Raw genomic sequence first — 144179 nt, 5'->3', positions numbered from 1 at the left:
GGGGAGGTGGGGGACTGCTCTCACTAGGGATGAGACACTTGTGATGGTTTAATGGGCTCTTGGGAACCTCAGGGCTTGGTTATTCTCAGCAATCAGCAGGAGCAGTCGTGCGTTTCTGGGCCCTCCAGCATCAGCTTCACTCGGCTCACCAGCCTTCCAGGACTGGAATGTACCCACAAACTCTTTAGCTTACTAAAAGCCCAAGGAAATTGTGTGCGTGCCTGCATTGTGTGTGTGTGTGTGTGTGTGTGTGTGTGTGTGTGTGTGTACATGTTCAAGGGGGAGCTGAAGGCCAGTGCGTGGAAAGCCAGAGGCCTCAGGCCAGAACCTTCCAGCCCATAAATGGGACCCTGGTGATGTGCCAAACAGCCAGACTCTCATTCTGGATAATGAAGTTCTCACTGATTATCCTGTTGATGTTCTACGAGACTGGGGCCCAGGGAGGTCCATCTCCTGCCAACCCCAGGTCCTTGTTCCACTCCCCTCTGGAAATGAGGGTGCCCCACAATTCACTTCCCCAGCATAATGGCGCATCCACAAGGGACGCGGGTCCTGGGGCTGAACTGAAGTGACAGCAACAGTTTATTAATTGGACTAATGAGAGGCCTAGGCAGGGAGACAAGGAGAAGCTGGAAGAGCGAGAAAGGAGATGAAGACGGAACACCTTACAGGACAGGATTTCAGGAGTAGATATGGGATCAGAACCTGTTCATTCTCTGAGCCTTTGGGGACTGGGCAGCCAGGGGTTTAGAACTGGTTTTGCAAAACTCCTATGTTTTACAGGAAACATGCCAATTTTTCATCAGCAAACTGTAAACGCCCCCATTTCCTGAATGCCTGTGTCCAGGCACCTTACTGTTTTGTGTGCATGATGCCAGCTCATCTTTACAAGATTCCATATGAGATGGGAATCCTTATATCCATTTTGCCTGGGAGAAAACGGAAGCCCAATGAGGTTTGCTCAAAGTCACACGTGTAATAAATAACAGAGCCCAAATTCTGAACCACTGCCATTGTGGGATGTGAGTGCTAATGAGACCCATACAGGTCACACTGACTGACCCTTCCTCTTTCCAAACGGACAGTACGAAGCCCTTTATAAGTCGCAGCACCTCCAACCCTATAAGGCACCAAGTTTATTTTCCCTGTCTTACAGATGAGGAAGTTTAGGTTCAGAGAGGTGAAGTAATTTCCCTATGGCCACACAGCCAGGAAGTGTCAGAGCAGGGATTTGCTATCATCTACCAGGAACTCTCACCTTATTTCCTTGCCTTCCTTAATCTCTCTTTTCCCTGAGCTCTTTCCAGCATCCTGCATAAGAGAAGGCAAGCTGCCCGAATGGTGGGGAGGTTTATTTTGCTGTAGAAGAGGCTCCAGTTTCACGGAGGGGGTCAGGATCGCCATGAGATTACGTAGCCAAAGCCGTAAGCAAGTGTGGAGGACAAGTCATCAGGACCTGAGACTGGAGGCTTGTAAAGGCTTGTTAATGCAGGCAAGTGCAAAGGTTCCTCCAGGGCAACCTAAAGCTGGCTCGTTCCCCTCTCCAGGAAGAGGCTTGAGGAGTTATTAATAGCATGAAGTTCTCCTCAATGTTGTAAGATTTAAAAAAATTTTTTTTTCTGTCAATGAGGCCAATGAGGGAAGCTGCTTCACAGGCTGCTGTGTCCTTCCTGTTTGTCATCAGGAAGCAGTTCCAGCTGACCAGCCACCAGGAACCTGCTGCTTAAGCAGCTGGTAATGGACTGCGAAGCAGCACAGCACGAGGAGGGCCAGCACGAGGAGGGCCTGCCAGGCAAGGGTCAGCACCCTCCCGGGACCGCTGGGCCTGCCTGCAGAGAGGAGCCAAGGATTAAGAACACAGGAGCACCGCTGATGTGTGCACATCTAGCTATCCTCTGCATTTCTCTCTCTCTCTCTCTCTCTCTCTCTCTCTCTTTTTTTGCAAAAAATGCCTGTAGGCAAAAGTTCAAATCACCCAGAAGAATATAAAGTAAAAAGCGAAACTTCGCCTCCCAGACACTGCCACCCGCCAGGGATAACCACTGCTATTCGTTATCTATCTTTTCTATCTTTTTCTGCTAAATCTTAGTATAAATATGAGCTTACATTTTTAAATTTTGTATTTATCACAAAATGGGATCGCTATGGGGAGCCTGGGTGGCTCAGTTGGCTAAACGTCTGACTTCAGCTCAGGTCATGATCTGGCAGTCTGTGAGTCTGAGCCCTGAGTCGCACTCTGTGCTGACAGCTCAGAGCCTGGAGCCTGCTTCGGATTCTGTCTCCCTCTCTCTGCCCCTCCCCCACTCGCTCTCCCTCTCTCTCCAAAATAAATAAACATTTAAAAAAAATGGGATTGCTAGACTGATCTCCAATGTAAGGAGTAGGTCTCCAAAATGTTAGTGCAATTTACATCTCAAATGTGTATAAAAAGGCCCATTTCCTTCCATCTGAGCCAACGGTGACTTCCTTTATAGTAAAACAACATGGCACTATGTAAATTGTAAAACTCATAAAAATGCCTCTCCCACTGTTTCCCTTTCCTCTGTCCTTTCCTCTGCTTTCTATTAAATTCACGACCTCTGATCCATGCATATTATACAGAATCCAAAGGTTTGTCAGTAGATGAGAAAGCAAGGGGAGGGGGACCTCACGGCTCATCACTGGGAGACACAGAAACTCTGTATTACTCTGTAAAAGATGATGCCAACCCATCATATGTATTTACAGCTCATTAGCCAGCAAAATATGTACGCCCAAGACTCCTTGCTGCATTTGGGATCCCATTTGATCCTCAGATAATCATGCAGTTAGAAAAAGCAAGCATTGGGGCACCTGGGTGGCTCCGTCAGTTAAGTGTCCGACTTCGGCTCAGGTCATGATCTCACGGTTTGTGAGTTCGATGACGGGCTCTGTGCTGACAGCTCAGAGCCTGGAGCCTGCTTCAGATTCTGTGTCTCCCTCTCTCTCTGACCCTTCCCCCCTCACGTTGTGTCTTTCTCTCTCTCTCTCTCACTCTCTCTCTCAAAAATAAATAAACATTAAAAAAATTAAGAAAAGAAAAGCAAGCATCATTTTCCCATTTTAGAGATGAGAAAAAGGAATTAAAAAATTTAGGTTGATTTGCCTAAAGTCACAGTGCTAGTCCTGTTCTCTCCCTTACACAATATCGACTTTTATATGTGTATGAAATATAGGTGTGTGTACAGATATAAACACCAAATGCACAGTGTGTAATTTGTGAACACATATTTAGGTCACACCCCATTTTATACCTACAGATATACACTGGGTGTAATCTGTGTGTGTGTAATACAAGGTATATAAAACGTGGTAGGTGGCATAAGAGACACTAAAAGGTGGCTTAAAAATAAAACCCACCCAAATGTCACCTGGCAGGGCCTGACAAAAAAATGTATCAGGGCCTAAAAACGGTTGGGAAATGAACCATAAATGAGATCTCTCATACTCATGGCTCCAAACAATGTATAACAGGTTAAGTGCATGGAACTGTGGAGTCGGATCTACCTGGGTTCAAGTCCTATTTTAACCACATCCTAGATGCAGGACCTTGGACAACTAAGCTAAGTTCTCTGGGTCTCAGTTTTCTCACCTGTGAAAAAGAGATATTATTCTCTATCTCAATAAGATGGTTGAGTGGATACAATGAGATAATGCATGTAAAACACCTTGCAATGTGCAAGGAACATGTAAATCTGAATTAGTGTTAGTTATTACTAATTTTTATTATGTTTGCCTATATTCTTCTTATTTGTTTATATTCACCCCACTTCAGCTGTACATAAAACCGAACCTGAGACTGGAGAAGTGGCCTTAATAAAAGATAACAGCAGTGGTTCTCAGCTCTGGCTGTCCACTAGAATCATCTGGTGAGCTGAAAACACAATACTGATGTCTCGGCCAATGAACTCAGAATCTCTGAGGGTGTTAGGAATCACTGGATTAAATAGAGGTTGCCGGGAGTATGAAGTTTGGGGGGGGGCACTAACAACGATGAAGGAGGTTATGTGAAAACCAAGGCTTTAACTGAGCGAGTCCTCTGAACCTCTAATACCTGACTGCCGAAGATGGCTGATCATTGACCCCTTTTCACTTTTCCAGTAGTCCTGTTTTATTTACGTTTGGAAGTCTGTGTGGCCCTAGGGAAGACAACTCTTTTCCTGACTTCAGAGGTCAAGCAGTAGACCCCTGAAAGCTAAGGTAATCACTGCATTTTATCCACTGCCACTATGATTGATTTAAAGGGTGCATGTGACCAAAGCTGTTGTAATCAGGGTGACTCTCAGACAAAGAGAAAGATGCTCTCTTTCCTGCTGAGTGTGAATGAGAAAGCAGGTAGCCCTGGGAGCTGTGTTAAGTCATCCTGGGACCCCAAAGGGAGTCAGCTTTCTTAAGAAGAGAGCAGGGAAGAAGAGAAAGGCATTGTTTTTGCTGCTAGATCGAGCCTCACCTGAAACTAGCCGCCTCTGGACTTTCTAACATCATGAGCTGATAAATTCCTTATGCAACTCGATTTTTCTCTCAGTTGCAGCTAAAGGCATCCCAACAGAGTACCTCTCATGTGGGTAGCAATAACAATGGACAAGCGAGCCTATGTGGTGTTCTTTCTATTTCACAGGAAAATAGCTAGTATTTTGCTAGGGCCGCTTCCTGCCCCTTCTAGAACCAACAGCCCAAGCAAAAACAAATCAACGATAAACAGAGCTAGGCAGAACCAGCTTGAGCTCAGGGGTTTTTGAAACTGTGGCAAAAGTCTCAGGCTCTCCTCATTAACTTGTCGAGGTGAGTTAAACCAGAATGGTTGCCATAGCCCTGACCCTGTTACTCTGCTCACCCACCTCCTGTGGCACCTCAGCTCCTGGCAAAGCCTCTCAAAGCTGCTTCCACTCTCACCTCCTGCTGCACCACCCTTTTCTCATTTCAAACTATTGCTTTTCTCCAAACCCGATATGCCTTCAGGTTTCATTTTCCATTGCCTTTTGTGCCTGCAGTTCCCTTTACCTGCCATACTCTTTCCCCCTTCTCTCCGTGGAGGATCCCACCTATCCCTCAAGGTCCAGCTTAAATGCCACTTTGCCTATTTTCCCCAAGGCAAGGCAGGGAGCCTTCCTTAGTCCTTTCGTGGTACCTCATACGCACCTTCGTTATAGTGCTTTTCACATGCTGGAGTCAATGGTCTCTGTGCCAATCTCCTCCACCAGATCATGGGTGCTTCAAGAGCAGGGACTCTACCTCTTTCATTTCAGTATCCTTAGAGAGGCAGTATAAAGTCATGGTTAAGTACACTGGTTCTGGAGGAAGGCTGCCTAGATTAAAATCCTAGCTCTACTACTTATTAACTCTATTACCTTGGGTAACAGATTCAGTTTGACTCAATGTCCTTACCCATAAAATGACGGTTAAAAATAATATCCGTATCCTAGATGGCTGTGAGGACTAAAGGAGATACTGTATCTAAAGTCCTCAGGCAGAATGCTTTGCACAGGTTAGCGGAGACAGTGGGGCTTATAACCGACAACATAGACGATTAGTACCCATCCTGGTGGCTTTCGTGTTTTAAGTACTAAGTACGTGTTGTTAACAGTGAACAATAACCAGATTTCTTAACCTAAAGACCTCTCATTTAATCCCAGGGCGGCAGAATGTTATTCTCTGATTACTGCTGAGTCCCAAAGACTTTGACCCCAAGGAAAGAGGAACGTGAGGAATGCTCTTGAGAGGACTTACAGCTCAGCCTTTAAGGTTCTCAGTAACGAGGTCACCCCTGCACAGTTTCTTAAAGCAGCCTGTTTTGTTCCGTACGCAAGAATTTTGAGCAGTTTTTCCAAACCCATTAATTTCTAGGCTCAAAATGGCCTGGATTTTTTGTTCGTGTGAACAGTTTTATCTTTAACACGTTTTGTTTCAGGGGTGCCTGGCTGGCTCAGTAGGTGGAGCATGTGACTCTTGATCTCGGGGTCATGGCTTTGAGCCCCATGTTGGGTATAGAGATTACTTGAAAATAAAAAATCTTAAAAAAAAATAAAAATAAACATTTTGTTTTGCTTTTTTTTTCATAAAATTTGAACAGCACGCAAAGGAAAAACAAACTCATCCCTTCCCCAATCCTAACCTTAGAGCTAATTGCCGCTTCCAGTTTCCTGTATGTCCTTCCATGCAGTTTCTTCTTTTCATGTCAGCTTTATTGAGGTATAACAGACATATCACAAAATGCCTATGTTTAAAGTGTATATAGCCTGGTGAGTTGTGACACGTGTGCAACCACCACCACGACCAAGAGAATGTATGTCATTACTCCCGAAAGCCTCCACACACTCCTTTGTAATCCGCCCCTCCCTCCACCACGCTCCAGCCCTATCCACAGGCAGCCACTGATCTGTCTTGTCACTAGAGATTAGTTTACATATTCTAGAATTTTATATAAATTAAATAGCATATAGCACAACAGGGACTCTTTCTTTGTCTACCTTCTTCCAACTTTCAAGAACCATCATGCTTTTGTGTGTATGCACATTTCATTCTTTTTTATTACTGTGTAATACTCCATGTTATTATGTTTATCCATTCATTACTGTTGGACATTTGAGCCATTTCCAGTTTTTATCTTTTACAAATAAAACTGCTCTGAATGTTTGCAGACAGGTCTGTGAAGACATATCATGCAGTCTGATTTGAATAATTATTGAAACAATAGCAACAGCTATGAGTGACTAAGGGGGGACAAAATGGAATGAGTGGCTCAAAAAAAGAAAAAAAGAAAGTGTGCACACGCGTGTGCCTGTGTGCATGTGTGTGTGTGCTCTGAGTGCTGTATGTGTATGTGTCTGTGCTCTGGGTGCTGGAATATAGGGGTGACCAAAGTTTCTGTCCTCAGAAATGATAGTGGTAATGTGAGCTGTTTCTTTCAAGTATGTGTAGCTAACAGTTGTATAAAATCTTAAATATCAAATCACCCAAATATTTACAAATAGGAATCATTGAGTTTATTGCAAACTTAGATTTACCAGTCCAAATTCCCACCTAGTACAGACCCGACTCAAATGTCATCACCTCTGGACAGGAATCCAGAGAGTCACCAGCTATCTCGAAAACATTTTGCAAAAATCTGAAACACTGAGAAGAACTTCTTGAGGACAGAAACTTTGGTCAGTGCCATATTCCAGCACCCAGAGCACAGACACACACACACATACGCACACACACACGCACACGTGTGCGCACACACTTTTTCTTTCTTTCTTTTTTTCTTTCTTTCTTTCTTTCTTTCTTTCTTTCTTTCTTTCTTTTGAGCAGCTCATTCCATTTTGGACAATTCTAATGATTACAAAGTCTTTCTTTATGTGAAGCAGATACTGATCAAACTTTTTGTCCTAATTATGCTCTCTAGAATCACATTTTCCATACAAAATAAAAAAAATATTTGAAAATGCAGACCCGGAATCTTTAACCACTTGTGTTAAGGCACAGTTTAAGTTAGGATCATACTGACTTGGTCATTCTTCTGGAAGGTAGCATCCATAGTGGCTAAGCATAAAGGCGGAGAAGTCTGCCAGACTGTGTTCAAAACTTAATTATAGCTGTATGATTTGGGGCAAATCTTATTATGTCCCAGTTCCCCATTTGTGAAATGAGAGTAGTAATAGCTATCATACAAGACTATTTCAAGAATAATTGAGAAAATGTATACTGAAGCCCCTTGAACAGTGTTATCATCATTGAATATCCCCCTGGTTTTTTAAGGATCCTTCCATAGAATGGCATAGCTCACCGAATTATATACAGATGTAACCACCCAGGGAAGAGTTCTTTAAGTTTTTGTTTTTGTTTGTTTGTTCATTTGTTTTTAGCAGTTATAGTAAAAATAATGAAGACCACCTTGCCAGCCCATAGTTTTTCATAGGATATTCTTTTGAGCCATTATCCAAAAGCTCATACCTGTTCAATCTAGCCCTAGACTTGATTGTAGGATTAAATAATATTCTTGTTGGTTTGAGGTAATGATTCCAAAATAAGAAGATCATTATTAATCTTGACTCTGTTATTTAACTCATTACATATTGCTCCCAAATTTGTCATCTAGAAATTTAATAAAAATGCTTTCTTAAGTCCTCGACACCATGCAGGACAGTTTTAAAGGCCCTGAATCAGTTCACATTGACATGAGTGATTTAACCCATGTAACCCAGCAAACCATATTAGAATCTTGTCACATTTTTCATCATTTCTATAGTGACATCAACTGACTCTGTAAACATCTTGCTAAAACCAGGATAAGGTTAACTATTACTTATCCTTAATTTACGTATCTGGTAATTTTATCATAAAATAAAATATAATTTGACATGAAACATTCCGAGAAAACTCAAACTCATTCCAGGTGTCAACAACTTTCTTTATGAAGTATCCACAGAACATTTAATATACTATTTAATATACTACTAGTGTATTTAATATACTATTTTGGGATTTTTTTTTTCCTGTGAACAACATCCTACTTCCTGGTATGAGTTTCTGGAATCTGCCCTTCTCCCATTTATGAAATGTATGATGTTTTCCATCCTCCTGACACCCTTTTATTTTCACCACAATGTCTCAAGAATATTTAAAGTTAAAATGTGTATATCTTTATGCTTAAAGATAGAAAATTGCTGGTAGATTCATGATCCCATCCACAAATCATTTTACTACTATGGAGTATAACTCTCTGGGCCCAGAGATTTGAAGGGAAGTATGTATGTATGTATGTATGTGTTTTTGTTTTTTTTTATTTTAAGTAGGCTCTATACCCAACATGGGGATTGAACTTACTATCCTAAGATCAAGAGTCACATGCCCTATGGACTGAGCCAGACTGGTGCCCCTTGGGAGGCATTTTTAAAAAGTTCATTTACCATCTCCTTACTCTCTCCGACTCCAATTTCTTCTTAGCATTGACCTTCAAGTCTTTTACTTGCTATGTTAATGCCCTTTTACTCTGCAGTGACCAGAGTTTTGTCCTCAGGGCTTCTTTAGTTTGCAAAAGAAAAATAGAAAACAAACAAATAAAAATCAGTCCTGGCACACATTCCTTTTTGTTGTATCTCTCTATATAACAAATTTGATCATTTAAAATTTATTCACCAGGTATTTCATGTATAACTTTTTGTAACTTTGAATAACTGGAATTTAAATTAAAAATAGCATATTAATATCTAGTGATGTTTCAAAATATATTAACCATGAGTGACTATAGGAAAATTATTTGCCCTCTCTCTATCTCAGTTTCTTCATCCATAACAATGGAATAATGACCCTCACGCACTATCAGTAGAAATGTAAGTTGTGGGGGCGCCTGGGTGGCTCAGTTGGTGAAGTGTCCAACTCTTGATCTCAGCTCAGGTCGTGATATCTCAAGGTTCGTGAGATCGAGCCCTGCACTGGGCTCTGTGCTGATAGGGCGGAGCCTTCTTGAGATTCTCATTCTCCCTCTCTCTCTTTCTCTCTCTCTGCCCTTCTCCTACTCATTCACAATCCCTCTCTCAAAATAAATAAATAAACATTAAAAAAAAGAAATGTAAATTGGTTCATCCACTATGGAAAACAGTATGAAGTTTCCTCAAAAAATTAAGAGTAGGAATACCATACAATCCAGTAATCCCACTTCTGAGTATTTACCTGAAGAAAACAAAAATGCTAATGCAAAGAGACATATGTACTCCTCTGTTTATTGCAGCATTATTTACAATAGCCAAGATGTGGAAGCAACCCAGCTATTCATCGGTAGATGAATGAATAAGAAGATGTGATATACAAAAATAGACACATAGATCAATGTAACAGAATAGACAGCTTAGAAATAAACCCAGGATTACATGGTCAATTAATCTACAACAAAGGAGGCAAGAGTATACAATGGGAAAAAAATCTTTTCAACAAATGGTGCTGGAAAACTGGACAGCTGCATGCAAAAGAATGACACTGGGCTACCTGCTTACAGCATATCCAAAAATAAACTCAAAATGGATTGAAGACCTAAATGTGGGATCTGAAATCATAAAATTCCTAGAGAAAATACAAGCAGTAACTCTTTAACGTCAGCCATAGAAACATTTTTCTATATGCCTCCTTTGGGAAAGGAAACAAAAGTGAGAATAAACTATTGGGACTTCATCAAAATAAAAAGCCTTTGCACAGCAAAGGAAACCATCAACAAAACAAAAGGCAACCTACCAAGTGGGAGAAGATATTTGCAAATGATATATTGGATAAGGGGTCCATATCGAAAATAAAGAAGTTATATGACTCAACACCAAAACCACACAAATAATCCCATTAAAAATGGGCAGAAGACATGAACAGACATTTTTCCAAAGAAGACATACAGATGGCCAACAGACACATGAAAAGATGCTCAATATCACTCATCATCAGAGAAATGTAAGTCAAAACTACAATGAGATATCACATCACCTCACACCTGTCAGAATAGCTAAAATAAAAATCACAAGAAATAAGAAGTGTTGGTGTGGATGTGGATAAAAAGAACCCTTGTGTAGTGTTGCTGGGAATGGAAGCTGGTGCAACCACTGTAGAAAACAGTAGGGAGGTTCTCTCCAAAATTACTATAGAATTACCATATGATGCAGTAATTCTACTACTGAGTATTTACCCAAAGAAAATTAAAACACTAATTAAAAAAGATATATGCACTCTTATGTTTATTGCCACATTATTTACAATAGCCAAGATATAGAAGCAACCCAAGTATCCATCCAGAGACGAATGGATAAAGATGTGGTGTGTGTGTGTGTGTGTGTGTGTGTGTGCACGTGCGTGTGTGTGTGTGTGTGTGTAGCTATAAATATAGATATGCAATGGAATATTATTCTGCCATAAAAAAATGAAATCTTGCCATTTGCAACAACATGGATGCATCTAGAGGGTATAATGATAAGTGAAATTAGTCAGTCAGAGAAAGACAAGTATAATATGACATCACTCATATGTGGAATCTAAAAAACAAAACAAAGGCACCGGGGTGGCTCAGTTGGTTAAATGGCTGACTTTAGCTCAGGTCATGATCTCACAGTTCACTAGGTCGAGTCCTGTGTTGAGCTCTGTGCTGACAGCTCAGAGCCTGGACACTGCTTCAGATTCTATGTCTCCTTCTCTCTCTGCCCCTCCCCTGCTCATGCTCTGTCTCTCTCTCTCTCTCTCTCTCTCTCTCAAAAATAAATAAATAAATAAATAAATAAGCAAGCAAACAAATAAATAAACATTAAAAAACAAAACAAATGAACAAAACAGAAACACTCATAAATAGAGAACAAACGTGTTTATGAAAGGGGAGTAGGAGAGGGTGGCAGACTAAATAGGTGAAGGGGATTAAAGGGTAGGAACTTCCAGTTATAAAATAAATAAGTCGTGGAGAAGAAAAATACAGCACAGGGAATATAATCAATAATATTGTAATAGCGTTGTATGGTGACAGATGGTAACTACACTTATCGTGGAGACCATTTTGTAATGTATATAAATGTCAAGTCACTATGTTTTAACCTGAAACTTGTACATCAACTATGCTTCAATTTTAAAAAATGGAACAATAGTACCAACTTCATAATTTTATTATGAAGATTAAATAAATTTGTGTCTGTAAAGTTCTCACAATAGCATATGATACATAGTAAGTATTATGTGTTGTTTGTTCATTGTTAGCCCAAGGCACCTGTGTGTGCAACACACTTTACTGAAGATTTGGGCACGGGAAGAGATTTACTTTACAGAAAAACAACACAAACTGAATTTGATCATCATTTCTTCCCGAAAGCCTCTTTATTTAATTTTCAGGCGTCCCCTTCCTTTGGTCTCTGGGAAATTCACCCTATTATGCAAAACAACTGACCTCTTCACCCACTACTCAACCCCAGGTCTTCTCTGCAGACTGACCTCCTCTAACCTGCAAGCATTTTTCTCAGAGCCAACTCCTCAGGGCCACTTGGAAATCTTTTCCTTTCTCCTTCCTCAATAGCTCCTGGGAGGACTAAGGATCAAGAGAGAGATTTATTTCCATATCAAAGTGCATTCCATCACCTCCCTAAGCAGGAAGCAACAGCAACAATCCTTGTCTTAAATGGCAATTTTAGTCATTGAAACTTAGAAATAAACATTTCATGGGCAAAAGACATGAATAGACACTTTTCCAAAGAAGACATCCAGATGGCTAACAGACACGTGAAAAAATGCTCAACATCACTCATCTTCAGGGAAATACAAATCAAAACCACAATGAGATACCACCTTACACCTGTCAGAATGGCTAACATTAACAACTCAGGCAACAACAGATGTTGGCCAGGATGTGGAGAAAGAGGATCTGTTTTGCACTGCTGGTGGGAATGCAAACTGGTGCAGCCACTCTGGAAAACAGTATGGAGTTCCTCAAAAACTAAAAATAGAACTACCCTATGACCCAGCAATTGCACTACTAGGTATTTAACTAAAGGATACAGGTGTGTTGTTTTGAAGGGACACATGCACCCCAATGTTTATAGCAGCACTATCAACAATAGCCAAAGTATGGAAAGAGCCCAAATGTCCATTGACAGATGAATGGAATAAGAAGATGTGGTGTATATATATAATGGAGTATTACTCAGCAATCATAAAGAATGAAATCTTGTCATTTGCAACAACGTGGATTGAACTAGAGGGTATTATGATATGTGAAATTAGTCAGAAAAAGACAAATATCATATGACTTCACTTAGGTGTAGAAGTTAAGATACAAAACAGATGAACATAGGGGAAGGGGAGCAAAAATAATATAAAAACAGGGAGAGGGACAAAACATAAGAGACTCTTAAATATAGAGAACAAACACGGGGTTGGTTGCTGGAGGGGTTGGGGTGGGGGATGGGCTAAATAGGCAAGGGGCATTGAGGAATGGGCTAAATGTTGGGATGAGCACTGGGTGTCATATGTAGGGGATGAACCACTGGATTCTTCTCCTGAAATCATTATGGCAGTATATGCTAACTAACTTGGATGTAAATTTAAAAAATAAAAATAAATAATAAATAAATATTATTTCATATACCTTTTGGGAAAAAAAAGAAACAAACATTTCAAATACATATTTTAAACACATTTTAAAATACACATTTTAAACATATTTAAATCTATTTCGTTATCTTCCTTAATACTAAATTTCATCAGTGTGATGCCTAGGTCTTGATATTTTAATGACTGGATAAAATGACTCACTATGAACAGTGAGATTTGAATACTAAGCAGGGTTTCCTAATTCTGAGAAAGAAGTCGGGAAGGATGTCCTTAGGTCATTCATGCACAAATATAGCACTGATTCTGCCCGGGAGGGGAAGGAAATAAAGTAGAACTTGAGTGGAGCTGCTTTCTCAACCTCGGTTAACACTCGGTATCATCTCTTCCTCCACTCTCTGAGCTACTGGTTATGGCTGTTTCCTCCTTCCAGACAAGGACCTGGCCAGACCTACAGAAGCCCCCTCCCTGTTCTTTAACAACTCACAAGGATAATGGTAAGGTCTCCAGGGAGATGTTGGGCTTCTTGCCACTAAAGGCAGTTGTGGGGGGTTGGGGTGGGGTTGGGGGGAGAAGAGTGCACCTGGCTGGCTTAGTAGGTAGAGCATGTGACTCTTGATCTCAGGGTTGTGAGTTCAAGCCCCACATTGGGCATAGAGATTACCTTAAAAATAATTTTTTGGAAAAATAATGAAGACAGTTGGCAGGCTCAAGTGATTAATGAAAACTTGAAAGATAAGACTATATTTATACCCCAAGCCACAAAACATGTCATACCAGTTATGCCTGATTATATAAACAACCCAGTGTCCCAAGACTTCATTAGCCCAAGACTACAGAATCAGGTCTCATTTCTTCAATAGACACATTTCAATGACTCCAAGTTGTCTCCTCTGGGATATGAGAAGCATTGTGATTCTCATTGGATTTCCCCTTTTGTTTGTTTGTGGAAGAAAGCCAACATAATCCTGGCCTTTGGAGGTTTTCCCCCTAAGTACATTTGCCACACTTGGTGCTTCTCCACAGCTCTGGGGCCACCCGAAGCCATCTGGGGATTCGCTCCTCCCAGACTACTGCTGTTCTCCCCCAGCTGTGTCTCCCCCAACTTGAGCACAGGCTCTATCCTCCCCTCCCCAAAGTACAGCTAGGGCCAGCAAGTGGTGTTGAAAAAAGCCTGCCAGATGTCTTGAGGATCGCATAAATGGAGGGAAACTTAAACTGGACGAGACGTATCACTTCTCCTTAAATTTGTTTTCCACACGCTCCCTACAGGATCCTCTACCAGAGCTGTCTCCATGGGCCATGTGCAATCACACAGGCCCTGTGCTTACAAGGGCCCCATACTTAATAATCTGCTGTTGCCATCTTGGAATTCTTAATACTTTTTAACAAGAAGCCCTCTGTTTTCATTTTGTATTGAGCACAGCAAATTACGTAGCTACTCACACCCTCTTTTCTTTTATTGAGATATAATCAACATACAATATTATATTAGTTTCAGGTATACAACATAACAATTTGATATTTGTATATATTGCAAAATGAACACTACAGTAAGTCTAATTAACATCTGCCACCATACCTTGTCACAATCACACCCTCTATTAAATACCATCCTTCTCCTTAACCCTTAGCTTGCCTGTGTTTGCAGCCTACGTACCTATGATTATGCCCCTTCTTCTTGGAGTTCTGATCCAACTCCAGGCACAAAATGGCTCCAGAGATGCAACCCTGCTCACAATGGAGGCTACCAAGTAGATGAGTTACAAGAGATGAAATTGTCTTTCAAGTATCATAACCACAAGGCAGTGGAAAAGTGCTTTGATTAAAAAAAAATTTTTTTTTAATTGAAGTGTAGTTGAGACATAATATTATATTGGTTTCATGTGTGCAACTTAGTAATTCAACATTTATATACATTAGGAACTGATCACCACAATAAATCTAGCTACCATCTGTCATCATACAAAGTTATCACCTATTATTAACTATATTCTCTATGCTGTACATTGTATCTCCAGGTCTTATTTATTTTATAACTATAAGGGTGCTTTGATTTTTTTAAGGTTTATTTTTGAAAGAGAGAGCACGAGCGGAGGAGGTTCAGAGGGAGAGGAGGTCAGAGTACCAAAGAGGGCTCTGCACTGACAGTCGCAAGCCCTGATGCGGGGCTCAAACTCACGAACCACAAGATCATGACCTGAGCCAAAGGTAGACACTCAACTGACCAGGCACCATCCAACTTTGATTGTAATACAAATACACAACAGGCATATATACCTGTGGTCATATAAATAAAATTATCTAAATGTGCTTATCTAAAGATCCAGATATTCGGTCCCATGTAGACCAAAAACCAAGCAAACAACCAAACTTTTATCTAAAGATAACTGTTTTGGTTGAGGGGCATGGCATCACAGATAGACTTATTCTGTACATGAGGATATTTTGGGAAGAGACTAGAGTATTTCATGACACCAGAACATTCTGAAAAATTTGACCTCCACTCTCATCTCTACCGCTCTTTCTTCATCTCCCCCATCTCCGACCCTCTCCTCCCCTCCCTTCTTCAACTCCATCCCAGCCCTTTTGGGGCAGTTATTTTCCAGACCTGGCTCTAAAGGTATCTCCCCAGCAGGAGTCCTACACTCTGCAGAAGTCCCAGGACAGAGGGTACAGGCATGACTGCCCGCCAGGGGCCAGCCCCAGTCAGAGCTGAAAAGAGGCAAAAGCAAGAACTAGGAGGAAATGGGTCACTGCCCCGCGGTTGGCAGGAGCATCTGCTGTGCCTGAACTTTTATTCTGGGAACAAATCTTTGCTCTCTTCACCAGTGACCCACATGAACCATAATTCCCAACAGCAATAAAGTGGGGCAATAAAGAAGGTCTGACTCCACAGCTGCGGGGTAAGAGTTCCCTGGCAAGAGAATAAAGACAGAGAGACCTAGAGACAGAAGAAACAAAGAGATCCCGAAAAGGAGATTTTTTAAAAAGTCTGAGCCTTGACTAACTGCCTCTAGATGCCTCCATAGCAAAAAAATTCCATCTTTCTTTTGTCTTCCTCTGATTTTAAACACCCTTTCTTTTCAAGGTGAGAGAAGGGTGAGGAAGAAGGGGGAGAGTGCAGAGCCAAATCAAGCTGGGAGCTTGGAATCATGGGAGCCAGTGTAGGGCTTGGCAGAACCCCACTGTTGGATGGATCCTGGAAACACCCACTGAATTGGCAACATTTTCCTTCCCTGCAAACAAGATCCTAACAAGATTCTTCTAGCCCAAAGTGGTGACTTTGTGACCTGTTGGCCTTAGTCACGTCCTCTCTCCCACCTCAGCCCCAGAGACTCTTTCCTCTGGCAGTTCCCGAGTCCCAGAGTGTTATTTATTGGTAGGCAGCAGAGGGCGATCTGGCTCTGGAGAATGACCGGGTCAACTCCTGCCATGTGCCTGGATTGCTAATGACTTGCAGCTTCATCAACATAAAGCTAACTCTTGACAAAGGAACATTGTCACTAAGCATTTTCCATTTCATTCTTGAAAGCTCCACTGCCTTAGCTAACCCCTGGCCCCTCCCTCCTGCCTTCATTCTCACTCTCTTTCCTCTCCCAACCTCTTGGAAGCAGCAGGAAATGAACAAGGTCCACAGTGGAGAAAAACAAATCCCAGGGCCCTGCCGGGGAAAACCACAGGGAAAGGACCAAGTGGCATTAGCAGCTGCAGGAGCTAGAGGCAGCGCTCTGTGTGTGTGGTGTGTATGTGTGTGTACTTTCGTATACAGAAAAACGACCTTGAGAGATTGTTAAAACACAGTTTCCTGGGCCTCACCCAGGAGTTCTGATTTAGTAGGTCTGGAGTGGGGCCCAAGAATTTGCATTCTTAACACTCCCAAGCTATTTTAATGCTATCACTGGTGGACCACGTTTTCAGTAGCCCTGTTGTACACCAAATGCAGTGAATAGGTTTATAAATCTGGGTCAGGGGCTTGCTTGGATAAAATCCTGATAAGATGAATTTCCCCTAGAATAGTAAGTCCAGATCCTTCTAAATCTAGGCCAGAAGATCTCATGGATCAGCCTGCTGCTGTTCCCTCCCCTTGGAAAAGGAGCAGAGAATGTATCAACCAGAGCATTGTTTGGAGGGGGCTGAGTTCAGATAATAAGATGGTTCTCCATTGACTGTTTTTCATCCCAACTGGCAGGAGAATTACAGTAGGCCCCTCCTTCACCCCTGGGCAGGAGATGGAAACTCTATCTACAGAACCCTGCTGTGTGTAACAGCTTTTGTCCAAAGGCCTCTGTCCCCTCCTCAGCACCCTCCAAACTCTAGAACCTCTAGATCCCAGCGCTCAGTGGGATGAGCTGGTTATCCTCAAGAGAGGGGAGCACCCAAAGGCACTTTGGGTGATCATTTCTGCCCATGCACCAGAACATGACAGAACAAAGTATCAACGGACACTGCTTATCCTCGCCTCATCCCCATTTATGGCATAGGCCAAAATTATTGTCCTTTCTCCCCCCTCTAAGTTTGTCTAAATGGCGTGACATTCAATTCAACAAACATCCTTTGAGCACCTACTCTGTCCACACCCCATGTCGGACTCTGGGGACGCATAGTCTCTGATAAAGCTGGACCTAGCTCTCAAGGAGCCCACAGTTTAGAGAGAAAGACTAACAAATATGTAAGAGATATGTACCAGGATAGTAAGTGCCCTCTAAGAACTGTGAGCTAGAGGTGCTTCCCCTGCCAAGACCCTTCATCCCAGGGAGAGACACTGGGGGAGGGTGGGGACACTTCTCCCTCTGAAGGGCCACTGTTTGAGCCAGAAGAAGCCTATGGGTGTGGGGTCTGAAGCTTAATTTCCTCAAGTGCAACTGTCTACACTAGATCTGGCAGCTAAGGGGTGAGCAGCTCTGTTGCGCAGAAGATAGATCAAAATGGGCAGAAGCCATAGAAAAACCAAGAAGACCAGCTTGTGGGCACAAGAAAGCCACCCCAAAGGCTCCAGAATGACTCAGGAAGACCTTGAAGGGGCTGTATGTGGTGCAAACCCCGTGGATAGAGAATAAAGAATACTGCTTGGTTATTGCTATACCCAGTTTCTCTGCTAGGCTGGTGTGGGGCACGGGTGTTAACAAGGCAGGTAGTTTAGGTACGCAGATACTTTCCAAAGGGTATGGGACACTGGTCAGTTTCAAAGGGATCAATTTGCAGGTCTTCAGTTTCCATTCATATTCTTCCCTAAACGGATGTGCCTCAGAGGGCATCTGCAGCGCTGATTTCCTTTGACCGCCATTTTTCTTTTCTTTTTTTTGCCTGGTGGCTCAGTTGGTTGCGCGACTGACTTTGGCTTAAGTCATGATCTCATGGTTTGTGGATTCGAGCCCCGTGTTGGGCTCTGCGCTGACAGCTCAGAGATGAGCCTGCTTTGGATTCTGTGTCTCCTCATCTCTGTCTCTGCCCCTCCCTGGCTTGTGCTCTCTCTCTCTCTCTTTCTCTCAAAAATAAATAAACATCAAAAAATTTAAAAAAAAATACTTTAAAGATTTTATATGTAAGTAATCTCTACAGCCAACTTGGGGTTTGAACTTAAAAGCCCGAGATCAAGAGTTGTCTGCTCTTACTGACTGAGCCAGCCAGGGGCTCCTCTTTTCCTCACCTTTTTTTCCTCAATTGCCCTCCTCCCATTTCACACACAAAAAAAGTTTACTGCTCATTGTTCTCTAATCCTGCTAGCTGATGCATTGCTCTAAGGTATAAGAACCTCTGGGACATCAAAGGGACAATTCCACAATTATTCTAATCAAGGAACCATAAATACCTCCCCAGTCTTTCCATCTCCTTATAAGACAAATTCCCAATAAAATTTCACTTCTTAAGAAGTGAACCAGTGTTTACTAATTATGAAAATTTGTAATACCTGTTGTTGTGATAAATGTTACTAATCATAATATTTTCAAACAATTAGAACCTTCTGTCACTGGAAATATCTTTTAAAATGAATTTCAATTTATGTATTTTTGTTGCAGAAAAGTATGTGTAATCAAAGACCAATAAAATGTTTTTATCACTAAATCATTTTAAGATTACATGGAAGAGGAATCGAAATGTGATAATGTGATTTCAAAGAGAGAAAGAAACAATATAAAACTTCCATTTTAAAGAGTTTCATCATGAATTAGCTAAATCGACAAGGGTAATATCAAATTACTCTGGTATTTACATGAATCCTTTAGATGCATTTAAAAGAGTGATTTCACAGTTTTTATTGATATTTACAAAAGGCCAACAGTATTTTACAACTTTCAGAACTCTTCGAGCTAATGATGAAAAATGTTAGATGCCAACTTTAAATGTATGAGGAGGTACAAGATTTTTCAAAACTCTTTTAAAAGATACAGGAGCAAAAATGTTAGAGGACTGTGGCTCCAACCAATGTCATTTCCGGAGGGGGACCTGGCAGGGCTGTGACTCAGCATCACTTCGAGACTCCTCTGGGGCAGGGCCAGACCTGTCTTCCCCTTGTAGCAACTTCCACCCCCTGTTCCCAGCAACTGACACCAGTTACTCACCTCCCAGTCACATAACCTCTGGAGGCTGCGGACTCAGTCACGTACACAAATGCCATACCCCTGGGTATGGTACTTAACCCCTCTGTACCTCAGTTTTCTAATTTATAAAATGGGAGCGATATTTACTGCTTCTTCTATGTCTACTTCTTTTTCCACTACTTTTAATTTATGTATGTTACCTTAAGAATGCTTGGCAGTGGAAGCTACTGTTGTTTATCTGAATACTCACTTAACAGAAAAGGAAGAATGAGAAACAGAGGTCAAGCCAGATGTCAAAGGTCATTTGATAGGTCAGTTGCAAAGGACTAGAACCTTAGAAAGGTAGCATTTAGCCTACTGGCCTCTATTTTCTGGCAGTGACTCAGAGCTCATCTAAGAATCTAGAGGCACGGTTCATAACATCTTTTCCCAACACAGGCCTTGAGGACAGTCTATTCTTTCATGGATTTGTGTTAACCACTGCCCGCCCAGAAGCATCTGTAACCAGAGTAGGGGGCCTAGGCTTACACATTGAGGTCTTATGTCTCCATGTCTTCAGGCTGTGCCCCTCCCCCCATAACAGAAGAGTAGTTAACTGCTAAAATCTTCTATCACTTCTCATTTGTTCATTAAATCATACAAATCTTAGATTTTAAGAATCTGATAACTAAAAGGGACTTTAGAAATCAGATTGTCCCTGGGGCCCCTGGGTGTCGGTTAAGCCTCCAACTCTTGGTTTTATCTCAGGTCATGATCTCATGGTTTGTGAATTAGAGCCACATATCAGACTCTGCACTGACAGTGTGCAGCCTGCTTGGAATTCTTTCTCTCCCTCTCTCTCTCTCTCTCTCTCTCTCTCTCTCCTCTCTCTCTCTCTGCCCTTCCCTTCTTCGTGTGCTCTGTTTTCTCTCTCTCTCAAAATAAATACACCTGTAAAAAAGATCTCTCAAAAAAAAAAAGAAAGAAAGAAAGAAAGAAAGAAATCAGATTGTCCCAGCTTTGAGGCCCAAACCTTTCTCATCAGTCACCCTGCAGCAGGGTTCCAAAAAAGCATTTCCACCTGTGTTCTCTGTGCTGGCCCACCAGGCCACCTTGAAACCAAGACAGGTGACTAGAGTTGGTGGAGGTACTGTTGCTACTGCTGCTGACTCTGTTGAGCCTCCATTCTCCAAATTTTAAAGCTCATGATCTCCTTTGACTAAAACTGATAATAATCATAAAGTCCTATACCTTTTTTTCATGTAAATTGACACAATGTTTGGAATGAAAACAGAATTTTTTTTAAATGTTTATTTATTCTTGAGAGAGAGAGAGAGCATGAGCGGGTGGGGGCGGGGGCCGCGAAAGAGAGGGGGCAGAGGATCCAAAGCAGGGCCCTATACTATATGTTGTTGTTGTTGTTTTTATAAATTTTTTTTTTCAACGTTTATTTATTTTGGGGACAGAGAGAGACAGAGCATGAACGGGGGAGGGGCAGAGAGAGAGAGGGAGACACAGAATCGGAAACAGGCTCCAGGCTCTGAGCCATCAGCCCAGAGCCCGACGCGGGGCTCGAACTCACGGACCGCGAGATCGTGACCTGGCTGAAGTCGGACGCTTAACCGACTGAGCCACCCAGACACCCCTATATGTTTTTAATTTATACTGATCTGCCTCCTTGGGAAGATTCCTCCAAGAGAAACATTCCACCCCTTTAACCACGCCTTCTAGACCCCACATTCCAACACACACTTCTTGGCTCCAGGAGTGTGTAGGGTACGTGTGGCAAGACCACCAAAGATGAACAGAAAGAGGCGAGAGCAAGACACCCAGCAAATTAGGCCCAGCGCCTGTGCACGTTTGTGGGCGCACTGGGATGGGGTCAGGGGGAGGGGCAGAGAGGAATTATCTATAACCAGAGGAGAAGACTAAGGGTGGGGCTGGAGGGAACGGCTCATAAAAAGCTGTGCCAATGTTCTTCCCAGCTAACAGAAATAAAGGCAACAGACAGGTCAGAGATTTAAGGTTGGGAAGGAAGGTGGGGAAGAGCCAAACTCACACTTCCCTGAAGGATTTCTATTTTGTACCTTTCCGGTGCTCTTCTGTCAGCTCATCCTGTTCTACAGTTGGCCAATGGTTCCCCGCTATTCCAACTGATCTCTCTTTCACTCTTGCCAGTCCCTCTTTCCCTTGTGTTTTAGGTGACTTCACCGCAGTCCTGCCACATTCACACACGTTAACGTTGGAAGGGCCTCATTTGCCATCCAACCCAATTCTTTGAACATTTGGACCGTGGCAACACGGTAAGAAGTGCATTTTATATCCTGACCTAGTACCTGTGCACATAGAGTACAACCAAACCAAGTTTCAGGAAACAGCCCTTGCTTTACCACAACTATTCAATGGTTTCAATGTTAAAATGCCAGGTGTCACTGGCTAAATTAACACAGGCTATTGATGGCTCACAATTCATTCTTAAACCCAGACTCATTTTACAGATGAGCAAATTAAAACAAAAGGAAAGGCCCGGGTCACACCACCAGCGTCAAAACCAGGGCTAGCACTCCCAACTTTTCCTGCAAGGAGTTAGATTCCACTCAGAACAACACCTTTGATTGGAAAGGGATAATTTTAAAAATATGCTATCTTGGGGGCACCTGGGTGGCTCAGGGGGTTGAGCATCGGACTCTTGATCTCGGCTCAGGTCTTGATCTCAGGGTCATGAGTTCAAGCCCTGCATTGAGTTCCATGCTGGGTGTGGAGCCTACTTAAAAAAAAATGTTTTTTTGTTTTAAATGCTATGTTGGTGCATAAACGTCTTGCCTATTTTTGTGTGGGCTCTCTGCCATGCTCAGTTATTTGATGCCAGAACACTGAGACCTAGCAAATGGAGAAACTTGGGTGAATTAGGAACCCAAAATGCATTTGCTTTTTTTTTTTTTAATTTTTTTTTTTTTTTTAATGCTCAAAGACCTCTACCGCTGCTCCCTGCTAGTAGCTGGGTAGACTGGTCCTCTCATCTGACAGAGCTGGGCAGGTGGTGGGGGCTGGGGGAGAAGTGGGTTAGGGGAGTGAAGAGGGGGATGGATGGGATTTCCTTGACCTTCCTTCCTCTCTTCCTCCATCCCTCCCCCCCTCCTCCCTTCCTTCCCCCTTTCCATGAGCAAACCAATATTATATACCTATTATTTACCAGGTCTTGTGCTACTTTCTATAGACAGGGTGAAAAAAATTCTCTTGGGAAACACACTCTGGCAAAGCAATAAACTTGTAAGCAGTCCATAATAATGCCACACAGAGGTTAAGGCTTTATGAGAAGGAAGTTTAAGCCTGTATTTAACCCAGACTGATGAAGAAAGAAGTGACTAGAAAGGCCTGCCCTGAGAAGGGGATGGCTGAGTTGACTCCAACCAGGTGAAGACATAGGGAAGGAGGTCTCCAGCAGAAATCCTGCTGGACCAGGGGACGGTCTTGGCGTTTCATAACATTGATGTGTAGCGCTCCTAACTTGGGGGAAATCTGCTAAATATACACCGATTTTCAACTCCTGTCTCTGAATACAGCTGGACTGGAGAGAGAAAGGTATCCATCGAGCCCTACCTGCCCAAACCAGTTTCTGAAGGGACAGAGCTCTCATGGGGCGGGGAAGAGAGATAGCACACACCTACCCTGCTCATTCTTTGAATTTTATTTTGTTACACTTTTTGAAATTATTTGAATTCAGGGGCACCTGGACTGTTCAGTCAGTTGAGTGTCCGACTTTGGCTCAGGTCATGATCTCACAGTTCGTGAGTTCAAGCCCCACATCGGGCTCTGTGCTGACAGCGCAGAGCCTGGAGACTTCTTCAGATTCTGTGTCTCCCTCTCTCTTTGCCCCTTCCTTGTCATGTTCTTTCTCTCTCTCTCTCTCAAAAACAAATAAACATTAACCCCCCAAAAAATTTATTTGAATTCAGAATTCCGTTAAGAATATCCACTGAATATGCAAATGTTGTCACTACTTGGGGATGCTTAAAAAAAAACAAACCAACCCCCTCCCTACTCCCCATTCATAGCCTTGCTTAAGAGGCACTTATAGTAGTGCTAGAGAGACAGCCTCCCCACTCCCCTTCCTCCCTGCATTCCCTGGAGAGATTGTGAGATAGGGCCATTTGTTTAGATAGGATTCTGCCTGCCAGCTAAGGTTCAGCATCTGGCCTCAGGCAACAAAATAAAACAAAACAGGAAAGTCAGGAAGAAGCTAGGGAGTAAAACTAGACCCTTGAAATATCAAGCCTCCAGCCCAGCAGATGTTGGAATGAGGACTCTACATACAGGAATAAACAAAAATCATGTCTCAAGATCTAACTTGAAACAACGCCACTTAGTATGTCCTAGGTGATCTTCATGTCGAAAATAATCAAGTATCAGTCTAAAACTGATCCAGACGGTGTTAGAAAAGCTCAATGAAAAATTCTGACAATTTTGTGGCTTCTTCAACATATTGTCTTCCTGAGGATCAGCAAATCTGTTAAGGTCTTGCTCTTCTGTTTGGCTGACCACTATCATCTACTAAAAATGTCTGAGGTCTTTCTAGTTTATTTCAACCATTACTTCTTAGTGATGACGGCTTGAAATTCATAAGAAAGCCTGAATTATGCAAGTTGTCTGATTCTGAAACCTCTTAGATCAGTACCAAATGGTGGTTCTCAAGACTTTCACTAAGTGACCTTTATTCAATGCCTGTTAATACCAGGATTTAAAAATATATATATATCCTATCTCATATATAACCATCCTAAAAAGTAACTGTTTTGTTCCATGAGATTCAGAAGTTAGGCAAGGTAGTGAGAAAAAGCAATAATTGAAGTCCAAATGTGCCTCTCTTTACAATCCAAGATCTTTTTGTCCTAATACTGCCTTCCCAACTGAACCAAAGCAGGCTCTAATTTAGCTAACTAGCTAAAAGCTAGAAGCATTATCTTAAGGCAGGAGAATAACCAGAACGGGGCTTTCTGACCCTCTCTGTCTCACCTTCTGTCTCTCTCACCCTCCCTTCTCTCCCTCATTACTTAGGTGTCTGCTCTCTTCTCTTACCATCAAACAGAGCTCTCTAGAATGCATTCTACCATAAAAGGTCAGAGCGGCATTTTCCAACAGGGGTCCAGGACTTTTACTACCTCCCCCAACCCAATCCCCCACCCCTGCCCCCACGCTACTACCTTGGAGGCTCCAAAAGGAGTCTGAGAGCTGTTGTCTCCATTTCAAAGGAGTCTAAAGAGAAATTGTCAATTCTTTTTAGGCTACTCAGATTCCTTTGTTTTTTCTGGTGTCCCATCAACTCAGTGTAGTAGGCCTGAGTTGGGAAATTGAATTAATCAATAAAGGATATTTGTCTGGCAGGTTGAAATCTTTTGAAGCACTGAGATCCCCCCTGAAAGCTGTAGAGTGGTGAAAGGTTAGGGCTTTGCAACTTAATCTCCACTAACAAAGTCTTAATCCGAATGGATCAACTCTTTAGTAAAACATTCAAGCAACACTGCCATTGTGCTGGAGAAGAAGGGTATGTGTTGAAAGGCTGAAGATACGTTGACCTGGATATCTAGGTCCATAATGCAAAAGAAGCAATAGACCACAGTGGTTAAGGTAATGGACTTTGACAGCAGAGAGACACTGTTCAAATCCTGACTCTGTCACTTGTTAGGAGTTATTGACCAAATTATTGAACTTTGTACATCAGTTTTCTCATCTGTAAAATAACAGCAACCATCTCATCGGATTGCCAACTGGATGCAATGCCATAACGCGTTTGAAGTGCAAGATGCCTCTCACTATAATAACCGTTAAGAAATGCTGCCTTACATTTTTTTCAAAGGACTATAACCCAAATTGGTCTTCTGTTATGCCACAGGACATCTCCTCCTCCCCCATCTGCCTACTGACTATTTCCTTTGCAAGCCCTGAGCTCATTGGATATTTTGGCTGATGTTGGAAAACTCTTGGAACAAAAGCAGAAGGAAAGTGTAGTCTGGGTCCGAAGGCTAAGCAGCAATCTTTTCGCCCTAAGTGATGACTACAGCTGGCTATGGCGTAGAGGGCCTTGGCACACAGAGGAGGGTGAAGGACAAATAAAGGTCCTGTTTACAGGAAGCTCACTGTCTGATGGGGAGCTAGGAGTCACGCTTGGAAAAGAGAGAGACCCACCAAAACCAGACTCAGGTAAGGATAAATGTTGAATGTGTAGGTGCTAGGAGGGAAATCCTTCCTTTAACAGCAGTGGACTCAGAGGTTCACGGTGGGTAACTGGTCAAGGAAAGCTTTGCAGTGCTGTGCGCTCACCTCACTGAAGCTCCTTTTATCCCTCCAAGCTGCCCTTCCCCCACCGCCGCCGCCCCGCCCCACCAGCTGCTATAGTAATCGCCCTAAAGTACTAGGTCAATCATGTCACTCTTCACCTAAATGCTGGTGACACCTGCGGAATTAAGCACAGACTTTGTAGCCTCTCCAGTGTGAACCCATCTTATCACCCGTGCTCCCTGTCATGTGCCAGATTGTGGTACTCATTGTCCCCTGAGCTCATCCTGAGCTCTGGCTCCTCTGCACCTTTCTTTCTCCTCCTCCTCCTCCTCCTCTTCCTCCTCCTCCTCTTCCTCCTCCTCCTCTTTAAAGACCTTTATTTTTCAGTAATGTCTATACCCAACATGGGGCTCAGACTTTCAACCCCTAGATCAAGAGTCCCATGCTCCACGGACGGAGCCACCCAGGCTCTCCCTTCCTTTTATTCTTTATTCTCTCTCAGGAATGTCCTCTGGTTCTCTCCTATCTCAAACGCCACTCCTCCCTTAGAAGCTTCCTCTAATCCTCTCCCAATTCCCCCAGCACTCCCTCCTCTGAAACTTGGGGGATGGAAGGTTCTCTGTAAATCTTGTTTTCTACCAGTTATCATATTGTTGACTGCTTAAGCGTAGGTGAGATGTCTGACTGGATGGTCCCCTCTGCTGACACTTAATATGTACTCAAGAAGGGATTGCTGAATTGGATCAGAGCTGAATAACCTTCCTTCCCCCTCAAGACCCTCTTCATGTTTATTCTTCTAACAACGCTCTTCCAAGGGAAACAGAATTGATTCTTCCTATTTTACTGAGCAGGAAACTGAGGCCTGGAGAATAAAAATAATTGGTCCAGAGGGGGTTGGAGGTGTGAGGGCTACAGAGGCCAATATGGAAACGTCCATAGCAAAGCAAACCCAGTGATGATTTTGCTTGTCATTCTGTTTAGTCTCTCTTGTCTCAAGGCTACGGTGACAGCCTGGAATGGATTAAACTGTGACTAGCAACTGTCGGTCTCTAGGCCTGGGGTGAAGTAATGTCTCTTTAACTCCGTCCTCAAAGAGAATTTTAAAAAGGCAAAAAGAAAGAGGAAAAGAAATTTTGCTCCCCGAGAAATGGAGAAATGTACTGCAACATAAAATCATACACAGCTTTAAAATTCAATGTTTTCCTTCCCTGAAGATAACCCAGGACAGCCCGTCTCTACTGTTTCTCATCATACAAATTGCTTTGCTTGAAAGACAAGTGGGGGTAAATATAGCAGCAGTATCTCTGATGTAACATTCTCTGACCTGGCCTAGACATGCCCTTGACATTGTGCTTCAGCAAGGAAAGAGAAGGAGAGAAAGTAGGTCCTTGCTACTGTGTGTAAGAGAAACTGCCATGCCCAGCCGTTATCGGGGTACAGGAGACTGATGAGTATAAAGAATAAAAATAAAGAAGTGAAGGATGTGAGGATTTGTCAGGTTTCCTGTGTTTGGCTGTCTAGCAGGCAGGCCAGAGCCAGAGCCAACCAGCGGTATTTACCAAGGTGGACGTGGCCCGAAGCCCTGCCCTGGAAACCACACACGGCTCCACTTCCACTTCTGCCCGCTGCATTTTGCAAAGTGTCCTGCCTAAAATATTTTGTAGGTTACTGAATCCCACTTTCCCCTTATTCTTTCCAGGCTCTTTTTCCTTAAGGCAACAACTTAAGGATAGCAATAATGAAACTATAATTTGAAAGTGGGCAGAACACACACCAAAATGATCATTGTGGTTACCTCTGGTGAGAGGTCAGCGCAGCTGGGGCTGGGAGGAGGGCAGCGGGAACGCCCCAGGGCTCTTGGCTCTGTCTGGCTGGACTCTTTCACAATGAGAATGATTTAGTGAATTGCATGCGTAATTTTTTTTAGCCAGGGAAGAAAGGAAATAATGGATTGAGAAATAGCCCACCTGTGATTTATACTTTGTTTAAGCATATTATGAGCTCTCAATTCCCCCCAAAGTGAAGTATCTATTTGGTAGGTTAACTGCGATGTTCTTACTTCCAGTGTCCAGGATAACAACTCTTTCTTTTCTTTACTTTTACATTCCTAATGTAAAATTTCAATTATGTGCCACACATATATATGTAATTTATGTCTGTATAAACCATTTAGAGTGATTTTATATGCATAGATACTTCCATCTATCCATTTCTGTCGATTACCTATTTCCTTGTGTTCTTAATAATACATAAATAAGAGAACCTCATGATACCACTCGTGTGTGTGCCCACCCCCTTCTTAAGATCGCTAGTCAAATTAAGACAGCTCTGCTGTCCCACGAGTTAATGTATACATTAATGTACACAAGATCCCTCACGCAATGCCTGGCATGTGTTAGCTGCTCTATCAGAACTGGGAAGGCTTCTCTCCTCCCTCTTTGTCCACAGAAGAGGACAGAGTTGACACAGAAGAATTTCAAAGAATTTCAGCGTGTAAGCCTCTGGCCTAGGAAACTTAGAGCTAGGAAGTGTTAGATATGATTTCACCGATTTTCCTCACCTTGAGACAGGGAAATTGAGACCCAGGGAGAGTTGCTTATTTAATAAAGACTACAAATCCACTAAGTGGCAGAGCCAAGCGTCTTAATGACTTTTCTGAACTTCCACTTGTACCCCTGGCTCATGTCCAAACTAGTTAAAATGACAAAATTGCCAATTTTTAGAATAACTGTCCTCTCTCTTCCCTTCTCTTAGTGTGTCTGGCTTAGAACTTTTATTTTATACCTACCTAGATGAGCTTGTAGAAGTAAAATCTCAGAGGAGATACAAATGCAATAACATCTTTTTTTTTTTTTAACTTTATTTATTTTGAGAGAGAGAGAGCGAGGTAGTGAATAAGGGGGAAAGGTCCAGAGAGAGAAAGAGAAAGAGAGAGAATCCCAAGCAGGTTCTGTGCTGTCAGCGCAGAGCCTAACATGGGGCCGACATGGGGCCTGATCTCACAAACTGTGAGATCATGACCTGAGCTGAAATCAAAAGTCAGACACTTAACCGACTGAGCCACCTAGGAGCCCCTGCAATAACATCTTTAATAATCAAGTACTGGGCTGAAGGCATTCTGACTTCCCCCAGAGCACAGTATACATAGTGAACAGCAGGTGTGGTTTATTATTACTATTATTAGCATTATTAACATCATCATCCTTATCTGTCTTCTGTATGTGAATAGGTTTTTAATAATGCACTATTAGGGGCATCTGGCTGGCTCAGTGAGTAGAGCATGTGACTCTTGATCTTGGGGTCGTGAGTTTGAGACTTTGAGTTGGGTGTAAAGATTACTCTCATTAAAAAAAAGCGCTTCAGGGGTGCCTGGGTGGCTCAGTCGGTTATTTCGGGGTAGGTCATGACCTCCCAGTTCGTAAGTAAGTTTGAGCCCCACATCAGACTCTTTGCTGACAGCTCAGAGCCTGGAGCCTGTTTCAGATTCTGTGCCTCCCTGTCTCTGTGCCCCTCCGCTGCTCACCCTCTGTCTCTCTGTCTCTGTCTCTCTCTCTCAAAAACAAATAAACTTAAAAAAAAATTAGAAAGAAAGAAAGAAAGAAAGAAAGAAAGAAAGAAAGAAAGAAAGAAAGAAAGAAAATTCGAAAGCCTGAGCAGCTTCTCACCTGGAGCCAGTGAACTCAGCACCCCACCATGCTGAGTCTCTTCTGCTAATCATGGGAAGGACTTCAGGAAGGTAGTCCCCAGCCCCCAGCTTGTTGCCTGGGGCAAGCTCCCAGAAAAGTTTACCTAACTTCCACCTAGAAAAACAGAGCTCTCCTCTGGAATTCAAGCACAGTTTAGAGAGGTCAGAGAAATTCACAGCCTGGGGCCCCGTTTCTGTCTGCCTGGTGCCAAAACAACCACATATTCTGCTTTCTGCTTTGCAGTTTATAAAACACGATGAGAGGCTGGGGATCTGGATAACAGGCCGGTTTTACAAAGCAAAACAAACAAGGAAACAACAACAGCAACAAAAACAGAAGGAAGTGAAGAGGAAGAAAAAGATGCTAATATGTCTCGAGAGCCCCTGTGTCTCAGACGTCAGCCGCTTGTCAGCCACCTCGTATCTCTGATCTCTTTCACAACCTCCCTTACTCCCAAAAATAAGAGTTGCACCCATTTCATAGAAACCAAAGCTCACAGGCCAGGCAGCATATCTGAGGTCACACAGCAACCAAGTGGCAGACCCAGAAGTTGAACCCACCTGCTCTGACCCCTGATCTAGTGGGTGCACCTTCCACAGCCCCACACAAGGAAACCGAATCCCAAAGCATTTTCTGTGCCCTGCAGAAGGTCACATAGCTAGTAAATAGCAAGGCTGGCACCTGCCTGTAATCCTGATCTCAAACTTGAGGTAGATCGTCTGTGCTTAAAAAGATGTTTTGTTTGCTGATGGCAAACAAAAAGTGGGGTGGAAGAAAATGAGATGTCACACAGAAATTGACCTGTTTAGATTCTATTAGATAACCCAGGTTGGGGGTGTGGTTCTCAGGAAGAGGTTCTTAAACTAAAAGATCACACAACAAAGTCGTGAATCAGATGAACAAGTAGGTTATGAAACTACTTGTAAATCCAAGTACAGATTTACTACAGTAAATCCAGGAGGCTTTACTGACCAGACAACAGAGACTTCAGTTTTCCTTCTCAGTCTCAATCAAGTCTTTAAAACAACTTAAGCTTTTCAAATGAAATGATACACGTTCACAATACAATTTTCAAAAGATGCAGAATAATAATAGAAAAGTCATCCTCCCACCTCTGATTCCCCCAAGCCAGCTTGACCACCACAGGGTCTCCAGAGACCTTGATTCAGCCTAAACACAGAGGGTTCTAGGTAGTACAAGAGAAAACTGTTCATATGGTGTGATGATAAGTGTGGAAAGATCCGATGCCTTGTCTGAAATATATCTCCATCAGCCGGGTATCACTTTCCCCTTCAAACTAGTAGGAAATTCGCCCCCCTGAGTGTCCTTAATACCCATCACCCACTTTGCACTGAAGCATAGATGGGGAGGGGCGCCTGGGTGGCTCAGTCGGTGACCTGAGACTTTGGCTCAGGTCATGATCTCACAGTTCAAGCCCCACATTGGGCTCTGCACTGCCAGTGCAGCTTGGGATTCTCTTTCTCTGCCCCTCCCCTGCTCATGTGCGCTCTCTCTCTCTCTCTCTCTCAAAATAAATAAATGAAACTTAAAAGAAAAATTTAAAGTAAAGATGGGGATATTACCTCCAGAACTACACAGGAAAAGGGAAATGGTCAAACTCAGTAATTTTGCCTAATGGGCTTTCTGTTCATCAACCCAATAATTATTTTCTCTGATTTTGTTCTCCCCATTCTCATCCTCAAAACATACACTCAACTGAGGAAGCCTTGAGGGGCCCTCACTAAGGCAGATCTATTTTAGGATTTTAAATGTGATGCATTCTTCCAACAGCCCCACATTTTCTAGAAGAGCCAGCTGGACACAAACGAGATTTTGCTTATGGGTGAAATGTGAAGAATGTATAATCAAAAGCTTCCTCCCCTTCCCAGTGCCCTGACCCTGACCTCCCAAGAGCATAATTTATGAAGACCCTTACCCTCTGCTCCCCTTTTTTTTTGTTTCAATTTTTTAATTTAAATTCTAGTTAGTTAACATATAGTATAATGTTAGCTTCAGGAGAAGAATTTACGGATTCATCACTTACATATAACACCTAGTGCTCAACACAAGTGCTGTCCTTAATATCCATCATCAACTTAACCTATTCCACCACCCCCCCACCTCCCTTCCAGCAGCCCTCAGTTTGTTCTCTATATTAAGAGTCTTCTCCATTTTTCAAAGTAAAACAACAACAACAAAAAAGGGGTGGGGGTGGGGGGTAGAAGCTCTCTTCGCATGCTATCAACTTTCCACTATTAATCAGGTCTTCTTCAGACTTAGACTTGCAATTGAAATAGTCAAGGACCCAGAGCTTATACCTCTCTTGTCTGTGTTTTTCCAATTCAGAACAAAAGCTTTGCCCAACTCTGCCCCTAAAGGTTCTGTCCTGTTTCTACCCTTCTTTGCCAAACTCCTGTGACAAATTATCTGCACTCACATTTATTTTCAGCTCTTAACTTCCAATAATTCAGTTTTGGTCTCTATTGAGAATGTAATTAGGGGTCATTATCTACTCTGGAATAGGTGGATTCAAATGTCCCTTCTCAGTCTTGACTGGCATCCAGAGTCTCTTACTCAATTTGCTACTGCAAATCACACTCTAAAGGATGGGTCTTTTTTTTTTCAATAAGTTAAAAAAATTTTAATTTCATGATCAGTATAGCAACATTAATACAGTTCTACATAAAAGGCAGAAAAAGTCACCCACAATGCCACTACCCTTAAAAAAATAAAACATTTTTTAAAAGTTATGTTTATAAGGCACTAGCTCAATACATTATAGTTCATCTTGTGGAATGTTATGCAACATTTGAAAACAATGAGATAAATCTATGCATCTGAAAAAACTCCCATAGTAACTGTCAAGTGAAAATAGCATGGTGTATAACAATATCTATAATGCAATACTATTTTTGTATGTTTATAAATATATCTCATGCTGGGATAGGTATGCAAATTTTCTGGGAGGACATACAAGATACATTCAACAGCCACTACTTGTAGACTCTAAAAAAAGGGAATTGCTGATATGAAAAAAGATTTTACTTTATACTTTCCTGGATTGAGTGATTTGTTTACCATGTAATTTAAAAAATAACTACCATCTAAAAAAATTTTTTTAACGTTTATTTATTATTGAAAGACAGAGAGAGACAGAGTGTGAGCAGGGGAGGGGCAGAGAGAGAGGGAGACACAGAATCTGAAGCAGCCTCCAGGCTCTGAGTCATCAGCACAGAGCCTGATGCCGGGCTTGAACTCACAAACCGTGAGATCATGACCTGAGCCGAAGCGGGATGCTCAACCAACTGAGCCACCCAGGCGCCCCCCCTTTTTTTTTTTTAATTTTTTAACGTTTATTTATTAGTATTGAAATAAAAAATAACTACCATCTAAAACAAAAGCTATGTTTGTGCACAGTTTTTTTGGAAATAAATAAAACAGTTAAATGTCTACACATGCAACATGTGAAGTTCATTGCTTATGTAGTTGATATTCAAAAGAAGTTTATTACATTTGAAAAGTATTTGAAGATTAAAGACACAGAGAGATAAACCAAGAAACAGATTCTTAACTATAGAGAACAAATGAGGGTTAGCAGAGGGGGTGGGTGGGTAGGGAGATGAGTGAAGTAGGGGATGGGGATTAAGGAGTGCACTTGTTGTAATGACCACTGAGTGTTGCATGCAAGTGTTGACTCATTAAATTCACACCTGAAACTAACATAACACTGTATATTAACAAGTATTTGAAAGTAAATTTTACTTCATTCTGCACAAGTTCACAAAATTATATAACAGTTTTTGAGAAATGATAACCAAATGTACATTAAATGTTACTTGCTCATAGCTTAATAAATTTCAAAAGAAAAATTATACAAAATTCTGTCAACATTTTACAGCATATTTTGATATTTGATTTGGGAGGTCATTATATATATATTTAAATTTTTTAAGTGTTTATTTTTGAGAGAGAGAGACAGACAGACAGACCCCCAGTGGGAGAGGGGCAGAGAGAGATGGAGACACAGAAACCGAAGCAGCTCCAGGCTCTGAGCACACAGCCCGATGTGGGGCTCGAACGCACAAACTGCGAGATCATGACCTGAGCCGAAGTCAGATGTTTAACCGACTGAACCAGCCAGGTGGCCCTGCATGTCATTATATATTTTAATATGTATATAGGATACTACACAGGATCTCCTCTATGTATATAGAATACTGCAAAGAATACTACAAATGCCTAGAGCACAAAAGGCTCTTAAATTAGACCTGGGTAGCATAACACTCCAAACTGTATAAAGAATAAATCCACATCTAATTCTGCTTTCACTATTGCCCTCCCTGCTTACTTTGGCTTTGGCTTCTAGAAAACAGTAGAATGTCTGCTGATAAACCAGGTAAGGTCTGGTTTTCTTTCTATCTTCTTTAAGACACTTTTTTTTTTAAAGGTGAATTTTATGGTATGTGAATTATAACTCAATGAAAATAAAGAAAGATAATTTTCATGCTGGAAGGGGAAGAACAAACATAGGTAAGAAATTTGAAATTCCACAGAGGTGAAATAATATGAAGTATTCTGTCACTTTTAACAAAGCAAGATTTCTAGTCCCAAATACTGTAAGGCCAGTGTGATTATAAACCACGAATGAAAATATAAAAATTATTTTGACAGTGGGAAAAATGTCAGAAGGTGAGATGTACTGATTTTCAAGGGTGAATAAGGTCTTCTTTTAAAGATAGAAGATTGGTCAAACCTGTTTAGTTTGAAGTTGCTGCCTACCTCAAGAGTATTACTCTTTTCATTATAAATATTTGGTACTACTTCTTCACTCAAAAAGTGTTTTTGGCAGGGGTGCCTGGCTGGCTTAGTCAGTGGAGCATGCCATTCTTGATTTTGGGGTTGTGGGCTTGAGCCCCACATTGGATGTAGGGATTGTTTGGAAATAAAATCTTAAAAAGAAAAAAAAGTGGTTTTTGTGTGTGTGTAAAAAAATGAGATCCTAAAAATTATAGTCTGAAAATCTTCAGTGACCCCTGGGAGATTTTGGTATGAATTATTAAATGGTGTTAAAAAAATTTTTTTTTTAAAAAGAGGGGGTGCCTGCATGGCTCAGTTGGTTGAGTGTCCGACTCTGGATTTTGGCTCAGGTTGTGATCTCACGGGTTTATGGGTTCGAGCCTCACATCAGGCCCCACAATGACAATGTGGAACCTGCTTGGGATTTTTTTCTCTCCCCCTTTCTCTACCGCTCTGCAGCTCAAGCTCACTCTCTCTCAAAGTAAATAAATAAACTTAAAAAAAATTTTTTAAAGGTGTTTTATGAGCACTTAAAGGAATTGACTCTAGGAACCAATATGGATGCACTAAGGGCAAGTTCATTGACTGAACAAATATTTATTGTGCACCTACTTACTGGTCCTGGTTACTGTGCAAGGCACTCGGGATGAAGCAGAAAACAAAACAGGTATGTTCCTGCCCCTTGTGGAACTGAGGAAGACAAATGATAACAAAAATTATGGCATAATTACAACTTGTGATAAGTGCTATGAAAGAAAACATAGGGATTTATGTGAGCACATAATTAGAGGAACTGGCCTCATTGCAGGAGGGGGTGATGCTAGAGAAATCCTCTGTGAGGAGGCAGCATGTAATCAGAGCCCTGAAGGATGAATAGAATTTAGATAGGCAAAGTGTGGGGAGTGCTACAGAGAAAACCTGAAAACCACATGTGAAAAATGCATGAGGCAGCAATAAACTTGGCATTCTAGAGGAAGGAGAAAAAGCTGATGTGGCTGGAACAGTAAACAGGAGGTGAGTGCAAGAATGAGATTATCCAGGTAATTAGGGGCCATACCATGCAGGCTATTTCTTTCTTTCTTTCTTTTAAAGTTTTTATTTACTTGAGTACTCTCTACACCCCATGTGGGGTTCAAATTCACCACCCAGACATCAAGAGTAACACGCTCTTCCAACTGAGCCAGCCAGGAGCCCTGTGGCTATTTCCTTTTTTGAAATGACAGGACAGTAGATTAAAGAAATACAAAGACACACTAAATTTATTTTCAGCAAGCCATTTGATCAAAGCACTTGGAAAGAACCACAGTTACCAGTTTTATAACCAAATTCGGTCCAAAATCCACCCGCTTCTCCCCTACCTTCTGTTTCCTCCCTGGATGAGGCCACCACCATCTCTCTCCTGGGCCACTGTTTTCACTTTTACCCCCTCCCCTTGCAATCCATTCTCTGTACAGCAGCTGGAGTGATCTAAAAACTAAACTATACCATTTGAATTCTTTGCTTAAAATCCTTCAGTGGCTTCTCATTTGTAACAGGTTGGGCTCTCCACAGACATGGGGACCAAGCTTGGGATTCAAGATGTATATCAGGGTTTAACATCTCTGAATGGAAAGAAGAGGAAGCGGGACTCGGCAGAGGAAGAAATCAGTGATACACACCCAATAAAGCTTGGGCTAACCCACCAGGGAGCCCAGGAATGAGTGCGGTTGGTCAGAATTGTGCGGTGCAAGATCCAAATGATCCAAATGATTGAGCCTTTATATCCCCGCCCACTCAGTCACAGATACGGTCTGTTCTAAGTGGGGTATGCAGCAAGGCTGCAAGGCTGTCTGCACCTAAGGTAGACCTGAAAGAGCTGTCAGCTCAAGGCTCCTTGCTGACCACACTCTCCATTTCTGGGCATCAAGCACTTCCTTAAAGGGATATCTGGTTGTTGCATCTTCTTATCCATGTCAGCATTGCATTTAGACATGTAGGACTTCAAAACCCTGAATGATCTGGCTCCTGTCTACCTCTCCTCCACTTGGCTTCTGTTTACAATTGGCTCTAGGCACACTAGCCTGCCTGTTTCTTGAAGCTTATCCCCTCTTCAGGGTCTTTGTACTTGCCTCAGTGTTCTATTCCTGGCCTTCACGTTATATTCCTAGCTTCTTCTAAAGTTGTCTGCCTCCCTCCTCAGCATTCCCTATGATGTTGCCCTGCTTCACTTTCCTTATGCACTTACCTAACATTATCCAGAGTATTTGATTTTTGTTTACATTGGTCTCATCAACTAGAATGTAAGTTCCACGAGGGTATGGATCTGATCTGGTAGGTTCACTGCTTCGTCCCCAGTCAGTACCTAGAACATAGTATACCTTCGATAAATATTTGTTAAACTGAATTCAGATGAGGTGCAGAAATGCACGCTAAATGACACTACAGACAGTTCCATGTTAGATAATTGAACGACTCGCCCGAATACTATTTATTACTGCATTAAGATTAACCTGAAGAGAGATCTCTAATTGTCTGATACAAATCTGTCTGGTCTTGTCAAACGGATAAATGTCAATGATTTCTGTAGACAAAAATGGTGTGATCATTCAAATTTCTGACGTACAAATCTGGGAGTATTGGTGGTTAATGTATTGGATGACAGGTTTCAGATTCAAAAATACCTGAAGGTCCATCAACAACACAACAGGTAATTAGTTGTAGTATATTATTCATACAACGAATTATTGTGCAGCAATGAAAATGAGTGAACTACTGGTATCTGTCACACGGAGGAACCTCACTAAGGAAATGATGAGGGAAAGAAACCAGACACACAAAAAAAGAGTATGTCCTACATGATTCTGTATCTATATACTTCAAAATCAGGCAAAACTATTCTGTGGTTCTCTTAAGGAAGGAGGAAGAGAGCAATGGGAGGGACATGAGGAAAGCTTTTGAGGTGTTTATTTCTTGAACCAGTGTCTATTTCTTGACCTAGGTGGTGGTATAAATGTGTTTACTTTGCAATAACTCATTGATCTGTGAAGTTATGATTTATCCACATTTTTATATGTATATTATACACTTTTAAAGTTGAGGTAAAAAGGACCTGACAGGTATATTTAACCCTTCTTAAAAAATATTTATTATCTATTTTTGAGATACAGGGACAAAGCACAAGCAGGGGAGGGGCAGAGGGAGAGAGGGAGACACAGAATCTGAAGCAGGCTTCAGGCTCTGAGCTCTCAGTACAGAGCCGTATGTTGGGCTCAAATCTACAAACTGTGAGATCATGACCTGAGCTGAAGTCGGACGCTTAACTGACTAAGCCATGCAGCTGCCCCATTGTAGTTCCTGATTTTAAATGAAAGAGTTATAATATTTTGCCAGTTAGGATTATAATTGCTGTTGACTTGCAGTAAATAATTTTTATTATATTGCGACTATGTGGATGGAACTAGAGGGTATTATTATGCTAAGCAAAATTAGTCAGAGAAAGACAAATATCATATGACTTCACTCATATGAGGACTTTAAGACACAGAACAGATGAACACAAGGAAAGGGAAGCAAAAATAATATAAAAAACAGGGAGAGGGACAAAATATAAGAGACTCTTAAATATAGAGAACAAACAGAGGGTTACTGGAGGGGGTTTGGGAGGGGGGGATGGGCTAAATGGGTAAGGGCATTAAGGAATCTACTACTGAAGTCATTGTTGCACTATATGCTAACTAACTTGGATGTAAATTTAAAAAATAAAATAAATAATTTTTATTATATTTAAGTAGTTTCCTTTGATCTCTTGTTTCACAGGGGTTTTATTAGAATGACTGCTATAATACCTATTGCTGCAGGGATATAGGATAAAGAGTATTTTCATGTGTCACTATTGAAATACAAAGCATTACAGGCTCTTTAAAAGCAATCTGATCTGGCAACACCTATTATTTAAAAATACAAAAAATGGGGTGCCTGGGTGGCTCAATCTGTTAAGCATCCAACTCTTGATTTCAGCTCAGGTCAGGATTTCACAGTTGGTGAGTTCAGCCCTGTGTTGGGTTCCACACTGGACGTAGAGCCTACTTAAGATTCTCCCACTTTCTCTGCTCTTCCCCTGCTGGCAATCTCTCTCTCGAAAGAAAGAAAGAAAGAAAGAAAGAAAGAAAGAAAGAAAGAAAATATATACACCCCTTGGGGTGCCTGGCTGGCTCAGTTGGTAGAGCCTGCAACTCTTGATGTTGGGTTGTGAGTTCAAGCCTCATGTTGGGTGTAGAGATTGTTGAAAAATAAAATCTTTAAAATACATATATCCCTTGACCTACCAATCTCAGTTCTGGAAATCTATCCTACTAAAATAAACTACTAGTTTCAATAAAACTGTTGAAAAACATCATAGTACATAATGTACCAGGATATTTATTAGAGCAGTGTTTTCAGTGTTAACACATGCACACACATACACACATGTTGTAAATAGCATGCATGCCCATTGATAGGGGAATGGTTGCAAAAATTATAGTACATCCACATTTGGAACATCCATTAAAAGGAATGAATTTGATTTAGAAACTTAAATTTTTTTTAATGTTTATTTTTGAGAGAGAGAGATAGGCAGAGCGTGAGCAGGGGAGGGGCAGACACAGAATCCGAAGCAGGCTCCAGGCTCTGAGCTGTCAGCACAGAGCCTGACATGGGGCTCGAACTCACAAACCATGAGATCATGACCTGAGCTGAAGTCAGACGCTTAACTGACAGAGCCACCCAGGCACCCTGGAGATTGTTTTGTTTTGTTCTTTTTAATGTTTATTTTTGAGATGGGGGGGTGGCACAGAGAAGATCCAAAGCGGGCTCTGTACTGAGAGCAGAGAGCCCAATGTGGGGTTGGAACTCATAAACCATGAGACCATGACATGGGCTGAACTTGGACACTTAAGCAACTGAACCACCCAGGTGCCCCTAATTTAGAGAGATTTTAAACAAGAAATTGTTTTAAGTAAAAGTGAGAGGCAAAAATGTAGTCACTTCTTTTTTTCCTTTAAGTTTTTATTTGTATATTTTGAAGGGGGTAGGGGCAGAGAGAGAGGGAGGGAGAGAATCCCAAGCAGGCTCTGCACCGTCAGGGCAGAGCCCCACATGGGGCTTGAACTCATGAACAGTGAGATCATAACCTGAGCCAAAATCAAGGGTCACATGCTTAACTGCCTGAGCCGCGCAGGCACCCCTAGTCACTTCTTAAATTACAAAAAAAGTCTATAACAAATATGTGTACATTTGTATTTGTCTATGTGTTATTATAGAGCATGGAGAAAAATATTAAATAGGTTGATAAAATGGTTACGGAAGGGTTAGAACTGTTGGGGTGACAAAGGAGGAGAGATAAGGTGGGAGTCAAAGTGAAAAAAATAAAATAAGAGCTAAAGGTCTATATGAGTCATATACCAGGTGAAAAATCAAACAAAGTCTTAGGGACATTAATATATTGTAATGTGTCCAAATCCAAGGGCATAATAACCACAGTGTACTTTATGCTCTCCAAATCAAACCTAGATTGTTGTGTCAATTTCTGGACACCACACTAAAAATAAATATTTTTCCTGCCCCTCAAAAAATTGTTTTTTTGCGGGGGCACCTGGCTGGCTCAGTTGATGGAGCATCTGACTTTTGATCTCAGGTTCAAGCCCCACATTGGGCAAGGAGCCTATTTAAAAAAAAAAAAAAATTGTTTTACTTTTATAAGAGGAATGGTCAAGAATTAAGCAAACCTGGGTTTCAATTTCTTTTCAGCCACTTAATTAACTGTGTGACCTTGGCAAATTACTTAATCCCTCTATGCCTCAGTTTCTTCATTTGTACAATGGGGAAAATTATAGTTCCTATCTCTCAGGTTTATTATAGGATAATTCTATACGCATTCTAGGACTGGTATCTAGAATAAACCCCCCCAAAATAATTTAACTGTCAGATATTAAAGTAAATATTTATTGCAAAAATTAGAATCTACATAGAAGCAAGAAAATTTAAAAACAACCACAATCTTACCTTCCTAGATTAACTACTATTAACTTTTGGATGTTTGTCCATTATTCAGCGTGATCTGAAAAAACTATTATGAGTGATGAAACTTAGTTAGGACAAATTAGCAGCATCCAATGGTGCGTCATATGGACCAGGGGTAGACATATTCTGTGAAGCTGCAAAGAACCACAGCAAGCAGCAAGGGTTATGATGAGAGCTGTCCAGCAATTAAATGGGCTGTCCAACACCATGGCAAGTTCCTCATTATACTAAATAACTGAGTCTTGGCTGGTGACCATTTGTTAGAAAAAGTATGGAAGAAATGCTGGCTTTGGAAAACAGGTCAAGCCAAATGACTTCTAGAACTCTTCCTATCTCTAACATATGATCAAGAAATATTTTTTGGAGGAATGGATATATTAGACTCGCAGCCTTCATAAAACAATTTGTGTGGTTCTTACAGGTGGTAAGAAAAGTTCTAAGGTCCCATTAAAGTTAATAGGAAATTCCTAGCATAGGTCAGGCAGAGGAACTCTCCCTCGTACAACACTGAGGACGTGCAATTCCACCAATTAATTACATTCAAATGGAGAAAGAAATCTAAGGGAGGGGCAGGCCTGAAAAGAGTTACATCTTATCTTTAGGTACTGTTTGTCTGCTTTCTTAATACTCAGGGTCTCTTCCTTGGAACAGTTTCTGACCTGGCAGAAATTCATAGTAATTACTCAGGGGAAAGGAAAGGAGAAACCAACAAACAAAAAATACATTAATGTGGGTGGGTAAAAAAAAAAAAAAAATTAAGAACGTGGTGTTGGTGGGAGAGAAGACTAAAGGCCTATGTAAGACCCACCCAAGTGCTTTTGATGTTTGAGCAATTATTATCTTATTATTTTTCCTGCTATAGATGCAGCTGCAATTTATGTAACAGGATGTTTAAAAAGATTAAAGAGAAGCTGTAGTAGAGTTCTGAGGTGATAAGAGTCCCTGGAATATGTATTTATGGACGTTTAGAATATAAGTTCCTGTACGTTCTTAGAATAAACCATCTATTTGTTTTTCTTTTTTTTTAAAGAAACAAGTAAAATTTGTATTTCAATATGGCTGCTTCCTGGCCACAAGTGATACTGAAAAAAATAGAGCAAAGAGAGCAAACAAATAATAGAGCAAAGAAAGGTTAGTGATGGTTCAATCTGTTATCTGTGCTGTTTTTTAATCAGCTATGACTTTTATGTCCAAAATATTTTATCGCTATATTAAGATAAGTGTTTAGAATTTATTTGGATTAAACCTGTTCATCAGTAAATGGATTATTCTATTGCTCAAGCAGGAGAGTTGCATGGAATTTGTGACTATAATAACTCTGTCTGAATATGAAAGTTAAAGAAAGAAATAATTTTTGGTAGAAGAGCTTGTGGTATTGGAGTTGAGGTGAGTTAAACTGACTGGGTTAGAAGAGTGTGTTCTATAGGTGTCTCAAATACAGAGAATGACTCATTGGTATTCAAGACTTTCTGCCGTATGGGCTGCTGTCTTATCTTACATCTTAAATTGGCACCAGGCACCAAATAAGAAGAGCTTTGAGGCATAGTCTCAGAATTTCTGATTAGTCATGTAAAAGTTGCTTGTTAATTTTAATTCTTTCTCCTAGCAACCTAGGCCAACCTGGTGTGCACTTGTGTACTATCTGTACATATTTATTTATAATTTTTTCTGTTTAAGAATAAGTTGGAGGGACGCCTGGGCGGCTCAGTCGGTTAAGCATCCGACAGATCATGATCTCATGGTTTGTGGGTTCAAGCCTCGCGTCAGGCTCTGTGTTGACAGCTTGGAGCCTGGAGCCTGTCTTAGATTCTGTGTCTCCCTCTCCCTCCGCCCCTCCCCTGCTCACGCTCTGTCTCTGTCTCTCAAAAATGAATAAACATTAAAAAAAAATAAATAAATGAAGAATAAGTTGTAGACATGATGCCCTTTCCTCCTAAGTACTTTAGTGTGTATTTCCAAAACACAAGGACATTCTCTTTCACAACCCCAGTGTAATTATGCAAAGTAAGAAGTCAATATTGATTCAGTAATACTATCCAATCTATAGACCTCATTCCAACTTTGCTCAATTGTCTTGGTAATGTCCATTAAATAAAATTCCATACCATACACTGTTGTCAAGACCAACATTCAGTTGTCAAGTATCTTTAGCCTCCTTTAATCTAGACTAGATTTTCCATACTTTGTTTTTCATGACCGTGACATATTTGAAGAGTTATAGGCAAGTTGTTTGTAGTGTTTTTCAACTTGGGTTGTCTGATTTTTCCTCATGATTAGATTCAGGTTATGCATTCTTAGCAGAAATACCTCAGAAGTGTTGTTGTGATCTTCTCAGTATATAATATTAGTTGATTTGTTCCATTACAGTTGAATTTCCCTTTAATGACTTGGTTAAGGTTTTTCCACTTTAAAATTACTGTTTTTCTCTTCATCATTAACAAGTATCTTGTGGGGAGATACTTTGACACTATGTAACTATCCTATCCTTCATCAAACTTTATCCACTAGTTTTAGCATGCATGATGATTCTTACCTGAGTCAATTATTACCACGATGATTGCCAAATGGTGATTTCATAATTCTTTCATTCTTTTTCTGTTTTTTAGTTGGTGTTCTACTGTAAGGAAAAATGTACTTTTCTCCATGATTTGCTTGGGTGTTTATTTATACCTGTAGAGACTCATAGATTCCTATTCTATTCCATGGGTTATAATCTGTTACTGACACTATTTATTAGGATACTCAAATTGTCCCTGATACAGCTAGTGGGAGTCCCTTCAAACTGTCCTTTTGACATGTCCCTAAAATTCTTTGAGCTTCCTAACTTTATGACACAAGAAGATAGTCCAGGTTTTTCTAGTGTTTTCCTAGCACCAGCCTTGAAATCGGCCACTTTTCTAAGAAGCACTGGTTCCTTTGGTGGAGAACAGCGTTTAGAAAGACTTGGGTTCTATGTGTGTTAATTTGCACTAGTGTGTCATTGCCTATAGGTCCTCTCAGAGAACAACCTCCTCACTCCCCAACACACACACACACACACACACACACACACACACACACACACACTTAAAAACAATGGTTTCATACTGATATTTCCAATTCCAGTCCAGCACCGCGGGGTTCGTTCGAGCCTTCTCCCTTTCCATACACTTATAATCCCCTTCTATGACAGTGAGAAATCTGCAGAACCACAGTCTTAACTTCTACACTTAACCACTCCTACATGCACTCTTACCTTCCCACTTCACTTCAGTGCAATCTCTTGTTATCCTTAAGCCAAACTGTAAACACACACTGATACTGGGGCCGAAAGCACCTGAAGCACTGATAATTTCGCTACATTCCCAATGCTCAACTGAAGGGTAATGTCTCTTCTGCTTCTTTGGGGGGCCCTAATGTTGACTGATTTCTCTGGTTTTCAGCCTGTTAATGCTTACGATAGAAATTCCACCAGGAAAAAGCATTCTTCACTCCAAATTTTCTCCACATAGTGAAACAGCTAATCTGGAAGGGCTGCGTTAAGGTCCTGATGACTCAGAGATTTAATGGAAATTACTCTTTTGAAATTTACATGCCCTTTATTTTAGCTCCCTTTCCCTAGGATTCAAACATGAATCTGGTCTGTGCCCAGAATCACTCCTTTCTTATGGTCAACATTGTCCTGTGGTACTCTCTTCCATTAGAATGAAATTGTTCTTAATCTCTCACATATATGGAACCTTGGCAGACAGGTCCTCCAGGTACGTCTGAATGTGAGAATGTGTCAGCCTAAGTTCTCAAAACACCCCGTCACGTTCATTACACTCTTAAAATTACTGGCATTAATAGTTTAATTGAGAAACTCTCTTGAAGACTGAGGACTATACCATGGAAGCAGCGCAGAAATAAATGGACTGCAATCTCATCCCAAGGATCTTATTCAAGGAAAAGAACTCCTTCATGATTCTCCTGGCTGGCAGAGACAGAAGCCTGGAGAACTTTCAGTTTGAAGATGGCCCTGCACCATATTTGATCACAATGACACTATTGTCTGGCATGCCTCTTAGAACACCATCATCGGGGTACGGATGTTAAGTTGTTTTTCTAACAGTGCTAACAGACACCTAGTCTATCATCCCCTTATTTCTCTTGTTTTCAACTGGATGCCTCTGGAGGACTGGCCAGGTTAGCAAAGTAATCTGTGGCAATGAGACTGAAAGATATTAACTAATATTAACTAGTTTGTGTGTAGAATAAGCCCAAGAGTTAATGACCTTGATGTCATCATACCTTTCTCAATCTATTGAGCTAACTAGTCACAGACAGGTTACATTTGGCCATTTTATTACTAAATTGGTATTTAACAACAGACAATTACTTTACTTGAGTTGAGATAAAATCTCCTGATTACATGAATGAGATAATTCTGAATTAAAGCCAGAGGATACTAAATCTGCAGCGTTACAGACATTAACAATAGGAACTCTATCGTGGTTACTGAAATTGTTTCTTTTACTAGATGTGGCCCCCTCTCTATGATGAACTGTGAAAAGTCTGTTCTGCCAGTCTTCTTGCTGTTTTGTGGGTTTAGGATGTGGCTGTTATCTAGGCGTGTCCATGGGACAGGTGGGCTTAGGATCCTCCTACTCTGCCATCTTCCCGGAAGTCTTGTTTCCTTCACTAGAATGCAAGTTTCATGAGGGCAGGGAGCTTTGCTTTGTTCATTGCTCTATTCCCAGTACAAGTATGCCTGATTTGTAGTAGGAGCTCAATACATATCTGAACACATGAAAATGGTGGCACAATACAAAATGAAAAAGTATTAAAACTAAATCGTGAAGGAATTATTGCCCAGTTATAACTATTCCAAACAATATCCGTGAGAATGCTAAGGAAGAACTTGGCTACTATTAATGTGGCCTAAAGAATCAAACCTCCCCTCCATCTCCGGTAGTTCAAAGGCTGGGAGAGAGGAGAAGTCTTGCTAAGAACTTACCTAGATCCTTAAGGGAACATTTAAAAACTTTATGTGGTTTGGGGGGGCATGCCTGGGTGACTCAGTTGGTTAAGCATCCAATTCTTGATTTCGGCTTAGGTCACAATCTCGTAGTTTGTGGGATCGAGCCCTGTGATGGGTTCTGTGTTGAAAGCATGGAGCCTGCTTGAGATTCTCTGTCTCCCTCTCTCTGCCCCTCCCCTACTTGCATGTGCATGCACATGCGCTCTCTTGCTCTCTCTCAAAATAAATAAACATTACAAAAAATTTTTAAAAATTAAAAATAGTAAAAACTGTATGTGGTTTGGGATTAGCTAAGGGAGTGGACTGGTATAACTTGAAGACCCAAGGGGCAAAGTTTAAAAGCAGAAGGGGGAGAAAGGAGATATGTTCATATATTAAAAGTAATTAGGAAAATGTATATCTTCCTCCTTATGGGTTTAAATGTTTATTTATTTTAAGAGAGAGAGAGAGTGCATGTACATGTGAGTGAGGGAGGGGCAGAGAAAGAGAGGGAATCCCAAGCAGGCTCCATGCTGTCAGAGCAGAGCCTGATATTATGCTTGAACCCACAAACCATGAGATCATGACCTGAGCTGAAATCAAGAGTTGGATGCTTAATGGACTGAGCCACCCAAGCAGCCCTCATTTGGGTTTAGATGCAGGGATCTCAAACTCAAACGTTTTTCAAGATCAGGCCAGTATTTAAATGAGTGATGCAGCTGGATGTGAATAAGGAGAAAGAGTAGAGACTGGGGGGAAACAACAATTGCATGCCCCTTCTAAAGACATTACAAATCATTTGAAGACCATAACAACAACAACAACAACAACGAGATCAGATATGTCTGTAGGAAGAATTCACTATGTAGGCAGTCTGAGGGCTTTTGGTTGTATATTGTCTCCATGATTAACATTTGCCCTTGAAAGGTGTTTTGTGTTTGTGTGTGTGTGTGTCCATCTGTGTTCTAACAGTTACTAGCTAGACAATTTTAAGAACAAAGAGGCATATTTGCTACTCACAGCAGTGAGGAGACAAACAGGGATCACACTTGGAGGTCTTACGTGCCCACCTGGACTGTTCTGTAGGGCTCTAGCACCAAAGAACTGTGACTGGTCTGTGGGAGTTGTCTAAAGCATTTGGGCTGTTTTAACTGAATAACTCAGACCTGAAGAATGAACTACTGGAATAGTTCCTGGAATGAGACCAACTCCATGGGTGATGACTAGAGTTTGTCAAAGATAGGCAGACAGCCAAATAGCAGAGGTTAGGAAATGGCAGGGCTCTCAAACTTGAGGGTAGGGCAGAAAGATTATAAATTGGGTTATCTAGAAGGCAATCAATCTCCCAGCAAAGGTGTAATGTCTTATTCACTTTCCTGGGATGATGGGAAAGGTTATTTAGCTGAATTACCATTGATACACTGAACGTAGGATGTACAAAAAACATGTAACTTGATCAATTAGTATCACTATTCTCATTTTGTTCTTCAACCTCTGACTTTCCCTTATGGTGGGGGAGAGGTCAGGGCACTTAATTTTGCTGGCCTCCCTCCTGCAGTCTTTTGTGGGTCACTAGGCTGAAACCAGAGTGACATGAAAAATTCAAGAGTAGAATGTGGACTTCACTCTTGAAGCAGCAGGTTTATGTGGCCAGGAGTCTAAGTTTCTTATTAATGTATTAAGTGGAAGGCTTGATGCGATTTCCAGGAAGGTAGTTTAAGTAGAGTTCCTACCTATCAAATGCGCTGTGAGTTGGGTGATTATAGCAGGTTTCACATTCAGTTTACATTTTTTCCCCTTCCTACACTGTGATTTCCTTAAGTTAATCCAACCATTCATTAAGTCTAATAGATGTACACTACCTTGTGTGGTGGAGGTGTGGAGGATAAAGGGATGAAACTGTAAAGAGAAGCATGCCCTGCCTCACATTTAATCTTATGTTGCACCCATCACAGAAAACAACATCCTACAAGAGAACTGTGTCCAGGAGTTTGAGGCATTGATCTGTAGTTAAGTGAATGGTGGCACATGATGGAGCAAATGCCTGGTGAAGAGCATGTAATTTCCAAATTAGGAGAAGGATGCTCAGAAGGGACATAAACCAATACCCCTCTCCTTTCTCCACTTACACTAGAGGACAGAGGTCAGGATAATTTAAGTGGTAATTGTGTTATGCTCTGTTCTTTTCGTGTGCATTAAAATCATACAGGGATATGACTTGTTAATTACATTGGTAAGATTTCATAGATGGTGGATGGTAACTATTTGTATTTCAATAGCTTTCCCTCAGTTTAAAACGTGAAAATTAATAAAAAAGGCACCTCACTGAAGTGGACTTGGGAGTCTAGAATGGGAGCCTGGAAGGGGGTGCCCTACATTAATTACAAGAAGAACTGTCAATTACAGACCCCAAAAGAAGAATCAAAGGAAAGAATCATCAATCATACGCATTGCATCTCATGCAAGAAATCGAGTGCCCCAGCAACCCAACCAATGAGAAAGCATCATCACCCTGAACTCTTTCTTTCCTTCAATGGACTTTCATTCAAAACAACCCCGACCCCCAACCTCCTTTTCCTTCATAACATGAGGTTCATCTTTGTTTGTTGGAGTTGCCTATGGCTTTTCATATGTCGCATGCCCCGAATTGCAATTCTCCATTATTCCTGAATAAACCCATTTTGCTGGTAAAATAACTGACAATTTTATTTTTAAGATTAACAAACAGCTTTCCACATCTTTATTTTTTTTTTTAATTTTTTTCATGTTTATTTATTTTTTATTTTTTTAACGTTTTATTTATTTTTGAGACAGGGAGAGACAGAGCATGAACAGGGGAGGGTCAGAGAGAGGGAGACACAGAATCTGAAACAGGTTCCAGGCTCTGAGCTGTCAGCACAGAGCCCGACGCGGGACTCAAACTCACGGACTGCGAGATCATGACCTGAGCCGAAGTCGGCCACTTAACCGACTGAGCCACCCAGGCGTCCCTCATGTTTATTTATTTTTGAGAGAGAGAGAGAGAGAGAGAATGCAAGTGGGGAGGGACAGAGAGAGAGGGAGACACAGAATCTGAAGCAGGCTCCAGGCTCTGAGCTGTCAGCACAAAGCCCAATGTGGGGCTTGAACCCGCTAACTGTGAGATCATGACCTGAGCCAAAGTCACATGCTTAACCAACTAAGCTACCCAGGTGCCCCTCCACATCATTATTTTTAACAGAGCTTATGAGCTAAAATAATAAAAATTATATTTTACAAACTGAAAAATTTCTGAACTTCATAATCTGAGGAGTAAAGGATTTCTGAGAGAAGATATATAAAATCTGGACTTTCCCTGATAATTTAGCACATATAGTTGCCATAACTGGAGCACACTGGCAGACGCATGGACAAGTAAATACCTTCATACTCTTTAAGTAGTAATTACTTTTGGCCTTTTCTCACTTAGAGCTTCATTAATTAAGGATTGAGTTCATTTTTCTCTTAAAGATTCCCTTAAAGGTTAAAAAATTAGTTTAAATCAGGGGAAGGGTCAGACTGGCTACTTTTTCAGTTCTGGGTGGTTTTTATTAGGCAGCTCAAGAATCTACACTGGGACTGATACAGAGCCATGGGAGTGAGAAAGTTTCTGCTACTTTTTCCTCTTGCTTTCTAATCATTAAAAACTATTCACCAGGTTATTGCCAAGTAAAGACCAACCCTGCTGAAAGTCGTTGCCAACTTCTAGTCCTAAACGCCCAACTGCTGAACATAGTGTCTTCTGACTCCCCTATCAAAGATGAACGTGCAAAATATTCTGAGAGGCAAAACAAGTCATGTCTGTGCTCTTGAAGGAGGCCAGCCAAGGTGAACGAAGACCTCTGCTTTAAGGGTGAAGGCCATATTCCACTCTCAAGTGTTTCTATTGTTTCAGCCTGGTGAACTTTCACCCACAAAAATCTTTCTTTGAACAGTTGATCAAAAACAAGGTCTTTAATTTTTTTGGTTGTTTGTTTACTTACAGCTAAACCTTTAGACAGGAGGCCAACTCCCAGTGGTCAGTTTCAAATAGGTTAACTTTGGACTGAAGTGATTTTTTAAAACTCCGCAATTTTCTGACAGATGTGTGAGCGATGCCAGTATGCTTGACTTTATCTGCTCTTCTGAAGAGTTTCCTCCCTCCCAGGGAACACCTAAAGGGAGTAGTATGGAGTTAAGAGAACGAGTTTAATGGGTAATCTTTGTCCAGTCTTGTAATGAAAAGTGCAGTTGATTACATGATGACCCACAGATTTGGGCTGGCATGGTTAGGTCTTGCAGGTAGAAAGAAGAGAAGGAAGGATAGGGAAAGTCAGCACAGCCATGTTAAATGTGCCTCCATGTGCTTTTTTTCAACCTTTCTTATGAATCTCGCAGACATGTTTATCTACTGCTTTTTTGCATAGGACCAAGGGGTAATGTTATAAGGGAAAAGCAATTACGGACTTGTGCTTTAAGAATGTTATCTTCTTGGGCTTCCCAAAGAAAACTAATAAAGTTCAGATGCATACTTTGTCCAAGTACTTTGGTATTTTAGGAACCGTAAGAAAAGAATAAGGATTTTTTTTTTTTGGACCAAATGGGTGGTAGAACAAAGAGAAGAGCCTTTGTAAAATTCTATTTGAAAAAAATCATTTAGGGGCACCTGGGTGGCTCAGTCAGTTAAGCGTCCAACTTCGGCTCAGATCAAGATCTCAGGGTTCATGGGTTCGAGCCCTGTGTCAGGCTCTGCACTGACAGCTCAGAGCCTGGAGCCTACTTTGGATTCTGTGCTCCCTCTCTTCCTGCCCCTCCCCCACTTGTGTTCTCTCTCTCTCTCTCTCTCTCTCTCTCTCTCTCTCAAAAATAAATAAATAAAAACATTTAATGCCTTTAAAAAGAAAACAATCACTTAAACTTTGAACTGCTGGTTAAATAGGCAGATTAAGCAACTGATTTCTGTAATGCCACACTTATAAGTAGGTAATGTTTCCAAAACACTCCAGTATTTGGAATATAGTCCAGGGACTAGAAATCAATGAGTAAACAGACATCAAAAAGCACATGCATTTTGTTCTTTAGGAAGTCTAAGTGTTCTCACACAGTCATTTAATTATGCATAAAATAAAGATCAAGCACACAGACCAGAGATTACGATGGCAGCAGCAGAGTCCATTCAGATGATCTAGAAGATGGTGTAACCAGCTGCAGCTGTTTACTCCAGACAATAACTCTAGGGGTTTTAATAATGATGATAAAACAGCTACTATTTACTCAGTGCTCTTCATGGTCTACCAGGCACTACTCTATGCAGTAGGTACATATTACCCCCAATTTACAGTTGAGAAAACTGAGACACAGATTAAATAACTTGACATGCTATAATGGATAGAGGCCAGTTCAAACCCACCTCCGTCAAACTTCAAAACTTAAGTCTTACCTATTTTGTTTTATTGCCCTATATTCCAATCCTAATTCTTTCCTAACATATTTTCAAAAGAAGACATCTATATGCCATATTATCTGATAAACAGCACAGGGAACTATGTAATATGTTTTAAGACATTTTAAATCTAATACAGGGGCACTTGGGTGGCTCAACCAGTTAAGCGTGTGACTCTTGGTTTTGGCTCAGGTTATGTATGATCTCATGGTCTGTGAGTTTGAACCTCTAATCAGGCTCTGTGCTGACAGTGTGGAGCCTGCTTGGGATTCTCTCTCTCTCCCTCTCTCTCTGCCTCTCCCCTGCTCATGCTCTCTCTCCTTCTCTCAAAATAAGTAATCTTTAAAATTATTTTTAAAATCTAATCTAATGCATATAAATTTGTTGGTATTTAAACAGTAAGTTTCGAATATCTGGAAATTTCATTTATATGGAAGACGAGACAACTCCTTTATTAATTCATGAAGGTTTATAAATCAAACCTTCAGTGAAGGTTTGATTGCATATCTTCTATGTTTGTCTCAACCACGACTTAAACGACATTCTTTTTTTTAATATTTATTTATTTTTAGGAGAGCACAAGTCAGGGAGGGGTAGAGAGAGGGGGACAGAGGATCCAAAGCAGGCTCTGTGAGGACAGGCTGACAGCAGCGAGCCCAAAGTGGGGCTCCTACTCATGAGCTGCAAGATCATGACCTGAGCTGAAGTCAGATGCTTAACCGACAAAGCCACCCAGGTGCCCCTTAAAGGACTTTCTTTATCCAAAACTCCTTCCACTCTGGGGTGATAAACTTGCTGCGGTTCACATGGGACCTTTCATAGTTTTAGCAAACTAACTCCCACACTCCTTGGGAAAATCAGGACAGTTGGTGGCTCTAGCTTCACAACACATAAGGGGTGCTTTAAAGGGGCTTTTGGATGGGGGCGCCTGGATGGCTCAGTCGGTTGAGCGTCAAACTCTTGATTTCGGTTCAGGTCATGATCTCGTGGTTCATGGATTAAGTCCCTAGTCAGGCTCTGTGCTTATATCACAGAACCTACTTAGGATTCTCTCTCTCCCTCTCTCTCTGCTCCTCTCCTGCTTGCTCTCTCTCACTTTGAAAATAAATAAACTTAAAAAAATAAATAAATAAAGTTGCTTTTGGATGATAGTGGTGATTACAAATAGGATCTGATAGGCTTAAGACCTTTCTTAGGGAGAAAGTAGTTCAGTTTCTGTTTCTGTGGGAGCACCTCAAGTGGTGGAGAAACTTCTCCCTGAAACCTCATTTCATTTTTAGTTTGCCAATTTTATACACTTCTTCTGCATTCTGAACTAAAACTCTTATCTCACTGAAGCTTCCACCCACTTTTCTTATTCCACCCCTTGCTACCATATGAAATGAACCAAATCCTTTCCCCATGTGATTGCACATGAAATATTTAAAGAAATCTATCATGGCCCCAATATTTTCACCTTCAAACAACACACCTCCAAACCATTCAACATTTCTCATGCTCTTTTACCATGATTACTCTCTTCTGAATGCAGTATGGCCATATTCAAATTGTAGCCTCTGAAATTGTAGCTTCCAGAAATCTAATCAGCAGAGCAGAGTGGATAGGTCATCTCCTTCATCTAGAGTCTAGGCTTCCTTTAATTCAGCGTGACACCTTAGTATTTTTCTTGGCAGTCATTAACTTAGATTAAGTTCTTATCTACTAAAACTTCTAAGCAATTTTCTTATATACTTTTAGGCTATATTGTTTATATTCTGTATATGCAGTTATTTTTTCCCAGCTTGAAGTACAGGATCTTACATTTAACTCTGCTAAACTTAACTTTCAATCCCTCATCCTTTTTTAAAAATCACCCATTCTCAAATTATTTTGATGAGCATATTTTTGTGTCAATGATAGAGTTGTTAAAAAGACATGGCCTTCGTTGGCAATCTTTCTTTATGTTTGTATTCATCTGCTAACATTAGTTACCATAATTTAACCCATTTGTAGCTAACCTAATTTACAAATAACAACACATATTTTCTTATTTAATCCCATAAAAAAGGAGTGGGATAGGAAAGTGAAGTCAGCCACAATGGAAAATGCTTTGTGACGGGGTGCCTGGGTAGCTCAGCTGGTTAAGCGTCCGACTTCGGCTCAGGTCATGATCTTGCCAGTCCCGAGTTCAAGCTCTGCGTCCGGCTCTGTGCTGACAGCTAAGAGCCTGGAGCCTGTTTCAGATTCTGTGCTTCCCTCTCTGTCTCTGCTTCTCCCCCACTCACACTCTGTCTCTCTCTCTCTCAAAAATAAATAAACATTAAAAAAAAAATTTTTTTTTAAAGAAAATTCTTTGTGACAAAGAAGTATTTGCTACTTCTGTCAAAACTGTGGGATTGCTTTCTTAGCCCCATGCTCTCAGCCACAGATGGCATGTCCCAATGTAATTCTCCACTTTACTTACTGGGCTTGGCGTTGAGTAAGTTTTGGTTATTAAGGAAGATCAAATCTTCTCTCAAAGAACAACGATTTGCCCTTCTTAAGAATGTTAAAAAAAATAAATCACAGATTTTTCAGTTCAAAACAGGAGTCCTGAATAGGCTTAGGAATAAATATACAGACTTCCAAATTTATTCCTTTAAAGGAGGCAATACTTTCTGGAAGCGCAAGGTTTGCTGTGTTGGTTAAACCATCAGAGACGGTTTAAGCTAGTAGTCAAATACATTGGCTTTGGCCTGGGTCAACTCTCAGTTCTAGCACTTGCCAACTGTTTGACTATGGACAAATATATTCATGCTTACCACAGTGTCTAGCATCTAGTAAGAGCTCTAAAAATATGAGTAGCTACTGTTTATTAAGCAACATTTTATGTCAGGTGTTACATAAGGCCTAGTACACATAAAGTGCTTAACATGCTGTCTTATTGTCTCCTAACAATTCCATGAAGTAGACACTCCTGTTATGCCCAAATTACAGATGAGAAAATTGAGGCACAGAAAGATTACACAATTTGCTTAAGTTAAACATGAAAGATAGGACTTATACCAAGTCTATCTGACTCCAGACCAGGATCCCAAATATAATTCTATCCTGCCAGTCCCTGAATATAGACAAAACTCCCACTAGTCCTGATAACATCAGCAGTTTGAGTAGTAAGGATATGACCACTGGCCAGTTAGGGAGTTTCTAGGAACTCCCAAAGGTCCTCCATTGGTATGGTCTTATCTTTCATCAGAGTGAGGTTCTGGTCCTCAGCCGTATAGGCTTAGAAATCCAATATGCTAACACACAGACTATAAATTCATCTCCCAAAGCAGACTCATGCTCCCAGAGCCTGGTGTTCAAAGCCACAAGTTTGTCCATAATGAACATTATGAATATAAACAGAAAATGATATAATAGCCACAGGCTAAAACATTCATGTCCTGGGGCACCTGGCTGGCTCAGTTGGCGGAGGTTGTGACTCTTGCTAATCGGGGTTGTGAGTTTGAGTCCCACATTGGGTGTAGAGATTACTTAAAAAAATAAATAGATGAATAAAAACATTCATGTCCTGTGACCAACATTGGGGAATCAGATTGTAAGAGTAGGTTGCTTACAGAGCATGGAACTAAAAATAAGGGTGTCTGTTTTATGTGTGAACGTTTGACAAAAAAGCCATCCAACTCCAAAGCAACAATTTACCTGCCTCCAAACTGAACAAACCAATGTAACCTCTCACCTAAAACCACTTGGATAAATACCACCAGGATTTGCCTCATAGATCCTCTTTATTCCTAAGTTTTCAGGGCTAACCTTCCCTGACACCATGTTCTTTCTTGAATTTAGGTTAGTTTTTTTTTTTTTTTCCAGGTTACAGCATAATTCTTTTTCACTGAGATTTTGAACAACTATACTTTGATGTATTCTGCATTGATTTGAAGGTTTAAATCTAAACGCGCAACTTGAAATTAAAATAAAATAAAATGATTAAATAAAATAAAATAAAATGGCAACTTGAATTCCAGGTTCTTGGTGGGAAATCTTCTCACTGAGGCCCAAAGTACTACTAGCAGCAATAAGAGACAGACCCCTCTGGTGGAAGCTGCCTTCTCCATGAAACTCCTGCTGGTTGGCTCTCCAGCTTGAGAAACAGGGACTGTTGCCAGCAGTTTTCACCCATCTACTAAAATCTAAAAGGTAACAAACACCATTTCTGGAGCTACCGAAGAGACAGACTGCTTGAAGGGAGATTTACATGGCTCTGCAGACTTCCTGGCTCTGCCAGCACTGGGGGAATTTGGTGTACAGAGTGTGAAATGATTTTTTTTTTCTTGGCTCTTTGCTGTAGGTCCAGGCAGCTACAGCAACAGCAACAGCAGTGGTTCCTACCCTCATGCAAAGCTTCCAGAATGCCTGGGAGTCTCCTGCTGATAACAATATGGAATGTCTGGAACTAGTCAAAGAGGTTGGAAGCCCCACCACCTACAGCAGCCAAGACTTAAAGCAGAGCGGTTACCCCAGAACCTCTGGGCTCAGGGTAGCTTCAGAACTTAAAGGCAAGGGGTGCCTGGGCGGCTCCGTTGGTTGGGCATCCGACTCTTGATCTCAGTTCAGGTCTCGATCTCGGGGTTGTGAGTTCAGGCCCCATGTTGGGCTCTGCACTGGGTGTGAAGAATACTTTAAAAAAAAAAGAGAGAGAACCTAAAGGCAAGGAATGGATGCTTCAGTGTGTACACATGCCACACAATAGCCATGCACAGCAGATCATACGAAAAAAAAAGTAGTGTGGACAAATTCCTGTCCTCTCCTGCAGGTGCGGCATTTACATATCTTCGGGTATAAAGAAAAGGCAGAGCACCCTGGGAGAGGAGAATTTTTCCAGCATTACTGGGAAGGCATAAGAACTGAAGCCTTTGGCTTTTGGGGCCTACCATTCCCACTTCCCTTCTACAGGATAAAAAGAATCTCAGGGGCACCTGGGTGGCCCAGTTAGTTAGGTGTCCAACTCTTGATTTCGGCTCAGGTCATGATCTCATAGCCTGTGAGTTGGAGACCCACGGCTGGGCTCCACATTGACAGCATGGAGCCTGCTTGGGATTCTCTCTCTCCCTCTCTCTCTGCCCCTCCCCTGCTCATGCTCTCTCTCTCTCTCAAAATAAATAAATAAAACTTAAAAAAAAAAAAAAAGACATCCTTAAAACAAAAAAAAAGTATCTCAGAAGATCCAGAGCTCCTAGTGCCTAGACAGGACACTGGACAGAGTCCATGATACCCACAGCCTCTCTCTCCCTGAAAAGATACCTCGATGATGCTGGGAAAGAGGAGTCGGGCTGATCGGGAAGTCAAAATACAGTTATTAATTCTCTTCACCAAAGGCCAACCAGGGGACTACTATCAAGTCCACTCACTCAAGATATCATGATTTCTCACCACATCCCATGTCTCCCCAACATTCACACATTAAAATGAAGCTCCCACCAGTGTTTAGGGGTTAACTGAGTAGGAAGACTTGGCCCCTTTATGACTCCAGATTCTTGCAAGACGTTTGTTTTCTGAATATTCCCCTCTGTGTACTCCCTTCTTGTCTTAATTGGCCCTACCCACTGAGGTAGATTCCACATCTTTCTCCTGTATCTTTCAGTTGGCTAAGCCTCTGACCTCTCCACTGCAGAGTCTAAAAGCAGGGAGATGGCCAAAATAGGCAGTCAGGGAAGAGCACAGGCATTCCTATCGCATCTGCTCAGTCTCTCAGCAGTCCTCATGTCAGGGAACCTCTCAAGTTTACAGGCTGGGGCCATAGAGAGTCTCCCCTTCCTCACTCACTGTGTAACACATGGAGCAAGGTCTCTCAGAGGCTGTTTGCGGAGTGCTGAGAGAGATGCTGTTGTTGAATGTGGGTGTTTTCCAGCAGCCCTGTTCTGGATGTAATTCCTCAGAGCTGCTCCCTGGGTCTGTGTGAGCTAGGTTCTGGATGATTCCCAGCACGACTCCTTACCCTTTTTCTTGTTGTCACCAGCTGTCAGGGGAATTGCTGTTCATGATTGCCACAGGTAACTCCTATTATAATTGTTGTTGTTATTTTCCTGTTTCTTTTCAAAAATATATTTACTTATTTTTATATATATATTTTGATATATATATTTTTTTTTGAGAGAGAGAGAGAGAGCAGGAGAGAGGCAGAGAGAAATAGAGAATCAAAAGTAGCTGTCAGCACAGAGCCCCATGCAGGGACCAATCCCACAAACCGTGAGATCATGATCCAGGCTGAAATCAAGAGCTGGGCACCTAACTGACTGAGCCACCCATTATTTTTAATACTTAGAAGGCTGGAACACAAAGTTGAAAGACTTCCACAAAACTAGGAAACAGGTTGCCACTTTAGCAAGGCTTGCTCAACTGATTGATTCAAAAACATCTATTGAGCACTGGCACATGCAATGTACAACCTGATGATGTGGAGGGGAAACAGAGGAAAACAGATCCCTCCTTAAAAAGGCTACATTGTAATGGAGACATAGATGCACACAGAAATCACTGTCATACAAGGTAAGCATGTAAGGATAGGTCACAGTTATAACCTGGAAAAGTTAAAGGTGAGTCTGCGAGGCCACTAAGCCTAGGCCTGTTGATCAGCTGGGGTAGTCTGATTGTTTTTGCCTCAGAAGCCAATGCTAAGCCAAGGTCAATGCTAATGCCAACATGTTATGCACCATAAAGTAAATATTTTGTAATGCTCTATGTGCATGTAACAGTAGCTCAGTGTAACACTTTCCTTTAAATGGATCTCTTTTAGGGGTACCTGGGTGACTCAGTTGGTTAAGCATCCCACTTTGGCTTAGGTCATGGTCTCACAATTCATGGGTCCAAGCCCCACATCGGGCTCTGTGCTGATAGCTCAGAGCCTGGAGCCTGCTTCAGATTCTGTCTGTCTAGTCTGTCTCTCCCTCTCTGCCCCTCCCCCCTCACACTCTGTCTCTCAAAAATGAATAAACGTTAAAAAAAATTAGAATAAAATAAAAAATAAATGGATCTCTTTTAGGGGAGCTTGGGTGGCTCAGTCAGTTAGGCATCCCACTTTTGACTCAGGCTCAGGTCATAATCTCACAGTTTGTGGGTTTGAGCCCTGCATTGGGCTCTGCGCTGGCAGTGTGGAGCCTGCTTGGATTTCTCTCTCTCCCTCTCCTTCTGCCCCTTCCCACTCATGTGCTTTGTCTCTCTCCTCAAAATAGGTAAACTTAAAAAAAAAATAAATGAATCTTTTAAGTTAATGAAGTAGGTTGACTGCCATTTACTTCCTTTTCATAGCAAGAAAAATAGAAGTTGCACTTCCTTTCCCTGTTCCTCAGGGCAACTAATAAGAGAACAAACATCGTTCCGTACCAGAAATAAAGTTGACTCATACTCTTAGGCTTTCTCTCCTTTTAGAACACATTGATTGAAGACTTGGAATGGGATAACATTCATTCGCGTAGAGAAACAGATGAAGTCGCCAAAGAAGAGAGGATAGGGAGGGAACAGGGAAAATGAGATGAAGGAATAGGGAAAGGGGCTATTACACTACTTTTGATAAAGTCTCTTCATCTGAGAAGAAAAGATTGTTCCAGGAAGATCACATTCTAGGCAGAAGGATGAGGATGAGTAGAAATCCTATATATTCTGGCCCACCATCCTAGAAGAGAGTCAGTCTTGTGGCAACAGGAATAAATAGGTCTTTGTGGCCTGCTACCAGTCCAACATCCCCAGGTCTACAAAACTTAAAAACAAGCCAATGAGAGTACGGGCAACTGGTTGGCTCAGTCAGTACAGCATGTGACTCTTGACCTCAGGGTCATGAGTTCAAGCCCCAAGTTGGGTGAAGAATTTGCTTAGAAAAAAATATATATACTCTAATATATAGAGTATAGAATTAGTAGTAGAGAGGAGGTGAACTTTTCCCAAGGCAGGAATCTCAATGGGTGCCACTGAGTGACCTCAGGTCAAGAGGTAAGAACCTAAGACCCAGGAGGTGACCCACAATACACAAAAGATTTATAGGGGAAAAGGACACCATATTTTTTCCATTAGTATACTTCAAAATAGTGACACAAAAGAAAGGACATGAGAGGCTCCTACACTGGGCTCTTGGCTTTCTAGATAGAAGGGGGTAGAAATGATGCCTCATCTTCCTGTGAATTCTTAGTCTTTTTTTTTTTTTTTTTTTTGCACCATTGCCTTTGCTAACCCTTTTACGACTGATGACTGTTAAGTAAGTCTTTACCTGGTATTTAAATATTCATATGTTTGTTTTCATATACACCATAAACTACTTGAGGGCAGCGATCATATCTCTATACCTTCAATGACAACTAGCCAGTGCCTGTTCTCAGTAGGTCATTAAAAAATGTTGATTTGATGTTATAGGAGAATTAGGGTCAACAGCTGCAAGGGCTGGCAATCCATAGGTTTCTGGCCAAGAATTTCCATGAGGCAAGGCAACATTTGGCAATTACGAGGGCATTCCAGTGAAGTGAAGAGGAGTGTCGGATTTTGCAATACTTCTGCAAATAAGATAGATTTTCTGGAGTGGCTGGGTTCGTGGAAAAACATGTGCTGAATGGCAAAAAGGAATCTGGGTTTTCACCTTTACAGTAATCATTGTAGCAAGATATAATCTCTGCTAGATTCAAATAGAAAGGAGTGACATTAATAAGTTTTCTTAGCACTACACAGCATTATGCCATACATGCAGAATATTTTTTTTCATTGTTACTATTGACCTCAAGCTTAAAATCTCAATGGGAATTCAGAGGCATCTCAGTGGCTCAGTTGGTTAAGCGTCCGACTCTTCGTTTTGGCTCAGGTCATAATCTCACAGTTTCATGAGTTTGAGCCACACACTGGGCTCTGTGGGCCTGCTTGGGATTCTCTGTCTCTCTCTGTCTCTCCCCCTCCCCGACTTGGGCTGTCTCTGTCTCTCTCAAAATAAATAAACTTTAAAGAAAAATCTTAGTGGGAATTCAATGTGTACATACACAAACTAGTTAGAGAACAAGGCAATGAGTGTTACATTGAGTTACAAATTAAACATTATACCATTGCTCTTGGAGATGGATCTTGGGAGTCCCCTAATTTTTGTAGGTCTTTGTTCTTTTGAGCCTTCACAAAGTTCTCTATCCTGTGGACATTTGAAATATAAGACATTTTATTGCTTTAACCGCCCCCCTCCCCCGCAATCCACCTTATCCCCACCTATTAGTATTTCAAGACACCATTTCATATATAGCTGATGTAATAGCATGCTTAGTTCTTAAACTCCTATCTCTCTAGCCTTTGAGCTTGAATCTGTAACCCTAACTTATAGATTAAGCTTTGCTCCAACCCAAGGACCCCAATTCTTCCTGGTAGAAGGACATGAGGAGAATGGGTCATTAGTTCAAAGAGTCAATCTCAAAGACAATCAGGCTTTGGGGCGGTTCCTGCCTTATATTTCTATTCCCCAGTACTTCTCCTGCTGGTAACTTCTCCTTCCCAAAATAGAATTGCAGCCCCCATTGAGGCCTCTGGTTTCTATGGTCAGGTTTTTTGGATATCAACTTTCTGTGCGCCTGAATCTGTGTAAATTGCTTAATGCCCTTTTAGATCCACACCCTGGATCTCACATTCATTTAGGACATTTTACCATAGATTAAAAACTTTCTGCATGGTCCCCAGGGGCTAGTTTTGGTGCCAGAGTCACAGAGAAGGTGGTACACTGGTCGCCCAAGGTTCTCTTATTTCAAATGTTTCTGGGCTATAAAGCAAAAACAAGTGAGAGGCTGCAGTTCTGTGATGGGATCATGGTTATCAGCTTGTTTTAGGATCCAAAGAATTGCCTTAGACGATTTGTGCTTTAAAGTGTGAGACAGTGTAGAGAGAGAGGATCTTTTCTGCACTGCTGGTGGGAATGCAAACTGGTGCAGCCACTCTGGAAAACAGTCTGGAGATTCCTCAAAAAGTTAAAAATAGAACTACCCTACGACCCAGCAATTGCAGTACTAGGTATTTATCTAAAGGATACAGGTGTGCTGTTTTGAAGGGGCACGTGCATCCCAATGTTTATAGCAGCGCTATCGACAATAGCCAAAGTATGGAAAGAGTCCAAATGGCCATCAACAGATGAACGGTTAAAGAAGATGTGCTGTACACACACACACACACACACACACACACACACACACACACACAAACACAATGGAGTATTACCCGGCAGTCAAAAAGAATGAAATCTTGCCATTTGCAACAACATGGATGGAACTAGAGGGCGTTATGCTAAGTGAAATTAGTCAGGGAAAGAAAAATATCATGACTTCACTCTTATGTGGAATTTAAGATACAAAACAGATGAACACAAGGGAAGGGAAGCAAAAATAATATAAAAACAGGGAGGAGGACAAAACACAAGAGACTCTTAAATATACAGAACAAACTGAGGGTTGCTGGAGGGATTGTGGGTGAGGGAATGGGTTAAATAGTAAGGGGCATTGAGGAAGACACTTGTTGGGATGAGCACTGGGTGTTATACATAAGGGATGAATCACTGGGTTCTACTCCTGAAATCATTATTGCACTATATGCTAACTTGGATGTAAATTTAAAAATAAATTAATTAATTCATTAATTAATTTAAAAAAAAGTGTGAGACAATGAAAGGGGTATTTTGGAAAAAAATTAACATAGCATGAAATGTATCAGATGTCAAGGTGACCATCAAGACACTATATGCCTCAGAACAAATGAGATAATGCAAAGTACCCAGCACAGTTCCTGGCACTCAATGAAAATGTTAGTTCTCTTCCCTTTGCATGTGGATTTTACTGTTTACAGCATGCTTTCGTACATATTAGCCCCCCACCCCAAACCTTAGTAATTTGCCTCAGAGAAGTAACTTGACCCCAAAAACAGTACTTCTGAAAAATGGCAGGGTTGAGAGTCAGACTCAGACCCCAAAGCCAGTTCTCTGCCCGGCACCCAAGACTCTTCTTACTGTGCTGTGTTAGACTGAAGATTGTGTAGGCCTGGATCAGAGTGCTACAATGAGATGGAATCAAAGAATGATCTTGAAGCTCCTGCATAGCTGAGCTTCCTGGGGACTTATTATTGTTTTTTTTTTTAATATCTTAATTTTATTTAAATCCAAGTTAGATAACAGTGTAATAATGGTTTCAGGAGTAGAATTTAGCAATTCATCACATACATATAACCCCCAGTGCTCTTTCTGAGGCCTTATTATTATACACCTTTATTTGTAAAACACAACAAAAAACCCAATACTTTATTTTACCTATTCCAAGATACATATACTGTCACCTTTTAACATCTCTGAAATTGAGACAATTCGTGTTTTTCAGCTGTTTCCACCACTATGCACTTTCGATATCACTGCTATTGTCTGCTTATCTGCAAATTTGGTTGTTACTCCTGGTTGAATGATTGGACAACTAAAACCCAGGGACATTTCAGTCAGCCAACCACTTAAGCAACATTTGCACAAGAAATATGATCCTAGTTGTTGTCTGAAAAACTTCCACTGACACCTTTTTGTATATAGCTTATCAGGCACAAGAGCGCATCAACATCAAAATTTGCGGAATTGATGCCAGAAGGTTGGAAGAAAATCTTACCCCCAAATGGAGCCCTGTTTAAGGACTGCTGCATTGCCACTGCTTTTGATGGCACAGAAGGTAGCACTGTATTGAAATTACAGTATATTGGGGCACCTGGGTGGCTCAGTCAGTTAAGTGTCTGACTTTGGCTCAGGTTGTGTGTTCATGGGTTTGGGCCCTGTGTTGGGCTCTGCGCTGACAACTGGAGCCTGGAACCTGCTTCAGGCTGTGTGTGTGTGTCTCTCTCTGCCCTTCCCCTGCTCATGCTGTCTCTCTCTCTCTCAAAAATAAATAAAACATTTTAAAAAAAGAAAAATTCAGTATATCAATTATTCAGAGTTGAAAAATTATTCGTTAGATATAAAGACATTTTGGGTTACCTTAACAGAATTGTTCCGTTTAATGCACAGCTTTTAAATATAACAAAAATCAATTTTACATACACCTAAATAAGCCCTTTAATAAGGACTGAGTGATAAGAAAGTATTGTGTAACAGATTAACTTGTATCATTAGTTTCTTAGTGGACTATAAAATAATGGTGTGCTCTACAATCTGTGGTGTCTCAGATTCAATGAGAATAGTCATATTACATTTGTGTGTTTCATGGTTTATATATTAACTCATTTTGGTCATCATAATAACCTTGTAATATTAGCAGCAAACTATTAGCCCCAATTCTATCCATGGAAAAATAAGGCAGATTAAATAACCTACTCAAACAGCCAGGATAAGGACTCATCCTTATTTAGTCCTCTAGAATAAGCCTAAAATTCTTTTTTCCCTCTAAAATTACAAGGCTGATATCAATCTTACTACTATATATATATAAAAAAAGGCAGCTCTGATGAAAATGAACATAGTAATTCAGGAAAAACATTGAATGTGCCTCCCTTTTGGCAAGGAAAGTGAATTGTCAGAGTTTTAACAATAATAAATCACTATTACAAACAGCCTACTACTCTGCCTAGCACATAAAAGATGTTAAATAAATAATACATGTTGCATTACTCAGGATAGCTAGTGCTGGCTTAACCAACAAAACTTAATTCAGCTAATGCTGAATCTTCTGTGGCTTAACCAACAAAACTTTGTCTCGTGCAGGTCACAGATCTAGCACAAGTTGGCAGGCAGTGAAAGCTGTGTGTCACTCTATTCCACACCTTTACGCAGTAGCCAACATGACTCACATTCTACCATCTTCTAGCTGCATCAAGTGGAACGTGTAACCTCCAAGATTGCTGTGACGGGGTAAAAAGGGTTAGGAAAGGCACATGGGCTTATAACTTGTCTGGTCTGAAAGTGACGCCCGAAAGGGATACAAATCACTTCTTTCACAGGCCATTAGGCAGAAGTGATCACAGGACCCTAACCTACCTGAAGCGAGCTGAGAAAAGCAAAGCAGCAATAGAATATTTGGTGAGTACTATCTATACCACAGTAGTCCTATTTCTTGAGGGCAGGAATCTTTTATTTACTGGTATTCCCAAATATCTAGAATTGTGTCTGGCCTACAGTGTTCACTAGCAATTATTAAATGAATAAATGAATTAATAAATGGCATCTGAAGCTGCTTTTCCTCATTTTAACTACGAATCTGCAGTTTCCAGGTAGAATTAGATATGCAAGTTCAGGTTAATATTTCAGAAACACCTAGTGTTAAAAAGAAGAAGCCAGTTTGATAAGAAGTTATTTGAAGTTGGCACACTCATTCTTAAATGTAATTACAACTTACATGAAATCTTTTCTATGGGAGCTTAATGATTCTTTAAATTGACATAAATATGAGGAAATACAATACTCAACTCTAAAAGCCAGTTTGCGTTGTTGGTTTCATTTAACAAATGAACACAGACTGCAATCTTCCCAAAAATGATTGCTTAGGGAGTTGGGAACAATTTGCCAGGATAAGAATTTAGATTGTGGTGATACGAGAAGGCAAGCAGCAGTCAGGCATGGGGAAGGCACAATAAGTAGCTGTCCTTTTGGCTCTAATTCAACACCTGTTCTTAACATTACCCACATGATTAGGAAGGCACAGAAGGTTCAATATTTGGTTTTCACAAAGGAATCTCAAAACGATTATAAGATGTAATTCATCATTTATTCAGAGCACCTGGGTGGTTCAGTCGGCTGAGTGTCTGACTTTAGTTCAGGTCATGATCTCATGGTTTGTAGGTTCAAGCCCCACGTCAGGCTTTGCACTGACAGCAAGGAGCCTGCTTGGGATTCTCTCTCTCAAAAATAATTGGGACTCATGCTCTCTCAAAAAGAAACATTTTAGAAAAAGATGTAATTCATCATTTATTCAACTAATGTTTATTAAGCACCAAATACGTGCATGCAGAATGCTTGGTACAGGAGATTCCAGTGCAAAAGACAGATATGAGTCCTACCCCAGTGGAACTTATGATCTAATAGAGAAGAGAGACACTGAACAACTATTATAATAAGCATGACATAGGTTGCAAAAGGGGAAGTAACAGGTGCTATTGAGTGAACTGGGAAACTATTGGTCTTCAGCAATAAGAAAGTAGAATCAGTCAGGGAATATCTCAAGAACAGGTGTTTCAGTTTAAATCCAGAAGATAGGGAGGATTTGGCATGAAAAGTCAGGGAAAGAGAATTCCAGATGGAGGGAATAGCTTGTCTTCTCAACCCCACTGTGAAATCTCAACAGGATTACGTGCTCAATCATATAGCTGGAGAGATGGCAGAAATGACTTGTTCAAAGGATGCTGTTTAATAAGTAGCTTAATTAGGACCATAAGCCATATTCGTTACTTTACAGAGCAGGGCACACAATTGTAGAAGGTAGGCTCTTTCCTGACTCAAACGTAGCTAAGCCAGTCACTCCTATAGCCCATCAGGTGCATCAGTCAGCCATGAACCAGACTGATGTAACAGATATAAATTTTCAGCCTGTTTCACAGCGTGCAGGATGAGAACTAAAGAGCCCTAAAGGCTTTCATGCAGGAAGGGAGGGGTGTGGTGGCAGAGGGGGAAGCTTCATTGGTGAGAGCCAAGCGCTAAAAGCAGCTGCGTGTGACATTTCCATCAACAGCACTCCCTCCCTCATTGTGTATGAGACACACATCAGATGTTCTGGTTTATGATTTCAGCTTCAGAGTACATACCCTTCGAGGTCCAAGCTCATGTATCTCTTCCTGGCATGGTGCCTGCTCATTAACTGGACTAAAAAGCTCATCTAAGAGTGATAACCAAATGCTGACAATATTGGGGTCCCTTTCTCCTACCCTTAAGGAGGTCTGGAGTCTTGGTTGAGGCAGGCCGACACGCCCAGCCTCTGTACTTGCTAGAAAGTGACAAAGCACAGGCCACCAAAAAGATTCTGTCCAGATGCCAGAACTGTATCAGAACACAAGGTCACATACAGCTGCTGTCTTCCCCCGTTTATATCAGCCTGGAGGACAATCCATTCTCTTTCCCTTGGAGGACACAGTAGAGGCAAACTCTTGGAGGTCCCAGGTAAGTGCCACTTTATCTGTTAGGTAGACTAGACCTAAGGAAAGCTAAGTCTTTGCCTTTTTGTATTGTGTTTACCTCCCCAGGTAAATTAAGGCAGAAAAATCTATTATTTTCAGGGGAGATAACAGGAAAGCCCTTATAGGCCTTTGCTTCTTTGATTCAAGAGCACAGAACCTGAAGTGACTGAGATGTCAGTAAATGGTATGTTTGCACACCAAAACTTAAAAGTGTTCATGATGTTCTGATCATTTGAAAATGTATTACTTTAGAGATTTCTGTTAAGTTTTGGTGGTTGAAATCTGTTACTTGTTCTAAAAATGCTGGGTCATACAATCTCATATTACTTTTCCAAATATGTCATGCAACTATAAAAACCACTGTAAATGGGGTGCCTGGGTGGCTCAGTCGGTTAAGCGTCCAACTTCAGCTCAGGTCATGATCTCACAGTCCATGAGTTCGAGCCCCGCGTTGGGCTCTGTGCTGACAGCTCAAAGCCTGGAGCCTGCTTCAGATTCTGTGTCTCCCTTTCTCTCTGCCCTTCCCCTGCTCATGCTCTGTCTCTTTCTATCTCAAAAATAAATAAAACATTTAAAAAAAAATCTTAAAAAAAAACCACTGTAAAATAAATGTCAGAGTTTTCTTTTTAAAGAGCAAAATTACAATAACAATAATTTGTTCTAATCCAAATGACTACAATCTCTGAGCATCAAGGCTGCTTGTTTTATCACTGGGTGGCCACATTTATATAGGGTTGTGTTTTTTTTTGTCAGAAATCTTTTCATAACCAGACATTAGACCCAATTTTAGATGATTTGAAAGACGGGTTGGCTTTGGAAGAAGTATGCTAAAGTTAGTAGTGAGGTTTTATCACGGTTTCTTAGTCCACATTATTCCTCAACTGCCACAAGTCCATGTCTGAAGTAGTAATAACAATTTCTCAGTTTAGGGCAAAGTAACTCCTGGTAAATTCATTCATTTAGTCTACAGATATTCAAAGAAAATCTACTATATTCATTGTACTGAATAAGACATGATTCCTGCCTTTTAATATGCGATTTAGTGGAAGCTATTTATACACTAGACTGTAAACTCCAAGGTCAGGTCTTGGGTCTGTTGCAATTACGACTTTATATCAAAGTATAGCAGTGTCTGTCTCATGGTAGGTGCTCAGTAAATATTGGTTGAATGTGTATATGTATGAACAGATATGTATACGATGCTACTTTTTTAGTGTGTATTACATTCTTTGACAACCACATTGTTGATTAAAATCTCATAAACATTTCAACATCATCCATCAATAACTCAGATTTTAGTAGGGCCCATGGAAATAGTTGATTTTCATTTTTACTTCTTGTAATCAGTCTGTGGCCTTGGGGAAGGCTAATAGCACTGGCTAGGGGAAAAGAGAGAGTATAAGAAAAAGGGATATTTAACTCACCATCCTGAAGTTGTATTTCAAGGTTTTATTTCCAATGGGCTATCCTGAAGATAAGTACAAAGTATGTATGTATTTTTTTTTCTTGACAAATGCAGATTCAAAAATAGGAAGAACAGTTATGTTACTACGTTTATTTGAGATATCCTGTATCTTAAACCTTTTCCTCTTTATCCTAAACTTTTTCCATTTCCATTTTTCAGACTTAAAAAACATAGTTGCCAACTATGGCATTATAACACATAAGTAGAAAGGAAGAAAGATGAGATAAAGATCAATCCAAGTATTGTTTGAATTCTAAACACTCTGTGGCCTTGGTTAAGTTTGGACTTAATTTTTTCATCTGTAAAATAGAGGGAGTTGGGTTATTTCTAACCTGTCCTCCAGTTTGAATTTTCTGTGATTTCATCTGACAAGCAAACTCTCCCCTTTGTCATTCTTGTCGTTTGTGGAATCCTCAATTTTTTCCAACTTATTTTTTAATCACCACAGATGCTTAGAATAAAATAGCTTTCTCTATATAGAATGTATGCCTTTTTTTTTTTTACCCCAGGTAATCATGGCACTACTTGAAATTATAAAATATATCCAAATAAAAAAGAAAATACCACTCTATAATCTCACTGAGTTATAATCTTCTAATATTACTTTAGTTTTTTATGCGTATTTGTTTAAAAAATAAAATTGTGATCACTTTGTACTTATTTGAAACCTACATTTTGTTGTTGTTGCTTTAAGAGAGAGACAGCATGCGCACATGTGTGAGCAGGGGAGGGGCAGAGAGAGGGGAAGAGAGAGTATTCCAAGCAGGTTCCATGCTGTTAGTGAAGAACCTGACACAGGGCTTGAACTTACAAACTGTTAAATCATGACCTGATCTGAGATCAAGAGTCGAATGCTTAACTAAGTCACCTGGGCGCCCCTCTCATGCTGTATTTGTAATCCACTATTAAATACTACAATTTAACTCATCTATTATTGTTAGACATCTAGGTTATTTATAATCTGTGTTATAAATAACACTGTAGTGAACAAATTTGTACAAGAATAAATGATTAGTTCTTAAGAATAAATTTCATAACTAGAGTTACTCCCACTAGCAATTTTTGAGTGCTGGTTTCCAGACACCCTGGGGGTTATAAAACAGGTTTTATAGTTTTTATTTATATTTCTTTTCTGTATTTGTTTTTATTTTAGAGCTAGAGGGAGAGCGAGGGAGAGGGGTAGAGGGAGAGAATCCTAGGCAGACTCCACGCTCAATGCAGAGTCAGATGTGGGGCTTGATCCCACAACTCTGGTATGACCTGAGTCAAAATCAAGAGCCAGACACTCAACTGACTCAGCCACTCAGCTGCCCCATGAAACAGGTTTTATAATTTAAAGAAATCCTTGCTACTATGCCATGTGAAAAAAACCTTGAGGTTCTAGACTTTGTAATTTAGAGGAGCCTTTGTCAATATACATATCTGGTTATTACTGAATATTTTTCTATTTGGTTTTGGTCATTTGCACTCCTTTTTTTGGTTAAGTGTCTACTCCATTACTTTGTTCATTTCTCCACTTGCTCACCACTTTCCTTTTTGAGACACCTCAAAATGCCTCATTATTTTTGATGGGATAAATTTTATAAGGTGCCCTGCAGATTCAGGGAGATTCAAAGTTGTTTTTGGAGATCATAATCATCATAATTATGGTCCCAGACCAAACTTCAACTAATGTCCCCCCCCCCTTTTTTTTTTTTTTTAGTTTTCCTCTGGACTATCCATGAACCATTTTATGATTTTGTTTTGCATTTTATTTATTTTTTAATTTTAACGTTTATTCATTTTTGAGAGAGAGAGAGAGAGAGCATGAGTGGGAGAGGGTCAGATAGGGAGACACAGAATCCGAAGCAGGCTCCAGGCTCTGAGCTGTCAGCACAGAGCTTGATGTGGGGCTCAAACTCACAGACCATGAAATCATGACCTGAGCTGAAGTTGGGCGCTTAACCAACTGAGCCACCCAGGCGTCCCTGTTTTGTTTTGCAATGTAAATCACAAACTTACCAATAAATCATTTGAGGACTCTTTTCTGGAGCACCATTCCCAGCAACATTTTAAAAATGAAGTATCTTGAATTAAAATACTAAGAACTTCATTAATTTTGTGCATTGAAACATTAATAAATCTTAAACATTGGTAGGCCAATACTAGATAAATTGGCAGGACATTAGCACATTGTGGGTATTCAATTTTAAATGTACAACTTATTATAGTGTATGTATCAAAATTATGGCAGCAAAAGAAAAGATTTACATTCAGGTATGTACCTACAATTTGATTCAGCACATTGTATGTGTGGACTAGCTAGGTAAATAAATAGGCAAACACCTTGAAGTGGCTACCTTCACCAGAACTTAAAAAAATAAAAATAAAAAAAATAATAATAATAAATAAATAAGTCTTCCGTGGCCTAACAAATGTGGTGCTCTTTAGAGCCTTTAGGATATTAAGCTAGAAGCACTGGAAACCCACAGAACCCCCTTGCTGGGCTCTGACTTACTGGCTCAGCAGGTTATTGTTGATTGTTGATCATTCAAAAGAACAAGTTGTAACTCACTGGCCATGTACGGAATAACAAAGCACATCTTCACATAACTTACTGTCCCTTTACCTTTCTCTGAGTCTGCGTCTATTCTTTTTTGGAATATATCTTTTAATTTCTCTTGTGTTTCGGGTTGTTTCATGTGTATAACTATTTTTAGAATTTGTTTTTTAGAAAAGACAAAAGTTTGTGTTACTTTTTGATTCTGTAACAAACACTGTCCTTACTGACATTAAGGAAATCACTTCAAGGTCTTTTCTGGGACATCCTGTTTTTTCATTTAACTAACACTTTAATATTAAAATGTGTTGGTTGTGATGTTGAAATTAATCCAATGTACCAAAAGAGCAATAAATCTTAGAACCAGTTAAGTGAAAAACAGAGAGAAACATGGGGTGCCTGGGTGGCTCAGTTGGTTAAATGTCTGACTTTGGCTCAGGTCATGATCTCATGGTTTGTGAGTTCAAGCCCCGCATAGGGCTAATTGCTTTCAGCACAGAGCCTGCTTCAGATCCTCTGTCCCCTCTCTCTCTGCACCTCCCCTGCTGGTTTTCTCTCTTTCTCTCTCAAAATAAACTTAAAAAAAAAAAAGAGGGACAGAATATTATATGCAGTATGCCACCATAACATAAAAAATGTGTATTTATATACATAGAATATACACAGCAGGATACAAAATACCAAAATGTTAGTATTAATATTGGTTTTCTACCAGGTGAGATGAATGGCTGGGTATCAGGGGTGCAGGGTTTCCTTTTCACTGTATACTTCTTGTACCTTAAAATTTTTATTCCATGTACAGGAATTAACAATTTAAAAATAGAATTTAATAAAAATTTTATTACACATAGTAGGCACTCAGTAAACACGGAGTGAAAGACTAAATGAATAAATGGATGAATTAAGTAAAATGAATCAGTGCCTTACACTTGCCCTTGCACTTAAAACTTGCACAAAAGCCTTGTGTAATCCATAATGTATAGCAGTGGCGTTATGTGCCAAAACCACAGCAAAGTCTTAAGGCTGTAAATGGTCAATATCTGTAAATCTTCAGAAATGGCAGAATTGTGATATCACCAAGAAAGGAGCTTTGGTTGGCAGAACAGCATTTTTGTAAGTGTGTTCTAGGCTAGTGCCTTAAAAATTCCTCAGTAAACAAAGCCAGATTATCCTCCACCGCCCAGGTCTGTGAACCACCACTCTGGCAGAAACACCTCTTGTGGTCTGGAAGAAAAGTGTACTAACTCCATTATTAAAGAGTCAGGTCCCAAGCTTGTCGAATGGCAGTTTTATCAACCTTCATCTCACTGCTAAGCAGTGCAATTTCCCAATTGCATGAGACTGAATGGCTTTTTAAAACAGAAATCAAGACCGAATGGGGAGAAAAACTATTATCACTTTGTTAGATTTCTAAATGGAAACAACCCATTATATATTACAAAGAAGTTTCATAATGTAGATGGTCCCTGACTTAGGATGATTGGACTTAACGATTTTTTTGCCTTACCCATGGTGTGAAAGTGATACATTCAGTAGAAACCGTACTTCCAAATTGTGATCTTTTTCCTGGCTAGTGATATGCATGCAGTATGATCCTCTCCCATGAAGCAGGGCAGGGGCAGTGAGCTGCAGCTCTGTCAGCCCTGTGATCGTGAGGGTAAACCCCGTGCTTACAGCCACTTTGTACCCACACATCCATTCTGCTTCTCACTTTCAGTATTCAATAAATTACATGAGATATGCAACACTTTAGTATAAAATAGTCTTGTGTTAGATGATGTTGCCCAACTGTAGGCTAACATAAGTATTCTGAGTAGGTTTAAGGTAGGTTAGGCTAAGCTATGATGTTCAGTAGGTTAGGTATATTAAAAAATGCATTTTCAACTTAGGATATTTTCAATTTACAATGGATTTATTAGGATATAACTCCATCATAATATCCAGGAAGATCTGTTATCTCCCTACATTTGCTGAGGAAGCTGGTCCTAATATTTTTCTGAAAAATAGTAAAAGGTAGGGCAGACAGACTTCAAATCAACATGTTTATTGTATCTCTCACTTCGGTGAAGGTGAGCAAGGATTTATACCAACTGCAAAATTACTTTAGGCTTTGTTTACTTCTTTATGTCCTAAGATAAGCAAAGCAGCAACCTGCTGTGTGTATTCAGGTCAAGCCTTAGGGACAAGCATGGATGGAAAAAGTGACAGTTTCCTGGAGTCAAAATAATAAAGGATGAGAGTGGAATTCTAGCTATTCTTGTTGGGGAGATGAAGGCTGAATTGTGGAATTCACTGTAACACAGATTCTGAAAGAGGTTTGCCAAAAAATTAAGGATGACTGGATAAAAGTGGTTTTACATTGAGCAATTCTGTGTGAAACGTTTACAACGGCGTCTAGCACAGACTTTTTATATAAATGTTAGTTGCCATTTACCATCATCATCATTACATTGAGACTCACCGTTTTAAAATACTCAAGTTTTTATTAGCTATCATATGTAGGTCTGTATAAGGCAATCTGCAGGATACCATGAGAAGAAACAGTCCTTGTTTGTAAGAAGTTTATAATGATACATCTTGAAAGAGAAAAGATAGAAAGTTAAATTGTTAAAGAAAAAAAATATTTAGTTTCTTTGAGGCAGTGTCTTTTGCTAGTTTAGCTGGAGTCCTGCATCAAAGACTGAGAAAAGTTCATAGCTTGTTCTTTCCCAAACAAGTTAAAAACAGAGATCGTTATTATTTAAAATAAAACAGAAATTATAGTAGTAATTTATTGCTTTTCAACAATTCTGGTGTCATAAATCTAACTGAACCAAACTCCACATACATCTTGAATACAAGAATCAAAATTCTCAGGAAAGTGAGGCACTTTCATATATTGAGTCTACAGCACAGTCCTTTTTCTTTTTTCTTTTTTTTTTTTTTTCTGATAAGGGTAGAATACCAAGATGAAAAGACCAGGAAAAGATTGCCTAGAGACCTAGATACACGGGACTGTCCTTAGCTTTCATGTATGTATACCTCCATTTCTGAACACGTTTATTTTTGGATTATCTTCCAGTCTATGAAAAGAAAGGGAAGTGGGATAAAAGGAACTGTACTACACTACACTGGATAACCAAAAGGTGGCAAATGTTCTTCAGTCAAACATGTCTTGCTATCTCTCTGAAAAGGAGTAGGCAAAAATCTTTTTGAAAAGAAAGCTTGGGTTGGCTCAGTCAGTTAAACATCCCACTCTTTTTTTTTTTTTAAGTTTATTTATTTTGAGGTGGGGGAGGGGCAGAGAGAGAAGGAGGGAGACAGAATCCCAAGCAGGGTCCACACTGTCAGCACAGAGCCCCAAGTGTCCAACTCCCGATTTCGGTTCATGTCAAGATCTCACCTGATTTGTGAGATTGAGTCCCGTGTCAGGCTCTGCAATGACAGCAACGAGCCGCCTTGGGATTCTCTCTCTCCCTCACCCTTTGCCCCTCCCACGGGTATGCTCTCTCTCTCTCTCTCAAAATAAATAAATAAACTTTAGGGGGAAAAAAAAGCGCCTTAATTTCTAGTAGAGATTGTCCTGGAAAGGTTAACTTTCCAAACTGACAGGAAATCATACCAAACACTAACACATAATTTAAATTTCTCTTCAACATACAAGAGAAAAATCTAGCCTTGATTTTTCTATTAGGCCTTTCATACCTAGCTTAAAACACACCCTGTTCTTCACTCACCCTAGCTTTCCCTCTTCAGGTGAAAATTAAGGAGAAATTTTATTTGCTTTGCTAACTCGAAGAAAAGTTTTCTACATGGAGAATGTTTAATTTAGATCACAACATGTTTATATGGCTATCTGATATTGTTAAGGTAATTTCTGAATTCTGAAGCTTTTGCATTCTTAATAGTGGATAACTCATTAGGGATTTAGAATACATGAATTTTACTCCCTTTTTATTTATTCTTTATTTTAAAGAGAGAGAGAGAGAGAGAGAGAGAGAGAGAGGGAGAGAGAGGGAGAGAGACGAGAGAACATGAGCAGGGTAGGGGCAGAGGGAGACACAGAATCCCAAGCAGGCTCTACATTCAGCATGGAGCCTGATGTGGGGCTTGCTCCCACGATCCTGGGATCAAGACCTGAGCCAAAATCAAGAGTCTGATGCTCAACTGACTAAGCCACCCAGGCTTCCCGGAATACCTGAATTTTTAAAATACAAAGACTGCATACAAGTTTGCCTGAGGTCTGTAATACTTCAGGGATCCACTAAGAGCCCTTCCTTCCCATCCATGGGTTGGTAAGACTTGTGAATATGTAATGTTAAAAAATAATTAAAAGAGATCTAGGTCTTCCCTAGGAGATACAGCAAGACATGGAATTTAATTGTCAAGCCAATGCTTTTCCCAAAATAATCATGTGCCCCCATAAAGGAAATAGGAAATGAAACATTTAATTTGGATTTGGAGGTGGCCTTCCTAAGCAATTTGCTCAAGTACAAACAATAATTACGTAGAAAGAACCTGATTATAAATATAATTATGAAACCTGATTAATTCACAATCAGTGGGGAAGCTAAATTGCATTACAAGGAGGTTTGAATTATATAATAGAATTACTAAAATTACTCCCTTGTTGGTCTATCTGCCTCTCCTCTATTTCCATGTTGTCCTGTACACAACTTACCAGGTAGGAGAAAGTGTCTTCTATGAAGAAAGTGTACAAAAGATAGAAGGCTCAGGGTTGAGACTTTAAAACAACCCTGCGTTTTCTGCCTCCTATTATCCACCTCATCACTACCCTTCTATTCTTCTCTATGACCTCAGGATTTTGAACAAAATAAAATGAAAATAGCCTAGTATTTAACACAGGCTAAGTAAAATAGACCTAGGTTTAAATCTCAGCTTAATAGGGGCGCCTAGGTGGCTCAGTTGGTTAAGTGTCCAACTCTTGTTTTCAGGCTCAGGTCGTGACTTCACGGTTCATGGGACTGAGCCCCATGTCAGGCTCTGCACTGATGGCAGAGCCTGCTTGGGATTCTCTCTCTCTCTTTCTCTGGACCTTCCCCACTCTCTCTCTCTCTCTCTCAAAATAAATAAACGTTAAAAAAAAAATCTCAGCTTTTCTTTAGTATATGTGCTACCAAAGTGAGCACAATCTCAGCTTTATAGTACTTGTCAGGTAAAAAAAAACCTTAGTGATGTTATCTGTAAATTTGGGGAGATGGGATTTCCCTAGATTCTTGGCAGAAAAACCTGTTTAGGTTTAGGTGCATGGCTGCAGTGATGAAGAGCTCTCCCCAATGACTCTTGGAGTCCATCTGTCTCTCATTCCACTGGATTCCGTAAGTGAGCTATGTTGCCGACATAGTCTGAATCATGTACTCCCATGTTATGGTTGAAGCACGTCTGGGCTGTTTCATGCATGATGTGGTCACACCTGCATTGGTCAAAAGAATGACTAGTGAACCATAGGAGATATACAAGATGGGAGTTAGGGGGCTCCCAGATTAACTTCATCTTTTCATTGCAAACAGAAGCAAAACCCTATTACCAGCCTGCCTGGGCCTAATGGAATATGAGACGAAGGCCGTATGCAGTCTTCTACTTAGAGGTCTACACCTGATGAGTCTTACCTGTTACAACTTATGTCTTTGTGCCTCTTGTTAACTTCCTGCAGCATTTAACTTTTCTAGATTCTTGTTCCCACTGATGTGGCTATGGTGAGTATACAAACAATAAGGTGTGTGTGCATGGTGGGGACGAGAGACTGGTGAAAACAATGGCTGAAGCAGAAATGGTGTATTCTTTTTTTTTTTTTTTAATGTTTATTTATTTTTCAGAGAGAGAAAGCATGAGCAGGGGAGGGGCAAAGAGAGAGGGAGACACAGAATCCAAAGCAGGCTCCAGGCTCTGAGCTGTCAGCATAGAGCCCAACACAGGGCTTGGGCCCACGAACTGTGAGATCATGACCTGAGCCGAAAAGTCAAGATGCTTAACTGACTGAGCCACCCAGGTGGCCCCAGAATGGTGTATTCTGAGCTTGATGAGAGTTACTATACTTCTGGCCCTGAGGTACTGAGCAGGCCAGCAGTCCTCGAAGTTGGTAGCATAGTACAAAGGGTATTCCTCTACTACAAGATTTTCCAGTTTCTTTCTTGCTACTAGATTAGAGGTGATAAATAGTCAGAGGTATATATGCACACCTAGAAGACTTAAAGAGGGCTCTACCATAACAGGATAAAATTAAAGCCCTCAGTGTGAGACTATGAGTTTGAAGACACTAGAGAAAATTGTCTATAAGCAGTTAGCTTGGCATCTGAGGCTGAAGGCTGTCCACCGTCAAGAGTATAGTGGGCCATTTCAGTCACTGTAGCCATGATCAAAATGGAACCATGGCCTGAGATGAGAGAAAATTGTGGAAGAAGTTGTCAGGAAATCCACTGGGTCGCTTAAACTTGAATCTTGATCTGCCAAAGGTGACAACAAAAGGAGAATCTCCACATAGGGAGGAGACTGCCAAATCTTGTTACTAAGACTCTTGTTCTGACTTAAACTTTTCCTTGGGGAAACTTTCATAAATTATCACTGACACCACGAGGAAGACTGGGGGTTGGGAGCATTCCCTTTCCTTCCTTCCTTCCTTCCTTCCTTCCTTCCTTCCTTCCTTCCTTCCTTCCTTCCTTCCTCCCTCCCTCCCTCCCTCCCTTCCCTCCCTTCCCTCCCTTCCCTCCCTTCCCTTCCTTCCTTCCTTCCTTCCTTTAAGACATAGAGTGTGAGCAGGGAGAGGGGCAGGGGGGACACAGAGAGAGAATCCCAAGCAGGCTCCATGCTGAGCCTCAATCCCACAACTCCTAGGATCATGACCCAAGCTGAAGTCAAGTGCTCAACCGAGTGAACCACCCAGGCACTCCTTACCTGCTTCTTAAATAGCTCAGCAGAACTCAAGCTGGAACAGACTAGCTGCTGTAATATGTGTTTGGCCTCCTCCCTACTGCCTGCCCATTCCTCATTTTCAACCCTCCACACAATTTCCTATCACTATTGTTTTCCCCTTCATACTGATTAAAAATAAAGTATTAGGAGTTTAAAAAACTCTATTTTCTTCTGCATTATTGAACAATGTATGATGTAAAAATGTCCAGTAAACTTGTACTGTGATTAGTATTATTTAGGGAAAGGCTTCATGAAGCACATTTGAAACATCTGAACTTTGAGGCCTAGATGGGTATGGTCACTTTCACCATGCTGCTCACCACTCCTTATACTGGGCTTGGTTACCTTTTCCTAGTCCTTGAAGGCTTTTCAATTTTCAATCGGTGATTTAGATTAAACTTGGCTAAAATTCAGGGATAAGGTAGAGTAATGCATCAATCAACAGACTTACAAAACATGAGTACTTACCTTCCCTTTTGGGTATCCACAGAAGCCTGTCAGCCTGGCTCCTACTAGGCAGCTCTGTGACACAGGCCATTTCCCTTATGTAAGTGGGGTGGGCCCTCAACATTTTCTAACTCCTCTAAGTTCAAACCCTGAAAAGGTAAATCCACCAGTGCCACCTTCTATCTGTTCTATGTTCCAAGTTTTCCTGTATGAGGACCTTCTTCTTTGAATGACTGATAATAAGAATGTCTTATTTAAAGAAACTCTGCACCCGACCCAAAGGTAGATATACCTACCAAAGAGGTATAACTTCACTCTATGGCCGTAAAAATAATCCTACCAAAGCACAGCAGGCATAACATCTGAACTCATGGTTTGTGCAAAATGTAAAGTGGTGGGGGGAGGGAGGAGGCTTCACTCTATTAATACACAGCTCAGAAGTGAGGTTGGTAGCCCCTGGACCTCACTTGGGCACAGGTGTCATAGATATTGTGTGGCACGGGGCACTGTGGCAGATTCACAGTTCTCAGAAGTCATCACAGATTAAGCTCATGCTTTATTTAAGCCTCATCTCATTCACCAGTGCAGCAGCATCAAGGTCCAGTTAGAACACCCAGGTCTGGCTACCCAGGCAGGTGGATACATAAAGCTAATCATTATGATCTAAGAGGTCTCCTTCATTGCATGCACCCCTCTTCTAACTCACATCAAACTTGAGGTGCAGCTGTTCAGAATTTCCAACTGCCTGCTGCTGCTGTTGGGTAAGAGCCATAAGATCCAAGTTCTCACAATGAAAGATCTTACAGCATGGAATATAGGCGCCAGGACACCCAGAACTTCCTGGAATACAGGTAATCTTAAAATTAAGCTTTAAAAAATATGTCCCAATGTCTCCACCCCCAACTTACTGCCTAGAGGCTCACAACTATCCCAAATTCAGATAATCAGGGAGTAGTTTCCTGCAGTGCACTTTCTGGTTTCAAAGGCAGATTTTGTGGCCAACAGCTTTTATAAGGATTGTTTAGCCCTGTGATGGGTAGAAGGAAACTAGAACAGGATCTTCCTAAATCAAGAGGTCTTCAAACTCTAGGGATTAGTTTCCTATGGTATTAATAGTTATTTATAACCATTTCTGCTCCTGTATTTTTGGTGAAAACTAAATGAATACTTCCTGATGATTCCAGAAAATATTATATGCCCTTAAGCAAGTTAACTTCTTGTATCTGTATCTGTCTGTAAAATGGGGATTATAACAGTACCTAGTTCATAGTATTTTTATGAATAGTAAATGAATTACTATATGAAGTGCTAAGATCAATGCCTGGCATATAGTAAGCACTCCCTAATTATAACACCTATTTATTATTATTATTATTGTTATTATTATTATTATTATTACTATTATTATATTTCCAATCCCTACCCCATCTGCCTAGAATACTAAAGACAGGAAGAAAGGGAGGGAAGGAAGGAGGGAGAAAGGTAAAAGGAAGGAAGAAGCCCAGGGTTAGCCAGGATCAAGGAGGTAGACAGGTCTGGCAAATATGGAGGGCCATGCCTAGAAGGAATGCTTACTAGGAAAGATCCTAAACAATGATATAGATTAGAAAGAGCATAGACCAAAACTGTCTCTGTGCTGGCAGAGAGAAGCAGCAGGAGACAAGCTGTATCAAACCACGAATGGAGTAAGGGTATAGGAACTGGACTGCCACATACAAACAGAGCCTCAGGCAATCTGGTTGAAAGCAAATTTCAAATTTCATTTTCTATATTCTGTTTTGAGTTATCATAAATTATAAATGGGGGATTTTTCTTAATCAATTAAGTATTGTTGTGTTTATAATAAAAAACCCTTTCCTGCTTTGTTTGGTGCTGGTGAAATGTGAGTAACAGCATCTTCCTATTTCCTAACACAGACAAATGATGGAGTAATTAAGGGGAATGTAAGTGTAGTATTTTAATTCCAGAAAAAATAAATTATAATTTTATTATTTTCTTTTTTAGATAAAGCAACTGGATAACTTACTCAGCTTAAATAGTAACTGTTACACATTTTCAAATTTTTTGCATTTCTCATCCCATTACAAATTTCTGGTTATAACTCTTACCTTAAAATCTTCAGAAGTTTTGCTCACTTAACAAGCTTGCCAACAGCAGATTACCCATGCATCATCCAGTCTATCAGCCTCTAAAACAGGAAGGTGAATCTGAAGAATTTCATGATAAAACCAAAAGCCACTAGAGAATATCATGCCTTCTCTGGTTTTGATGTAATGATTCTGAAAGACCCCACCGTGAAATGCTCTTTATCTTAAAGATTACTTGGTACATGCCATTTATTATGAGTGACCTTAGAAAAATCTTTTACCTCTCTGGACCTTAATTTCCATTTCCGTAAAATGTGGTGGGTTGTGTCAGATGATCTTCAACCTCCTCTCGGCTCTAAATTTCTGATCCTGCAACTACTACAATTTTATTTCTTCGATGTCTCATGGATTAATCAGGAAGAAACTTGGCAGAAAAACATTTTACCTGTATTATTTCATCAGTTTTGCCAGTTCACCCACCCTGTTTCTACTTTTTCAGCTAAGAACCTTTTCCTTGCTTTTGATCTTTCCCTCTTATGCACTTTATGAACAAATTATAATGTTAATCATAAACACTTGTGGAGTGCTTTCCAAGTTTTACCAACCCCTTCTGCATATACTCTTACTTGATTATCACAATAGCTTGGGCTGATAGATATTATCTCCAATTTACCTGGCCCAGAAGAGTTCAATGGTTCAATGAATTAACTGTCCAGAGTAACACCAATAGTAAATTATGGGAACAAACCTTCTGATCCCAAAGTATGTACTCTTCACAACACTACAGTTTCTACTAGGGACAGATCCAGATTTTGTGGAGCATGAAGCATACACAATTTTGGTGGACATTTTCAAGAAAAGGAATACAAAATTACAATAGAACACTAATATAATCCTGTGAACACATTGTTAGGGCCCCTGTCAGGTCATGGAAGGGGTCTATTCAAGAGAAGTGCCTTTAGGATTAATCTTTAGGGCTCGGTTTCACAGGTTTCCATGGTTATACAATTATTTAGTGCTTACTTTCTGCCAAACACTTAAGTAAATAGTATTTTTATTATAACAACCCTAGGAGGTAGGTACTATCCTTGTTTTACAAAGCAGACAATGAGGCTTAGAGAGTAAAATAATTTGCCTAAGGATATAGAGCTTATAAGTGCCAAGTATCAAAATTGAAACTGTGGAGATCTGGCTCCTGGGTTGATAATATAAACCCATCCCACCATATATAAGTCTTCTTTTCGGGTTTCCTAGAATCATCTTAATCTACTGCTTCCCACTCCATTCTATAGTTCGGGCCCTGATAAGCTCATGTCCAAACCAGTCCCATGCTGTCTCCTTAACTCAATTCTCCTACCGTCTACCATGAATGCTGCTACCACCCTAACAATCCTAAAGCACTACTGTTCTAAGTCCTAGACACCCCCATGGCCTAAAGTGCCTTCCTTCTCAGCATTTATCAAAGGTGAGAAGCAATTAATTACTGCTCATACACAGTACTTGGCCATAGATTCCATACCGTCTTCTAAGGTGTTGAACTATTACTGAAAACTTTTCGTTGTGTGAAACAGAAGCAGAGTGGGTAAGGGGAAAGCACAATCACCTCTCAGAACCGGACCCTTCAATCCCCACTCTTCAATCTCAGTTCTTCACTTGTAAAACAAAACCTTAGAGCCAATCTCACAGGGTTTTTTTGAGAATCAAGGGTGGGAGGAGGAAGGAAGGACTCGGTTGGGGGAAAGAGCAAATGGTCATCAAATGCTGGCTGATTTCTTCTGCCTGAATGGGAGATTGCCCCTAAAATTTGTAAACTCTCTGAAGGCAGGGGCCTTCATACATTTTTGGTATTTCCTGAAGGCCAACTTCATAGACACCTCATAATTATTCAATCTGATCACTTAAACAGAACCACTTCCCCTGTCAGGACTTGCTCAAGAAACTACAATGGCTCTTAGGACAAAATCTGGCTCTGGAGTCTGACTGTAGGTGTTGGCCACTTACTCTGTGACCTCTGGAAGGTTACTTAACCTCTCTTGAGCCTTAGGTCCCTTATTTGTAAAATGTTAATAATAGTTACCGACCTCATAAGATTATGAGGATAATTCAGGTGAACTGCTAAGTATATAATCGGTTCCTCAAAACTGCTAGCTCTGATTATGTCCTGTCCCGAACATTCGGTGTCCATAGAAATTTGGCTTTTGCATTCCCTTGTCTCCCCGTTTCTGGCATACACACCTTCCCCCTAGAGACGGGGGTCGCCACCCTCTGAGCCGCTCTTCTTTCCCGGTTCCTGTGTTTAACCACCACCATCCACCAAATACCACAGGGCAGGCTCTGTATTAAGAAAGTTCCATAAATTCGTCAAAACCACCAAAAGCGCCTATGAGGTCGGATCTACTACTGTTGCCATTTTAGAGAACAGGAAACAGGCCCTGAGGGTTTGGGTGACTTCTCCGAGTTCACCCAACTCTGCGGAGGCCACAGCCCGCGCTCGCACCGCCCGCCCCTCGGCCTCTTCCCGGGCCCAAGGTGCACCCGCATCCATTCACACCCCGCCCAGCCCCTCTTCTTCCAGCAGCTTCCCGGCTCCCCCGCGCGCCCGCCCGTCGCCCCCCACACCTGAGTCAGGACCCCGGGGGTACGCCCCATCCGTCCTTCGCGGCTTTTCCCTTTTCTCTGCCAGAGACTGAGGGGTAGGCCGGCGCCGGCGTCCCGCACGCGGGTAAGTCACCGCGAGCTCCTTGGACTGAGGACCTGAGGGGCGAGCTCCGCAGAGGAGCGCTGCGGCTCCGTCCGCGCCGCGTAGCGGGGGTGCAAATCGCGGGTCGTGCTGAGCCGCCGGTCACGTGGCGGGGAGGGGGCGCCGGCGCGCGCGGGCAGGCGGGCGCGCGCGCCTGCGAGCGTGTGGAGGCGCGAGTCGCGGTTCGGGCGTATGTATAGGGGGGAGGGGGCGGCGGCCGGGAGGGCCGACTCCGCCCCCTGTGCGCATGCTCCGGTCCCGGCGGGTTATAAGGCAGCCCCGCCACGGGCCCGGCCCCACAAAGTGCTGGCGAGCTGCGACGTGACTAGCCGGCCGCGTGGGTTCCTTAACGAGCGAACGAGGCAGCTGGTGAAGGACGCCACCTGGACCCTGGGCCCTGCGGAACTCCAGCCGCGTCACGCACACGCTCGGCGCCGTGAGCCGCGCATAACGGTTAGTTGAGTAACGGCCGGCGGCGGCGCTCGGCGCGGACCCCGCGGTGCCCCTGCTGCTCTCGCGGGTGGGAGGGAGCCTCGGGAGCCAGGGGGTGGGGGGCATGCAGACTTGAGTCTCGGGGGAGGGGGGCGGCCCGGCAGGGGCATCGTGGCCGCGGGCCGCCGCGTGGCCCCGGAGCGCGGCTTTGGTGAAGGAGACCTTGAGGCGGTGGGGACAGCGCCTCGCCCCGCTGAGCTGCGGCCCCCCGGTCAGGTGCCGGCTACCGGCCTGGCCGAGGAGTTGGGTCTTGGTGCCAGTGACCTTGGGAAAGTCGCTCTTCCCCAACCTTCAGGAGTCTTCTCAAGAGATGCTTTTGATTTGGAAAAGGGACGACGTGGGGCTGATTCACGTGGTGCCTCCCGGCTCTCCTGGCCGCGTTCTGATCCGAGGGAAGGGACTCGGGGCGGGAGTTATTTTGGACTCGTGGCATGCCCGCCCCAACCTTCTGGGCCAGCCAATCCTTGCCCCACCTGGTGACTTGCGAGGGTGGTTTGGGGAGCCGCAGTCCCTGCAGCTAAGGCGTGACTGCAGGGTTCGCGTGGACTTTGCGGAGGGAACAGTGCAGCTGGCCGGCCCCGGGACTGGTGCTGACGGAGGCTCTTTGTCATTCAACCTGTGGCTGCGGAACGTCAGCTGTAGCGCCCTCGCGCTCCTGGGCTTGAAGGTGGCCCTGTTGAGAGCAGTCTGAAGGATAGCGTTACACTTGGTCAGATGCACTCGGTTTGTTCCAAGTACATCCTTTTTTCCCCACGTGCATTTTAACATTTCATTTCCTTGCCATGACTTATTTGGTGTGACACGCAGTTGCCAAAACTACTTTGAAATTATTTTCAACCAAGAAACAAACGGATTTCTACTTGACTGGAGTTTCCATCGTTTGCTTACAACCTAGGCGTCTACTGATAACAGTAGAATGTTTACAGAGCTTACCATAGCTAGTTTTTTTTTTTCCAAAAGTTATTCCGGTTTCGAAATAAAATGCGTACACGTCAGTGCCCTAATGAAACAAATGTGGATTTAGTAACTACTGGAATGTCGTGATAGGGTGAACTCTGAATTGTGTGAGAGTTTGGAAGAGTATGACCAGGAATTAGGCATTAATAAACAACTTCAATGTCAGTTACCAGACCTATGAGTGAATTAAACTATGAATCTTCAGCTTTTTAGTTTGGCATTAAATTGTACCCATAAATCCAAGTCTTATGCCCTGAAGTACAACTTTGCCTTCAAACTGCCATGGAAAATATCAGGAATTCAAGACATCTAGCGTTTAATATAGGTAATGGGTAAGTATTATTTAAAAGTTTAACATACTTGAGTAATTCAGGGTTTAGATAAATGCTGTTCTTTAATCATACTACAGTGACTCTTGTTAAATATGTAAGTTAATGGTGTGGAGAGCGTTTTGTGAGATTTTTATAGCCGAGTAGGTTTAAAGGTAACATAACAGGTTATAACATCCCTAAGCAGATAAAAAAAGGGGTAAAGGGTCATAGGATGAAACCAGTTGATAATGTTTCAATAGTTTACATGTGTTTTCATCTTTTAAATATTAATGCATATAATATTAGCCCTGGAAAAGATCTTAATCACTACCTAGTGAGATTCTCTTATTTTACACATCAGGAAACTGAGGTTGGAGAAGTTAAGTGACTTAACATTCTAGGTCTGAAAACTTGTTAATACTTGGGTGGGAATTAATGTGTCTTTTGACTCTCATTTAATCAGATTGGCACTCTTGAGCTTTCTGTAAAATTGTTAATGTGGATATAAATTATACTAAAATTATTTTGAGTAATTTTTTCCCAATTTATGTTCTTCATTCCCATTGTGTTTTCAGTCTACTTTATAGTACATTCCTTTGTAGGATTTAGGTCCTGTAAATGCCTACATGGCCAGTCTTTTTTTATTGCAGATGAAGACTTGGAAGATGGAACTTAGTTATAATTAAAATAGACCAGAAAGTTATAAATATTTATGTATTCAGCAATTTGGTACTAGCTACTAGGCACTAGGAAAGACTTAGGATTCAGCAGTGAACAAGTTCAGCCCTATCCCTTCTGGAGTTTGTAGTTTAACTGAAGAGCAGATAGATAGGTAAAGGTGATTACCACAAGTATTGAGTGTCCTGGTAGAGGAAGTGCAGTTCCCAAAGAACCAAATAGTGTATTCTGGAGATATGAGAAGACACCCAACTTAGTATAGAAGCGATCTGGGTAGGCCTCACTGAAGAAATGGTACTTAGCTTTTTAGACTTGAAGGTTAGGAGCTAACTGAGCCAGGAAGTGATGGTGGAAAGAGCATTCCAGACATGAATACTGAAACTTCAGTCAGAGTACAGGGTACATTGGAAAAACTGCAAGAATTTAATCAAAGCTAGCAAGCATAGAGGGAGAAGGGAGATTAAGGAGAGATGAAAGTTGGAGAGGTAGATAATCTCAGATAATGGCCTTATAAGTTATTTTAAGGAATTAGGGAAGGGACTACGTCAAAAATTTAAGGAAGCACTCTTGCCTTGGAGGCAGTCTAAAGCAGTTTAAGGGTTTTAAGTGGGACTGGGAATGACCTGATCACATTTTTCATTTTAGGAGCATCATTCTGTATACAATGTGGGGAATAGGCTGATGGGGAGGCTGTTGGAATGTGCGAGACCACAGTGATAGGCAGTAGTGGGAGGATGGAAGAGAGAGGGAACACACAGGATTCTGTGGCAGACCAGATGGGAGAGACTAGGACATCCAGAAGAGTTAACAATGTCTCATAGGTTTCTAGCTTGACCAAATATGATTTTACAGATTTATTAGGTGGTATTTATCTCCCTTTAATCAACGGGGACATTTAAGACATGTGACTAGCCCAGGGCTGCTCAGGTTTGAGTGTTGGAAACAAAACAAATCCATTCCTGTCTTTTTAGTTCCGTTGGTGTTATTGATAGTGATTTTTTTTCTTAATCCCTTTAAAATTTTTTTTTTTTTAGTATTTTTTTAAATTTATTTTTGAGAGAGAGACAGTGCGAGCCAGGGAGGGGCAGAGAGAGAGAGGGAGACACACAATCCGAAACAGGCTCCAGGCTCCAAGCCGTCAGCACAGAGCCCCACGCGAGGCTCAAACTCACAAACCGCGAGATCATGACCTGAGCCGAAGTCGGACGCCCAACCATCTGAGCCACCCAGGCGCCCCACTTACTTATTCCCTTCTAAACAATTTATTATTGAAAATTTCATACACAATTGAGAGCCAGTACTGTTTCATCTATACCCTTTCCCGCTCCCCTACAGCTGCTACTGGGTTACTGTGAAGCAAATCCTAGATATACAATTATTTCATTTGTAAATATTTCAGTATATCTCTAAAAGACATGACTCCAAAATATCATAACCACATACCATTATCTTACCTGTAAAAATGAACATCATCAAATAAGCAGAAAATTCAAATTTTCCTAATTTTTTCCCCCTTTTTTAAAGTAAGCTCTATACCCAACATGGGGGCTTGAACTCATAACCTCGAGATCAAGAGTCCCATGCTCTATGGACTGAGCCAGCCAGGTGTCCCCCTAAATTGTTTGAAATAACTAGGTTGCTTGGTTTGGGATCCAAACACAATCACACATTACATTTGGTTGGTATGTATTTTAACCTGCAGTTCCCCCCCTCCCTTCTCATTTTCCTCATAATTTATTTGCTGAAGGAACCAGGTTATTTTTCTTAAAGTTTCCCTCATTCTGGATTTAGTTGAATCTGTCCCTCTGCAATAGTTTTAATATGTTCTAGTTCAACATGTCTCTTGATTCCCTGTATTTCCTGTAAATTGGTGGCTAGATTTAAGACTTTGAGCATGCTTAGATCTGTTTAGGTTTGATTTCTGAGGGTAGGGACAGTGTGGGGGAGAGGGCAAATATAATCCATAGATGATGATGTATATTTCCATCAGGAGGCCTATGTTTGGTTGCTGCTGACTCTGCTATATTAATGGCATGGTTCCATTTTTTTCATTAGTGGTTTGCAAATGCCCTCTAATTCTAACATTTCTTCTCAGTTGATCAACTGGAATACCTCTATAAAGAGAAGTAGGGCTTTCCCCCCCCACCCCCAGTTTTAGTGGGATATAATTGACATACATCATTGTATAAGTTTAAGGTGTACAGTATGATGGCTTGAATAACATATATTGTGAAGTGATTACCACAGTAAATTCAGTTAGCATCCATCAGCTCATTAGATACAATAAAAAGAAAGCAAAAAAAAATTTTTTTTGTCCCAAAGAGAGTTCAGGATTTATTCTCTTAACATTCATATGTATCATATTAGTGTTAATTATAGTTGCCATGTTGTACCTCCTATCCCTTATTCTTATAATTGGAAGTTTGTACCTTTTGACCACCTTCCCCAAGTGGTTTTTGAATGTAAGGGTAAGTTAAAGTTTGTGTTTTAATACAATATCCTATGTGATTGAGACACTGTCTTTTTGGAGAGGTGTATTTAATTGTATCAAGGTTCATTTTCTTTAAAAGCCAGTATTTTGTTAAAATGTTTTTAGCACCTGATGTTAATATTTCAAATGGTTTTTACTATTTGGGATATATAGAATTTCTGTTCTTAAATTGATAGGATTTCTTTTGGTCTTCTCTGCTATTTCTTTGAAGAATTTATCTGTTCCCATAGCTTTTGGGGAGTTTCTGGTAGAATCACTACCAAATCTAAATCTCTAGCTGTAACCACATTACAGATTTTAAATTCCTTGAGGACAGAGATTGATTACTCTTATCAATGATCTGCTTTTCTAATTCTTGGGCATTTCAAAATTAAAATGTTGCTTAAAGTTCATTATCTCTGCCTGTTCCCAACTTCCCTTCATTCCTCACACCCCTCACCCCCAACCTACTCTTTTCTTCTGATTACCATTCTTTCAGGTAGTCAGGGTTAAAAACCTCTGAGTCATCTAAATACTTCTCTAGTAGGTCCCCTGCCCTACCAAGTGCAATTAAGTGCCAAACCTTTCCTTTGTTGTATCCATTTGCTTCCTCCACTCTACTTTTCATTTTTATTACTACTCCCTAGTTTAGGCTGCTGCCATGATTTGTGGCGTGGCCTTATACCTTCTCTCATTGCCATCCCCCTTCTCTAATCTGCTCTATAGTGTGCTGCCAGTTCTGATCATGTCATCTCTCTAATTAAAACCTTCTCATGGCTTTCTAGTGCCTACCAAATTTAGTATTTGCCTGTATAGATTTAAGTCTTCTACAATATATAGCTCCAAATTATCCTTCTAAGTTGTATGCTATTCTTCCTTTAACTTGCACTGACAAACTGAAATTTTTCTCCATGCTTTTTCCCCCTGTAATTTTGTTTTCTCTTTTCCTGGTCATGGGATCCATTTTATAATGGACCTTTATGCCAAGATTAGTATAGGTGACATATTTGAACCCTTGTGTTCTATAAAGAAGTGATAAAACAGCAATAACAATCTTAAGGAAATGGTGATTTCTCTTCTGAGGTCACAGCACACACAATGACAGCATGAGTTCACATCTACCAACAGCGAGACTGACTGCAAAAGGGCTGAGCCGTTTAGGAGTACCACTGACCATTTATGCAGAAGTAGTGGGATCCAGCTGTGTTGTTTGTCCACACTACTCTGTTGCTAATCACATCTCATAATGTTGTTGAATCTAATCTGATTTGATTACAATGACTTAGTCCTCCTGTGAAGGAGAAATTCCTCAAAACATACAAGCATTGTAAGCTGCATATTTGATCATTGGTTGAAAAGTATTTTTTCTTGGGGGCTCCTAAGTGGGTCAGTTGGTTAGACATCCAATTCTTGATTTCAGTTCAGGTCATGATCTCACAGGTTGTGCGATTGAGCCCTGTGTCGGGCTCTATGCTGACAGCGCAGAACCTGCTTGGGATTCTCTCTTTCTCTGCCCCTCCCCTGTGCTCTTTCTCTGAATAAACACTTAAAAAGAAAAGAAAGGGGCATCTGGGTGGTTCAGTTGGTTAAGCGTCTGACTTTGACTCAGGTCCTGATCTCGCAGTTAATAAGTTCAAGCCCTACATCGGGCTCTATGCTAACAGTGAGGACCCTGGGACCTGCTTTGGATTCTGTGTCTCCCTCTCTCTGCCCCTCCCTCTCTCTCAAAAATAAAAGACAAAAAAATTTTTTTAAAGAAAAGAAAAATACTTTTTTCTCTTTGATTTTGCTCTTCCTATGTAAATCACCAAAGACTATTGAGTAAATGAAAGTCTGATAATACTGCTCTAGTGTGTTACTATTTTGGATAGTAATGGAACTTCTTTTTATTAAATTTTTAAATTCCAATATAGTTAATATACAGTGCTATGTTAGTTTCAGGCGTACAAAATGGTGATTCAACAATTCTATACGTTACTCGGTGCTCATCATGATAAACATACTTGTAACAGGGCTTTTTAAGTTGCCTCGAATAGTTTTGAGACTCAAAACTTTTACTGTATTAACTTTCTCTTCTGTTCCCGTATCAGGGGTTTGTACCCTAGAATCTGCAGATTGGTCCCCCCTGATGGATGGAATTCAGAGAGTCTGTGAACTTGGCTAAAGAAAAAAATTACACCTTTTCATTAACTTCTAAGTAAAATTTAGATTTATTTCACCTATGAGTGTAGGCAACTATAGCTACAACTAAGCTGTAGTAGTTTTAGTAGTACCTGGTAACTGTCACCAATAGAAATCACATATTTTCATATCATAATATGATTGTAGCCATCTTAAAATTGTTTAAACTTATCGTTACTTCAAAATTACTGTGGTTATTAGACCTACTAGATTTTATCTAATTTGTTAATTTTGAAAGGACATATCAATTAAAAAGTATATATCAATTAAAAATATTTTGACAATTACACATTTGACAATTATACGTTTGTATTTTATGCATTTAAAAACCTCATTCTAACAAGAATAATGACAGTTTTTACCAAACTATCAAAGGAATCTGTCAAAGGCACCAAAGAGCCTAAGGACTCCTGTTTATATTCTTGTATGTGTATTCTGATAGAAGAGTAGTTAGCCAGAACCTGTGATGGAATATATAATACAAATCATGATGTCACAGGTTTATGTAAATTATTTGGCCATTGACTTCTGTGTACTAAATCATCATAAATTTTGACCTCATAAATGGTAGGGAACAAAATACTTGTGTTTGCTAAGGACTAGTAAGATGATTTCCACAAATATGGGCAGAATAATTTTCCTTTGTATTCAGGAAGTATATGTTTATATAACTTAAAATTAATACATCCTAAATGTTCTTTTTTTATTTATTTTTAAATTAAAAAAAAAAAGTTTTTAAGTAAACTCTAGGCCCAATATGGGGCTTGAACTCATGACCCTGAGACCAAGAATCACACACTCCATGGACTGAGCCAGGCAGGTACACCCAAAATTCTGTTTTAAATGCCGTAGTTAGGGGCACCTGGGTGGCTCAGTTGGTTAAGTGTCCTGACTCTTGATCTAAGCTCAGGTCTTGTTATCAGCCTGCGATGGGCTCTGCATTGGGCTTGGAGCTTACTTAAAAAATACACCATAAGGTAAATGGAATAGGGGGTGTCTTCATTGACTTGGAGTTTTCTTGCCCTCTTTTGGATATATCAGCAAAGGTGCTTCAAATTGCTTCAGATCTTAACTTCACAAGCTCGCTGTATTAGATATAGGGTTTTTTATTTTGCTCCACTAAGTGAACCCCTAAAGAGGTCAGTGGAAGTCAGGTTTGAAATACCTGCTCTGTAGATTAGAAATACACGTCCTTACTTCAGTCTGTTGTGATTGTGTAATGATGTTGTATGTATTTATTCTGTTACTTGGAAAACTACCTGATGGGGTTAGTAGAGGGAGAAAGAATGGTTTAACAATTACTGTGGTTTCTAGGAAAATAAAACATTAATTTGAAAGTTGTATATTTTTAGTAAAGGAACTTAATAATTATCTTTTTTTAATTTATTTTGAGAGAGAGAGAGAGAGAGAGAGAGCGCACAGACAGGGGAGGGGCATAGAGAGAGGGAGAGAAATTCCCAAGCAGGCTCTGCACTCTCAGCACAGATCCTGACACTGGGCTTGATCTCACAAACTGTGAGATCACAACCTGAGCCAAAATCAGGAGTCAGACGCCCAATCTGACTGAGCCACTGAGGAGCCCCGGAACTGATAGTTATCTTAAAGACAATATAATCTAAGATTTATAATGTCAGCAATTAAAAAGACTATTTCAGTTTAATTGTAGTATGCTGATTGTTTGCTACATCTTTACTGTCTATGAATATCTTCTAAAAAAGCTTTGCAAATACACATTTGAGAATGGTGGGTAATGATTTAATTCCAAACAAACAATACTCAAATATAATACTCTCGTGTGGTTTGTTATTGATGAAACAAACAAAACAAAACAACTTAGTTTTTTGAGATAATGAGGGTCAAAGTTTGAACTTAATGAAGTTCAAACTCATTCAGGGCATGTTTATTAAATAGTGACTATGTGTACAAGAAATTACTAGAAAGGGATGAAAGAATATATAGTTTAAAGTGTGCTTTGAGGAGTACCTCAAACTGGCTCAGTTGTGGCTCAGTCAGTTGAGCATCCGACTCTTCATTTCAGTTCACGTCATGATCTCACAGTTTCGTGAGTTCAGGCCCCCTCTGGAATCTGTGCTGTTGGCTTAGAAACTGCTTGGGATCCTCTCTCTCTCCCTCTCTCTCTGCCCCTCCTCCACTCATGCTCTCTCAAAAGTAAATGGATAAACTTTAAAAAAATAAAATGTGGTTTGAGAACATTCAGAATGAAAATAAAGCTTTGCAATGAAATGTTAGTACGTTACTCTGTTGTTTCTAGTCCTCGAAACTTAAGATATTTTTATGTGAAAGTAAGTATAGTGTTAATTATTTCTGCCAGTGAATAGTTCAAATCTGCTTTTTGCAAGAAAAGGAAAAGGTTTCTTTGTTTATCTTTTAATGAATTGTAATCCACTTATACTCCCCATTAGGCTTCAGAATACTGGGAGTGAAATAGATTCTAGCAGAAATATCACCTATTGTATTCAAATACTCATTTATATTCAAAGTAATATAAATGACACAACACCGACAACATATCTATTTGTAATTTTAGTCTAGCTAGTACATTTTTTTTCAAATTCTGAAACAAGGTAGGTCTTACACTAATAAATTGAAATGGCTCACTTAGATACTGATTGGGTGAATATATTTTTGGATTGCTGAAGAAAAACAACATATTCAGGTATTCCAGAGTATAATCTGGAATTCTGCCAAACAGAACATGCTGTTGAAGGATATAGTCTCCAACTTCCCCTTCTTTGCTACTATTCACACTCTTTGTTTTATATAATGTGAAATGGGTCTGTATTTGGAAACTCTTGCCCAAGCAAGAAACAAATTAGCATGTGAAAGGGAACAGGACTTGGCCTCAGCATAGAATATAGCCAATTTTTCAGTCTGAGAAACAGGCAAAAATGAAGCATTAAAGAAGGCCAAGATCTGCTGGTGTAATAATAACTCAGAAAGTGAGACTGATTAGATCTTTTTGTTGTTGGTGTTATTAAGTTTATTTATTTATTTTGAAAGAGAGCATGGATAGGGGAGGGTTAGAGAGAGGGAAAGAGAATCCCAAGCAGGCCGTGCACTGGTCAGTGTGGAGCCCGACATGGGGCTTGAACCCACAAACTGTGAGATCATGACCTGGGCTGAAATCAAGAGTCAGACGCTTAACCAACTGAGCCCCTTAGCACCCCGATCAGGTAAGTTCTATGTGCCAAAAGTTGTATTCAGTAATTTTTTTTCTTTATGTAAAAACAAACAAAAAACCTTTTCTGCCTCTTTGTAGAGGACACTAGGGCCAGAAAGCATAACATCACATTACTGAGGAGTTTTTCCTTGTTTCATATTTTTCTCTGCTTCTCAAAAACTGGGGAAATCAGAGTCTTTGAAGTTCACCTAATGCTAACTTTTGGGGGCAGGAGGAGGTTAAATTTTTAAAAGTGGGAAGAATAGCCTCTGTCCTTAATTCATGATCTAAAAGCACACACCTAAACTAATTAGGGAAATAATTACTTACAAAGAAAGAAAGAGACATATAGTTTAGTATCTTAGAGTTTTCAGAATGCTACCCAAGAAGCACTAAGATATCATGGAGGAAATTCACTTTATGTGACATGGTATATTCAGAAAAGCAGTAAGGATATTGGTGGGCTAGAGTAGATTTTTAGTATTACATGAAATTAGAATTATGGAAATCGTCAGTGAACATTAATTTCATTTTTACAAGTTACTAAATGCTTTTATCAGCTCAATATGTGAATATGGAACAAAATGATACTATCTTTTTGCCTTTGTTTCTGATTTGGCCTTTAAGACTAAGGTGTCCTAAAACCATGGTGCCTCTTGATGGCCTGTTGTCCTTTTCTCCCTGGGGAGTCATACGGTTGATTTTCTTTCTTTTTTTTAATGTTTGTTTATTTTTGAGAGATCACAAATGGGGGAGGGGCAGAGAGAGAGAGGGACAGAGGATCTGAAACAGGCTCTGCGCTGACAGGCTGACAGCAGCAAGCCTGATGTGAGGCTTGAACTCATGAACCGAACCGTGAGATCATGACCTGAGCTCAAGTTGGATGCTCATCCAACAGAGCCACCCAGGTGCCCCCAGCTCACATTCTCTTTCCTTCTTTGTTCTTCCACAACTGAGATTGCCTGAAGCATGATTTCATCATGAATTATAAATACATACTTTCAGAGTCCCTCACTTTTCCTTCCTCTACTTCCAACTCTTACACAGTAGCATTACCAGAATATCTCTTCCTTTTCCCTTTCCTTCTTTCCTCTCTGGTTTATGAGACAAAAAAAAAGCCTCAATATTTGTTAGTAAGTGTGAGAAGTGCTAATGATGTAACAGTATCAAGGAAAAGGGAAACTTGTAAGTATACATTTTAATCATGACTGATGTAATAAAGAATTGGTTCTACTAACTTCTCTTAAAGCTTTGAAATATCCATAGAAGTTATTACTAATTTCTGGACACCCTTATCTGCTTCCTTATCCCCACAAGTGAGTCCCAGTATTAAAGAGAACTAAACTAACTTAATCTCATGGGTTTTGTCTTAGTTAATTATACTGTTGTTTTCTAATCTGTATTACAGACCTACATAACTTCAGCTTCTCTGAATGTGACTTTCTCTATGGTATGACTTTGAGGGGTAGCCTAGGTGGCTAACCACAGCGAAGTGGGAAAGTTCTCTAAAGTTAGGGATTTGCAGTGAAAAGTAAAAATGAGTTTGCCACTTTGTTTGACTAGGTGTCCCCAACTTTCATTCAGGAACCTTAATGCTGAGCCCTAAGTAACCACCCCAGGCCTGTTATATTGAAGAGTTACCTATTTTTTAATTCATCTGATGTTAAACAATCCATGAACTTTAAATACAGAAAAAAATGAAGATGTTGGTTATTGTCTTAAAATAAACCTTACCATAAAGTAGAAGAAATAATACCATTGATATGGATACATATTCAGAGATGTTTCTGACATTGAATGGAAAAAGCGTATAAAGCAACATAAAACACAATCCCATGTTTATATCACATATATGCTTATGCATGGTATCCTAGAAAGAAATTTAAGAAAATTCTCATCAAAATGTAGAATAACTGATACAAGGATGATAGAATGGCAGAGATATTTTATTTTCAATTTATATATGTATATCCTAGGGGCGCCAGGGTGGCTCATTTGGTTAAGCGTCCGACGTCAGCTCAGGTCATGATCTCACGGCTCTTGAGTTCAAGCCCCACATCAGGCTCTGTGCTAACAACCCAGAGCCTGGAGCCTGCTTTGGGTTCTGTGTCTTCCTCTCTCTCTGCCCCTCCCCCACTCATGCTCTGTCTCTGAAAAATAAACATTAAAAACTGTACGTGTGTATATCCTCTAATTTTTCTATAATGAGTATGTATAACTTGTCATCTTTTAAAACTTTGCTACTTTGTGTTTTTTATTATAAAGTAATATATGTTCATTGGAACAAGTCAAACAACATAGTTATCATAGGAGGATATTATCTACTCCTCACAACCTCCAACCAATCTAAAGTTTCAGATGCATTTATTAGAACATATTTATTGAATTCACTTAATTTACCTTTTTTCCCCCTTTCTTCCCTGTAATCTAAACTCCATGAGGCAGGGACCATGTCTGTTTAGTTTACAGCTTTTGCTGCAAGCACTCAAATTTTATTAAATGAATGGCAAAAAAGTTTGATGTATATCCTGATACAATTTTAAAATGATTATACAGTTCTATTATGTGTAGCTTTAAAAATCTGAATTGCAGGGGCACCTGCATGGCTCAGTTGGTTGAGCATATGACTCTTGATTTTGGCTCAGGTCATGATCTCACAGTTGATGGAATTGAGCCTGGCTTCAGGCTCTGCGCTGACAGTGTGGAGCCTGCTTGGGATTCTCTCTCTCTCCCTCTCTCTCTGTTCCTCCCCTACGCACTCTTTCTCTCTCTCCCCCTCTTTCACAATAAGTAAACTTAAAAATTTTTTTAAAAATCTGAGTTACAAAAACGTTCATGAAATTTAGGACATTGATAGCTGATCGTCTTTGGGTCTCATGACTGTAAAATCCTGCCTTTGTATGAACATCCTGCCTTTATTATTAACAAGGTATGCCCCTTTCTTTATTGCACTAATGAAAACTAACACTTGTTTTTGGGATCATAATGTTCATAAAGAAAGTTACACCACAGTTTGTGTTTGGGTAGTAGAAAGGAAAGGTTAAATGGCCAAGAAATGCAGTGTGTCACTTAGGAAGTTGTTATATAGAAGAATAAAAGAATCTGCTACTATAAGACTTAATTTTTTTAAGTTTATTTATTTTTGAGAAAGAGAGTGTGTGAGTAGGGGTGGGCGAGAGAGAGAGAGAGGGAGACGGAGAGGGAGAGAGAGAGAATCCCAGACAAGCTCCTCACTGTCAGCGCAGAGCTGAAGCAGGGCTTGAACTCAAACTGTGAGATCATGACTAGAGCCGAAATAAACAGTTGGATGCTTAACCAGCTGAGCCACCCAGGAGCCCCTATTTTAATTCTAGTCGTTAACATACAGTGTTATATTAGTTTTAAGTGTGCAGTATAGAAATTCCAACACTTTCATACATCACCCTATGCTCATCACCACAAGTGCATTCCTCGGTCCCCATCACCTATTTAACCCATGCTCCCACCCATCTCCCCTCTGGTAACCATCAGTTTGTTCTCTGTTTCTTTGTCTCTCTCTCTTACTTTTTAACCCTTGTTTGTTTTGTTTGTTAAACAAACCTATGAGTGAAATCATATGCTATTTGTTTTTCTCTGACTTCTTTCACTAAGCATTATACTCTCTAGCTCCATACATGTCATTGCAAACGGGAAATTTTCATTCTTTTTTATGGCTGAATAATATTCCATTGTATATATATGCCTCCTCTTCTTAATCCGTTCATCGACTGACGGGACACTTGGTTCCGTGTCTTAGCTGTTGTAAGTAATGCCATAGTGAACGAAGGGGGTGTATGTATCCCTTTGAATTAGTGTTCTTACATTTTTTAGGTAAATACCCAGTAGTGTAATTGCTGGATCAAAAGATAGTTCTATTTTTAACTTTTTAAGGGACCTCCATACTGTTTTCCACAGTGGCTGCACCAGTTTCCATTCCTACCAACAGTGCCAGAGGGTTCTTTTTTCTCCACGCTCTCACCAACACCTGTTGTTTCTAGTGTTGCTGATTTTAGCCATTCTGACAGGTATGAGCATTTTCCTGATGATGAGTGATGTTGAACATCTTTGCATGTGCCTGGATATCTTCTTTGGAGAAATGTCTGTTCATGTCTTCTGCCCATTTTTAATTGGATTGTTTTTTGGGTGTTTTGAGTTTTATAAGTTTTTGAGTTCATAAGTTTATAAGTTTTTTGTATATTTTGGATACTAACCCTTTATTGGTTATATCATTTTTTAATGTGTTCTCCCATTCTGTAGATTGCCTTTTAGTTTTGTTGATGGTTTCTTTCATTATGCAGAAACTTTTTTTTGATAGTAGCAGTAATTTATTTTGGCTTTGTTTCCCTTACATCAGAGACCTGTCTAGAAAGAAGTTGTTATGGCTAATGTCAAAGAAGTTATTGCCTGTTTTCTAGGTTTTATGGTTTCAGGTCTCACATTTAGGTCTTTAATCCATTTTGAATTTATTTTTGTGTATAATGTAAGAAAGTGGTCCAGTTTCATTCTTCTGCATGTAGCTGTCCAGTTTTCCCAACACCATTTGTTGGAGAGACTATGTTTTTGCCATTGGATATTCTTTCCTGCTTTGTTGAAGATTATTTGACCATGTAATTATGGGTTTGTTTCTGGGTTTTCATTCTCTTTCATTGACCTTACATGTCTATATTTGTGCCAATACCATACTGTTTTGATTACTGCAGCTTTGTGATATAACTTTAAATCTGGAATTCTGATGCCTTCAGCTTTGCTTTTCTTTTTCAAAATTGCTTTGGCTATTTGTGATTTCATACAAATTTTCAGATCGTTCTACTTCTGTGAAAAATGCTATTGGTATTTTGATAGGGATTGCATTAAATGTATAGATTGCTTTGGGTAGTATAGACTTTTTAACAATATTTGTTCTTTCAATCCATGAATATCTTTCCATTTCTTTTTTTTTTTTTAAGTTTAGTTTGAGAGAGAGAGAGAGAGAGAGAGCGCGCGCATGTATGTGTGTAGGGGAGGAGCAGAGAAAGAGGGGGAGAGAGAGAATCCCAAGCAGGCTGCTCACTGACAGCACCCATCTTTCCATTTCTTTGTGTTGTAAGACTATTACTTTTCATCCCGGATAGTATTTAATAGCTAATGGGCTTCACTTTTTTTTTCTTTTTGAAATACTAATTCACTAGGAGCAATGTTAAACTGGAGATTTATGTTTTTCATGCTGTGGCCCCTTAGATGAAGTCACCTTAGTTTTAGAATTGGGAGCCATAACCCTAGTAGTACAAGATGCTAAGTGGGTCTTACTGTTTTATTCTGTTGTCATGTTTTGCTGTTTGTCAGCTGGAGTAGAAATAGTTGCTAGTTTCTTGGTACCTTTTTATAATAAACATTTAAAAATTTCACAATTTTTCATGGAAGTTTTGAGTTTCACATTAAATTATTAAAGGGAGAAAGGCGCCTGGGTGGCGCTTGTCAGTGAAGCATCGACTCTTGATCTTGGTTCAAGTCATTACCTCACAGTTGGTGAGTTCGAGCCCCACATCAGGCTCTCGCTGATGGCATGGAGCTTGCATGGGATTCTGTCTCTCCTGCTCTCTGCCCCTCCCCCACTTGTGCGTGTGCACACTCTCTCTGTCTCTCACAAAATAATTTTTTTTTAATTATTAAAGGGAGAAATATTTTTATTGGCATTAGTTTGGTTATGCTAATAGTTGGCAAATGAGACTTTAAAAGTAAGTGGAGGTTTCTCTTTTTTAATTTGAAAACTCTTGTTTTCAGTATAAACTGCATATTAATTGGGGCATCTGGGTGGCTCAGTCAGTTGAGTGTCTGACTCTTGATTTCAGCTCAGGTCATGATCTCACAGTTTTGTGAGTCTGAGCCCAGTGTCAGGCTCTGTTCTGACAGTAAAGAACCTGCTTGAGATTCTTCCTCTCTTTCTGCCCTTCCCCGTCTCACAGTCTCTTAGTCTCTCTCAAAATAAATAAACCCATCTATTCTGTGGGTCTACAAGTAGATTACTTTTGAAAGAAATTGCACTGGTATGGAGAGAAGAGAGAAATAAAATACTAAAATTAACCCTCAACAGGGAAACCAGAACCCAGATTCAGAGTTTCTACACATTACAGGGACCATACTTCCTCCCCCATCCACTTGCATAAAATTATGCTTATTTGGGTGAATAGATGCCAGAAATCATTTTCTTACAAGGAGAATTGAGAGTGGTATAATTCAGATTGCGTATGACATTAACTGAGATTAACAAAAGCAGATTAAATAAGTAAATATGTATACATACACACGTATACACAGATGTTCATATATGTATATTCACTACCTTTAAGTTTGTATATTTGTTCATTTGCAGATATGATCAGTTTCACCCGTTCTCTGTGGTACTTACAAAACTTTAATCCTCTCTTTTAAAACAGCTACAAGAAATTAGGATTGACATTTAAAAATTTGGGTTGCTATAGCAACTTCATAGGGCTATTGTAGAGCATTAAACAAAGTCAAGATAAATTAATTTGAAGTGCATCAGTGTAGGCCCATTCAAGCAGATATAAGCAAAAATTGATTTTCACTCACTATTAATATTAAAGTCTTGGGCATTTTGTAGTTTCTTATGGAATTTAGTTGAAGTTGGAAATAGCCAAAATATACCATGTTTGTCATTCATTGAGTTGCTTACCTGGCTTTGTTCATGGTACAGCAAAAATAGTTCTAACTGTTGCTATATAGATATATTGATATAAAAGGTGATATATTGAGTGCCAGGAAGCCCTGTAGGAAAACTTAAACCCATTTCACAAAACAAGCCAGGAATATTTACGATGCCGGTCATTCAGTGGTGGCACTAAATTCCATTCTCTGGAAACCTTTCTCAGTGGTGAGTCTTTATGTCCCCATGTCTCTATGTTATTGACAAATATTTATTTCTGCCTTTTCAAAAAATTTTAGCCTTGTGGCTTTGCTCAGCTGAGCATATGGTAGTTGACTAGTATTTAAAGAAGATCCTTCATGGAAAGATAGAAAAGTGTTATGCTTGAATGATCTGTACATAAGACCACAGTGGACAAAGAAGTGGCAGAAAAGCTGGAAATTAAGGGTATTGGTTGTTTATGTTGGAGAAACTCTTGCCCCTTGACTTCTGACCCGCCCCCCCCTTTCAGTCTTATTTAGGTGGTGAAAGGGCCCTTAGATCCTACATACACTCTCCATTTCATCACATTTCCTTTGGCACATGATACATTTACTTAAAACAGCAGCCCTTTTCTAGATCACAGTAGAAATGAGGACAGTTACAAATGTTAGGTTTCATCTGTTTCATGGTGCTCAGCCTCCTGACAAGTATGTATTGTGTGAGCTTTCTGTTGGGAAAAACTTAGAAAAAATTCCCCAGTTTGGGTAGAAAATACTCTCCAAGACTACATATGGTATTTGAGACTAAATATTTTAAGGGATTGACAGGGAATACCTAATAAGACAAAGAACTCTTAAAGGAAGCATTACATTTTTTTTTTGACTGATTAAAAAATAGCAAAGATTTGACATACTTACTCAAAGTTATTTTAAAATTATTTGTTTGTTTGTTTGTTTAGTGAGAGAGGGAGTGAGAGTGCTCTAAAGGCAGGGGCAGAGAGAGAGAGGGAGAAAGAGAATCCCAGGCAGGCTCTGAGCTGTCAGTGCAGAGCCCAGCATGGGGCTTGATCTCATGAACTGCAAGATCATGACCTGAGCCAAAATCAAGAGTTGGATGCTTAACCAGCTGAGCCACCCAGGCATGCTCCCAGTTACTTATTAAGCGAGAGGTTATATACATACTTATAATTTTATCAAATTATAAAATACATGTATATAATTTAAATAGATTTACAACTTACAATGAAAAATAGAAAAATAGTACATTCTGTACCATCTCCTACCATTCTCTCAAAGTGTGGTTTATGGGCCCCTCCAAGGGCCCCCTCAAGACTCAAGGTTGGAGTCCTTAGTTTGCACATTGTAACTAATCACTAAGAAATGATAAATGATAATTTATCAAGTTTTGGTGTAGGATCAATGTAGAATATCCACAATTATCTGAATAGGCTGCTAAAATACTCCCTTGTCCAACTACGTATCTGCTTAAGGTGGCTTTAGACCAAAAACTTATGAGATCTGTTGTATTAAAAAAGAAATATATCTTATATTTATTGGTAGGATAGTCTGAGCATGTAAATAATAAAAAAATCTGGAAGTTATTAGTAATTAAAATATTGATATTTTTAGAGATTATTAATATGAGCTAAATAAAAGCATAATCTAGAGTTAATTTTCATATATTAAGAAGGACAGACCCAAAATCTTTAAGCAACTGTTAATTTCTCTTCAAAAATAGTGTATTCAGCAGTGCCTGAGTGGCTCAGTTGGTTGAGTGTCTTGACTCTTGTCTTGGCTCAGGTCATGATCTTACACTGGTGAAATCCTGAGCTGCGTCGGGCTCTGTGTGGACACTGTTGAACCTCCTCGGGGTTCTTTCTATCCCTCTCTCAAAATAAATAAATAAACTTAAGGGGGAAAAAAAGGTGGTGTATTTAACTTCTTACAATGCGAGTTGGATTTACCCTCAAGTGATAAGTTGGAAGTTTGCAGAGCCAGGTTTATATTTTTCTAGGTTCTTTATATTCTGTTTGATCAAAATCATGCATTTCATAACTATTGAGTATTTGGCTAGCCAACAATAGTATAGTTATGGTTCTGCTTTCACTGGTGTTTTATGTTTGTTTTTTTACTGTTTTTGCTTTCTTCACAATCATTTGTTTCTTTCTGTTCAGTTTCAAGTGGAAAAGAGGGTAAAAAGATGAGGCTTCCTAGACCTTGGATCTTGGGATTTACCTTGGGGTGGGTGGTTCTGTAAGCTATGAAACTGGACTAGTGCCAGTAGTAATGAGTAGTAACTTAGCTACTTTAGCAGTGATAGCTTTAGTAAATCAGTCTTCTGGATTTTCCATGTGAATGTTTCTATGTAAATTCGAAACCTTAAACTAGTCTACACTTAGTAACAATTTATTTTAAAATTATTGATTTTAGATACTTTCTGCCTCTTTTAAGTTCGCAAACTGGCCATTGTCATTTTAGAAAAATGGCTTTGTTTTCAACGTTGATCTCAAAAGTGTAGGAAACATAATGAGTAGTACTATTTGCAAGGGCTTTTGTAACTCTTGTGGAGTGGGGGCAGAGCACAGGGGGTATGGAGAAAATTTTCAGCTTTCCAGATGAGTTTACTTGCACAATTCCTGAGAGTCATGAGAAAAGGAAATAAATCAGAAGACAATTAGAAGAGAAATTAGGCGATTGTTGCACTACAGTCTTCGCCAAGAAGTTAAGGTTGTTTCTTATTGTCCTTTACAAGGCAAAGGGATGAAGAACTTTCTCGTCACCATATCACTTTTTTTAAATCTCTCCATCATTTTCAGGGAACTGCTAGAGAGTCATAAAATAATAGCTAGCTGATAGGAAGGCTACTGTGCACACTGTAAGGATTAAAATCTTAAACTTTAATCCCTTTTAGCCTCTAGACTTGGGCACTCTTTCTCAGCAGGGCTCTGAATACTGTGCAAGGGACCCTGTTCTCATAATTTACTTTTTGTATGAACCCTTATGTTTATAGCTGAGATATGGTCAGTTTAAAAGGAACTAATATATTTAATTTTTTTATTTTTAAAGGAAGTACTATAAATAATGGTATTACACAATTTTTTACTAGGTGCCATCAGAATTTTTAAGTTAATAAGGAGAGCCATTTGTTAGAGAGTAGCAGAATTATGTTGAATCTGTATCTGGTTTTTTGAAGTGTTTTCACAGTTTGTATAGTCTAATTTTTTAGACTTCTTGTTAACTTCTGAATCTTTTTTTTTTTTTTAAGCTTCTTGAAGTTTTAAATTTTTGACACTATGGAATAAGGTATTTTTAACTTGATGAGGCAAGTCTTAGTGACTAAAAATTGTAACTGCTTTAACTAACCGGGACAAATCATAGCTGGCAGCTAAGCTCAAAGTTTAATCACGTCCAGCACGTATTAGCTTTTCGAGTCAGAGCTTGATGCATTAAATAGCTTTGCCATCTGCATGGATGTCTATGTGTGTAAACAATCTGGGGTGAACTAATCTTTTTAGTGGTTCTTTGAAAAATTTCATGTGCTTTTCTCTTTTTTCATACTTAAGTGAGGGAAAAACTCATGAAACTAATGTTTGGAGCAGTTCTGTTTAATATAATTTTAGAATCAAGACTGTTTCCTTTAGCAGAACTGAGCTGTTAAATAACTTTTTATTATATTTATTCCAATAGAAATTTTAGGAAGCTTCAATTTGTAAATATTTTTATCCCACCTGAATCATAGGTAAATGCCCTAGGGCAAAGATCTTTAATCTTTAAACTGGGTTATATTTTTAAGGGAATTATTCTTCAGATTTTCAGATTCAGATGTACTCTAAACTAAAAATCATGTCTCCTGAAAATAGATGCCTGAAGTTTTCTCCTTTCCTTTTTCAGTTTGTTTTATCTAAAAGCCCTTAACCCCACTATGAAAGAAAAGTATATCTTTGACTTATCCTAATTCTTACTGTGGCTCATTGCCCCAGACTATCAAAGTCTCTGGAATCCCCAAACAAGAGAAAATTGCAGAATGCATTGTCCCAGAGAGAGTCTTATGACAGAAATCCAAAGAGGGGTTAGATGAGAAATATTGGAGGAGGCAGGACTTTATTCCTTCTGGACGACAAACTCCTTTCCTGTTTTTTAGGTTAGACCCACAGGATGTGGGTCAATACATGTATTTCAATTAAAATGAGGTATGACTTTGACAGAAACCTGTTTTGCTTGACTGGTTTAAAAATGAACTGACCAGTTAGATTATATGGTATTTCCTATAAATTGGGCTAAATATTTAGTGCCAAAATTTTGAAATCTATTTGAAGTGCATAGAATACAACATATAATATGCCAGAAATTATATTCTAAGTAACCTAAGCTTAATAATAAACTTTAGATGTAAAATTAATATACAAGGCAGAGGTTATTTTCTATATGCACAAAACCCAGCATATAGAGGTTACACAGCTTTATTCACAACTGCCAAAACTTGGAACCAAGATTCTGTCAGTAGGTGAACAAACTGGTACATGCCGACAATGGAATATTATTATAGAGCGCTAAAAAGAAATGTGCTATGAAAAGACCTAGAGGAAACTTAAATGTTTATTACTAAGTGAAAGAAGCCAGTCTGAAAAGTCTGCATACTGTATGATTCCAACTATAAGGAATTCTGGAAAAGACAGAACTATGGAGACAATAAAAAGATCAGTGGTTGCCAGGGGTTAAAGAGGAGAGAGGAATGAATACAGGGAGCACAAAAGATTTTTAGAGCCATGAAAGTACTTATTATGTACTATAATGATGGATACATATCATTATAAATTTGTCCAGACATAGAATGTACAACACCAAGAGTGAACCTTAAGGCAAACTATAGAGTCAAGTAATGATGTGTCATATAATGATGTGCACACTGAGGAAAACTAAAGACTCCAGTTCCAAGGAAAAGAATATTACTTTAGAATGTTGACACTGTTCTCACATAGAGAACAAGCTATGGATCCTCGGATAGGCGAAGTACCTGAAATCCAGAGAAGCCAGCAATTCTTGCTGTGCAAACAATATTCTTAGAGAAGGGAGAATTATGCATCAGATTAGGACCTATCTGCAACTCTAGTGAGGTTGTGAATAACTCTTGGAGATGTCCTCTCATACCGTCTAAACCTCTTCTATAAGGGAAATGGGACAGTATGTTCTTTATTTCCCTAGGCACTTCACCTTTTCATTAGCCCTGTTTGTTTCACCAGTGAACAAGAATAGGTTGGGAATTATATTGTGGCATAATTTCACCCATCCTGATGAATTAACCAAGGGAAACTCCTGATAAGAATAAATTTATAATTGTGGTGGCCTCCCATCTATATCTGATCCTCTCAATCTTGGCTAGTTCCAATGCCAGGAGGATATGGAGGAGATGCCCTTGCCTAGCATTCTTGAATCACTTCTCCCAGATAATTTTGAAGGAGCACTACTAAGTATGGCCCACAGATCAGTGCTGGTCTGTTGTATATTGCTAGTCCATGATGAGATAAATACAAATACTGACAGTAAGTAAGCATTTAGAAATTTTTATAACAGTTTTTCATTTTTTTATATACCCATTTCGTGTATGTCTGTATATAATAGTATCAATGTACACTTTTTATAAAGACACTGGTATGGAGATATGTGTGTGTATACATATATAGTTTTACATAATTTAGATTTTACATAAATCATACTGCATATGTCTAAGGTATATTTTGGAAATGGTGTTTAGCATCCATTACATCCTCTTTTCTAGTGTACATTAATATATTGCATAGGCTTTAAAGCTAAACTACATTTCTCAGGTTCCCTTGCAACTATATTTCTGAATTTGATTTAAATTCTGCCAGTCAGATAGATCATCTGACATTTGTAAGGCAAAATTAGAACAGAGGTCTCTATGTCTACTCATTGGCTTTGAGATTTAGAGAAGCAGAGCACATGAGATCCATCTTGATGATGTCATAGGAGGTACATATTGTTCTCGAGCTAACTGCAGATATTAACAGCCTTTGTGCCGACTTCCTGATTTTGATGATAACGTGATTTTTGGCAGCTTCTTATTTTGCTGGCTTCCTAATTATGGCAATAGTGATATGATTATGGGGTCAGCAGATTTCTGGTTATAGAAGGAGGAGCAACTCTCTTGGGAGCCTGAGTAGTGCTTTGGAAAGCTTCAGAGATCCAGAGGAACAAATTTTGGAGGCTAGGGCTCACCAAGAGTAAGAGCTCTGGTAAATCCTGTTCTTTTTGGTTGGGATCCTAAAGGGCTGTGCCATAGGAGTAAGGGTGCATTTGAGATAAACCAGTCCTCAAAGGAACTGCAACGTGATTTCAGGTCATCTGGATGAACAAAACATCTTGGTCCTTGAAACATTCTTAAAGAGATTCTGGGTTTATATAGCCTTAGGTAAATGAGAATCATCTCTGGAGGAAGATAATATCCAAGCCTCAAATTCTCAGTACGGATGGAACTGTACTAAGGATGGAAAACACAGAAAAAAAAGAGAGTAGATACCTTGAGAAGGTTCAGTCCACATCCAATTGGAGTCTCAGGGAGTGGAAGGAGGGGAAAAGGGAAGAACAAATATTTGAAGACATGGTGGCTGAGAGTTTTTCAAAATCAGTGAGAATTCTGTTTTGTCAGCGTGATTATCTCCAGATTATATAATCTATATTTTCTTGGTGGTTTTTTGTTTTGTTTTTTTTCTTTATCTGGTTGAGTTTCCTCAAACTGTAGGTTCATATTCATCGAAGCTGGAATAGGTATAGGCATTAACTCTTGAAAATTGCTTCTTCCCCATTCTTTCCATTGTCTTCTTCCAAAGCTCCATTAGATGTATGCACATCCTCCCATTCTAAAGTCTATTTTTCTAAATTTTTCACAGATCAAGAAGAAAGCTCTCCCCTAATTGACTTTTCTTCAAACCTGTCATCAGGTTCATGGTCTCTCTAGCTATGTTCAGTCTGCTGGTTAACCTGTTATGAATTTCATTGTGTACACTTTTTATTTCTAGAAGTTCTGTTTCAAGTCAACTACTCTTTTAATAGTCTTTAATGTGTTGCTTTTATTTAGTGTTCTTAATTTCTTATTTCATGCTTTTAATCATTTCAAATATACCATTGTCTTTAGTTCTTGTGTCTAATCCAACTATATTGAGTTGGCTTTACTTCACTCATGGTTAATTGGTTCTTGAGTGTTTTGAAATTTTAGATCATCAGCTTATGTTTGGCAGGGCTTTGTCTGTGGGAAATCTTACTGACAAAGTCAAACATATCTCTGGAAGAACAACAGAAATTTCCCACAGACATTGCCCTGCCAACCATAAGCTCACCCAGGCCTGTAGTTGTGAATTCTCAGAAGAGAGCACTATCTCCTCTTCCTTGTCTTCTTCCTTTTCCTCTTCTTACTTGTTAAAAAAATTTTTTTTTTTAAGGTTTATTCATTTTTCAGAGACAGAGTGTGAGCAGGGGAGGGGCAGAGAGAGAGGGAGACACAGAATCTGAAACAGGCTCCAGGCTCTGAGCTGTCAACACAAAGCTGGATGCGGGGCTCAAACCCATGAACCATGAGATCATGACCTGAGCTGAAGTCGGACACTTAACTGACTGAGCCACTCAGGCGCCCCTCCTCTTATTTTTAACCACCAGATGGCCAAGAGAGAAAATTTGCTTGCCATCATCTTTTGCTTTTGTATTGTCTCCATGTGCCACTAAACAGATTTTATCTGCCTTGACACTGCCTTTGAACTATTTTTTTAAATCAATTTTATGTACATACAATAAAATTAGCCAGTTTTAAATATACAATTTGATGAGTAACTACTGCCAAATCATAAGAGTATTTCCATATCCCTGAAAAGTTCTTTCATGCCCCTTTGTAGTCAGTCTCTTCTCTTCACTCCCTGATAAGTTTTCTATTATTAGAATTTGGCCTTTCTAGAACTTGATATAAATGTGACCATATAGAATATAGTTTTAGGTCTAGTCCTTTTTCACTTAGCAGAACATTTTTACAATTCACCCATGTTCTTGTTTGCATCAGTAGTTCTGTTTATTGCAGAGTAGTATTCCATTTTATGGCTATCTCATGATTTGTTTTTCCATTCACTTGTTGATGGATATTTGCATTGTTTTCAGTTTTGAGCTATTATGAATAAAGCTATTAGAGAATTCTCATAAAAGTCTTTATGAAGATGTATGTTTTCATTTCTTGGATAATGCCTAGGGATGTAATGGCTGGATCATATGTTTGTGTAACTTTTTAAGGAATTGCCAAAATGTTTTCCAACTTGGCTGTACCATTTTGCTTTACCACCCGCAACAGAGGGTTCCATTTGCTTCATATCCTCACCAACTCTTGGTATTATCAGTCTATATTTAGTCATTCTAGTAGATATATATTAGTATCTCTCTTTTTTTTTAATGTTTATTTTTGAGAGAGAGAGAGACGGAGATAGAGCACGAGCAGGGGAGGGGCAGAGATAGGGAGACAGAATCTGAAGCAGGCTCCAGGCTCTTAGCTGTCAGCACAGAGCCCAATGTGGGGCTTGAACCTGTGAACTAACTGCAAGATCATGACCTAAGCCAAAGTCGGATGCTTAACCGACTGAGCTACCCAGGTGCCCCTATATCAGTATCTCTTTATTATAATTCACATTTCACAAGTGACTAATAATTTTGATCATTTTTTCATGTACTTCTTGGTTATTCATGTATCTTGATAAATTACCCAAATCTTTTGTGCATTTTTATTTGAGTTTCTTGTCTTTTACTACTGAGCCATAAAAGATCTTTTTATAAAAGATTTGGACATGTCTTTTGTTGGATATATTTTATATATATTTTCTCCCAACCTGTAGCTTGAAATCCAATTTAGATACTTTTTAATAAATGTGTTACATGCTTTTAGAAATATTTGCCTAATTTAAATATTGAATCTTTCAAACCGTGAGGATGGGTTATCTTTTGTATTTTTAATTTTTTTTTGTTTTTTAATTTCTTAGTAATATCTCATAGTTTTCGGTGTATACATCTTGTACATTATTAGATGTATCCCTATTCAGTAGTTTTCTGATGCTGTTGTAAATGTTATTTTTTTTACTTGAAAATTCTGATTGCTGGTTTATAAAAAGATGATTTCTGTTTATTAATCTTGTATCCTGAAACCTAAATTTATTTTTAGGTCTAGTACCTTTTTCTTAATATTCTTTAGCATTGCCTATGTGGACAATTATGTCCTTTGTGAATAAAGACAACCTATGTCCTTGCTTTTAGGGAAGCTTCCACTATGGGCTACTTTTTTCCTATCCTGCAACATTCATTTCTTAAATCCTATTTGAAATGTTCAGATGGATTGGAAGAAACAGTTTTTTGAGGAATGTCCATACTGTTTTCCACAGTGGCTGCACCAGTTTGCATTCCCACCTACAGTGCAAGAGGGTTCCCTTTTCTCTACATCCTCGCCAATACCTGTTGTTTCTTGTGTTGTTAATTTTAGCCATTCTGACTGGTGTGAGGTGATATCTCATCATGGTTTTGATTTGTATCTCCCTGATGATGAGTGATATTGAGCATCTTTTCATGTGTCTGTTAGCCATCTGGATGACTTCTTTGGAAAAGTGTTTATTCATGTCTTTTCATTTCTTAACTGAGTTTTTTTGGGGGGAGTGTTGAATTTGATAAGTTATTTATGGATTTTGGATACTAACCCTTAGTCAGATAAGTCATTTGCAAATGTCTTCTCCCATTCCGTAGGCTGCCTTTTAGTTTCGTTGATTGTTTCCTTTCACTCGTATCTTCTTATTCATAATTTAACAGGAAGTTGCATTTTCTTTTTTTTTTTTTAAGTTTATTTATTTATTTTGAGAGCGAGCATGTGGGCAAGGGAGGGGCAGATGGAGTGGGGGGGGAGAGAGGGAGAAGAGAGAGAGAGAGAGAGAGAGAGAGAGAGAAAGAAATCCCAAGCAGGCTCCACGCTGTCAGCACGGAGCCCAGTGCAGGGCTTGATCCCACAAACCATGAGATCATGATCTAAGCTGAAACCAAAAGTCAGACGCTTAACCAACTGAGCCACCCAGGCACCCTGAAAGTTGCATTTTCTAACCATACTATTCATTAATACTAGGTCACTTCAAGAAAAGGGGACAATTTTTAATTTGAAGTATCATCTTTTGACATCATAGTTCAATTTGTGGATTTAATGATACTTGACTGAGCTATTGTTTAGGGGCTTTTCTTGTCATATAATGGAAAAAAATATCTTGAGTCAAAGCAATTATATAAATAAAAAGAAACTTTTCTGAGATAATTTTCCAGCCCATTAAATGAAATTCTTGTGTGTTCAGAATGATCTATTTTGCAAATTGCTATGTATCTGGTGACTTGGGTACCCACTTCCTAATATTCTGTCAGCATATAAGAGAAAGTAAAAAGAAAATAGTATTGAAGAATACATTTTGGGAAAAGGGAAAACTTATAAAAGTCTGTTTTAAAACTTGAAACTTGTGTGTGGCATGTGTTACGTGGATTTTGCATGCAGATAAATCAAATGAGGCATTTAGTTATTCACAATAATTTGAGGAATTATATTAACTTCTAAAACAAGTAGGCTTACTTGAAATACAAAGGCTATATTTACTGAACAGGATTTATTTCCGTTATGGTTCCTTAAATGGTAAGGAGCTGTTTTCCTACTAAAAACTATGGGCAATACCATGGCTCTAAGACTCTTTTTCTGATAATGCCCTTAGAAGATAATCTCTATTGGAAAAGTAATATTGAAAAACAATTCAGTTACTTGTGAGCTGGCCATAAAGTGTGCAAGTGCCTTGCTGGTGGGAGTGCTTCATTGTTGACATGGTATTTTAATTTTATATTTTTCAGATATTTGGATTTGAACTGCATTTTGGAATTCATCTACACATAAAATGCCACCAGCAATTGGAGGTCCAGTTGGATATACTCCCCCAGATGGAGGCTGGGGGTGGGCGGTAGTAGTTGGAGCCTTCATTTCCATCGGCTTCTCTTATGCGTTTCCCAAATCCATTACTGTGTTCTTCAAAGAAATTGAAGGTATCTTCAATGCCACCACCAGTGAAGTGTCCTGGATATCCTCAATCATGTTGGCTGTCATGTATGGTGGAGGTAAGAACCCCCAAGGCCTGCTGTTTTATTCATATTTTTCATTCTTGTTAACCATGACAACTCTTGCTCTGTTTGTTCCCCTGTAGTATTCTGAAACAGAAATGAGAAACTGTAAGGAGCTGTGATTTGGTCTAACTCCTAATCATTGAGCTTTAAAAAGCACTCAGAAAAATGACATGTGCACAACTGGTTTTTCTTCTTGCTCTCTGCTAGATTCTTGAGATGTAAACATGAAGGTTTTTCTTAAATTGATGTTGGGAGAATTGAAATAAATCAGGCTCACCTGAATAGTAGCATGGTTCAAAGTCTCAGATAAAATCTTTTCATGGCATTAGCATTAAAGAACTGAATAAAATCTTCCCCTTGTTCCTTGTGATGTTATTTGTCCTAAAAGCATTTCAGGGGCACCTGAGTGGCTCAGTCGGTTAAGCATCCGACTTTGGCTCAGGTTGTGATCTCACAGTTTGTGGGTTTGAGCCCCGCATCGGGCTCTGTGCTGACAGCTCAGAGCCTGGAGCCTGCTTCAGATTCTGTGTCTCCCTCTCTCTCTGCCGCCTTCCCGCTCTCACTCTGTCTCTCTCTCTCAAAAATAAATAAACATTAAAAAATTTTTTTAAAAAGCATTTCAGTTTCGCCTTAAACTTAAATTTTAGCTTAAGTTTCATCACTTTTTCCTTTCTGTTTTCCTTGACATGTTTTAAAGGAGATACGGAGAGTAAGTTGCTTACTTAACATCATTTAAAATAGTTTGTTTCACCTTGGAACATCAAATCACAATGTAACATGTAGAAGTCAAAACCTTCCATAATACTTAAAATGTATAGTTGCTTAGTGAGAGATTCTAAAGCCAAGTGTATTTATTTACTGAGATTGACAGTGTCTCATGGTGCTTATTTAGCCAAGCTTTCACCTCTGTTAATACTATTTTTTGGTGGCAGTTTAGTACCTTAGCTTATTTTCACATGTAGCTCCTTAATAGCCAGCCAATATAAAGATTCTATACTTCAACTGTAAAACTTTAGCCTTGGGCTTCTCACCTGGTGGCAGATTGAACCAATATTAAGCACTAGGCACATATTTCACCCTAGGCTGGGTCTTGTTTGTTTGTTTTTTTCTCTCCACCCCACCTCCTCTAGGCTAGGTCTTGTGAGTGACAGAGAACACTTGATCCTGATCCCTGCCTTTGGGGAGTTCATAATCCAACTGAGACAATAACATAAACTTCTGAAACAGTAAATAGTTGAAGTCCTAATTTAATTAAGTATATAATTTCATTGCACAGAAAAAACAGGTAACCTAGTGGCCTTACAGAGAGGTGAATTGGGTGACTTGGAACAGGAGTGGGAAGGCTTCTTTTTTCACTACGTATCTTTTTATACCTTTTGAATTTTGAAGGTATGCCTGTTTTGTTTAAGTACTTTTAAGAAAACCTAAGTGCTATATTGTAGTAGTTATTTTCTTTTTATAAATTCAGAGAAACCAAAAGGGACTTTGGACATTATTTAGATTGTAAGAGCCAGTAGTTTTAGAGGCTTTGAACTCTATGTGCCTGGATTTTCAAATCAGGTTTTGACTATGATGGCTTGAAGAAATTTTTGGCATAAGTATTATCCAGAAGTAGTCCAGGTGTGTGTTCAATGTGTGTTGAGCTGAGATGAACCAGAGGTTCACATGTTGCAATTTGGAGCTGTCACAGAGCTTGAGAGCCACTTGTATTTTGCATCAAAAGTAAGTGATGTCAGTTGTGCTAATTGCACATGACACTTTCTTCTGGGAAAACAGTTCCTTCTTTGTCCTTACCCAGAGATAACTAGCACATTTTCTCTGAATTCGTGTTATAATAGGCCTATGAACTGTACCCCTCTCTATTTTTAATGATAGCTAATTGGGGCCATCCTTCCTGAAATAACTCTGAAAGACAAATTGCCTATTGAGAGCCTGTGGTGGAATTTTTCCTAAATGGGTTATTTTGTTTTGATTGGCTCCTAAGTGGTATATCCCCTAAGAATTATCATCAGTTTTTAAACTGCCATAATTCTGTAACTTCTGTATTTGGGCCACACCCTCAACGCTAATATGTTTTGACCTATGAGTGGTTTAGTGGGCTTTTTTAATGCTTTGGTTCAGAGATATATACTGATGCTTGTTAGAGCATAAGTGTATTTTTAAGGGAGGAAATCTTAGTTGCCTACTCTTGATTTATTTACTTGAGTTTTTTTTTTTTAACATGAAAGTGTAAATTTGCATATTTTCAGTTTCACACTAACGTACGTCATTTTGACATTCCTACTTTAATATTGTGGGCTTTACAGTATTAACTTCTAATTCACAGAATCAACGATGTGGCAGTTATTTTGACCTTTGTAATTCTGACTATACAGAATGTATATGAAAATTTATATGGAATTTATATGGAAATATTTCATGAATACTCTTCCAGTATTTAATTATTTTATCTTTTTTTATGTTTATTTTTTGACAGAGAGAGAGCGCAAGCCAGAGAGGGGCAGAGAAAGAGGGAGAGAGAATCCAAGGAAGGCTCCGCACTGTCAGTGCATAGCCCGATGCAGGGTTCAGTTTCATGAACTGTGAGACCATGACCTGAGCCAAAATCAGGAGTCGGACATTTAACTGACTGAGTCACCCAGGCGCCCCTTTAATTATTTCATCTTACATAAGCTATAAATTCAAATTATTTCCAAACGAGCCGTGGTCTGATATTTTCATGAAGTGACTTAGAAAGTCAATGAAAAATTTTTATACAAATTCAAGCTGAGCCTGAAGTCTCTCCTAGCAGCCATTTCTGAAACCAGCCCCTGAGATAGACTTAGTGAGTACTCTGAAACACTAGGATGTCAAAAGGTTTGATTCCTTCTTGCATACATACCATAATTTGAATTTGGATTCCCTGGGGTCAGAGCTTGACCTTTTAATTGTATCATCCTGCAACTTTGAGTGTAGTACTACGATATAAGTAACTGCAGAATTTTCCATGGTGTTTATGGAAATAGAATATGTCAACATATAACCAGTAGTATATTCTGAATACATACACTGTATATTTGTTTTAAAAAGTAGACTGTCTTCTAGGGAACTAATTATAGAATGAACAGAAGAAGGTCAGAATTTACTGTGCTAATAGAAGAAAAACATGATTTGTATGACTTCTGATTTGTAGTTTAGTTCCACACACATAGAGTGCATGTAATGGGGAGAAACGGGCTGGATTTGAAACTTGGTTTTCAGTAGCTTTGTGACTGCAGTGTTCAAACAGCAGATCATTTCCTTGTGTCCCCTTCCCTACTGATGCATTGCAGTGATCCTTTCTGTTTGCAGTCATCTACCTTTTCCAGGCAGACGAGGTACAGTGTCAGGTAAACAAAGGTGTCATTCCCACAAGTCCATATCCATGAAGTAGAGACATAAGTATTCTTATACATAAATGAAATTCAATGAATGTCATTCAGTGTAATTAGAAATACTGTTAGTCTACTTAAGAATTGTGTTACAGCTTTTAAAACATTGGTTTGGATAAGACTTTCTTATAATTAACATTTAAAAGTTTGGTAAAAGGACTTACAGATTATACCTATTTGTAGCAAGTAAGGAGAGGCCATTTGATATTCATATTTGAAAACTGATAAATACAACAAATCTTTTTCTTCCTGATCCTTATGATACTTCAAACTTTATTTGGTTCCTTCTCTCATGTTCAAGAAAAGCTGATATTTTGGTATTCATCTGTTTAGCAGAGGAAATTTAATCAGATATTCTTTTGTTTTTAATCTGATTTTCTCAGAATAACACTCTATTTTCTATCTTCTTGAGTTGTTAGACCCAAGATATTTTGACCATTATTTGACTTAATCTCCCACAAGCTTTTTTCCCCACAGTATTGTTACCATGAAACAGTAATATAGGCACGGAGCCAAGTTAACTCTGAAAGAAAGACTCAATTCAGTACCTGAGACATGTAGGTAAAACTGGGAACAGTTTTTTTTGTTTTAAAGTTAGATTTCCTAATTGCAAAATTACTTAAACTTGGAAAAAATATTGGTCATTTTCATTTTTTTCTTTTTTAAAAATATGACACAAACTGCATTTATGATAATGTATAAATAATACTCTAAAATCATCTCATCATGTCAGAGTGCCTGTCCAAAAAATGAAAACGGAGCAAACTTATTAAATACGTTGATCATATCCTAGATATGACAACAAGCCTACAAACATCCATTACCAAGGTGTTTTCAGCCAGTTCTGCCTTATAAGAAGAAGACCGAGGAGAGACCAGAGCCCTTTTATATTTTAGCAAAATTCTGTCCAACATTTATAGATGTAGAAGGCACACAGTGATGTTTTTTAGCATCTTTATTTCTAATACACTTTGACTATGAAATAATTATAGAAAGCAATATTCTTACCATCGTCTTTTGTTGTTTTCTGTTTATTTTGGAGAACTTGTCATTTAGTGTCATTAATGCCTTCTATAGATGTGCAGGAGTTGGTTCCTTTCTTCTATGCTACTAAATTTCTGGTTCTCTCCCAGGTCCTATCAGCAGTATCCTGGTGAATAAATATGGCAGTCGTCCAATCATGATTGCTGGTGGCTGTTTGTCAGGCTGTGGTTTGATTGCAGCTTCTTTCTGTAATACCGTTCAGGAACTTTACTTGTGTGTTGGAGTCATTGGAGGTGAGTTGCTGTTGGTTCATTTTCAAGCATTAGTTTATTACTGGCTATTTGCTTTTCACTTACATTCATCTTTCAGATCTTTTGAGTGAAATTCCTTCCTTATGGAAATTACTTGATTATCATTTTGAAGAGCTATATAAATACTTTTAAGGGTACTAGAAAATCAAACTTTTAAAGAAATTGCTATCATACAGTATGTGTTCATTGTTGAATGAATGAATCAAAGAGATGATAGCATCTCTTGTCCTAAGAATAGTCAATGGTGGTAGATAAAATGTGTCAGGCAACTTCTTGCAAGGTTGATCATTGGTTATTACTCTTTCTCATTACCTCTTCCTCACACAGGGAATAGCCTTCTATTGGAGCAGGAGAGCATAAAACATAAAGCTGGAATTATCTGACAGAATGTCCAGATACATTTCTGAGGGATAAAAGATCCACTTAATAACTCCCTTCTTCCTTTTTTGATAGCCAGATTAAAATAATGAACTGCTGATGAGTATAATAAAGATTACGTTTTATAAGTTCACAATCCAGAGGATGTGACTGTTAACATTTTAATGTACGTCTTTCCATACTTTTTTCTGTGTACAAACATATAACCTTTTAATACAAAAAGTGGTAAGATTATGTTTTGTAACCTTTTTTATTCACTTACCAAGATACCATGAACATCTTTCATGTCATTAAATATTCTGATAACAATATTCCATTGAATAGATATATACTAAAATTTTTTTTTATTAAGCTGTATGCCAAGATCTCACGACCCTGAGATCAAGAGTCATATGCTCTACTAACTGAGCCAAACAGGCTCCCTAATATATACCATAATTTTATTTGACCAGTCTCTTAGTTAATTGTTCAATATTTAGGGTTTAATTTTTGTTTTTTGGGTTTTTTTTTGCATTTTCTTACTGTTAGTAAACAGTATTACATTAATAGTCCTTTATGAACATGAATATTTTCTTAGGATAACTTTGTAAAAGTGGAACTGCTATGTTTTTGAAAAATACATATAAGCTAAATTGCCCTCCAGAAAGATCATGCTCACTAAGAGCTCTACCATCATGTGAGAGGGGATACAGCCTTGGCAAAAATAGGATACTATCTTTTTTAAAAATCATTTCATCGGGTGAATGGTGTCTTCTCCTCGTTTTAATTTAAATCTCTTTGATTATTGGGAAAGTAAATATTTTTAATTTGTGGCTGTGTATTTGGGGTTTTTTTGTCTTTGTACAAAATTCTTATTAATGGCTTTTGTGTACTTGTTTAAGAATAATGTGTAGTAACTTTACATGTTAAATTATTGTCCCTTTGCATAAGACACAGTTATTTTTGCAAATTTTTTTTTACATTTGTGAAAATACACATAGCATAAAATTACTTTCCTAACCATCTTTTAAGTGTTCAGTTTAGTGGTATTAACTATATTCACATTGTTTTACAACCATTTCTACCATCCATTTTCAGAACTGTTTTCATCTTGCAGAACTGAAACTCTGACCCCATTAAACAATAACTTCCCAGTCCCCATCCCTCCAAATATCTGTTGCCAATTTTTTTCTGTTGACTTTTCTTTGGAAGAAAAATTTGGGGTGGGGAGCAGTGCCTGGGTGGCTTAGTCAGTTGAGAGTCCAACTTCAGCTTAGGTCATGATCTCATGGTTCATGAGTTCAAGCTCTGCATCAGGCTCTGCGCTGACAGTTCAGAGCTTGGAGCCTGCTTTGGATACTGTGTCTCCCTCCCTATGTGCCCCTCCCCCAGTCACACTCTGTCTCTCTCAAAAATAAACATTAAAAAACCAGAAAGAGGGGTGGCGCCTAGGTGGCTCAGTTGTTAAGCATGCGACTTTGCTTAGGTCATGATCTCGTGGTCCATGAGTTCAAGCCCCATGTTGGGCTCTGTGCTGACAGCTCAGAGCCTGGAGCCTGCTTCGGATTCTGTGTCTCCGTCTCTCTCTGATCCTCCCTGACTCACGGTCTGTCTCTCTCTCAAAAATAAGTAAACGTTTAAAATTTTTAAGTTTTTTTTTTTATTTTTATAAGATTTATGTATTTAGTGAGGGGAAGAGGGAGAGCGTGCACGTGAGCCTGTATGCACCGGCAAATGGGGAGCAGGGGAGAGAGAAAATCCTAAGCAGGCTCCCCACTGCCAGGGTGGAGCCTAATATGCACAGGGCTTGAACTCACAAACACGTGAGGTCATGACCTGAGCCAAAATCAAGAGTCAGATGCCTAACCAACTGAGCCACCCCAGGCACCCCTATTTGCCTATTTTTAAACATCTGGTCCCCTACCCTCCCCCTGCCATGTTTTACATTTAAAACTTCTGAATAGAAGAAAACATTTTACATAAAATGAGAAGAAATATAAAAGTCTGTTTGCTCCCACATGGTTACTCAGCTTATTCTCTTTTATTCATTCCTCAAATATTTATTAACAACCATGTGTGTATCAGGCACTGTTCTAGATATTGTTGGGAATAGAACAACAAAATTGGGCTAAATCATACTCTTTAATGGGAGGGGGCAGACAATACTACTTACAAATATATGAATAAATAGGGAAAATATCAGCTAGTAATAATGCTATACAAAGCCTCAAAACAGAGTGTTCTGACAGAGAAAGACTAGGTGGTCTATGAAGGTAGGGTGCTCTGGAGACATGTCCTTAACCAAGAAATCTGAGTAAACAGGGAACTAGCTTTGTGAAAATCTAGGGGAACCTAAGCCCCAGGTCAACAGTGTACTTCTTGGCACAGGTGAGAATGGTCTGGTATGAGATGAGGAAGGGAGTTAACGTAAGGGAAGGTTATGGTTGGGAAGCCACTATCAGGCTTGAAACAGTGGAGTGATCTGCTCTGGTGTATTGGTTTAATGCTCTGTGAATGGCTTAAACATAAATGGTAGGGAACAAGCAGGGACCAGGGAAAGCATCTAGAAGTTATTTGAATATTCACTTTTACTAGCACTGTTTATTGAACAATTCTTTCTACAGGAATTAAAAACTTCACTTTTACATTAAGTGTATGTATATATAATGTTTACATTAAAATATATGTTATATATATACATAATATTTATTTATATATATATATATATATATATATATATATATATATATATAATATTGTTTTTTACATTAAATGTTCATGGACTCTGTCCACTTTCACGGATCAGTGTTTATGCCTGAGTCAGAGCCACACTGTTGTAATGACTGTAGCTTCTGGAAGTCCATTTAAATATCTGTTACTGTTTGTCCCACTCCTCCTGTACCACAGAAGGACTTCCTGACTGACTCCCATGCATTCTCTTAAGTATGTTTTAGAGTCATTTTACCCTATTCCAAAATGAAATGCACTGACATTTTCATTGGAATCACATTAAATTAATACATTCATTTGGGGAGTATTGACGTCTTGATGATGTTGTGTTTTATTGTCCAAAAACTGTGTGTGCACTTGTGTGTGTGTTTTCATTCTCTGACCCTTTAGGAAAGTTACACAGTTGCAGTGATTAAAATTGCACATTTTTTACTTTTGGTGCTATTGTAAAGTCATTTTTTAAAATGTTTCTTTATTTTTGAGAGGGATTGAGAACACGGGCAGGTGAGGTGCAGAGAGAGAGGGAGCAGCCTCTGTACTGACAACAGGAACCTGATGTGGGGCTTCAACTCATGAACTATGAGATCATGACCTGAGCTCAAGTTGGACGTTTGTCCACCTGAGGCACCCAGGTGCCCCTTTGGTGCTATTATAAAAGGAATAATTTTGTGTTGCACTTTCTGTTGTAAAACTTGTCTCTAGTTGATAATTATCCACTTAATGATTTTTCTGTCATTACAATGATTCCTCAGGTGGTTTTGCGAGATTAGACAAATAGTTATTCACCTTCAAATACTATAAACAATAATAAAAATAACTAACATTTATTGAGTGCAGACTGCAATGCCAGGCACTGTTTTAACCAACAGCACTGTGCACCTGTTTTACGTATTAGGAGACACTCACATGTCCGACATTACCAGCAAGTCGCGATGCTGAGATTTGAACCCACATACGTCTGCTTTTAGATACCACACTTTAAACCATTATACAGTATATCCTGTAATGGTGAGGATTTTTGTCTCATTTGCATTACTTATAACTCTTATTTTAATTTCTTTGTTTTGTTAAGTAATTCCAAATACGTTGCTGGCATTTATTATAGTATGTGATTCTTTTTAACCCTCCTCCCCAGGTCTTGGGCTTGCCTTCAACTTGAATCCGGCTCTGACCATGATTGGCAAGTATTTCTACAAGAGGCGACCATTGGCAAATGGACTGGCCATGGCAGGCAGCCCTGTGTTTCTCTCTACTCTGGCCCCCCTCAATCAGGCTTTCTTCGGTATCTTTGGCTGGAGAGGAAGCTTCCTAATTCTTGGGGGCCTCCTACTAAATTGCTGTGTAGCTGGTGCCCTGATGCGACCGATAGGGCCCCCGCCAACCAACGCAGGGAAAGATAGGTCTAAAGAATCCCTTCAGGATGCTGGAAAATCTGAAGGAAAAAAGGGAGTAGGTGATGCAAATACAGACCTTATTGGAGGAAACCCCAAACAAGAGAAACGATCAGTCTTCCAAACAATTAATAAATTCCTGGACTTATCTCTGTTCACACACAGAGGCTTTTTGCTATACCTCTCCGGAAATGTGCTCATGTTTTTTGGACTATTTACTCCTTTGGTCTTTCTCAGTAATTATGGCAAGAGTAAACATTACTCTAGTGAGAAGGCTGCCTTCCTTCTTTCCATTCTGGCTTTCGTCGATATGGTAGCCAGACCTTCTATGGGACTTGTAGCCAACACAAAGTGGATAAGACCTCGAGTTCAGTACTTTTTTGCTGCTTCTATTATTGCAAATGGAGTGTGTCATCTGCTAGCACCTTTATCCTCCAGCTACATTGGGTTCTGTGTCTATGCGGGATTCTTTGGATTTGCATTTGGGTGGCTCAGCTCCGTATTATTCGAAACACTGATGGACCTTGTTGGACCCCAGAGGTTCTCCAGCGCTGTGGGATTGGTGACCATTGTGGAATGCTGTCCTGTCCTCTTGGGGCCGCCACTTTTAGGTATAGTATGCCTTACTACCTCTTTGGTCCTCTTAACATAAAACAGGCATAGAAAATCGGGAAGGTGATAAAAAGCAGAGATTAGTGAGCCTCTGGGTGGCAGAGAGCATTTTTCATCTCTGTAGCCTCAGTGCTGACACAATGCTTGGCACAGCATAATTGCTCAGATCCTTACAGAATCAAATTGCATTGAACCATCAAGTTGAAAGGGGAGTCCAATATTTTTACAAATGGCATTCCTTTTTGAAGTGTTTTATCTTCATAAAACTTAGGTGCTTATTGTAGGAAACATGTAAAATACAACACCTCTGATAATAGCTACCATGTGAGCTCCTGGTTTACCAAGGACTGTCCTAAACATTTTCTGTATCCTCTTACAGCTCATAAGCCTATGAAATAGGACTGTCATAGTTCCTACTTCATAAGAAATAGAAGTTTTGAAAGGTTAAATAGTTTGCCTTACATCACATGGCTAGTAAGTGAGTATATAATTTGGGAACTGTTTCTTAAAGTTATCTTTTCATTTAATAGCTCACTAGATAACAAATTAGTGAAGATGTGTACTTTTTAGAAGTATGATTTGGGGAATAAGGATACATAAAGAAGACCTATAGCTCTCCTTCTGATACTGCTCTCTTCCTCCCCATATCCAGTGATTCTAGTCAGCCCACTTTTTCTGTCACAACACCACCCCATCCACAGTTCCTGTCCCCTATCTGGGTTGCTCCAGCAGCCTCCAGACTGGTCTACCCATATCCACTCTAGCCAGCCTACAATCTGTTTTCTACTCTGCAGGCAAATACAAACTCGATATTCCAGCTGATGAGATCTTTCCAGTTGCTTCCCATTGTTCTTGGGGTGGAGAGCAAATTCCCTTGTGGCCTACAAGGCGCCCCCCAGCCTGGCTTCCAATCTCTCCAGCCTCATTTCCTGTCACTCACCTTTTGTTCTCTCTGCTCCAACAGCCCCGCCCTTCCTCCTTCCCCTCTCACACCCCAGCTTCCTACCACCTGCCTTTGCACTTGCTGTGCTCTGGCCTCATCCTTCTCCCATCCCCTCCTCCTAGATGGGTCCCATCCTCCTCTAGGTCCCTGCTTCATTTACACTGTAAGAGAAGCTTTCCTGACCCTGCTTGCTGCTCCCAACCCCCTATTTTCTGCTTTCAAACACTCCTTGTCACGGCTTGTATAATTATTTGATTAACATTTCTCTTCTCCACTGAACTGTGGATGTTCTCTCCTCTGCTCTCCCTTATCCTCAGGGCCAGCAGCCCGGTGCCGAGTGTATGCGTCAGCCCGATAAATATTGCTGAATGAACGATGTCCTGAGTTAGAAAAGCATATGGAATCATATTTGAATTGGTTGTATTAAGTCCTCTTGGGTGTTTATTCCTTAACTAACCAATTGGGTGAGATGCTAATAAATTTTACTATAACAAGGATTTCATGGCCAAAACATTTTTGGAAACCCCAAGTTTGATAGATTACCAGAGGACCTTGCAAAGCCTATTTAATATGCACATGGTGAATCTTTATCAGAAAAGAATATGTTATGCCATTCCCTAAGTTTGACTTTGGGAACACTCAGGAGGTTACAGGTGCAGCTTCAGTGTCAGACTTCCTGGATTAAAAGCCATGTTATTTCACTTATGAGCTCTGTGACCTTGGGCGAGTTACTTAAGGTCTCTGTACTTCAGTTTGTACATCATACAGCGGGAATGATGACAGAATCTGCCTGTTGTGAGGATTAAGCACTTCGAATGGTGGAAAGGTGTTGCTGTTAATTGTATAGCACAGGCCAAGTGTTCACAGGGACCGCTCTTTGGGAAATGCCGATGTCAGCGAAAGAGCATTGGCCAGGAGACTGCAGTTAGCTCTGTGGCCTGGGGCAAGACTCCTAAACCTCTTTTGAGCAACAAATTTTTCCACTGTGAATCCAGAGAATTGATTCTAGATGATCTGTAGGTCTTTCCTGGCTCAAATTTGGAAAGATTTCGTTATTTTCAAGTTGCTAAAAATAACAAAATATGCAAGGCCATCTAAAACCCAAGTGTGACATAAAAGATGAGATAATTTTTAGCAGTTCTTTTTTTAGACTAATTTGTCATTTATGGGCTCTTTGAGGATTGGTTGACATCTTTCTGAGTAGATCCTTCAGCTTCATTTGGGAAAGGTATACTTGTTCACTTTTGCCCACATAACTGTGTTTTGGATATCTTCAGGTCGTCTGAATGACATCTATGGAGACTACAAATACACATACTGGGCATGTGGTGTGATCCTAATTATCGCAGGCATCTATCTCTTCATTGGCATGGGCATCAATTATCGGCTTGTGGCGAAAGAACAGAAAGCAGAGAAGCAGCAGAAAAAGGAAAATAAAGAGGAGGAGACCAGTGTAGATGCTGCTGAGAAGCCAAAAGAATACACAGCAGAATCTGAAGAGCAGAAAGACACAGAAGGAAGTCCCAAAGAGGAGGAGAGTCCAGTCTAAACGTGTGGGGCCCAAGGGTCAATGGAGCAGCTTGTGACCCAAGATACCTGAAAATGTTCTACTGGCCTGTAATCCAGCAGTGGTGCTCAATGCAAATAGTGGACATTTGTGTGGGAAATCATACCAGGTGTTCAGTGATGGAATTTTTGTTTCACTCCTTACCAGTAGCCTGAATTTAAAATGCCATACCTTTGGGAAGGGAGTGGTTAGCAAAGAATGACAGAAGGAAGTAGTATGAGGGTTTTTTTGTTTGTTTGTTTGTTTGTTTAAATCTTAGCTTTTACCAGTGTCCAGAAGATTATAATATGTGCCTTAAGTTTTAGTCTTTAGAACTCTTTAGGGAGCCTTAACTTTTTAAGCCATTCTGCTGAATTCATCTAAGTGTTACGTTGTAAGGAAGAGTAACAACTAACTTGTTTGAGACCAATCTAAAATTTAAAATTAACCTTTGTTTCATTGTTACTTGTAATATAGTGTCATACATCATCACTGGAAGATTTATAAGTAGAAATATTCGTTGCAAGTTGGGATTTTATAAAATCCTGACTAAAGTATTTTCCTAGCATCAATAGTTGCCTGGCATAGTGCCTGCTAGCTATATATTTAAGAAATTTAAGGCATAAAGCTTTGGAAACATCTTGGCCATTCTAGACACATTGTACTCATCAGCACCTCTCTGGAATCTTTTCTTGGGATGCTAATATTATTAGTGTTTGAGAATTGATTTCATTACATTACTGTTTTCCCTTTTCAAAGATGCATTTTGAGTAGTTATAGGCCATTGCCCCCTTTGAGGTCACTTAGTATTTTTCAGTGTAAAAGTTAATTTTAAAATATGCAAAACTATGTATTTGTGCCTCCTTATTAGTAAATACAACACATCTAATTAAATGCAGACAGATATTTCAAACAGCAGCTGAATTCAGCTTCAGTTTTACCAAAACCTCAGTTAAACTGTGAGACTTGGAATCTTTTTTTGTTAATGATTTTCCTGGAATCCCCCCATTGATTCATAGTGGTTCCATTTATATCTGTGTCAGTCTTAGAGCTGCGTGTGAGATATTCAATCTTTGTATATTTGGGTTTTTTTCTTTAATGTTTGCTAATTAAAGAAAGCCAGAGCAATTTGGCCCCAGGCAAACAAATAAGGATAAGATTGGAGGAAAGTTGCTCCTTTTCTTTTTCTCAGGCCTGACAGAAAATTATGTTTTGCTTACAATTGTTGGATACATTCTTACTTTCCACACAAACCTAAAGATATTGTGACCCTTTTTACTTACTTGAGAAGTAGAGAAATGGGTTTAATATAAGGATAGGGAGGATGGACCAGAATGAAAACTGTAAATATTTTTTAACCTAATATCTTCTAAAAGGCGCAAGAAGATAATGATAGACACTCGATAAATTATATTCCGTGAATTTAAAAATATCATTGTAATTGACACAGTGAAAGAAAGTATAGGTACAAAACCTTTTGTGTAAGAGGCTGGCTTTTCCAAATAAACTTTTTTTTTCTTTTTTTTAAGAAATGTTTCTCCCTCCAAATGTTTATTTTCTTGAGAAAGTATTAGTGTGTCTTTATTTTCAGTATCAAGATCCATTTTGGCCCTTGCTAATATTAAATCATTTAGCTTATGTGCTGTGGGAATTGTGTATATTGCTAATTTTATTTATATTTTTCTTCTTTCATCTTTTCTTTAAGGCAAAGAAGAGGGGAATTTTAAAATCACCTCTCTGAAAGCATCCAAAGCAGTTAGACTTAAGGACACAATGAAAACTCCCTTTCAGTGCCTGAGTGTCATGGCAGATGGAGGAGGCATTTTAGGGGAGAAGCCTGCTGTGATTGTTGGCAGGCTCGGCTCCAGTTGGGACTCTGGTATTTTCCATGGCCCCGAGTCCATAACCTCTATGTGCTTCTTTCCCCTTCCATAAAAACGAGGATCACTGTCAGTGAGGTAATATAAGTAAAGGAAATGGGAAGGGGAGGTAGGGTGGAGGAGGAGGAGTGCAGGATTATTTTCCCCAGTAGGGGAGGAAAACTTTTCCCTTCTTCCTTCCTAGGTTCTTTGGCTGGCCTAATAATTATATTGACCTAAGACAGATTAATAGGAGAAAAATTTAATTTCATACATGTGGGAACTTCACATAGACTTGACAGTATCATAAATAATTAGGCAACCAAGGCTTACAAGCCATCTTGAGCTAAAGAGAAGGGGGATAGGGGTCTTCAGCTTCAAAAGGAATAAAAACAATTTATAGAAAGATGGGAAGAATAAATGTTTGGTAAACTATGCCATGTGGAGAACTCATATGTTAAAAAAAAAAAAAAAGTTAACTTTGGTAATAGTTCTCTTCCTTGGTACAGACTCCCTGTCTAAATTCTTGCAGGCAGTACCAAGGGAGGTAAAAAGTTCTCCTTGAGTCTGTTAGGCATTGGTGGCCTTCAGCTCAAATAATCCACATGCTAAAGTGGCCCATTTGGGGCAGCCCTATCCTGGACCCCATCACTCCCATCACAGTTGAGCTACATCCGTACCTAAGAGCCTGCTTAGTCTTTGTTCAATAGCTGAATCTTTTTAGTGAGGTGAGGGGTTTGTGGTGCAGACTGACCACTACTCATTAGCAAAAAGGGTTGAAAACCGCCTCCAAGCTGGAATTAAACTTTTTATTGCCAGTCCAACCCTAACTTTCTCCCCCTAAAGAGGGAGGATTTCAGCTATTTATTCAACATCAATTTTGGTAACAGCCAACATTAAAACCTGATACAGGCCTACTCTGTGCCATCTTCCTTGCTAACAGTCCCCGTGAATTTTCTCTGTGTTGTAGGTTATGTTCAATACTGGGAAGCAGCCGAGCTTTCTGATTCTGTCTGTTGTCCTTTATTCCGTGTGAGGACTAAGTTTTATTCCAATTCACATGGTTTCAGTGGCTGCTTTGGGAAAATAGATGTATGCAAAAAGTACCTGCCTGTATTTGCTTTTTCTCTGTGCCACACCCTCTGTAAGTCACAGGACATATACAGCTCTTAGGTAGTCATAGTGCTTGGCTCTGTTCAAGAGTATATTCTGAAACAGGCTCCCAGGCCAAAGCTGGGAAATTACTTAAGAAGCTGATAGGTTGGACAGTTGCAGATTATCATGGTGACAAGACCATATTCTCATGCTCTACACAAGTTTGTTGAGAATTTAAATTATCTGAACTAGTCATGATAAGTGAATAATTTCTATAAAAAGTATTCAGGAAAACATGATGGTAAAACAAATTATGGGAAATTCAGAGGTGTTTTATCCCTGATTTAATCACACTGATGACTAGTCCTGAATTCTTGGGTTATCTGAATTAGTTTACGTGTGTATTATAGATACGTATGTCAATATTAATCCTGTATTTTTAAAAAGGAAAAAGTTTTGTCAAAAACCACTTAATATTTTTGTATGAGCCAGTGTTTTACTGTGTTGAATTTCAGACTGATAAATTGGGTATTGGTTTGTGTGAAAAACCTAAATGTCTGGGTTTTACCTTCCCTAGCAAATGGTTCATAGTATAATAAACTCAATAATCAGGTAGCCATGTGCCCCTCCACCATTTTGCTTGGAAAGATGAGGAAAGGTGAACAGCAGATTTCCACCTTTGCAACATGACTTGTTTTAATAATCAGATCAGGCATTTGCCTGGAAGACATGAAGAAAGAGGTTAATGACAGACTTGTGTCAATATGAAAATTCTTTCAGTTCTTGACAGGAAGCGACAGCCCAAGCTTGCCTGGCTTCCCAGATGTGAGCAATGAAGCCAGGTTGCTTCAGAGTTCAGAAGCATCTAAGGGGATTTCAGGTACATCATTTCTGAAATGTGTTCTGGCTTTAGCGTTTTAGATTCTGTCTCCCCTTTTCCCCCATTCAGTCTGGGCCATAGTGACTAAAGCTTTCAAATGAGAGTAGTTGGAAAAAGTAACATGTGTATGTGTAGATTATTTTTCTCCTCAACTGAACAGCATTGATCTACTGCATTTTGCTGAGTTTTACCCTGACTTGCCTAGAGGAGACTGGGATAGCTAGCAACGGAATTGTAGTCTGCTGGTTGCTTAACAGTATAGGCCACCTGGGTTCAAATTGAGGCTGTGTGACTTCACACAAATTACTTAGCCTCCATAAGGGTCAGGTTTTCTTTTCTGTAAAGGGGTTAAGAATAATTGGTAGCGCACCCCCCCCCCCCCCCGGCAGAGTTGTCCGGAAGGTTAGTTGATATTTGACAGCTGGTGTTAAGTAAGAGCTTAATAAGTGTAAATACCTATTTAAAAAAAAGTATTGGGGAAAAAATTGAGCTCTTCTAATTCCCAAAATGGATCCTTACTTGGAGAGGATAGTTTGGAAGAGACTCTTAAAGATAAGAATATTAGCTAAATTATCAGATTCTCCTTTCTGATTAGATCCCCCTTTTATTCTTGTAAATGTAATGGTCTTTCTTTCGTAAATGAATGGGTGAAATGAACAATTTACAAGGTTGGTACATACATGTCTAGCTCTGTGAGCAAAAGGGTTGTAAATCTCAAAGCCCTTGCACTCCTGATATTCTGACAATACACTGTCTCCAAGGAAGAGATGCCTGACTAGCAGCACATAAAGCTTTCCTCTCGATATTTGTGATGATTCTAAAAGAAGAAATATAACTAAGCCATAACTAGTCGTGATTAAAATTGTCTGTCCCTACCAATGTTCTTAAATGCAAATTGAAAAATTGGTGAGGTTTTAGTTTTTACCTACTATATACATAACATGATTTAAGTTATAAATTATCAGTTGGTGGCTGAATAAATTGGTGTAACATATTGACAGAGTATATGAGACATATTTCATGATGTGTGTCAAGTGCCATGAGTTCACATCACATTCCAGATAATGGAATTTATGTAAGAAAAATATGTCTGTCTTTGAAATTGTCAATTTCTTTGGAAAGTCCTAAGGTGTGTATCAGTAACTAAATGGATGGTTACGATGTCCTTGTGGTATAAACATGGCACAATGTTAAACAAGCAGAACACAAACTACTATGATACATGTCTGTCTATGTATATATATATATATACAAACACACACACACATACATACATATATATACATACATACATATATACATACATCTATATACACTGCATACATATATATACATACATATATATGTATGTATATATATACACACACACATATATATGCATAATGCCTATAACACACTCACATTGGGGGAAAGAACATACACAAATAGGCTAATCACTTTGTGACCATAATTAGAGATGACTTTTTCTATATTTTTTCCATATCCTAAATTTTCTTAATGTGATGATAACTTTTATACTAAAAGAAAATATTTAATGTAGGAGATACTACTGGTTTACAGAGGGGAAAAAAAAATAGTACATTTGATCTAGAAGTGTTCTGACACATGACTCCTAAGAAAATGAAGCTGATGATTATTACAAGCAGGTTATTTTTTCCTGTTTCTTCGATAGTTGCATCTGGTGAAAGGGAGGGGAGTAAGACCTGGACCTCAAGAGCACAGTGCTCTCAAGGCATGATCTTGCTGCTGCTGGACCAGAGCTGTGGAGCATAGAGTCCACGGGCTGCCTGTGCCAGCCTCCAGTGCTGTCTTCCTGGAGACAGTGCTCTTGGGGACAGCATTCCTGTAGTTCCCCCCCCCTGATCATCATTTAGCTGCAAGTGAATGCTAGAGCATTCGGCACTTACCCACATCACAATGTTGCAGTCTTAAGCGTTATCTTACCGAAATCAGCATCGAAAAAAAATTCATTGGTGTCACACAAAGGAGAATTTGCTTGTCTGCACAGCTATCATTTATTTACCAGCGAGTATTTATTGGACTCTTACTATGTCACAGGCACTGTTCTAGGCTTTGAGAATCCAACCATGAACAAAACACGATAGGTCTTCCCATGCGTTTACATTCTAGTGGCAGAAGAAGGACCGTGAACAGTAAGTTCTAAGGAAAGTAGCAGTATTTTTTTTTAAGCCATCTTGTGCCTATTTGCTGGATAGAGGAGATAATAACAGTGAGCAAAATTTGATTCCTGGCACTCACAGCTTCTAGTGTAGTGGGAAGGACTGTGTAGTCAGTGTTGTAGGGCAGAACATGGGGAATTCTTTAACCCAACCTCAAGAGGGCCCTCAAAAGGACAAAAAGTATATTTCTTTGCAAGTTAACTTCTCTGAACCTCTTTGGTAAAATAAACATAGTAAAATTGTGAGGATTAAGTGTGGAAGTACTTGGCGTGCTGCTGGGTATATAGTAGCATTACATTGAGCTCATAGTGTTAAAAATTAAGTGGCAAGTGGCAAGTCACCAACCAGAACAAGAAGGAATAAACAGCTGCTAACATATGTATGGCTCATCAGAGTTTTCAAAGGCCTTTCAAGTATATTCTATCATCTGAGTCACACAAAATCCTGGGGAGGTGGGTGTAATGGAAAATACCCTTTAGTTGGGTCTTCATCCCAGCAGGGCATCTCCCCTGCTGTCAGAAGAGTGCAAAGCAAGACTGCAGACAGCTCAGTGGCTAGAGCTGAAGGTACCTAATGGAAGAGGCCGAATCCTGGGTAATCTTGGAACAGTGACCAAACCAATCACTTGGGTCCTACACCAAAAGGAGTAAAATGGTCCTGTCCCCAATGTATTCACAATATAATTTAGAGTCCTTTTCCTTGGCTTTGGAATTCATAATGTGATTTCTTCACTAGTGGATTTCCTTTCCTAATATGCTTTACTAATTCCAGAATTAAAAGTTTGCACTTCCTGAGCTTACCCTGGCCGGGTCCCAAGAGGAAGTGGCCAGCAGCCATTAAGAAGCCAGGAGGAGAACTGGGCTGGGATTACAAATCACCTGGTGTGCTAACAATCTGTACATCAATAATTATCAAGAGAAGGCTTCTAATGGTTCTTGTCGTTGTGATTCATCTTTCTTTCCTTTCTCACTGCTTTATTTTTTATCCCTTTTAAGACCAAAAAAATAGGCCTGGGTGCTTTTATGTCAGGCCCTGTTTATTTATATACTCTTCTCAAAAGGGGAGCTTTACTTTTGATTAACAACCCTTCTTTTAAATTCCAGGTACCATCTTGTTTCTCAAATGCTGAGAATGAGCAAGATCAGGCCTGCAGTAGGGGGTCAAGTGAGCTAGGCACTTGGAGAGGGTTCCTAAACTTCTGCCTGTGCCCTAGCCCCTCCCTCCCCTTCCCCATTCCTACCCCCACATGCTTCCTCAGCTGCCCAAATGGGTAGACTGAACAGCTTTCCCGTTTCTCCTTTCATCCCCTCCTCTTTCTCCCCTGCCATAGGCTTGTCTTTTAACAGCCTCCCTACCTCTGTTCTCACCACCCCCCATCTAACCTCAACACTGATGCCAAAATGATTTTTTGGCAGTCTCTCAGCCGCTTTTATAACTTCACATAAAAGCAATAAAGATAAAAATAATAAAACTCATCTAATCATGTCACTCCTCTGCCTAATATTCTGTAGTTTGAGGTTAAAGTCCAATCTCAGTTTGACCCCTGCCCAGAGCCCTTCTCTGTCAGCTATCAGCACCTGTGGACTGCTTCAGTCTTATCTCCTGCCAGTCCTCAGCCGCACCCTGCTCTTGAGCCAGCTGAATTTCTTAGTAATGCTGGCTCTAGTTCCACACCTCCCTGCCTTCCTACATGCTGACTTGTGCCTGGAAACCCCTCCCTCCTCTCTCTGCACCAACTCCTATTCATCCTTTGCAATTTGGTTCATGTCTTTTAAAGGAGGCCATGCTGATTCCCCTATTTGTTTTCAATTGCCCTTAGGTCTACAGCACCGAGAATGATTCTGTGTCAAGTCCCAGGTCTCTGGGCACAAATTCCAGGTAGGCCACTTACTAATTCTGAGTCCTTAAGCAAGTTACTTAACCTCTAGGCCACACTTTATACATCCATAAATATGCACTAATAGACAAAGGGCTGAAAGAACTTACCTTATAGGGTTGCCATGAGGATTAAATATGGCAATGTCTGTAAGACCCTTAGCATAGCACCTGACAGAATAAATGCTCAGTAAGAATTTTTGCCACCTCTGTTCTAGATCTTCTACTGCCAAAGAAGAATTTTCAAAATGGTAAAATAACTCTCATATAGTTATAAAATGCACATGTTTATATAACTCATTAAGGAGGGAACCAGTAAGGTCTTACAACTGTTTCAACTGAGAATTGGATTTATGGAGATTTATTCTCTACTGGACAAAATGCATTTGCATTGCCATGAACCAGGAACAATTTGCGTCATACATCAGACAGGGAGCACCTGCACCACTGTCAGCCCTCCACAGGTTAGCTTCCATCTCTGCAGAGCTGAAATGTAGCCCAGCAGAAGACAGATGCAGACGTCCCTATAGAACCAGGTGGCCTGGAACCCTAGACAACACCCAGCATCCCATCAAGAGAACACCCAGGAATCCTTTGCCCATTTGTAAAACCTCACAATTTTTCCTACCACAATAGCTGCACTATTTTTGCCTTTCTAAACACCCAAACCCCACCAGCTATGAGTTGCTTAAGATGAGAGGGAGCAACATGCAAACTCCTTGATCCCTTTTGATCTTAGGGGCCGGAGAAGCTTCTGCAGGAGATGACATTTGAGCTGGGTAGAGGACAGTGGGTATGACATTTGAGCTGGGTAGAGATGCAGGAGATGACATTTGAGCTGGGTAGAGATATGTAGCCTTAAAGGCTACATATCTCCTGGAGAACAGTGTCCACTGTGTGGGGCCATGGCAGAAATGACTGGCAAGCAGGTGTTAAACATAGACCATATGCCAGGCCCTGGGCTAGGCTAGAAAGACAGATGAATGAAGCCTGATCTCTGTTTTCAAGAAGCACTCCATTGCAGGCAATAAAAGGAGATCAAGGCTTACAACACAGTATGAGGAGGGCCCTAAAACCCACAAGCCGAACTTTAGAAACTCAAGTAAATTGCTGGGCCCAGGTTTGATGAAGGACCAAAGACAGGAGATTGCTGGGAGCCTCTGGGCAGCCTCCGAGAAATCAATGAAAAAATATCTGTTCTACGCTCATTGTCAGACCTGCTCTTGCTCTTCATCAGACTTTTCTGGCCAGATGGGTGGCAATGTAGAAGTAGGGTGAGTTCCCTCAAATCTCTGGGAATGGAAGTCCTCACTATGGGCAGGGGCAACCCGGAAGCATTTCCAAAGTCTTACTTCGGGAACTAGTGCACAAAGCCATTGCATAGAAAATAGTCCTTGCCAGCTGAAAGGCAGTATGTTGAAAGGGGGCTAATCAACAAGGAAACTCAGGACAATGTGTTCTCTTCTGGAATTTAAGGTCTGTGAGGCAGGGAGTATCTGAATTTGCTTATTATCTGATAGGACTCATTTGTTGAATATATAAAAAGAAAGAATGAATGAATGGGGACTCCAGAGGATTTGTCCAGGGAAAGGAAACTGGATGACTGGCTGCCCTGCTCTGCCCTCAGAGGTAGTCAGCTAAAGACCGGCAGCATTGACATACTCGAAGCACCAACCAACTCCTTTGATTTACTTTTCTCCTCGCTTGACTTCCTCTATATGTTTAGTTACCTGATAGGAGATGATAAACTCAGCACGTCGGCAGGAACATTCAATCTGAGTGCCTGCCATACTCTCCCTGTGAATTCTGGTATATACCGTCCGTCAGGCTCCGGGCTCCATTCAACCCTGGGATACCGACAAGACCAAAGCACTGTAAGTTCACCAAGGCGGTGCCACCCACGTTACCCTCCTGACCCACAGGCCTGGTGGCACCTCCACCGTACCATCTGCCTCTTTTGATGTTGCACCCATCACTGAAGTGTTTCTCCGAACACTGCTGATCTGTTAACCACGGGAAGTGGCTGGGCGGGCTTACAGGCATGGGCTGGGCTCACTGCCATGGCGGGTCCTGAGAAGGCAGCACAAGTGGGGCCAGTTCCTGGGGACTGTCCCAGAGGTTGGGGCTGACTCAGATGGGTTGTGTGGGGCAGGGAGGCTGCTGAGAGAGCCAAACTGTGTGGGCACCACGTTGATCACGTCAGGCACCTGGCACACCTCAAAGCATTTCCACTGAAGCAAGGGGGTGTGGTGGCCCCGGACTCAGAGACACCTGGGTTCAGAGCCTGGCTCTACTACCCTCAGGCCATGGGTATTTTGAGCAGAAAGTGACTAATACAGGGGGTTGGGTGCTCATGGGATGGTTGGAGTGGCTGGATGGGGGAGGAGAGGAGGGGAGGCTGAGGCTTGAGAGGATCTGCTCCCCTGGCCTGAGCAGCAAAGGCAGGTGGGCGTCCAGAGCTTGCCTCGGGCACTCGGTGTTAGGGGACACGCCGACATGGCCATGATCCGGGGAGCAGGCAGGGCCTCCCCCACCAGGGGTGACCGCACCCTGGACACCAGTGCAGGAAAGGATGCGCGTCTGCACGAGCCTGCCTGTCAGAAGGGAGCGGCCAAGGCACAGGAAGGCGGCCTCTGGCTCCTTCCACCTTCAAGTCCCACGTGAGGGTCTCAGCGCTGGCTCACGATAGGCACCCACCACTCTGGAAGGAGGCAGTCTGGGAAATGGAGCTTTATTTAGCTTTCTACCTGCAAAGGACAGGAAACAGGTGGGACCGGGTCCCTCAGCCCCATGAGGGTCAAGCACCTTTAAGCCTGGAGAGCGCTCACCATTCCAGGTACACAGCACTTGCTGGCTGGAGGCGGCTCTGGTGAGGCTCCTGTGGTGACGGCTACATGGCTGCTGGGTGGCTGCCAGGTGGCAGCTCAGGGCTAGGCCCCAGGAGATACACCCGCAAACAAGACAGGGCCTGACCCTGAAGATGCGATGGCCCTCCAGGGGCAGCAGAGACTGGAATCATCAAAGAAAGTGATTGGTGTAACCGTGTGTGTGAAAAGCCTGGGGTCACAGGGAGCTGAGAGCACAGGGGGCCCACCTGGGCCAGTCTGGGGGTGGGAAGCGGAATGGTAAAAGCCAGCTTTCCAGTAGTAGCAGAGTCTAATGCAAAGCTTAAAGGGAAAACTACAAATTAACCAAATCCAAATTAAGTAGGAGGGAACAAAGGGCGTGTGTGTGTGTGTGAGAGAGAGACACAATGCTATTTCAGTCTTAAGGGAGCATATGTATATCTACAAACCCCTGGAAGATGTGGGGTGCTTGGCATTTTCCACCAGTGGACAGTTCAGTCTGACCAGTGCACAGGGTGATGAGTGAGGGCAGTGGGTAAGAAACAAAATTGGAGAGGAAAGCAGGGAACTGGAGACCTCAAGGGGCTTCCACATCATTTTGAAGAATTTGAGTTTATCCTGTGGGCAATGGGGAGCCATAGCAGGCATTTAAGCAGGGAGAGAATCACCATTCTGGTTTCTGAAATATCACTTCAGTGCAGTTTGTGCTGCAGGCTGGAGAGTGCAGGACTGTGGGCAAAGATCTCAACGATGATATTGCAGCTGTCTGGGCTGAAGATCATGGCTGCCGAGAGGAGGACTAGGGAAAAGACAAGGCAGGTTGTTGGGAGTTTAGGGAGGCGGAGCAACCGGGAGGGGGTGGGAGTGGGAGCAGAGAGAAACCTGGGGTGGCTGCCAGGTTTCAACACCAGCTACACCCAGAAGGGTGGGCCCCCACCGACTCCTGGCACTTGATCCTGGGGTGGTGCCCACCTACAGGCTCCCTGCCTCTGAAAGCTGAGTTCACAGAAAGCCTCTTCCCTCCTGTGAACCTTATGGCCTACATGCAATTCAATGCCACCAACATTTATTAAGCAGCTATTATGTGCCAGGAAGCAGGGAGGCTTCTCCCTGTCTCACCTAAGGGGGTTTAAACTGGATGACTAAGAGACTCGGGAGTAGGGATGGGAGGTTGAATGTGGGCAGGAGAAGCTGTGGATACATAGCCCACATTCAGGCCTTCCCTCTTCTCCTTGTGTAGGAGGTGTCTTGACCCATGACCTCTCACCCCCTATGATAGAAGGATACAAGGGGAATCAGCAGAGCCTTAGACAAAGCCCTTGGGTCCCAACCTCTACTGGAACAGGCAGCCACCCCTGGTCTCTTTCTCCTCACAGGGTTCTGCGTTCCATCTGCCATGAGGCCCAGATGGAAGGAGAGATCCATCTGCACATTCACGGATAGGACTTGCTGTCTGCCATTCAATAGATTCACTCCTTGGAACCAAGGCATTTTCCCAGAGGCTGTTAACAGGAAGATATTAGCCCATTATTGCCTGGGTAATATATTAACTCCTTACCAATGCAGTAGCACAGTAGTGCAGGCAAATTACAGGATTGCTTTTGTCTGAGCCCAGAAGGGAGGCCTGCTTTTTAGAAAGGTGAGAGGCCTGGAGCCACCCTCTGGGGGTCCGGGCACTGGAAAACCATGATAGGAACAGCGTTTACTATTGATGGAATGAATGAACACACTACGTTTCTAATTTCTCAATCTCCATAATTCTGTAAGGTGATTATTGTTCCCATTTTGCAGATGATGAAACTAAGTTTCAGTTAGGTTCTGAAATTTGCTCATTTAGGGTCACATGGCTAACTAGGTCGGTGAACTAGAATTTTAACCAACCCAAACCTGATGCCAATGCCTTTTTCTAAATGACTACATGGTAATTAAGCCTTGCTCCCTGGACCCCCTGTGCGCTGCTAGGTCCTGCTGCTCCCTAGAGTAGTCATATCCCAGAAGGAGGTTATTCTCTCAAATCTTTCTCATGGTTGTTTGGCTTGGCCTGGGAATGGAAGCTCCTGGAAGAGACGAAGTATACAGAACCAAGGAAGGGAAGGTCTGCTGGGAAGAAGCCTGAACCAGGACAGCAGGGATTGAAGATGGGAGCCCTGGGAGGCTCTGTCCTTATTCACCCCTCCCCCGCAGAGGGTCTCCTAGGCCCTGCAACATCCTGCTTTTGTCCCCAACCTGTCTCAGGACCCTAGGAACAGTCCTTCTCCTACTCTGGTGCTGAGAAACCTCAGGACTTCCTCATCCTGCTCTGGGACACTGTCCAGGGCCTCAGCCTACTAGCCTGGGGCTCCCACCCTGGGTTTAATTCCAGCAACCCTAATGCTCTCCAATCCCCGGCTGAGACGCCAGGCCAGGGTACAGCCTGCAGAGCTTATTCATGTGCGGTAGCTGCCCAGTGACCAAGGGGATGGGGGGGGGGGGGGGGCGGGGGGAGACAGAGAAGCCTCTAAGGCCCCTGGTAGCTGTCTCCCAGGCAGGGGAGGAAAAAGTATTTTTCCTCTCCACTTCTGAGTTCGTGACTGAGACCCCTGTAATAAAAGGCAGTTTAGCCAGAGAAAAACAAGTTTATTCACATGTATACCTCATGTGTATATTTGGGACAAGAGAAAAACAAGTTAACCCTCGCAGGTGGCCTAAACCAGAAGCTTAAATACCATCTTCAGCTAAAGACAAAAGAACAAAAAGGTGAGGGGGGGGAGGTCTGTATGGGAGATTAGCAGGGAAAGCAGGGTAAACAAGGATAAAGCTTGTTAGGCAGATTTAAATCACTGCTCCCTCCATTGGTTAAGCTTCTCTGGAGACTTAAGAGTTATCTTCTCTTCCCAGTGCGGAGACGGAAACAGACTTAGAGATTTCCTCTAAATTTCCCGTTCAAAAGAGTAAGTTCCACGGTTTCTGGAGTTTCTCCGGTGTCTGTTCTTCGTCAAAATAATCAGCTCAAAATAATCCATAGGACAAGAGGCATATTTTGGGGTGGCATATTCTGCTACCCTTACACACTCCCCCCCCCCCCCCCCCCCCCCGCTCGGCCTCCCCCCCAACCACCCCTTCCAAACCCGGGCTCCCTGCCATGGCTCCAGGCAGCTTTCGAGAGAAAACAATGTTCTGGTCAGAGTGAGAACCAGTGGCTTCTTAGGTCACAAGACCTCTGATGGACTGTGCCCCTGGACACATCTTGGTCACACCAGGTCCCGGAGCAGCAGGACTGGGTGGGCTTCGGTGCCTGGCAGTCGGGGGACATCATAGCCTTTGATGGGTGATTAGAAGGCTTGGGTAGTTGCAAGCCCACCGAGAAGCTCTCAATGTACATCCCGCTGGGCCGGGCTGAGGAGGGCGCCCTCCACCTCCAACCAGCCCGGGTGCTGAACGCAAAGGCTGATCTCTCCCGCGGTCAGACCCGGGACTCCGGCGGGGAGGGAGCGCCGAGCCTACCACTTGGGCTAGTTCTTGCTTCAGGTTCCCCTCCTTGTTACAGCCCTCGGCAGGCAGGAACCGCTCCCCCCCCTACGCCCCCTCCCACTCGCCACTACATCCCCGGGGAAACCTCCACACCCACACCCCCTACCTACGGCACACACCCCAATAAACAAACATTCCCCTCCCCCACTAGGCAGCCGCGACACATGCGCACGAATTCCTCAGGCCTCAAGACAGGCTGTGCGTCCAGTTGCCAGGGGGACTTCACACTGACCTTCTTCGAGGGTGACCACACGAAGAACCCGGAGAGGGGGGCGGTCGGGGAGCGGACAGGACCTCCTCTCCCTACTCGCCCCCAACCCCCCAGAAGGCTCCCTCCCCGGCTTTCCTCCAGTCCAGAACCCCAAGCTGGATGTGGCAGCGCGGGGCGCCCTCGTGTGGGCAGGCGCGGTGCTGCAGCTCCTTCGTGGCCTCCCCCTCCTGCGCCGCGCCCGCCCACCCAAGCAGAGTCCTGTGCGGGGGGGGGGGGGGGGGGGTGGCCTTTCTCACTGCCCCCGTGGGCCTGCGCCCAAGCGACCGTCTGTCCGTCTCTTACCTTTTAATATTTACTCCCTCTATTTTCTAATTCGATATTCATGCATACGAAAAGACAATTTAACAAAACGGTAGTTATAAAACATAATATAGTTAATATCCACGAGCCTGCCCCCTGACAAGAGAGCTGAATCATCACTTTGTAAGTTACATCTTCCTTTGTGTTCCTCTTCACCATCCCTAATTTCATGTTTTCTCTTGCTTTTTGTTTCACTTATGTTTATTGTGGTAAAATATATGTAAACTAAAATGTACAGTTCTGTAGTATTAAATACATTAAGAATGCTGTACAACTACCAGCACCATCCATCTCCATAACTCTTTTCGTCTTATCAAACTGAAACTCTATGCCCATTAAATAATACCCACTCTCTGCTCCCTTAGCCTGGCAACCACCATTCTGTTTTCTGTCTCTATGACTTCCACTAATCTAAGTATCTTATATAAATGGAAGTATGTAGTTTTTGTCTTTGTGACTGTCCATATATCACTTAGCATAAGGTGCTTAAAATTCATCCATGTTGGAGCACCTGGGTAGCTCAGTTGGTTAAGCGTTCGACTTTGGCTCAGGTCATGATCTCACCGTCCATGGGCCGAAGCCCCTTGTCGGGCTCTGTGCTGACAGCTCAGAGCCTGGAGCCTGCTTCAGATTCTGTGCCTCCCTCACTCTCTGCCCCTCCCCTGCTCTCTCTCCCTCTCTCAAAAATAAATACACAGTTAAAAAAAAAAAATTATCCATGTTGTAGCATGTGTCAATTTCCTTCCTTTTTAAGGCTGAAAAATATTACATTGTGTATACATGGCGTTATACATTTTACTTACCATTCATCCATTCATGGATACTTGGGTTGCTTCCATGATTTAGTTATTGTGAATAATACTTCTATAAATACATGTGTACAAATCTTTCTTTGAGACCATGCTTTCAATTCTTCTGGGTGCATACTAAGAAGCAGAATTGCTGGGTCACATGGTAATTCTATTTTTAACTTTTTGAGGAATCACCATATTGTTTTCCATAGTGGTTGCACCATTTTGCATACCCACCAACAGTGCACAAGGGTTCTTTTTCTTTTTCTTTCTTTTTTTAAGTAAGCTCTACGCACAACGTGGGGCTTGAACTCACAACAAGGGTTCTAATTTTTCCACATCCTTACCAATGCTGGTTGTTTTTGTTTTTTATAATAATCATTCTAATGGGTGTGAGGTGGTATCTCATTGCAGTTTTGACTTACATTTCCCTCATGATTAGCGATGCTGAGCATCTCTTCATGTGCCTATTGGTCATTTGTATATCTTCTTTAGAGAAACATCCATTCAAGCCCTTAGCCCATTTTTGAATCAGGTTATTTGTTGTGGAGTTTTAGAAGTTCTCTACGTATTCTGGGTAACAGTCCTTTTTCAGCTATATAAGTTGTAAACATTTTCTCCCATTATATGGGTTGCCTTTTTACTCTGTTGGTAGTATCTTTTGATACACAAAATTTGAAAATTTTCACGAAGTCAAATTTGTCTTTTTTTCTTTTGTTACCTGTGCCTTTGGTGTCATATTCAAGAAACATTGCCAAATCCAATGTCATGAAGTTTTGTCCTATGTCTTCTTCTAAGAGTTTTATCTTTTTAATTCTTATGTTTAGGTCTTTGATCCGTTTTGAGTTAATTTTTGTATATGGTGTTAGGTAAAGTCCAACTACATTCTTTTGCATGTGGACATCCAATTTTCCTAGCACCATTCACTGAAAAGACTGTGCTTTCCCCCACTGAATGGTCTTGACAGCCTTGTTAAAAATTGTTATACTACATTGGCTAGTGTTTTTATCGGGGGTCTCTATTCTACTCCATTGGCCAATATGTCTGTCTTTATGCCAATACTACTGTTATGATTTTTGTAGCTTTGTAGGTTTTTTTTTTCCAATATTTATTTATTTTGGGGAGAGTGCAAGCAGGGGAGGGTCATAGAGGAGGGGACAGAGGATCTTTTTTTTTATTGTCTATTTCATCTATCTCTGTTCTAATCTTTATTATTTCCTGCTTCCACTAGCTTTGGGTTTACTTTGTTCTCCTTTCTCTACTTCCTTAAGGTATAAAGTTAAGTCGCTGATGTAAGATTGTTCTTGTTTTTTAATGTAGGTGTTTATAGCTATAAATTTCCCCCTTAGCACAGCTCTCACTGAATCCCATAAATTTTGTTATGTTGTATTTTCATTTTGATTAATCTCTAAATCTTTTCTAATTGCCCTTGTGATTTCTTCTTTGAGCCATTGGTTATTTAAAAGTGTGTTCTTTAATTTCCACAGTTCTGTGAATTTTCCAGTTTTTCTTCTGTTATTGATTCCTAACTTCATCCCACTGTGGTTGGAGAAGATTGTTTCATAGATCTACCTTTTAAAATCTGTGGAGACTTAATTTATAACCTAACATATGGTCTGTTCTAGAAAATGTCCAGTGTCCACATGAGAAAGATGTGTGTCTTGTTGTTTGATAGAGTGTTCTCTACATGTCTGTTAGACCTAGTTGTTCTGTTGTGTTGTTCAAGTCCTCTACTTCCTTACTTATCTTCTCTCTGGGTACTGTATCCATTATTGAGAGTTAGGTACTGAAGTCTCCAACTATTATTGCAGAACCTTCTAGTTCTCCTTTCAATCCATCCATTTTTGTTTCACATATTTTCTTGGCCTGTTATTAAATATGTGAAGGTTTATAATTGTTATATCTTCTTGCCATATTGAAACTTTTATAGGGGCGCCTGGGTGGCGCAGTCGGTTAAGCGTCCGACTTCAGCCAGGTCACGACCTCGCGGTCCGTGAGTTCGAGCCCCGCGTCAGGCTCTGGGCTGATGGCTCAGAGCCTGGAGCCTGTTTCCGATTCTGTGTCTCCCTCTCTCTCTGCCCCTCCTCCATTCATGCTCTGTCTCTCTCTGTCCCAAAAATAAATAAACTTTGAAAAAAAAAAAGATACTTTTATAAATATATAATGGCATTCTTTGTCTCTTATGAACTTTTAAAATTTAAAGTCTATTTTGTATGATATTCTATGGCCACTCCTGATCTCTTTGGTTACTATTTTCATGGACTATCTTTCTTCATTCTTTCACTCTATTTGTGTCTTTGGCTCTAAGATGAATCTCTTGGTAGCATATAGATATGTGTTTTTCTCCATTCTGCCAATCTAGGTCTTTGATTGGAGAATTTATTCTATTTACATTTAAAGTAATTACTGATAAGAAGGAACTTCTTGTGCTATTTGTTTTCCATATGCCTTATATCATTTTTTTTGTCCCTCCTTTCCTGCATTACTGTCTTCTTTTGTGTTTAGTTGATTTTTTTCTAGTGAATGTTTAAATTTCTTTCTCATATCCTTTTGTATATATTCTATAGTTATTTTCTTTGTGGTTACCACAGGGATTACATTTAATGCCCTAAAGTTATAACACTCTAATTTGAATTATTACCAGCTTAACTTCAGTAACCTAAAAAATCTGCTTCTTTTTTTTTTAATTTTTTTTAACGTTTATTCATTTTTGAGAGATGGAGAGAGATAAAGCCTGAGTGGGGGATGGGCAGAGAGAGAATGAGACACAGAATCCGAAGCAGGCTCCAGGTTCTGAGCTGTCAACACAGAGCCTAATGAGGGGCTCGAACCACAGACTGCAAGATCATGACCCAAGCTGAAGTCAGCCACTTAGCCAACTGAGCCATCCAGGTGCCCCACCTTCTTTTTTTTCTTTTTTTTTAAGTTTATTTACTTATTTTGAGAGAGCGTGTGTGTGTGCACACAGGGTAGGGGCAGAGAGAGAGAATCCCAAGCAGACTCTGCACTGTCAGCACAGAGTCTGACATGGGGCTCAAACCTACAAACCGTGAGATCATGACCTAAGCTGAAATTAAGAATTGGAGGCAGGCTCCATGCTGAGTGTGGAGCCTGCTTAAGATTCTCTACCTTTCTCCCTCTGCCCCTCTTCCCTGCCCATGCTCTCTCTCTCTCTCTCTCTCAAGTAATACATACATATATTACATATATAACATATATTTAAATATATATAATATACTTAATATAATATATATATATTTGTAATATATAAAGTCATCTGAAATATGCTTCAATGGAGGGTATTTGTTTAAAATAAAGCATATTAGGGGCGCCTGGGTGGCTCAGTCGGTTAAGCGGCCGACTTCCCCTCAGGTCATGATCTCGTGGTCCGTGAGTTCGAGCCCCACGTCGGGCTCTGTGCTGACAGCTCAGAGCCTGGAGCCTGTTTCAGATTCTGTGTCTCCCTCTCTCTGACCCTCCCCCATTCATGCTCTGCCTCTCTCTGTCTCAAAAATAAATAAACATCAAAAAAAAAAATTAAAAATAAAATAAAGCATATTAGAGGGGAAATAGGTGAGAGGATGGGTGAAAAATGATGAGCACTGAATAATGATGTCTAGAATTGTTGAATCACTAATTGTGTACCTGAAACTAATGTAACACTGTACGTTAATTAAGATTAAAAACTAATTAAAAAAAAAAAGAATTGGATGCTTAACCAACTGAACCATGTACACGCCCCTCTGCTTCTTTATAATAGCTACATTTCTACTCCTTTTAGTTGTTGATGTCCCCAAATTACATCTTTGTACATTGTGTGCCCCAAAACCTAAACTATATTTTTCAATGCATTAGTCTGTTAAATTATGTAGAAAACAATATTTGGAGTTACAAACCAGTTACAACAATACCAACTTTTATACTAACAATTATTTGTTTTCTTTATATAGTCTCTTAAATCATAAAGAAACAAAAAGTGCAGTCATAACCATTGTTACAATAAAACTTGTTTTTGTAATTGTCCATATATTTACCTTTATTGAAATCTTTACTTCTCCATGTGGCTTCAAGTTACTGCTTAGTATCCTTTCATTTTACCTTACAGCATTTCTCGAGCATTCCTTGAAGGGCAAGTTTAGTGGTGATGAACTTCCTCAGCTTTTGTTTATTTGGGAATGTCTTAATTTCTCCCTCACTTTTGAAGGACAGTTTTGCCAGATATAGACTTCCTGGTTGACAGGTGTTTGTTTGTTTTTTTTTTTTCTTTTAACTCTTTTTATATATTGGCCCACTGCTGTCTGGCCTCCAAAGTTTCTGATAGAAATCTGCTGTATTAAGGATCTCCTGTATGTGATAATTTGCTTCTCTCTTGCTGCTTTCAAGATTCCTTTTTTGTCTTTGTCTTTGAAAGTTTGATTAGAATATGTCTCAGTGTGGGTCTCTGAGTTCATCTTGCTTGGAGTTCACTGAACCTCTATTCATGTATTCATGTCCTTCATTAAATTTGGGAAGTCTTCTGCCATTATTTCTTCAAATAGTCCCTCAGCCATTTTCTGTTCTCCTTTTGGAACTCCCACCGTGCATATGTGGATCCACTTGATGTGTTCCACAGGTCTCTTAAGTTCTGTTCACTTTTCTTCAATATTTTTTCTTTCTGCTCCTCAGATTCCATAATTTCCATGATCCCGTCTTCAAGTTCATAATTCTTTCTTCTTCCTGCTAAAATCTGTCTTTGAATCTCTCTAGTGAATTTTTCATTTCAATTATACTATTTTTTTTTAAAGATTTTATTTTTAAGTAATCTCCATACCCAATGTGGGGCTCAAACTCACAACTCTGAGATCAAGAGTTGCACATTCCACTGACTGAGCCAGCCAGGCACCCCATTTCAGTTGTACTTGTAACCTCCAGAGTTTCTTTTTGGTTTCTTTTTAGGGCCTCTAATTCTTTACTGATATTTCCATTTCGCTGAGACACCACTGTCTTGACTTTCTCCAGATCTTTATTTAGTTCTTTGAGACAGTTGTTTTAAAGTCATCGTCTAGCATATCTGCCATCAGATCTTTTTCAGGGACAGTTTCTGTCATTTTTTTTTTTCCTTTGAGTGAGCCATACTTTCTTGTTTCTTTGTATGTCTTGTGATTTTTTGTTGAAAAATGGGCATTTTAATATAATAATGTAGTAACTCTGGAAATCAGGTTCTTCCCTTTCCTTAGGGTTGTTATTTATTATTATTAGTATTAGTATGTGGATTTTGTAAAATTTCATTTATTTATTTTGAGAGAGAGAGTGAGAGAAAGGAGAGAGAGTATGAGCAGGGGAGGGGCAGAGAGAGAGGGAAAGAGAGGATCTCAAGTAGGTTCTGCACTGACAGTGGGGCTTGAATTCATTAACTGTGAGATCATGACCTAAGCTAAAATCAAGAGTCAGATGCTTAACTGACTGAGCCACCCAGGCACCCCAGTATTTGGATTGTTGTAGGCTGTCTTGTGCCAAGGATTAACCTGAGGTATAAATTTAAGGGCTTCTCAGAGGCCTTTTCTGGACACACACAGTCACTTTCTAATTTTCCCCCATATATGCAGCTGTTTCTGAATGTCCTACCTAGTCTTGAATGTCTGGCTCCCAAAAGGGGAAATGGAGAAAAATTAGGAGGAAAGGAGTTCTGGCATTTTAAATCCCCTGGAAGTTACCTTAGCCAGAGAGGTAGGGGCTTGCAACATGGGGTGGGGGCTGCAACAGCGAGTGCCCATCTCTGTCTGCACCTCTGTGATTAGAAGTAGTAATCAGCAAGCAGAGCACAGGTCCCAGATATTTGGAGGACAGGGTTGTTATCATCCACCCTGGTTCCCATAATCTGTGTGCGAGCTGTTCCAGGAACACATGCACAGCTGCCTGCCATGTGGCTGGGCGTGGGGAGATGGGTAGCTGTTACTGTGATAATAGCTAAAGTTGGCCAACACGAACCACAACTTATAGCAAGCCTTCGGTAACCTTCAGCGTTTCAGCCAGGTTAACATCAGATGGACTCTACCAATGCAATGTAGTCCAAATGGGATTCCCAGTCATCTTCCTACCATTCCTACTCATCTTCTTCCTAGACTTATCTTCCCTTGTTTTTTTTTTTATAAAAT

General features: G+C 40.4%; 1 protein-coding gene and 3 long non-coding RNA genes across 7 annotated transcripts in view; 2 read left to right on the top strand and 2 right to left on the bottom strand.

Moving 5' to 3' along the window:
* The window catches only part of LOC128313956 (uncharacterized), an 11696-nt gene extending 1406 nt beyond the window's left edge, over positions 1–10290 (bottom strand). Inside the window, exons 1-2 of the long non-coding RNA XR_008295140.1 lie at positions 8910–10290; positions 1–5268 (exon numbers count right to left, since the gene is read on the bottom strand). The exon at positions 1–5268 is cut by the window's left edge and continues 1406 nt beyond it. This is a non-coding gene — a long non-coding RNA (uncharacterized LOC128313956). The remainder of the gene's footprint in view (positions 5269–8909) is intronic.
* Positions 10291–65716: 55426 nt separating this feature from the next.
* On the top strand, positions 65717–127275 carry SLC16A1 (solute carrier family 16 member 1). Of its 4 annotated transcripts, XR_008295138.1 has the most exons (6): positions 82315–82523; positions 109888–110148; positions 114698–114841; positions 119082–119948; positions 122170–124396; positions 126173–127275. XR_008295138.1 is itself a non-coding variant. In XM_053214626.1 (5 exons), the coding sequence occupies exons 2-5, from the start codon at positions 109932–109934 to the stop codon at positions 122439–122441; spliced, it is 1500 nt and encodes a 499-aa protein (XP_053070601.1). In that variant the 5' UTR covers positions 65717–65866; positions 109888–109931; the 3' UTR covers positions 122442–127275. The 4 variants fall into 4 exon arrangements, 3 of the variants coding, with proteins under 3 accessions (XP_053070601.1, XP_053070602.1, XP_026914123.1); XM_053214626.1 differs by lacking the exon at positions 82315–82523 and adding an exon at positions 65717–65866 and having other exon boundaries at positions 122170–127275; XM_053214627.1 differs by lacking the exon at positions 82315–82523 and adding an exon at positions 77980–78094 and having other exon boundaries at positions 122170–127275.
* On the bottom strand, positions 70708–82220 carry LOC106969615 (uncharacterized). The gene is made up of 4 exons (XR_001429379.3): positions 81950–82220; positions 81566–81664; positions 79352–79431; positions 70708–75300 (listed from the first exon to the last, which is right to left on the bottom strand). It is a non-coding gene; the product is annotated as an uncharacterized LOC106969615 (long non-coding RNA).
* Positions 127276–128160: 885 nt separating the features above from the next.
* Positions 128161–135625, top strand: LOC128313955 (uncharacterized). Its single transcript, XR_008295139.1, has 4 exons — positions 128161–128425; positions 130272–130330; positions 132054–132201; positions 134550–135625. It is a non-coding gene; the product is annotated as an uncharacterized LOC128313955 (long non-coding RNA).
* Positions 135626–144179: the final 8554 nt, after the last annotated feature.

Source organism: Acinonyx jubatus, chromosome C1, assembly GCF_027475565.1.
Source record: "Acinonyx jubatus isolate Ajub_Pintada_27869175 chromosome C1, VMU_Ajub_asm_v1.0, whole genome shotgun sequence".
Classification (NCBI taxonomy): Eukaryota; Metazoa; Chordata; class Mammalia; order Carnivora; family Felidae; genus Acinonyx; species Acinonyx jubatus.
The sequence above is the reverse complement of the archived record's forward strand: the minus strand, read 5'-3'. Positions and strand labels throughout refer to the sequence as shown.

What these genes read in the sequence shown, in the direction of transcription:
- SLC16A1 (XM_053214626.1), top strand. Translation starts at nt 109,932, where the DNA reads ATGCCACCAGCAATTGGAGGTCCAGTTGGATATACTCCCCCAGATGGA. An exon ending in GGCTGTCATGTATGGTGGAG is followed by an intron (nt 110,149 to 114,697) that starts GTAAGAACCCCC and finishes GTTCTCTCCCAG; the next exon opens with GTCCTATCAGCAGTATCCTG. An exon ending in CTTGGGGCCGCCACTTTTAG is followed by an intron (nt 119,949 to 122,169) that starts GTATAGTATGCC and finishes GGATATCTTCAG; the next exon opens with GTCGTCTGAATGACATCTAT.